Source organism: Accipiter gentilis, chromosome Z (genome assembly GCF_929443795.1).
Source record: "Accipiter gentilis chromosome Z, bAccGen1.1, whole genome shotgun sequence".
Taxonomy (NCBI): Eukaryota; Metazoa; Chordata; class Aves; order Accipitriformes; family Accipitridae; genus Astur; species Astur gentilis.
In genome coordinates this window covers 36,179,538-36,323,716 of record NC_064919.1, presented here as the reverse complement: position 1 = coordinate 36,323,716, position 144,179 = coordinate 36,179,538, and the positions used below count along the sequence as shown (strand labels likewise).

Genomic DNA, 144,179 nt, shown 5'->3' with positions numbered 1-144,179 from the left:
TAAATCAGCCTTGATTTTGTTGTTTACTGCCAAAGGCTGGAAAAATTCAACTTTAGTTGTATTTTTTAATGACTTTGTGAAGAGAAAGTAAATATGAGCTTTTTACATATGTGCATTTTTACATATGGATGAGTTCATCTAGTCTACTGTACACTGGAAGAATGCCAGGAGAATTTAGCATAATACGCTATTTCAGTCAATATTTAAAAAATGTTTTGGCTTACTGTTTTTTTAATTGCCAGAATATCTGAGAAGCCCTCACCCATCAATGTTTTTTGTTTAAGGATGGGTGATTCTTCACATTTTATTCAAAATAGAAGAAAACCTGCTTTTCAGAATATTCTTTGGATTCATGAATCTTAGCAAGATCTTAGCAACACTGTTGGTTAAAACATTTTCCGCCTCACGTACCCAAACATCCACATGGGTTGGAATTACTCATCATTTATTTGTACACGTTTATTAGTAAGGCATTGTTAATAAGTGTTGGGTTCAAGCATTTGCTATTGTTACGTTTTGTTGTTACGTGGAAAGGGAAACTGGCCACAGCAGTGTTTATTGGTCCAGATCTAAGTTTTCCACGATTAATTCCAGCTTTTTGTCTTGGCTTACACTTTCAAAACCCTTTTTCTGTGTGTCTTTCCCTGTTGTGGCGTCCCAGGTTTTGAAAAGCAAGTGTCAAAAAACCAGTGTCCCTTTGTACTGGGTACAGAAATTCACTCCAGGTGAGAGAATTCGCTTTCTAAGAAGTGATCAAGGTGTATCTTAGCTGTCTGGGAATCCGTCTACTTCATTAGCAAACCAAATTCAGATAGTTACAGGTAAATCCCCTTAGTGAGATGAGGTTAGGGTTTATGCTGATTTGGGACTATACAAATGAACCACATAGGCAAATCCAAAGCATTATAAAAATAGGTAGCACTTTGAAAAAGTTTAAGATCTGAATCTTCAGGGTCCAAAACTGGAAGCCGTGTGTGAATGAGGCAAAGGAGGGGGGAGGGGGCTGGGGGCAGGGGAAGGGTAGGTATGGGAGAATATGGAGCAGAGGAATGATTTAAGTATTGCCCAAACCACTGGGTAAGTCAGAGGTTTTCTCTGACTGGCTTCTCCCAGCATTTTATTTTGTCCTTAACATAAGGTGCCAGGGTTTACATTTAATAACTCTGCCCAGGTTAGTCATTTAAATAAATATTGACTGTCTGTGAATGCATCCCACTAGGGAGCACAGCAGCACAAGACAGAAGAGAAATCTCTTCTTTCTGCAGATGTACATGGTGTATGAAACTTGACATGTGAATTTCCTCCAGCCCAGGGAAGTCATTCTGTAGATTTTTCAGTCTTTCACTGCCTGCTGCTTTGCACTGGATGGCTACTGGGAGCGAGGAGACAGCAGAAAGACAAACTTCCCAGGACAAATGCAGTGACGCTGCACCAGTGCCTGTGTCTCTCTTTTCCCAAGCAGGACTAACAGCAAGCACTCAGCAAGATGCTTGTGGCTGGAGGCATGCAGGGCTCTGGGTGCGCTCTGCTGCTGTCTGCACAGCTCCTGAGACAGGGATGTGAAAACAGGAGGGAAGTTGGTAGGAGGAAAATTTGCAGACAGATGAAATGGCTCAGCAGTGCTAGAGGGAATAATAGAGTGACAGCTGTTCCAATTTCCCCCCCCTTCATATATAAATGAATCGAAACCAGAGCTGTTTTGAGCTGAAACAGATGATAATTCTTTGAAGTGCACTAGGTCTGCTGTTGTTCCAGCTCTTTCCTTTCCTGTCTCTTTCTCTCTCTTTCTCTCTTTCTTTCTTTTCTTCTCTCCCCCACCCCACCGTGTGCTTTGCAATGACAGCATTTAACCTTACCAGTTTAGTGCAACAGAATTTGCAATTGTGCTGTGGAGCCAAGCAAATAGTTTTGTTTGGGAGACATGGCTCTCGCTTCATGGCTGGTACTGTTCATGAAGATCCAGCCCTTGGAGTCCCATGGCTTAAGTGAAATGACAGAACACATTGCTGGGCAGAGGAATTGAGATGAGAGTCTCAAAAACTGACAAGAGGAATTGGAAATCAAGTGGCAAGGGGACCTCACTCAGCAGCTTGGCAGGTGGTCTCCATGTCTATTGGATGTGATGAAAAAGCAAGCTACGCATCACCATTCAAGCCCCTGTAAGGCTTCATCTTACTTCCTTTCTTTTAATGAAGAAAATGTATAATATGGACAGGATTTTCAACTTGGGGTGTGTGTGAAAGCTCAATTTTTTCTCCAAATTCAACTGACATAAAAGTTCATGAGGTTCACAGCACTCCTGATCCTCATTATTTAGTATGCACAAACAAGTTCTCAGGTGGTGAGGATTCACAGCAGCAGCAGGAAGGAGAGACATTGCAGAATGCAAATAAAGATGTGCCCACCTTGTGATTCTTGAGGGCAACAGAAGGAGTGAGTTCAAACAAGCATTGGGTCCTATGTCAGAAAGAGGCCATGATGAGCTTTTCTTTCTTTAAAATGAGGGACTGTGTAGAAAAATCCAAGCAGGTTTGGTTGGTTGTTTGTTTTGGGGTTTTGGGGGGGGGGGGGGTTCCTATACTTTGTTGCAGATGTCTGGGTTTGCTCTGTGTTTTTATTTATTTATAGTCATTTCTATGGCACTCATCACCATAGTATCTGGGCAAATCTTTCCTTTCTTGTATCATGTAATTAAATCTATACAAAATACATATGTTCTTGGCAGAGAAAAAAAAAAAAAAAAAAAGAAAAGCTTTGCTTTTGGGAGGGATTTGTGCCCTGCAATTAAACACTGCTTTTGCAATGCTGTATCTTTCCATGTACACGTGAGTGGGGAAATACATGGTTTTGTTAAGGCTGTACACTCACACCCCAGCTACCCCGGTGTGTGGGGCTGCGGCACCTGACTTGCAGCCCAGTGCATGAGTGGCAGGGTTACCAGCAGGGAAGCAGGCACTTTGGGGATGATTGGATTTGACACCTGACTAGGGACCCCGAGGCATGCTTCTGCCTTTCACGCTCACCCAGGCACTGCCTGCATAACTAGCCTACTAACACACACACACACACACACACACACAAGCCCTAAATGGGGAAGTACAGCGTCCCCATGAGACTCTTTTCAAGAGGGTAGCTTGCTATTTTTATTATATTTGCATGGCCAGGACTCCTGAAAAGGCCAGCACGTCCCTTCAGCCGAGGGTTTGCAGGAGGAGAAGCAGCAAGCACTGGGGAGAGACTGATTTCTGAGGAGCCAGCAGCATGAGCTGGGACAGGTCACCTCCACTCTATGAGTGACTCATGTCCCATCCTCTAAAGGAAGATGACCATATCCTTCTCCTCTGTGGAGTATTTTCACAGTGAAATGTCCTTCTGGTATCTGGTACGATGGTCATGGGTGTCCTGCAGAGCTGATCTGAAGGACTGTGAGAACAAGCTGACGGTGGGTCAAGCACAAGATTTGCTCTGGAATTTGGAGCAAAGGTCTGCCAGTCAGGTCCATCCCAGTGGGAGCCTGAATTCAACAGGGCTCAGGGCAGCACAGATGCCTTCCACAGCACCAGGCAATGGAAACTCTGCTTTTGTATAAATACACAAACAGAACTGAGCACATTGTGCACCAGCTAAGGTGATGACCCTGCAGATGCTCCCTGGCTCAGGTGGGCAACCAGCGCAGTGGTGCCTGGCATGGCAGTATTTGGGGAACCCTATTCATGCTCAAACAGGGAATGGTGTTTGGAAATAAGAGCTGACTCTTAGAGGCTGCCTCCCTTCAGAAGAGAAGACATCCTCCCACCCAGGGCTGATCAGTGACCAGCTGCTGGTATACCTCTTAAGTAGGAATTTGGAGGATGTGCAGTGGTCTGAGTCCCACAGCAGTGCCAACTGCAGCCAACATGAACGCATTACACGTTCCTGTTGGAGGAAACAAATCTGGTTCTTTCCTTTTTGAGAGTGGTTTGTTTCTCCCATTTCAGAAAGAAATGATAGCAGCACTGCTTTGATGCTTGAAGATCATCTTGTAAAGAACCCTGGATCTTCAGAAGCAGAGTGATCAGCCGCCCTCATAACTGTACATACTGCACATACCTCATAGCATCTTCGGTCTCCAGGACACCCAACACCATTAGTCATTTGTGAAAACCTTTGGCTATGTTTGTGTTCCTCCTCACATTCTGGTTTTGGCAGGCTCATATGTAACCCAGAGTTTGTTCATCACCCCTCAGGTGCTGCCCACAAGTTTTATTACCTGGCTGAATCAGGCCCTACAGAGACACAGCCGTCCCTGGTTTCTAAAGGCCAGGTGAGCAGAATCTGGCTCATCTGAAGCTCCAGCAACAAACAAGAAAGAGTTACTGCCTTTCCCCTAGGTGGGAAAACCGGTATGCTGATTTGCAGGAGTGAATAACCACAATACTAATTGAATGCTGAGAATAATCATGTTTCCAGATGTTTGAGTTGTTGGGTTGTGTGTCGTTGGGTTTTTTTCCTTTCCTTTTAATGCTAGTGTTTTAGGTAAGGCAAACAAGATGAAGTATTGCTGCTAGGACATGGAAGAAGACATTAATATGATGTACCACTTTCTGGTACTTGGAGGCTGGGTGAAAGCCTTCTACTAAGCATTAACAGATCGGGCAGCATTCACATCTGTCTAGCTTAGAAATATGGAGATATTCCAGAAGCGTAAGTGGGTTTTAGAGTAGGTGTAGACTTCACCCTAGAAGTCGCTTGCTGCTGACAGAGGAAGGTAATACAACTGGAGTGCAAACCAGGACCTGGCGGAGCAGGTCACAGCTAGGCAGCAGGGGCTCGGCAGCCCGAGAGCAGCAGCAGCAGCAGCAGCAGCAGCAGCAACAGCTCAAGATGGGCTCGCCGAGCCGTGATTAATTGTTTTCTAGTGCCACCGTGAGGACTGCGGCCCCCGCCGGGCCGGGGCAGCGTGCGGGCAGAGCGCCCGTGGGGGGAGCGGCGGCTGAGCCCTCGCTCCCGCCGAGATTAATTCATAACAATAATACAAATCCGGGAGGCGCCGGCGGATAACAAGGGGCGACACCTCAGAACCAGCGCTGGGGCTAAGGCTGGCCTCGGGCAGCTGCGAGCGCTTTGGGAGCTGCTGGTCTGTGCCGGCAGGGCAGAGCCGCTCCCTCCCGCGGCAGCGAAGCCCGGCGTGACACCCGCCGCCCCCCGCCCAGGCCCTGGGTGTGTGCCCTTGCCCTGGGGTCTCTGGGTCCAGGCCCCCCGCCGAGGCGTGCGCCGGGTGGGTTTGCTGCGTTTGTCCCGCCGCAGCTGCCGGCGGGGATGACTCGTCCCGGGTTTCCACGGCGGGGCGAGCTCTCCTGTCCGGCCCCACGCACCAGCGTCGGCCCCACGGCCAGACCTGAAGCCCGGTGGCCGCACCGAAGCGTTTTTATGAGGATTTGCACCTTTCCCCGTTGCCGAGGCGGGCGCGGTTAGCCCCAGGTGACCGCAGCCTGTTTACCTGAGGGAGGGAGCTTTGTCAGGAATTTCGGCTGGCAACACCATTTTAGGTCAGAAGCAGAGTGAATAAATCAACACAGGGAGCTGGCTGCATGGTCCACCTGGTGCTGGACGAAATCTCTGAGTGATCCCAGCACAGCCGAGCCTTGCAGCTTTAGAAGCCTAGGAAAGGAGATCAATACAGCAACGGGCTACCTACATAAGCCGCGCCGTAGTTCGTGGCTTTTATCTGGACACATTGCTGATACATAAAAACAGAGATTCTGCGATGATGTGCATCACATAACACAATCCTCCATGAGCATGCATTCAGGTTGGTTGGTTGGTTTCTATCTTATTTAAACATCACTCGGAGGATGAAGTAAAAGCTGTAGCTTTCATTTTACCCTCCAAAGCTGGCCAAAACAAGTGATGGGCTTATAGTCATTCAGGGATATCTGGGGGAATCTAAATATGTCCGATGGTGTTTTGGGAGGAAGTGTGCAGTAAGTTAAAAACAGGTTAAGGCACTAGTTTGAGACTCTGGAGACCTGGCGTCAATTCCCAGCTCTGCCACAGGCTCCCAGTGTGACCTGAGGCAAGCTATTTCCCTCCCAAAACACTTTCATAGTCAGAGAAGGCAAAATCCTACTTCATGTGAGTTTTGCCTTTGACTTCATGGAGCCAGCTCCCACCCACGCATTTCAGAGCTTAAAAATTAAATACAGGCTTAAGCACCTTGCTGAATTAGTGCCAGAGCTTCCCTGCATTTCAGCTTCCTACACCTAGAAGAGGAACAAAGATCGCTTCCCTATTCCCACTCGCTTTGCCTGCTTAGGCTGAAGTCTGTTTGGCGCAGGACTGAGTGTTAATTACTGGGACCATGCTTATGCGCCGGGCTGTTCCCCTGATAAACTGCAGCTCAAGTGAGAACCAGACTTCAGAGGCCTCACGTTTGGCTGCCTTCATTTGCACTCGGATGCTGTTGTACCTTACCAGCCTCTCCGCACTGAGAGGGGCTTTCTCCACCACTGGCAGATAACTGGGAATTAATTATTCGCAGCCCATGTTAACAGAGAAAAATCAGTGTCTCTGCTTAGACAAATGGTTAGGTAAGGGGCTGCCTTACTTGTAATGCCTCTTCATTCTTTCATGGAGTGGTCTGTTGTGACAGTATACAGCTAAGTTTATATAACTGGCACCTTAGAGCGCTCCCCTAAACAGGATATTCCTGTTGGCGAAGGACTGTGCATTTGCTTAAACCAACAGTTGTAAGTTTCAGCAACCCTTGACAGGCACAAACAAGGAACCGCACTGATAGCTGAGGGGAGGAGGGATTACTATGCTTAACAAGAAATAGACTTTGGCATTTACATGCATATCACAGATATGCTCTACAAGGTAAACAAATATGGCATAAAAGCATATTTGGCTATTCAAATGACCTGATTGTTCCTATTATGATGATGTCTCCCAGCATGTATTTAGTAACATGGTAATTGACTTTGCATGCATCAGGAAGAAAACTTTTCACTATCTGTTTCAGGGTGGTTTCTGACGACATTTTCTTTCAAGTTTTATTTATTTATTTATTTCAGGGGACTGTTTGAAATGAAAATAGATCTTGGCTCTTGCTGACACGCCAGGCTGCTTGTGCCAGGGCTGATGTTTACCGGGGCACAGGGAATACAGCCAGGCCCCACAGGCTGCCGTGAGCAGCATTGGATCGAAGTCAGGCATTTGCAGGTCCCTCCTCCAGGTCCAGGTCCTCCTCTCGTCCGGACAGTTGATGCGCTGGTGGCAGCTTGGCTCGGCCAGGCATAAAGCAGTAACTCCTGCTTTATGTAAGTGGAGCTGCCTCCACTTACAACGTGAATACGGAAAGCAGTAACCAAAGACAGCCTTGGTGAGACTTGGGTTATTTAGGCCTCAGGTACATATGCATGGCTCCAACCTGACGGTTACAGCCAACATTAAGCCGACAAGCATGACCAAGGCCCTCCAGGGCATTGAGCGAACTACTCACCCTCCGCACTAGGTTTTTGATTTCAGCATTAAATGCGTCAAGCAGTTTGTTTAGCTCTTCTGAAGAGGAAGTTAAAAGGTCCGTGGGGGAAGCAGAAAGCAAACAGGCCATTCAATTCAGCAGCCCTCCATGCTGGGGACATGCATTGGAAGAGCAAACAGGATTTTTACACATCTGACTGATGAAATGGTTATTAATGCTTCTCTAGTTATGAGAATAAATTTGTTCTGGTCATATGGCAACAGCTGGCAAGCTGAATCATAACCAGCAAATTAAACAATTGTGGTGAAATAACCTCTGCCCCAACATTTGAGCTAAGTGGGTAAAATGAATCTAATCAGTCAATTTATTTTACCCTTATTGCACCTACAAAACTTCTGGGAACTCACACAAAATTTCCCCATGTACTAGTTGTTTAATGTGGTTTGAGGGTTATCTTCATGGAGAAAGTCAGGCAGGTAGATGATGTGCAAAGGTTTAAAAAGCACAGTGTTTGTTGACTGTGGGGTGATAGAGACGCCGGGGACACCCTTCTGCTCCTGCATAGCTGCTGTACCCAGCCAGCTGGGACAGGGAGCACTGCAGAGTGGCACCCAAAGGAAAACAGCACGCAGCCTTCAACCCCCTTGGCAAATCGCTATGTGAACAATCGCGGAGGTGCACAGCTTGAAATTTCATCAGCCACTGCTGAGGTACGCATGCAACTCCCTTCCCCCACAGACAACATTTTGTACCTAATCGTGCTAGCAAAGCCTGGTAACATGGTAATTCACAGGCACCCCACAAGAAACAGATGTCAGAGGCGCATGAAATGAAAGCTGTCTTTCAGATAGTACTGGGGGGGGGGGGGGGGGGGAGTCAAACTCGGTTTCAGGCCCAGCATACTCTGAATAACACGCAAAAAAATCAGCTCTGGTTTATAGGACTTGGGGACGTGGTGATAGCTTGCTTTTTAGAAAGACACCAGAGGTCCTGCAGCCTCTGGAGGCAAAAACCCATCTTTATCCATAATCATGGGTGCTTCTTAGAAGCAGAGAGGCTGCAGGTACCTGCCAAAAAGACTCCCGGTGCCCCAGGCTGTCCTCTGGGCTGAAGAAGTGCCAGGACCCCAGCAGCACGGCCCAGCCCCAGCAGGGACCAAGCAGACACCCCCCACGGCTGCTACCTCTCCTGCTGTGCCACTGCTGGCCTGGAAGCACGTTTAACATCAGGGAAAATGCATTTTAGAAAGAAAATGGGGCGGGGGGGGGGGGGAGGGGGGTAGCGTGGTGGCAGATACGGGGGAAAGATTAAAAGTTTGTCAGTGTCTAAGAATGGTCCTCTCAAGCCTTCTAAAGTCACTGCAGCCAGCAGACCAGTTTTAAAAGATGCAGTCCACTGGCGTTTTTGGAAGTGCAGCCCCACTATGACCATGTCAAGAGCTGTGTGTGGTCAGTGGGGCCTTGATTTTGTCTGGGCTTGAAGGCACTGCCATCATATAAATAATCACCAAACATTTCAAAGCCTTTGAAAACATTTCATTTAATTTAACATTTTAATGCTAGGAATGGGCTAGGGTTTAGGTGTGGTGGTTTCACATATTTTTGGAACCTGTTTATCCATCTTTTATTAAGACTCTGAGAAGGCAGCTCAAAATACTTCAGTGACTCCAGTGATGCTGTAATTTCTTATTCTTTGTTTTTTGAATATGATTAAGTTAAATTCATGTCTCCATCTCAAGCTGCTTCCTGGAGAGACACTTAGAGGCCAGCATCACAAGGCTTTGTTTGGTTTGGGTTGATTTCAGATCAACGGCTGAGCTGGTGAGCAAAGACGTGAAAACCTATTTTATATCTGGCATGTCTTAGACTTACCCTAACAACCTACCTTCCAGCTAAGTTTTGTGTTTTGTCTTCTTTTATTTAACATGGTAAGAGAATAATTGTTAGTAAAGTATATCCTGTCCTTGCAATGCCTGCTGTCCTACCACAAACTGACATACTTTAATGGTGGAAAATTTGCAGTGGAAACATCATTCCGACTGGCAAACTTTCGTCTTGTATCTCATCACAAGGGCAGGGTTTTTCAAAACATCTTTGGCTATGTTTGCCCCATCTGAAGCAGCTTGAAGGACTTGAGCATTAAGATACTTGGTTTTTTTCTGACCTGCTGCTTTTTCCAAAACAAAACACAAGTGACAGCAGCTCAGCTTTATTGGCCATCTTGGTATCCACAGAACCATGTGCTTTGAAGGGATGTTGCTGTCACTGTGTCTCTGACCAGCTGTTGATAATATGGGCTGGTATGCATAGTGGGAGGCTTGTTAGTAAAGCATAAAGAGTAACTTCATATGCTGTGCAACGCAAGGAAAGTTTAAGGAAAATTCTATGCATCTGAAGAAGCAGAATTTAGATCTGGAAAAGTCTTCCCCTATTAAGTAATTTTTCTGCCAATATTAGCATAGAACATGAGTATCCAGGGGTTCATCAACCATGGAGCCCATGATACTGCCCACATCACAGATCTGGTCCTGTTTGTGGCTTCATGACTAGTCATGGACACAAACCACCAAGCAGGTATTTAAGAGCTTTAGCTGTCCTGTGCCTCATTGTTTTACAGTAAGTTATCCGAGGTCATCTGCTGCAGGGATACAGTTTCTCATGCCATACACATGACAAGCTGGCTTTTGCAACGTGGTAAATGGCCTTCAAGTGTCACTGTGGATTTTTTTCAACAAAATACTGCAAACAGGTGTCATGCAATGGAGTGGTTTGGACCACTTAAAGAATCACCTTCAAGGGTATTAGCAAAAATTATTTAATAGGAATTTATAAAAGCGCAACTTCACAGAATTCAATGGCAAGATTCACTCTATTATTTAATACATGGATGAAATGTACAATGGAAAATTTAGAATCAAACTAAAATTATGTATACAGAGACCAAAAATGCAAAAAGGTTAAGGAGAAACATACAAAGGAAAATCAGTTTAGAATTGATTTATCATGATTGGTACAGAGATCAGGAATGTAGAAGGTAAGGAAGACGCTCCTGCTGAGTCATGAGGTTCAGAGAAGACCCCCTTGCTTTCTAAATTCCTGACAGAGTCTAGGTGTGGCTGGATCAACTCCTCATCCCAGATTTGGGCAACAGTTTATGTCTAAAGGGATTATGAGTACAATAGCAGCCTGAGATTCATTCATAGTTGAATAAAGTTCACGACAGTGACTTATGTATAGATTTGAAGAGCAGTATTTGCAATATACTTGCTATAGAATATGCAGGTTAGTACACACACAGATGGACAAAGACACTAAGGGAGATAGATATAGAGATAGATAGATATAGAAGCAAGTAAAAGAGGTATACCTGTTAAAAATTCCCCTTGAGTTCAGTGAAAATATTCACATCAAATGCTTCAGCATCTTTCTCAACAGGCGAAGGGTTGAGCCTCAAGAAGTGAAGAGTATCAGCCCAAGTCTCATTGTTTTTTGGCAACAGACCTCCGATCTTTGTAAACTGAAGATTTTGCAAGTTCTGAGGGGTGTCCCACTCAGAGGGAGATGCTGGTCACAGCCTGCTGCAGTCCAGGAAAGCTCAGAGACTCTTACTTAGTACTGCTGTTTATAGGTTCAGGAGATGATTGGCTTTAGTCACCAGCAAATTACTGGGATTCCTGTAGCACTGGTACTGTTTCACTTGAGCTACGATTCAGATACAGGATGCTCCAAGGCTGTCAGGCAAGGACTGAAATATGTCCCAAGGTTGTCAGGCAATGACTAATTATCCCTACTCCCATCCCCTGCCTCCACCTGGCAACAAGAGTCCTTGGTACTGTCAGTGCAGGTCTGTGTCTTAGCTGTGCAAGAGTTCCTGGTACGGTCAAAGGACTCTTAACTGCCCAATTCATTACACTTATGCTAAGGCCTAGTGAGACTTCCCAAGTTTGTAGATTGTCCCAGAGCAGAGAAGGGGCGAAATGCACCACCACAGCAGGGTATTATCAACTCACAGAAACTCCTTCACCTCTCTGAGGCAGGATATGTAAGAAACTGAGATTCTTGAAGGCCAAGTTTAAGTACTGCCCTGCTATGAACTAGGACCTTTGATTTCCTAAGACCTTTGGTTCCATCCCTACCTATAGGTTTGCCAGTAAAGTCTTCTTTTCGTTTGGGGAGGACCGGTGTGTGTGTGTGTGTGTGTGTGTGTGTCAGGTTGGGTTTGGGGTTTTTTTGCAAATTGCTTCCAGTACACTAAAGGGACAAGGCAGCTTGCAGAACTCAACTGCAAGATGCCGCATCTCAGCTGGTGGGGTACTACTGGATCCAGCAGAGATTATTCTGAACAAGACCTGGCATTTGTAAATGCAGAATGAAGTGGAATGCATTTCCAATTCCCTCCACAAAATACAGTGTTTCTGTCCCTGCACGAGTCACCATAATGAGAATAGACAGTGCAGATGGTCTAAATACCTTCACACTGCATCTGTATTTTTCAGTTTCCCCTCCCTGGGACATCGGCAGGCCCAGGCAGAAGGATCTGCTTTTCTACACCACTCCTTGGAGTAACAAAATGAGGCAGACCCCACAGTGTTCTGTGCATCTTTGTGTCCCTCCCTCGCTTTGCTCCAAAAAAGGGATAACGAGTTAACAACTGAGGAGAAGGAGCCCTCAGCTCTGCACAGTGGAGATCCTTCTTCACTGAGATGAATAGGACAGTTTTCAGCTCACCAGGATAGTGCAGATTAACTTGGGCAAGGGCTTCCCTCTGCTGACTTTCTTTCCTCCCACACGCTTGGGTCTTCCTCGCCTTTACAGCAAACAGGCATTTAACTTTTTTCATTTGGAATTAGAGCTGCAAATTTGGAGAAGCGAACACTACCACCTTCAGGGAGTTGCTGGTAGAGCATCTGGAAATGCACATGAGCTGTCTCCGAGCCTGACTGCAAGAGCCAAAATCAAAACATCCGAGGCTGCTGCTAATTGTTCTCCTTCAGAGACAGCATGTCTTTAGCTAGCCCCATGCCCAAATGTAGCAGATCTCTCCTGATCATTCTATCATTGTGTTCAAACGCACTATCAGACATAAATTAGGGATTTTTTTAAGTCCAGGGTTTTTTTATTTGCTTGCCTGTAAATGCATTAATTCCGTTTGAAGGGTATGGGCTTTCCAGAGCTAGGCATGAAAAAAGCCTAAGCTAAAATACTCCAGCAGCAGTCTCACCTCCGCAAAATCAGATTCCTCATCACAGAAACCAGTTTTCAACATGAACCTTCATGTTCTGTCCAGCTATTTGTTACTTGGTTACAGTGGTAAACTCTTGCCTGCATGGCGGTGCTTTTGCACCAGGAGGTGCTGGTCCATCGTATTGCTGGTAAGAAAGGCACTCCGACTTTGTGGAGTATCATTTTACATGCTTTTTATTAGAGTTAACACTATAAATAAAGAGAGAGTGCTATAGATAATGTTACATCCCTTCAGGTGCTGGCAACCCTGAGTTGTGCAGCTTCTAAAGATCCAACCTATGATGTGCACTGTGCTGTGAAGATCCAGTCCACGGAAGGTTTATCTCATTTTGGTCATTCAAGACATTATGGAATTTTCTTACAAGACAACTCTATTCCTCATTCCTCCTGTCAAAAAAAAGATTATGTTCTTGCTGCACTTTTAGTTAAAGGCAAGGGCACGCAGGTCGTGTAATTGCCAGGAGTGGGAGTTCCCCGCAGGCTCTGGACTACGGTGACCTGGGGGGCTGCCCCATGGCTGAGGGATGCCTGCAGCACAGCAGAACTGTGCTGTGCTGGACTGGACCTGCCACACTGGACCTGCCGTCCCACGCAGCCCAGCACAGGCCTGCGTCCCCTCCAGTTAACCGTTGCATGGATCACTAAAGCCTCAGTGTACAGTGATCTCCTGGTCAGCAGTACAGGAGGTACCACTAAAATCTCTTATTCCATTGAGGCTTCTGGGGCAGTGACTGTGGGGAAGCCTCAGCCTCAGCCACTGCCTGTCACAATTACATGGAGGGACTAACGAGGAGGAAGCATCCGAATTTTGTTTCTCTTGCTGGCTTAGCTAAAACACAGCCTCAGTGACAAGACAGCTGCTAAGCTGGCACATCTTCGCTGGAGGCAGCCAGAGTCGCAGGTGGGTTACCTCCCCTCCTGCTCAGGGAACCTCCACCCTGTTGGAAAGCAAAATGCACCTTATCACCAGACCATGATAACGTCTTGATGGGGTACCAATGGGTGCAGGAGGGCAGGAATGGCTTGGGCACCCCCCAGCTGGCCCTGAAGCAGCAGCCCAACTAGAAATGTGGCTGTGTCAGAGCACACCTTGCTATTCCAGGAACACAGACCTGCCGGCCCAGGAAGGATGTACTGTGAGCGTTGTCCAGTGATCCAAAAGCACTTCTAGAAAAGAGCTACTAAGCTAATGCGTAAAATGCCCTAGAGCAGAGGTCTTGCACCAAATTACTGCCTCATGCCTGCTGCTGCGGTGATTTCCATTAGAAAACCACAGGAGGGGGCTGTTAATCAAAGTAAATTGGTGTTAGACCGCTGGCTGCAGTGGAGCGTCTCCAGTGTGCTTTCAGTGCTGCAGGGCTGTATGCCAGGAAGGGCGGCCGATTTTGGATGCTGGTGTATGTGCATAATTGGACATGCCTGATCCAGGCAGGCTCGCCAGGACCCTGTTGAGGTTTGCAAATACTTTTGGCAAAAAGCATGCCAGGAAGAGCTGCTGAGCCTAAACATCCTGGAAGTTTCACCTCTTCTGGGAAATCCTTCTCTGGCATGTGAACCAGCCACATGGCCAGCCACGGTCAGAGCACGGTGCATGGCAAAGATCAGCAAATCTCACACTTGCTCCTTAAGAGACGCTTCAAGAAGATCAGACAAACAACATTCCCAAATCCCATGCTGTCAAATGAACAGGTTTTATATTTTGGTGCAAAGAATAAATGCCTATCAACCTAGGTATAATTTTTGGTGCAGAAAGATGACTTTAGTTTCTCAACTCCTGGACAAGAGAGTCTGATATTTCTTATTACTGGCAAGACTAGCTAAGATTTGGGCTAGCAATCCAGGAGAGCGACATCTAAGAACCCATTGCCTTCCAGCTTCCTACTCCTGCTTGTTCTAGGAAGGCAAAAAACAACTGTACAGCAGTGTCTTATCCTTGTCATTTCCCCCTTAAGCGTAGGCTGGTTGTTCTTATTGCTTTACTTCAAACAATGAGAAGAAAATTCACACCTTATAAGAATGAAAAATGTCATTACAGATTCCAGTTCCCAACAGAGTCTCTGCTTTTATGCAGTTACCATTATATTTATAACAGCCAGAGCAGACCCCAAACACAAATGCTCCTGCCCCCTCTTGAAACAGGGAAACACTTTATACTCCTCTCTTGAAAATGTACAGGGCACACCAGAGTTTAATTTTTCTCTCCAGACCACAGCCAAACTGAAACCAAAGCGTCACTGTGGAAGCCCAGCTTAGAATACTTGAGTTTGCATTGCCCCATTTACGAGAAGGTTTGTGCTTCGCACTGTGTAACCCATTTTTAATGTATGTTGTAAACCTCTGTTTACACACAAACCTTCCCCTCCCTTAAGTAATAATGAGTGTTGAGGCTGCAGCACATGCTGATGAAAGGAAGTAGACACATGCTTCATAAGGCATCCGCTACAGCACATGTCTGATGCAACAACAAATCTGGCACTTTGAAAAAGAAAAAACCAACCAACCACCAAATGAACAGTCACCAGCTGTGAACCACCTGAAATGCTGCTGCACTTTGTATCAGAAGCACTGTCTACCAGAAGCAGTGATGTGGCTCAAAGCCCCAGGTGGACGGCTTTGACATTCACCTGGCACGTGCGCCCACCTGCCTTTGCTGCACCCCGTGTAGGACCACAGGATTTGTGCTCATCCCTGGTGTCTCCCATTCCAATACAAATTGAAAACTAATTTAGGGCCACAAAGGATACTCTCCTCCTTGCAGTGTGGATGGGAAGCAGCACTTCCAAGGGTGAAAGCCCAGTCCTCCAACAGAGCTGGTCTGAGTTGTGTGCTGTCTAACAGCAGAGGTGCAGCATGCGTACACCTGAAGGGCGTTCGTGGCATCAGGGGCATTCCTGAAGATGAGCAGCTGTGGGGCCAGTTAGCTCTGGCCAGTGGGTGAGCACACTCAGCTGCACGGTGTGGTACATCAAGACGGGATGAAACCCTGTAAAGCCCTAAACACTGTGTCATATCATCATGCTAACCGCCATGTTGCCAAGAGGCCTTAGACATACCTTTCCCCCACGTGCAGCACCACAGGGAGACACCGTTGCTGACCTGACGACCATACTATGCAGAGAAAAGACACAGGGCGGGACGTGGAGCAGCTCACCCAGGATGCCTGCCAAATTAGTGGTGGGGTTGGGAAGAGATCCCAGCCCTGTTGCTGGCCTCTTCGCGAGGCAGAATGCAGCAGTGCTAGACCTCAGCTGCCAACCCCCAGAACTTTGTTTAGCAGGATGCTCACACTGCCGCCGCAGCATTTTCTGTTCCAAGTGCAATGTAGCTATGCATGACAAGGACAGGAAAGATGGGACCCACTGCTCTAAGACAGGCTGACTTTGCTCTGCTCTACAAAAAAACAGAGAAATTTTAAAGGATTACTCCTCAAAGATCCTGGTCAATAGCTTCAGCTGTTTGCTTTCCATGTACCTTACAAAAGTTTGGAATTTGACTTTTGGATCTAGATTTGATCCCAAATGTCTGCATCCTGGAATTTGATTCAGCCAAGGTCCATATCTGGCTGTGAAACTAAATACCTCCCAGACAGCTCCTTTTTAGCAGGTGTTGGAGCATTTTTCAGTGTGGTATTTAGCATATGGGAAAAGCACACCAAACCAAACCAGACCCACTATTTCATCATACTTACCTGAAATTCGTATGTAGGATTTATAAACAAAAAAGCTGACTGTTTCACAATAAAATATCGCATATGACCGTGTGAGCTCGGGCTGCTAGTGCTGCCCTTACAGAAGAGCTGGCAGGTGGGTGCTAAACCAGCATGAGCAGCAAAGCTAATGTACATTGAGACTCAGCAATATGCAGTGTGTGGGTACAGATAAACACAGGCAGATAACCATTAAGTGTTAAGCAGAGAGCCCTGCTGACTTGCTGTTCTTTGTCTCTATTCTGTTATTACTCATACACTGATTAAATCCTCGCACATACCAATCTCTGCTCAAGGAAGCCTATGTAGACACACTGTATTGAAATTACATTCAATCTTTTAAGTCTTCATAGTGGTGGCACACCATGCTTTGCTTCTGATCCATCTTATAAAAGGTGGGTGAAAGTGGAGAAGGACCTGTTTCTTATTTGCTTTTTGAAACAACCATTTTTATTTATATAGGATGAACTCTTCAGTTTTCCAGGCTTGGATCACCTATCCCTCCAGCTTGCAGGTGGAGGGAAGTATCCCTGCAGAGAGAGCTTAGAGCAAGTGCTGCACTAGCCTTATCCACCCCATCCTCCCTGGATGTCAAGACCATGCCACCACAAGCCCTGAGGAAGGTCACTTGGCCAGCAGGGCTGATAACACTTGCTATTCCTCTTCTGGCTCAGCAGAGGTTCAGCATTGGGCTTACATCTTGCTTACCTTCAAACTTGCCTCTCAGTGGATTTGGTGAGCTGTTGTGGCCTAATGCAAAGCTAATGTAAAGCCATCAGCACTTGCCATAGCCACAGATCACACAGAGGTGGTGCCTACATTGTCTCTGAGACCACAGTGCAGGGATGAGCCTGTTCATGATGCCCCACTACAGTCAAATAAAATGGCCCAAGCTGATTTTCCCAAGTCTCAGCTCACTGGAAGATGTTTGAGTGTCTGTTTCTCTGTAGATCCCCATTAATTGGAAGAGGCAATTTCACACAGGCTTGCATGAGCTTCCTACAAATACTGGACCCATCCAATAACTGGAAAGAGTGGGAAATCTTCAAGAGGACACAATCACCAAAATACCCAGTATAGATAAGATAGGAAGCCTTCAAGAGGCTGTAGAGCATGGACCAACACAAATGCAACAGCCAGACAAGCCTCAGCATTCTTAGGAGAAGTCCAGGCTCTTTTTCACAGTGCAGGAAAGCTGCAGAGACACTCTCATGGACAGCACTTCACCAGTGGACCAGACAGAAACTAAGCTCATTCTCCCAGTGTGTAACATCAGCTCCGGGGTAGTAATGGAGTCACGGTGGAGTCACAGCAGCTCAGCATTGGCACACAGTGTGGAAACAGTGACCATGCAAATCTGAGGAAAGCCAAGCCATGGATTTCACATTGCATAATGACAATGTAAAGCAAAGGCAACAAAGCACTTCAGGGTTCTCACTGCTGTGATGGCAAGCTACAGCGGTTTATGTTACATTTATGGAAATACAGAGAGAAACAGCTTAAGGATGTCACTGAAATGTCCCAGCACTCTTGTGTTTTGAGGCAAAATCACTGAATGCAGTTCTACAGACAGAACACTGAGGCAGAGAAAAGTACTAATTAATTGCATAGCAAGGCAGTGATTGGAAAAAACAACCCAACACACAAGAATAAGTCAGCCCAAAAGTGCATACTATTCCCCATGTGCTTTCTTCCACTGTCACCAACACCATCTGCTTCAAAAAGAAAGGCATATGTTGCTATATCAAGAATTCTCTGAAACCCAACTTTGCTCATTTAGAGTCTTTGGTTATCTCTGCACTACAGCACAATGCAGAAATAATCTGTTTTAAAAAGAAGGGCATGTCACATTCTACAGTGTTTAACATCTAACAGAGAAAGGTTTAAGAGGAGCTAAGAGGAGCTGAAAGCTGGAAGTGGACACGTCCAAACTAGGAATGAGGGCTACTGTTTTAGCTAGAAGGTTGGATGACACTGTAACCAATAGCAGAGGGAAGCCAGAGTCACAGCCTTTTGATACTCTCAGGTTATGTCAGGCTAGGAAGGTCTGTACAAGTTAAAACTAGTTATTGATCTCAACATACTGGCAGCTTCATAATAGCTGGTGATGAAGATCAGGGCCAGAAGACCTGTTTCAGATTCAGTGAAAAGGTTGTCTGTTTTCAAAGCACATACTCTCTTTCCTTACTTTTTCTGTTTACCTTTTAGTTGGATTCCCAATCTATGTAATGATATTTTTATTTTATTTTATTTTTTTGCAGCACATGTGCTCCACAAAAGGGAAGCAGGCCTGCCTTCAGAGGGTCTGGGAGTGGTGTGTGTTGTATACAACTGTTTGGAGCTGTGCAGGACATTGTTCCTTCAAGTGATGCTCAGGATGAGCTCTGCCCTCAGGAGTGCTGAGGTCCATTCCCACCAGAACTATAGGATTCTCATTACATACTTTCTGAGTTTTATTTCCCTCTTGGACTAAGCGTGAAGAGTGTTAAGTGCCAGCACACCAGTGCACGTCAGTGCAGAAGGTACAGAGAGCCTCCATGGTAGCCCACAGTAAGGATTTCCATGCCTGTCCCCAGACCTGCAGACACTGCATGTGGCAACTCAGGCTAGCACAGTAAGAGCCAAAATCCAGAAAAGATAGAAGGTCCCAACGCATCGGCTGTCCTGTGATTAATCTGTGGACAGTGAGAATGTGTTGTCTAACTGTGTGCTTCGTCACTGCATTTAATGGCGTGGCTGAGGAGAGCAGAGTTTTCTGACATCCCCACCAGCTCACGGGCATTGAGCACAGTCACTGGATGGGCTGGGCATACTGCTCTGGAGGAGGCAGGTGGGACTTCTGCATCTGAGCCAGATGTTTTAGAAACCCCTGAAACACTTGGAGTATGCATGGCATGGGGAAAACTCTCTGCTGTATAGTTCACCCCCACCCTCAAGCACTGTAAAATAAGATGTCCTCCCAACCATCCCCATTTGGCAATCTGAACTGGAGCGTGCATACTTAAAGTGATCCTGGTAAACGAAACTTAATGGAAGTAGGCTAGTCTATTGGCATTGAAACAACAGAATTATTTCAACATTCTTTCTCAGGGGGGGACATCCCTTTGCCTCTCACACATTTATGAAGAAAATTAATCCAGATCCTTCATAGACATCAGGAATGAGACAGTTGCCACCAGGACCAAGCTCTTGGATCATGCTCCCAGCTGTTATGACCATGCAAAGGCACAACTGGCTGCTGTGGCATTTCATCTTTATTTATTTTTGTCCCACACAAGAATTTAGTCCTTTGGCTTTGTTCTTTAGCTCTGTTAACTCCTTAGTGTGAAAGTCCCTGCTGAACCCTCAAAAAATATGTTTCCCAGTCAGGAACTCTCAGAGGAGTTGATTTTTCTTCACAGTCCAAATAACCAGCAAACCAAGCTGATATGCAAAAGCAAATCAGTACAGAGAAAGACAACATTTTTGCTACCGCAGACTTTTCAAAACAATCATTTGCCAGCATCTGCCTTAAGTGACTGCTTAGGTGATGCATGAGACCATAAATCCCACCTGACAGGACATCCACAGAGGAAGCAATGAACTATGAGTGCAGCTGGCAACCTGTTCTATAGCTTTTTGACACAGCAATTTTGCAGACCACTTTTCCTTTGTGTTGCTTTTTCGGAAAAGTGCATGATGCAGTTGAATGCCACAAGAAATAATTTAATGTTATGATGTTCATCCCAGACATGTTGTTGATCAGCTGTGAGATGCACCACCACTGAGCGAGATGGCATTAATCGTACGACCTCGGCTGAAATTGAGGCAAACGAGACTGGTGGGGCTCTATTTCTGCCCAGTCATGCTGGAGGCATGGCAGGGGTAAGATAACAACTCCTGTACAGAAACTGCAATTAAGGATTTGAGGTGACTTTGTGCAAATTACATCGTCCAGTTCCCCTTGTAGCCCTGTGATTTCAGACTTGCAGCTGTACACAGTGGGGCTGCCTTTTGCCACTGCTACACACAGTTGCTAGTGTTAAGGTCACCCAGCTTGAAATACAACTTGCTCAGGCCAGTTGTTCGAGTGGGTGAGAAACCTGAGGGACATAACCTTTGTCCCTTCCCATCAGCTTCTTCCTCTACTGTTTTTTTTTAATCTTCCTGTTATATTAAAGTGGCAGCATAATTACAGGCTCCAGAAAGCAGCGGTTTTGTTCCCTATTACCCCAGCAAATGCTATTAGTGCAGTAGCATTGCTGGCTGTATCCTGGAAGGGCTGCTCCAGCAAAAATAGGAAGATGGATATGTATTTATTTACACTGACTTCATGCACATGGAGCCCAGTGTGGGAGGTTGGACTAGAGACCTCTAGAGCTCCCAACCCATTTGCAATGTTCTGGGATTTTGTCAGGGACAGCAAGTAAGAAAACCTTTTTATTACCGTTGATCACATGCCACAATTCCAAAGAAAGTCAGTGACAGAGTACTCAAGCTGTTATGGGGACAGAGGGACAGGATCAGTGATAGAATGTAGAAAGTATATATAAGGTCAAGAAATGCTCTTTTATGGCAAAATGTGTAGAGAAATGCTATTTGTTCAGCTGGTAGAGCAGACTGCCTGCCCACTTGGTAACACTCCCAACCTCGGTGCACAAGAAGCCTGCCCCTCAGGAAACATTAAAAATGCCCTTGAGTTTACACATAGGATGTGGGGCCCCCTTACATGTGGCATTAATGAGATTTATGCTGGCCTTTTCAATAGCCAGCATGTACAGACAGGCACATCTACTTTGGAAATAAGCAGGCTGACAGTATACCATCAGTTTTGGATGAGCTCTACCCCTACAGAGTCAAAGGCTGAGGAAGCTACGTCCCCAGGGGCGAGCTTAGCCTACAGATCACCAATGATCTAGCTAAATGCTGGAGGTTGCTGGAAGCACCTGGCTGTGGGGAGTACCGATGAGGAGGCACAGACAGTGCTGCTGGGAGGTGAGTTGGGTGTCCTGGCACAGGCTCAAGCAGAGGCTGCACAGACACTGAACATCGCCTCCCATCATTCTCTCCAAGCCAGGATATCCACCTGCCTTGGACAGCTTTCCTTCAACATTCCCTCTGGCTCTGACATCAGATGGCTTTCCTTTGTGTGACCGTATTTGGTCTCCTGCATGCTCCAGGGTCACATGGGGGCAGACACTTGGGAAAGGTGCAGAGGGAATGTAACGGTAGTGAAATAAGCAGAGACTGAGATGGTAGACCTGCATATGAGGAGTGGAGTAAAGCCACCTCACTATGTTAAACCTGGGTTACAGTAATACATTCCTTGGGGACTGCCAGACATATTACCACTAAACATATCAAATATGACATAAGCACCAGCTGTGGCACCAGAACTCAGATCTCCTTTTCCTCAGTTTCATCTTCTGGATATTAAAAAAAAGTGTTCATTTGTTGTTTTTTACAGCTTTGGCCAAATTCTTGCTTTCTGTAACAAAGATACGGATGGGATAAAGTTTATTCAACATGAAATATATGCTTTAACCACATATATTCTTAGTGAAGCTTAAGGTCTTTGGACAGTAGTAATCCCAGTGAAGGGAGCTCAACTTTGCAGCAGCTTTGAGGCATGCCATACAGTTTCCTCATGTTCCTCCCAGTGCCAATCATGCTCCAGCGTCACAGCACAAGTATCTACGTGCATTGTTACATGGGAAGATATAAGGCTCCCAAAGACATCCCTTTACCATTGTGGACTACTGTCTCTAGGTTCTCCTCACTGCTGAGGGTGTTCAGAGTCCCTGTCAGCAAGTTAGCCTTGGACCAAAGATCAGACCGAGGAGGTGGGCTGATCTGACACAAATGTGTTCCCGTTCCTAAACCACATGCTGGACAAAGCTCACTCCTGCTCCAGCTGGTGAATGAGGAGAAGCAAGTCAGGCACCTAAGGACATCCTCACCCAACGTAGCTTGTGCTAGGACAGCCTCCACCACTGTCCTCGCTGCATTATCCCAGTGCCCCATCACCTCCTCGCTCCAAGTGGCAGGGTTCTGGCCACAGTGACTTGCTCTGCTGGTAGGTATCATGAGGGTGCCTGCTGAGAAGAAGATCTCCACCTATTTTAGTCCATTTTCTTACACCTTTCACTACCCAGACCCCACAGGAGTATGAGAGATTACCACGACACCCCTCTTAGGTCAGCTGTTTCTGAGGTACATTTTCACTCGGGCCCACTTTTCATGGAGCTATACAAGAAGCAGAAACCCAAGCAAAGATCCCGCCATGGGAACACTCACATTGAAATGTTTTCCTACAACTTTGTACCAAATATTTTCATGTCCCTTTCTTTTTTGAGCCCCCCAACCATCCCTGGATCCTTTCCCTGTCTCCAGCTACTTTTTGCTATGAAACCACCCCCTTTTTTACACCCCTTTACCCTCAGGTTACGCAAACAGAAGCTGATGCACAATAGGCGTGTTGATTCACTTGCCAGTGGGATAAGAGGCTGTTTCACCAGCCCTTCCACCTCCTCATGCGAAAAATCAGTTATGATACGGAGTTAACATGCTCTGAGGCTGTTTGCTGCTGGGTCACCTGTGGTTAGCAAATGGATTCATAAGTTACTCAGGTGTGAGCCCTCAAAGACAGAAATGGTCAGAGAGAGACAGGCAGGGGGAATGCCTAATCCCCGATTTCCTTAGGAAACCAGTTTAAAAATAACTTTCCATCTAAATAAGTACTTTGGTTTTCCAAAGAGCTAAGCTCCTGGGAGAATTTGGCCCAAAGCACTGCAAAATGCTGATCCCTGCAATCAGCCAGAAAGAAGACACTGGAAGTCCTGGGGCATCACCACCTACCTTTGCCCTTAATTATGTATTTTACATCACCTCTTCCTTGATACAGGGTCATAATGTGCAAAGGAAGTCTGCAGAAAGTGCTCATTTACATTATTCAGACTTCTCCCTCTGTAGTTTGGCTAATTGATGTGTGTCATGTCTAGATATCTCACAGGACTCTAAAAGAGGTTCAGTAAGCATTAGCTGTGAATTGCATTTCAACTTTTTTCCCCCACAGTGCTGGCGAGAGAAAATTACAGTGGGAGGAAACAGGAAAACAAAGCAGCAAAAAAGCAATCCAGTGCATACAGCAGAGGAGCCTAAAGTCTGTTTGCTCTGTGAATTTTAGATGTGACAACTTGGACAGGATTAAGCAGGATTTAACACCTTGTGACCTTGCATACAGACATGCAGATACAGCCTACCATGAGAGCCTGCAGACTACAGTCACCCAGTCACCCCTTCAGCCATCTTCAGGACACACAGAGGAGTGCTTCACAACCACAGAGCCTTTCACAGATAATCATACACATTCCATACATGCAACATGTGCACACGCCAACTCCCTTCTTACTGAAGTAACCACGGCGCTTGAGCCGCAAGAGCTCTAAGTGAGCCGATACAGTGCTGGTGTGAGTGACCTCCAGCCAAAAAGACTGCTGTGCTGAGGAAATTAACAACAGGACACCCTTCTCCCCCACTTAACTGTAGCTGATCCAAGGACATCTGCAGCAGAAAGGAGTGCCTGGTGTAGGAATGTTTGTGCTTGCAAGGAATTAAAAACTTATTCTAATTCTGGAAGAATTTGCAAACAGCTGGCACATAAAGTGCCAACTAATTTCTAGTACACGAGCTTCAGGCTAATGCCTCCTTCAGGACGCAAAACTACAATTGCTTCTGGGATATACTGACAGAATCTAACTGACATAATTAGTACCAGCCACCACACCTTATGGAATAAACATTTTACTTCAATGAGATTACTGTGTTGACTTGATATACTTGAATATTCCAAGGTGTTTTACCTTACAGTCTGTTGCAAGATCTTGCATTATAGAAGTTTAAGAGGATAGGCATGATATTAATAAACACTCTCTCCAGTGACAGGTCTTCCAAGTTCTGTGGTTGCTAATGAGATCATGAGAAATGTGTGGGTCTGTTTTACCAACACCCCCAGATGCAATCCTTGCTGCAATATTGTTTTGTTTGACTACCCTCTATCTAGACAACGATGCCAAATCTTTGCAGGCAAACTTAGTGGATGACTCAGAGGCTATAGGACAGTAAAACCTATGGAGGTTGGGTCACTCTTACAGAATGATCTGAAATGACTGGTTAATGGTCACAAGGCAACAAAAGATATTTTTGTAGAGCTATAAACTAGGTACCATCTCTGGGCACAGTGTAAATCATACCAATGGGGTGGGATGCTATCCTGTGCCTCCTTATAGCTAATCCACATTTGTCCCCACTCCAAGGAACTCGAAAGACAAAGATAAGCAAAGAGGACTCCTGAGTAACAGAAGAGCTACCAAAAAAAGGTGCAGAGGGAGAATGGGAGCCACTGTGGCTGAGACACAGCTTAGCCCAGGTAACGGCACATGGAAAAGGCATTGGATGCTAGAGAACATCTCATGTTTGCCAACAAGGATAGCTGCTGAAGAAGCTAGCAGTTGAAACCAGACAATTCTTAAGATACAGGTTATAAGTTCACATGCTGCCAGCTATCAATACTGGCCTATTTTACCCTGCAGTTCTGAAAAACACCACAAATTTCCTTTTTTCCCCATACATCTCCCAATTTTTTAACAAGCGTTTAGTGCTTGAGTTCAGATAGGGGAAGCACAGAGGACATTAACACCAGCCAGGACTTGGTGATGAGAAGAAACATGCCCTCATGACACTTTGAGAAATCAAAAAAAAAACCCAGACTCTTTACAGATGTGAAGAAGAAATTACTTCCCTACAGCAGGTCAGGTTGGCATGGACACAGCAAGCAGGCTGTTTGACCTCTGCAATAAATTACATGGATTGCCAGCAAGGATCATTCAGCTAAGTCTCAGAAATCAAGTACCTGGGACTTCATCTTCTGTGCTTGGCATAATTTTATCTCCTAAAAAGGATAATACCTTTGTTCAGCCTAAAACTCTTGCAGGAGAGCAGGAGGTATTTTATTGTAATGCTGATCAGTTTCCCTGGTTTCCAGCTCTGAAGATCTTTGCAACAGAGCCTGAATGACAGAGCAGTTTGGTGGACCTGGCGGTTCAGAACAGCCAAGAAGCCCTAAGGATTTACATTTTCAAAAGTAATGCAAGATTTCCAGGAAGTTATGGAAGGCCCCAGATTTTCTAGAAGTGTGCCTTGTACCTCCTGGCAGAGTCCACCCAAACAGTTTTCTAAATGCACTGCTCCTTCCTGAAAATAAGGTCTACTACATTCTTACTTACAGACTTCACTCTATGTGGCGCAAAATGCTGCCCCTTTTCCCTTCATATGTTTTAAACTATAACCCCCAACTATGGACTGCAAACTAACGTATCTAGGATGTCTCTTTTTTGGAAAAAAGCTTTCAGACTTTCATAGGAAGTGCAACACTCCCAAAACTTCTAGCCAGAAAACAGGTCACAGACGCTTAGATTTTTGTGGTCAGAGTAATTCATTATGCCATTCAGTCCAACTCCCTACATTGCACAGGCTATTGGAAAGAAATCTCAGGCCACCTGGAAACTTTTCACTGGTTCAGCTCTGGAACCCAAACTACTCACAGATGTCATTTTCTATGCAGCACTACATGGTTTTGTAATTATTTTGAGACATTAATGGCCATTGGGCAATAAGCACAGGACTGTTCATTCTTTTGAGGATTATACCTCACGCACACAACAAAATTAAAATAACACAGCTTTCCACTCAAAAAGCATTCACCCCAGGCTCAGAAACACGACAACATCAGTCTGTGTGCTAAAAAGGCAAAGGACTTACCCCAAAATGCACAGGCAATCGGTGGTGAATGTAAGCATCAACATTTCCCCAGCACTGGACCAGAACCCTACCTTCTAAACCCAACAGTGCCTCGAATGCTGTGTGCTCACCAGTATGCTCAGATTAGCTTCAAACTCCAACGATGCTCTGAAGGAGTCTTGCTTATTACCAGGTACAGGCTACAGCTGAGGGCTGCAGGTCCAGCAGTGCATGGAGATGGTTCATTTCACATATGACAACAGCTCTGAGGTGAGGATGGCCGGACCTGCCTTGCTAGGGATGCTCATGCGAGAGGTTAATCCTATCTCCCAGCTCCAGGGAGCAGACTGGTGCTCTGCTCCTGCACACAGCACCCAGCTTCAGCACCTGAAGTATATACGAATCCTGCCCTTCTCTGTGCATAAACCACAGGGGAGAGCAATCAAGGCTGTATTCACATGCATGCTTTGTTCCGTCAGCTTCTGAGCTCTCGTGGGGGAAAAAAAGAAACTTTTTGGGTCAAAACTCTTTTCTAATGCAACTTACCTTCTGAAAAGACTTGGTTATCTAGCATTAAGGGCCTATTCTCCCTTCTCTCCCCTCTACCCCCCTGTCCATCATATCCAACAAACGAGAAGCATGTGGAAAGCAAATCACGCCACTGCTGCTTCCCACAGGTTGTTAGTGTCATTTTGGTCTCAGGTCCGTATAACAACAAAATTGTCCCCATCTTGGAGCGCTATTAAAATAGTAAATTAGCCAGCTAGCAGTCCTTGTGGATGTCTAATTGGTAGCTTCCAAGGATTTCCTTTGGGAAAGCTCAAAACTTTACTCTTCTCTTTCCATACAGTGCCACATCTGTATCATTTGACAAAGGGGATAACGCCTTTTGCAGACAGCTTTATTAAGGCTCAGGAAGAACTAGTTGTCTACTGTCAAGTGGAAAAGGTCTTTTGAATAGCAGGGTTCCCACCATTTATATTCCGGTGGCTCAAACTATTCTTAAGCTTATAGGCCACAAGCTTTCCTCAACCAAAGACGGCAGTTCCTATTTTTTTAAACTTTCAATCTCTTCCCTAACACAGTGGTTTCTGGAGCAAAGTTTGGTCATTGCCATACTCCAGAGATTATTTAAATGATCTCTTACCTGTCAGCCAAGGTTGCAAGGATATACTTCCATGAACCTTTGAAGCAATCACTCAGCAACACTTTTGTATGATGGTTATCACTAGCTGTCCAGTCACATGCTCACCTCACCAGTCCTTCTCTCTATAATCTTAGTGACTCAGTTATGCTACAAAGTGCCCTGAACGTGTACCAGTGTAACTGAGAAGAAAATTTGGTCGAAGTGACACATTACCTATTGGAATAGGGATGTTTATTATGAGGATGTGCAGTCAGTATCTTCGAACTTTTGTTCTGCTGCTTCTTGCATTCTTACCAACATGCTTTAGTCTGTCCTTCATGTGGTTGTGACACACTTTGGAAATGTTTATGTGTTTGTATGTAATTATTATTACTATTAGACTTTCAACATTCATAGACTTCAAAGATTTCAGGTGAAATGCTAGGTCTTCACATCTTGGGCCAGGCTTTAATGAGGGACTCCATTTTTGGAGGTACAACTAATTGCTAGCATAACTAATTGCTATAGCGTGCTTACCTGAGCATCCCAGAGCAGCCATAAACAAGGCCAAATATTCTAGGTAAGCAGAGAGCTGGATGGTTGAGCTGCTTTATGTCAACAGGCAGTGGAACTTAGAATGAGTATTTTGAAGATCTCTCATCTGTCACATCCCTGTGTCTCCTATATCATTCTTATATGAAAGGAACAAGTCACTGGGCCGCTCTTTACCTCTGAAAGCTTACTTACACTCACATAATGGTCACTCTGTGAGGAGTGAGCCTTGCAAGTATTAGTCTGTTTAGATTTCTCTTAAATGATGCAACCAGCTCTCTGAAATGAAAACTGATAACTAAGGCAAGGGAGAGAAGCCCTCAAATGCTTAAACATGGCCACAGCCACCATCACGTACTGCAGAAGAGTGGCTTTTCCATACAGGGTTTCTCTCAGGTGTTTGCTGCTGACATTTTGCCTGTAGAGCCAGTGCATGGTGAAGCCCAAGGCTGAGAGGTGTCCGTGATTCAGAAGAGGGAGCATTCAGAAGCAGATGTGGAACTGATGCCTCTTCAGCTCCTGTGCAGCAGACCTTTCCCATGACCTTTTTCAAGCTATTTAATGCTGGGTCTTTTCAGGATAGTTACGGGCTTAAAGAAACAGGAACAAAGTGGTAGTTTCTGAAGCTTCTAAATACCTTTGAAAAATCACACTAGACTGTCATTCACATCCTGAAAACCTGGCCTTTCATCTTTGCCACTTATCCTCATTTAAAGATGTGGACATGCAGAATAATGGAGACACTATCATTCCCCAGCCTCATCATGCAACAGAGAATGAGAGTACCAGACAAGACAGAGTGATCTGCTGCTGACTGAAGTGCTCAGACATGATGGGGACAAAGGCCAGAACAAGAAGAACAAAAAGGGACCCAGACCAGCCAATTTTTAGGAAGAAAAGATGAAAGACTCATTCTGACTGCCACTGAAGTGAGTGGAAAGACTCTCATCGACTTTAATGGAAGTTAGATGAAGGCCTTGTTTGTGTTTACCTTTGTGAAGCAGGAGGCATGGATGCAAACCTGCTGATAGGCCTGGGAAGTGTCAGAATCAGACAAAAAGAGGGGTTCACTGCAGATGGAGCGGGCAAAACCAAGATTTCTAATCTGTTTACAAAGCAAAATGGTACACCCCCAACAGAGGACACAGTTACATACAAAATTTCAGTGGGAAGTAATAGAAGCAATATCTGTCTCACAACTTTGGTGAAATCTAGCGCATTTGGCATTCAGAACTAACAAGGCTGAATTAGCCAAGCTATAATGCCCCTCGGTTAGGTCACATGTACCTACTCTTGGAGCCGTATCTGCAAACCAGGTCATTTGAGTCTTCTGAATATAAAATGCACCAGTAAATATGCTGTACAAACAACCAAGAGTGTTAAACAGGTTTGGTTAGCTGTCAGCCCAGAGGGCGATGTTATTGACCTCTCCTCCAACTCCTTCACCTCAGCCCCATGCAACTGGACTGGAGTATCATTGTGAGAAAAACAGCAGAGGCAGAGAGAAGGCAGATCCCTATCAAATTCGGCAGCAGTGAGATACGCTGCCCCTTGCAAACTTGGCTGTGTTAGCCCGGACTTCTTCAGACACCTGCCCAGGGCCAGGAACGTCCCCTACACATATAGAAGTTGGCTGCCCCAGAATGAGATGAGTAATACATCTGTCATGTCTTTGACTGATGACTGACCAGGCTGCATGTTCTGGCAAGAGCGTCACCAGCCAGAAGTTAATTTCAGTCTTTCATTAATACCCAGGAAGCAATGAACAGCAAAGTAATCTACGAGGGAGGGGGGTGGGGGTGGAGAAAGATACCTGTTTATTAGGAAGTAATGATATTACACTAGGAGTTTCCAGAGGACCCTAGTCTGGTTTTCAGAATGAAGCATCAGAAGTTACACTAGGAGGCACCAACCTAGGAGAAAGAGAATGAAAACACAACTGTTCTGCATTTCATTTTGCTCATGTGAGCAACCCTTTTGAAGTCTAAGGACCTACTTAAATGAATACTTGAGCATTTGCAAGAGCAGGGCACTAATTTACACTTTTCATAACATTATTTCATCTGTAAAGCCAGTAATTACAAACAAAAAGCTTCATATTTAACAAGACCACCTGCCCTTACAATCACACTACTTGTATGAACAGTCACTAGAACCCGGTTTCCAAATTAACTACAAAGTGTAGGCTCCTTCTGTTTTGTTTTAAAGTAGACCTTTAATGACCCATGCATCAACCTAAGCAGATTGCTTTTTTTAATGTTGCTTTTTTTTGTTTCCCTCAATGTTGATGGTGTAAATCACTAAACTATCTCTCAGTTACACATTCCCAGCTGGGATGAAGGACGATACAAATCCCACGACCAGTAAAACTATGATAATTTATATCAGCAGATGTTCTGGCCCTTGCAATATCCTTTGTTGCGCTATTGCAAAAAGAAAATTAATGGCTCTGTCAGCCCTCTGCACTCTGCCTTTGGAAAGAGGCCTTCAAGAGAAGTGGAATTTCCAACAGGGAACCTCACAGTCTTTGTTTCAGTCCCTCCTGTTCTGCAAAGGGTCTGGTAAAAATCAGTGTCATCTGAAACTCACACAAGCAGCCAGCATGCCATTGTGAAGAAGACTGGAACATTTGTAACTTAGTGCTGACAAAACCTGCAGAGGGGTTAATGGGAGACCTGGAAAAGTAAAAAAATGAAAAAATCTGAACTGTAATTATGCAACACAGGTCACTCCATGCTCTAGCTTGAAGGTCACTGCATCTTTATCAGGCACTTTAACAATGATAAAGGCCTTTTTAAAAAGCCCTGTTTGGAAGGACAGTTGGGAAAACTGGAACAGCTATCTGAGATATCCCTGAGCAAATGAAAGAATGGCTCAATAACAGCTATTCATCCAAAAGTTTTGGATGGGCTCAGGCATTTAGTGTGGAGGAAAGTGTCCGAAATGGCACACAGGGAACTGATGGTGCCAAGTTCATATGAGAATTTAGGGTTTAGTTCTAGGGTTTGGGGTTTTTGCTAAGTTTCTGAAGAGAACCTTGTTTCCCAAAAAGTTGTATCAATGAGACTGGTATATTCAAGTATGTTGTGGTCATATCTATCCATTCAGCCATCTCCAATCCTCCCCTAAACCTTTTCAACAAATTTGACTCAGACAGAGGTTTGTACCCCTAGGAGGGTCGGCACCTAAAGACAAATTCATGATGCTGCGCAAAAGGAGACTGTTGTGCAAATTCATCCATATGCAGTTAGAAACCAAAAAATTCACAAGAGAAAGGGAAGTTTTGTAAACATCTCAACATAGGGAAAAGTTCTATGAGGACTCAATGCATGTTAAGAGCCACAAACCCACACATAACAAGGCTTTATTATTTTTGGCACTCAAAGGACTACTTGGTGGGGGTTGTTTTGTTTTTTGTTGTTTGGACAAGTAAAACCTACTTCCCCAGTTCACTATTTGTACTGCAATATATGCACTCAACTTATCAGATCAACAAAGACAGCTTGACTTTTTGAAGTAAGACACACTCCTGTTCACGTGACAAGGAGAGTCTCAAAGCAGGCTGCAGTGTCTTCTGAGAAGGGCAATTATCAGCCTACATCAGATCTAAAGCAGCCTAGTACTTGACTTCAGGACCGCCAGCTGCTTTAGATGAGAGCAGAGATGATGCAGGCTAACGTAGGTACAGGGGTACAGACTGGCCTGTGTGTCAGTTGACCTGTTCTTTACAAGTGATCTTGTCCTTTGCGCTAGTTACTAAAAAATTCCCTTAAGGCTAATTTCTGATTGCACTTTTTCTAAATTTTTTCTTGCCATGAGTGATGAAAGTCTCCAGTGCTGAGGTGATGACAAATGACCCAGCTGTCTATGAGGTTTCTATATTCAAAAAAGTTTTCCAGAGAACTGAAGTCTTTCTGAAGAAACTAAACTCTCACCAAAATCACCACAAAGGCTGAGCTGCCATCTGGGTACTGAAAGCCCTCCACTTTGTACGCACTATAAAACTCAGACTTACATTCAAGCTGTAATTCAAGTGCCTCATACAAAGCCCCACCTAGCTTGGTATCACACAGGTAATCCCCTCTCAGGTTGACAACGGCTATAACCAAGAACGCCTACGGATCAGCTTGTTCTTCATGTGAGCAAGATTTCCACAATGATTACAGGAGACTTGCAGGGACAAGAGGAGACAGAAGATAATCGGGTCCTTCATTATACACTGTAACACAATATAGCCTTGGGCCAACTGGTGTAAATCACAGTTCCATTTTTATTTAGGCACCACCATCTTTTTCATAAGGCAAAACCAAGATGCAATGGGGAGGTGATTTGGGGGGCACCAGGGTTATTTTGGACAGGGAGGTTGAGAAAAACCTCCTTCTTCCCTCATTACATCAATTATACCCTCAAGTCACCACGGAGTCTCCATTCATTGTCAGAATGATTGCTTTGAAGGTGATCTCCAACACTGGGTCCAGAAGGGATGGAAAAAAGGAAAGCAGTTACAAGTTTTTTATTTGCTAATACAATCAAAGAGATGTATAGAAAGCACAAACCATGCAAACAAGCCACTGCTTTACAGTGTATAAAAGTCTAAAAAGCAGACAAGACTGTTTTCAGGCTCAGACTGGCATCAAGGACTAACCTTACGGTGTGAAAGGTTTATTCCTATACTGTCAGAGTGTATCTGGAGTCCTTCACAGCACCAAGTACGCTGTTCTCCCACAGACAACAGCAGTACCACTACTTGTTTTCTTTGTCAGAAAACCCTGTACAGTATGATACTGTCTGGTCAGCAGATGGCTCTTTTGTTTGCAATGAGGAGCCATCCAGTGCATGGCTTGTTTCTTCCTGCTACTGCCTCCTTCCCAGTCTGCTGAGGCTCAAATTCAGACAGAGGCCAAGCAGGCAGGCACTCAAAATGCAGACCTTCGTTCAGAAACACAGCAGAGTACTCTCTTATTCCACATCCACTGTGGAAAGTTCTGTTCATTGGTTTGTCAAGACATTTTCAGCACTCAGGAATGAGCCTAAAAGTTTATAGGCTTGAGATAGCTTGGACTATGTGCATTAGCAAGACACAGGCTTGAGAAGCAAATGCTTTCTTTCCTCCACCCCTCCATTTTCTCACAGCTAGAAAGGTGCATGGTAACTTCAGGACTGATAATGAGGGGGTCCTTTGAAGTGAAATAGTAGACAGTTAGAGCACCTCATTTAGTGCTGTCTCCTGGCCTGTCATTCCAGAACAGGAATCCCTCCTCTCACCCCCAATCTGCTCCTAATTGTTCAGAGATTAGCAGGTGACAAATCCTCTGAGAAGGGTCCACATTGACATTCCTTTTCATATTGTCATTTTTCATTGAACAAAGTGCTTAGTGGCATGAAGGCCAAAGCAGTTCAACCTTAAAGAATCAGGATACATTTTAGCAAGCATCTCCCAAGAAGTAAATGCATTACTACTTCTGTTGATGAAAGGCAGCTTTGACCTTCTGGCTCCTAAAAATCTTGATAAACACACTGTTTTACACCTCGTGGATTGACAGACTGATTCAGGATAACAAGAGCCTCATTTTTCATTCTAGACCACTGGAATGTGCAAAGCATAAAAACCTGAAAATATGTGACAGAAGGAGTCACTGCACAATGGTAAGTGGTGAACGACTTTGTTTTGTTTCTAAATTTTCAGTACCAGCTGTTACAAGATGTAGGACAGATTTCTACCTCTTCCCAACTTCCACCCAAAGAAATAACTTGTTGACAAAGAAAGTTAATTCTGTTTAGAAATGCCACTGTGCTACTTCCTCCCTAATCATCAATGTTACTAGCTGAACTTAAAGATAACCCAACAAAGTAAACAAACCCATCTTGGCAATCCATCATAGCAGTCCCACAGTCAGAGAATATCAAAGGAAATGACATCTAGCTAGACACCAACACAGAGCAGAGAAAAGGAACAGCAAGCACTGACTTGTGCATCAGCTTTGTTCCACTCTCACCAGAATGGTCTAAAACCCAACACGCTGGCACACTGTTAAAGATTATCCTGTTTCTTGCAGCAGAACAATCTTGGCACATAATTTTTAAGCACTCCCCGTTACAGCCCACAGGGACTCTGCTATGCGGTTTCTCCCACCTTCTGACAAGTCACCCAGGGGACTCAGAACTGTTTTTCTCCTCAAGGCAAGCCTGGGAGTCTAGGTCACTGAAATCTGTATGATATTTACAATTTATTCTACTCATTTCTTCCCAACCCAGACAGAGTGAACAAGATCATTGAGCTGTATGGCTGATCTGAAAATAGTAAGGGCTTTCTAGTAACATTTTCTAAAATACTTCAGTCTACACTTCCAGAAAATTCATGTTCTTATTCAACTGGATTATCCATCAAAAAACCCCCTCCACACAAATAGGCTTTTTGGGATGGCTTTTGTCACTTGAAAGAAGATTTTTCACAAATACTAATAGATGCTTTTAGCTGGAGGAGGAGAGATTTGATAGTAAGGCCACTGTGGAAGCAACATTTTTGAAAATAAACAAATGGGCACTTGCTTCTATACCAGGTAAAGGAGGCCAAACAATTTTACAGTAAATAATACAGAGATGCTGTCCTGGTTTCAGCTAGGATAAAGTTAATTTTCTTTCTAGTAGCTGGTATAGTGTCAGTATGAGAAGAATGTTGGTAACACACTGATGTTTTCAGTTGTTGCTAAGTAGTGTTTATAGTAAGTCAAGGATTTTTCAGCTTCTGATGCCCAGCCAGCAAGAAGGCTGGAGGGGCACAAGAAGTTGGGAGGGGACACAGCCAGGACAGCTGACCCAGACTGGCCAAAGGGATATTCCATACCATATGATGTCATGTCCAAATATATAAACTGGGGGGAGAGGGCCTGGGGCAATCGCTGCTCAGGAACTAACTGGGCATCAGTCAGCAGGCAGTGAGCAATTGCTTTGTGCACCACCTCTTTTGTATATTCCAATCCTTTATTATTGTCATTTTATTATTGTTATTATTATCATTATTAATTTCTTCCTTTCTGTTCTATTAAACTGTTCTCATATCAACCCATGAGTTTCGCATTTATTTTTTTTTTCCAATTGTCTCTTGCATCCCACTGGGTGGGGGGGAAGTGAGTGAGCAGCTGCGTGGTGTTTAGTTGCTGGCTGGGGTTAAACCATGACAGATGCATAGGGCATTTATATTATGTGCCATTCAAAAATCCTTTTTTCAATTTATGTCACACACCATCAGATAAGAATCGTCAGCTAACTCTACCTGATTCTGCAACTTGTTTTCCTCACACATCAGAACCTAAGAAATAAATTTAAGCCTAATCTAACTTGTGTTGACATCACTGATGTTTTTTAAAGAACTAACAGTGTCAGCCAAGCTTGCTTTGTTGATTTCTACAGATCTTCTTAAAATATGAAGAGACACAGAATGGAGGTGGCAGAATTGAGTATTCGAATGCTTTTTAGTCAGCATCTGCACTTAAAAAACCCAAACAAATAAACAAACAAAATAAAGGATAGGATATGGAAATTGAGGATAAGCCTTCACAGAAGTTAACATCCCAAACAGAATGGTAAGGTTGCATGATGAAATACTTAACTTTGAGACACTGGACCAATTAGGGACCTTAGGAGATCCTTAGCCCAACCTCCTGCTCAAAACAGGGTCAGCCATAGGATCATACCAGAATGCTCAGGGCTTCAACCCATCTGGGGTTGAAAACCTCCAAAGGTCGAGACAGCACAACCGCTACAGCAACCTGTTCCAACATTTGACTTGAATCTTACTTCATTATATTAAGAACAATGTCCTCCATTACACAAATAAGCTTAGACACAAACGATCCTGAAACCTAAAATAATCCTGTGTGAACAGCACATCCATCTGCCAACCCAACCGTAAAGTTAAGGCTGCCCATAGGAAAAACTGACTCAAATTCTATCTCTTTGTGGTTTACAGATGGTGGTCAAAACCATACAGCCTTTCTACTTCCATCTGAAGAAGCAGCTTGTAACTGTTATAGGGTATTATCCTTCAAGCAGTATAGGTCAGGACCAAACTCTAGTCTTCTCTCGGGCAAACTCAAATGATTGTCTCCTGCCCCTACACTCAAGCTCTCCAAAGTTTTATTTGCTCTCAGTTTTACATATTCACATCTGGGATAACAGACTCCCTTAAGAAGTAGCACATGTTCTGGCATCATGAGGTTACACTCAGTTTGCATGACAAAAGTGATGCAATTTTGAGTAGAAATAACAACTTAAGTCCAACCCTGATATTGCAAGCTGCATATACTTTCATGTGTCTATAAAAACCCTCACACAAACAACAGAGAGGTTTCTTCAGGTTATCTACCCCATCTAGCCACCTCATTTGCCTGTCGTTAGGCTCTCTGACCGAGGATTTAAACTGTACGGTCCCTCATAGACTGCTATAGTAACCTGGCAAACATTTTATGTTCTCTTGCCCCAAAGGCAAAATGAATCACTTTGTCCCTTTCTCCCCTCTTCTCACAGTTACTCTGTAAGCCAACCATACAAGAAGCCTGCTCAGCTTTGTGTGACCTCTATCTACACTTCTGTAGCTGCTAATTTGACAGCTGGACTGTTAATTCTTCATTTTCATCTCCCAAGTGTAGTTCAATCCACAATTACAAAATCTGAGTGTTAACATGAAGACAAAGCAACACTGTGGCTAGGGTCAGAGGTGAAGGGAGAGCAGGATTAAAACTAAGCAACATATACTTCCATCCGATTAAGGCCACTGCATAATGATGACCCTGCTACTGTTTCTACTAAAGAAAAAAAAATGCAGCCCTTCTCAGGGCACTGGAGTTTCTACAAACACACAAGCCTGGAGTTTAGCAGAATCTAGTAAAAGGTAAGTATACAGAAAACTTTGCTGCATTTGTCTCAGCATTCTAAATTACTTGTTTTCTTCTCGCCATAAAGCAGAACTCCCAAGGAGAAGCTACATAAGAAGAGCGACAAAACCAATCTTCCAGACACTTGTAAAATACACTAATTGTTCCACGCAGGCTATGAAGATGTGACAGCCAAGAAGAGAGAATTTTTTCAGCTGGAATAAGTAATGTGATGACAAGCTTGCAGTTTCTCCACCTACAAACCATAATCAAATAACATCTTACCACTAAGATACCTATTTATGCAAGCACAGGCTTAATCACTTAGATACAAGGCATTCAAGAGGTATTATTAGGGCATGTTAAGGCTTATTAGGGCATAATATAGCATTCTAAAGACACCACGAACTCCAGCAGTGCAGCAAGGAACTGAAACTGTAGCATCAGTGTCTTTAATTTCAAAATGTAAATACACAGAAGATGGCAGAATTTTGCCTATGCACTAGAAGCCCCCTTAGTCAACCCTATTTTTCTTGCCACACTAGCTTCCGACAGGGTACTTCTCTCTCATTAAAAACAGTTTACCTCTGCCACCTGACAGCATGACCACCAGATGCAGTGCATCAAATGCATGACTCTTAACTTCAGCCTCACTTTCCATCTGTATGCTTAAGTAATGTGACTCTTCCCCAGAAAAAGGCTAAGGTCTTAGCACTTCATGAGTGACCTTCTCAGTTCTCCTCACTCGCATTCTTAGCTTTCAGCTAGCCTCCCCTTTAAGCAGTGTAGGATATACAATTCGTAAGTGACAAAGTCGACTCTTTAAATAAGCTTGCAAAGCAACAGATCCTTTGCAACAACTCTGAAGCAAAGCAAAATCTGAACTGAATTCAGAACACAAGGCTACCTTCATTGCTAGCAGCAGCAGACAAAGCCACCACTAAATGCTATTTACATGCCTCTCCGACAGGTAGTCATGCCAAACAGTTGTATTCAGCAATAGCAGCTCTCCATTCTGCTATCCTGCATGTAAGCAAAATCATCACTCTTGTTCACAGCAAACTAAGGTTCAGTGCTTTAGTAATGTCAATTTGCTACTGATTTTGAACAGCAGCCTAGGCACTGCATGCACACTTTAACCAGGTGTAGAAAATGGTCTGTTGTGTATTTTACCTCCTTAAATATTTGTGTACCAGGGAGACAGTTACTTCAAATTCTGAGAAATGTGAAAAACAACACAGCTCATAAATACTCATTTAGCAACAATTTCTTACCGCAGCTGAAAAAAAATATGGCTCTGTTGATCTATAGCTGCATTTCATATATTCTGATAGCTTCTCATCTTAACCCTGCTGCTCTTCTGAGATTGAGTATTCCCAGTTTTTGTGGCACCTTCCCACAGATCAGTTTACAATTTAAGACGTGTACTCATGGGTCACAAATTACATTCACACTCAAGAGGCACAATCCCATCAGAAATAGCCATCCAAATGAACTTTGCAGCACTGCTCCATTGGCATGCTATGTAATCCTGCCCTTTGCCAAAGGGGAATTTGATATTCTACATGGAGATACAAATAAAGCGAATAGCAGTATTACTATGAATTGCACACTTTAGGTATTACTCATTTCTCTCACTTCAAACAACAAAGGCCCCTTAAGAGACTCAAAGAGCAGATCAGGTCTTAACAATGTAATGTGTAGCCAGAAATAAAAATCAAATTACTTTTTTCCTCGACCTTTAAGCAGGAGCAACTGTGGTTAGACTACTGAGGCCTACATGTTGTCCGAGGGAGCTATGCCAAGGTACAAACTGGTTTGTTTCTGCTTATTGCCCTCTATGTTTTTTAACCTCTTTATCACCTCTCCGTTAGAGCTGGTTTTAGAAGCAAAGTGCTAGACAAAGAGCTGTTGGCTAAAAAGGAACCCGTCTTTTGTCTTTTAAGCCTCCTTAAATATAAATGTTTATCCTGTTTCCAACTTCTCTATCAGTCTAACTCTTGTTTATTTATACATGCAGAGTCCCACCAAAAGTTTGCTCATTCACTGACTCTCCATTTGGTCCTGCCACAGCACTCCATTACTCTCAACCTTCAACACATTGCATAATTTTCAGGCATGCCTTTTCACAAACACTACTGCCTCTTCCAGGTGCAGACTCCTCACTTCAAACTAACCTTCCTAGACAGGAAATCTCTACCCAGGTACTCAGCACTCATTGGTTTGTTTCATATCCCACCCAGAAGACTGAACATTTCCTTATTCGACACCTCAACTCCTGCCTCTGAAATCTTATTCTTCCATCCTCTAACAGGAGCTGGTAACACTCCCTTTGCAGCTTGCATACTTTCTCCAATAGTGAAGAGAAAAAGAAAAAAAATTTAAAATTAGAGATTTAGAGTAAAGACAAAGGGGGGGGGGGGGGGGGGGGGAGAGAGAGAGAGAGAAGGAGCACGGTTAATTCAAATAAATAATTAAAAAATACATACCTGAATTTACAAGTTTTTGACCAAGACACTGCCCCCATCTTTTCAGCTTTGGTTGCTGCACATTTAGAGTCAAATGCTTCACATTACAAAGACAGAAATTAATCCTTCCCTGGGACAGCAAACAGAGCTGCTTGCTGGAATATCTGACTACTCCTAGTCTATCACATCTAAAATCCCTATCTCAGGCAACAAGAATTTCAAGGATGTTGCTCCTTGCCCTCTGCAGCACACAGTATTCGCATTAATGTGTTGAGCCATATCAAAATACAAAGGTATCTATTTTGAAAGCAAAAGAGACTTTGCATTCTGGGTCTTTAGGCACAGCTGCACAGGTACACAACACAAAACCTTAAGTACTGTTTTTAGCACTAGACTTTCAGCAAATGAAAGCATATAGCAGATACTGTTTTCTAAGAGTTCACTGAGGAAAATGCCAAAGCAAAGGGATAAAGTGGGGAGAAGTATCTTCAGAGTCTAATACTATTTTTCCAAACTACTACTATTACTAAAGAATATGCATGTGTCTTTATTAATTTCATTGCAGTCTGGACAGGAAATGCCACAGATGCTAGTGTCTTCATAAAATGGGCTTTGATTCGAACTGGAGTTAAATTGTGTGTTAGTAATATTTATTTTTTTTGCCTAGCCAGTAAGTATTTCTCACTATCAGGAAGGAGGAAATAAGTCGAATGCTAACAAGAACCAAGAAGGTTAATGTCCTTTTTTTCCCCTCACAGGTGATATATTCTATGAGGAAACACTTAGATACAGCACTGGCGCTTGACAATTAGAAGTCAGCAGCATCAGCTACAGCCTGCAGCCATAAATTCCAACCATCAGCAATGCTGATCAGTCATGTATTTTGTGGCAATTTAATAATTAAATTATCCCTGTACATCATTTCATCACAGGTGGAATAAGCCTACTTTTCTGGATAGTTTAGTGAAGTTACAAAATTTTATAATTCGTGGCTTCATAACCACATAGCCGTAATTTCAAAATAATGTTTTTCAAAAGAGTGTGTTGTTGGCATCCCAAACCAGGAAAGGAAGAAGAACTAAAAATGTTACTGACAAAGATGTTCTCCACTCCCACCTCATTGTTTACATTGAGTTATATAGTATTTTCAAGTGCAGAAACTATAGGTTAGTTTTGTGAACAGACAGAACTGGCTTGAAAGAAATCAGCAAAAAAAATTTCAACATTAACATCCCTGTCTCCAAATGTCTGTAAAGCCAACTGAAATATCCAATGAAACCACAGGTGACAGATGCGCTTACATTATTTGAGGACTTGGATTTGTGTTTCCCAGTTTCATTCGTTCATGTGTATTCTTGAAGTAAAGCTCAATCTGACATTCAAAATCAGAGCAACAGTTTTGACTTCATGAGTGATTATCTCACATTCCTAAAAAGTTCTTAGTGTGGTAAGAATAAAGCATATAATCAATCCAATCTCTTTGTTTTTAGCTAGATTCATAAGAGGATTCTGGACAACATTAATGAACCATAGCATTAAAATGCAGCTATACAGAGGACATAAGAATAGACAACTACAGAATTAATATGACTTCAGAGTAATTTTTTTAATCCCAATTAAAAGTGCATCATGAATAACTTTTCACTGAGCAGATACTTAGAAGTTTTAAAACAAAGGTAGGGACTCCAGTACCAAAACTTAGGAAGAAATACTTTATTTTCTTAGCTACTGTTCACAAATTCCTGAAGAGATTGCTCCCCAAATCCCCAAGAAGTCTGCAGCTAACAAGCTGAAAAGCACTCTGTGCAGACAATTCTGGGTAGTACTTTGTAGAAAATGAGGCACAGTGTACCTAGGCAACTTATGCAACTTATTCAGGTCACACCTTTTCAACACCATATGAGTTCTGTATATTCTTCCCTTTTGGCAGCAACTACAAAGAGGTACATGATTTTCCCTGACAAGTATCCCACTATTGAACAGGTAACAGTTTTTGCCAGCATATAAGGTCAGTCACCTGTTGTTCATCAGAAGTCACATAAACACTGTTCCACTGCTGAAAAACTGGAACAGAATTACTAGTAATGCTTCAACTACAGCAGCTATAAACCCCTCAGTCACTCAGCATACGAAGTTAAAAAAGACCAAAGCTACTAGTTTTTTTAAGAAGACCAAGCCTTTAATTCAAATACATTTATATAAGTAAACATTTCAGAATCAAAATTGGAGGGAGTAGACTGAAACACCCACAGACATTCTTGCTTTACTCTCCATCCTCCTAGAGAAGGAATGGTTATTTCTGACAGCAGTTTGATCAGTACAGACGACACCGACAAACTAAAAGCTTTTGTCTTAGTTATTAGCTATGTAGTAAAGTACATTCAAGAAGTCCTTGTATCAATTTGGCATTTTTCAAGTACCTGGCAGCTGGTCCTTTTACAGATAACAAACAGCCCCTTTTTGCCTGCAGAGTGTTAAACCAAATTCCATCTCTTCCAGTCCATAAATATACTGAGAATCCTATTTAGGTGAAGTCTACTGGCTGACTCAGATATTAATGTCAACTTTTCTAAAATGAAAGCACTATGAAAGACTTATTTTCTATTTAGTGATATCACACCTCCTACTGATAGATTTGGGTTGTGCTACTGATCACTTGGACATTATACATCTATGAAATTTTAAAAGAATAACATCTGAATAATTAAAATACAAACTAGGTGGAAAAACATCATGGATGTCTAAGGAAAGAAAGAAAAATTAACAGGCTTTAATACATTTCACTACTTGCAGGTAATTATTTAACAGAGTACAGCCAACCAATGAAGAAACAAAAGTTTCAGTCTTTCTTACTCTTTTCTGAAGACACTTGACTTGTACTTTGAGCTTAAGTAGTAGTTAATCCACTGATACACAACCTAAACAGAAAATAATTTTTTATTTGTACCACTAAATTGTTAATATCATTAGTGGTAAAACACCTCAGTGCTATACCACTAATAATATTTTCTTGGTTACTGTAGAGATAAATTTGTAATCCAGGTAACAGCAAAAACTCAAAACATCCCCAAGCTGAGTTCAGGAAATCATAATAGCTTTAGATTAAATTAGAATTTGTATTCACTGCTAGCATTGCAATGACGGGCAAAATTGCCTCTTAAAGTCAATGTACGTTAAAAGAGATCTCAAGTTATGAACTTCTCTTCCTCATAAAGTGAATAAAATCCCCAAAAGTCCTTACTGAACAGAAATAGCTTGATTGTTAAAAACTACTCAAGAGCAACAAACAACAGTATTTTTAGATGCTTACAGCTGTAATGTAAAAGCTGGTTCAACAAAGGTAGAAGATAAAATTTGCTTTGATAAAGTCTCACTGCAGCAGACAAAAATGAAGCTTGCATTTTTTGTTTGCTTGCAGAAAAAGAATATTCCATTCGCAAGAGTGCATATAACAAAACCAAACATGCAATCTATTGCTTTCCAAACTTGTACTGCAACATAGCATTGAAGTGAACAGTAATTAGATATCTATCATTTTCACAAAAAGAGAAGATGTAAAGAGGGTAATAATTTTGTCTCTATGTATATAGCTTCTTAGATCATTGGGGGGGGGGGGAGGGCAAAGGAGGGTGTGGTGTTTCTCAATGACCAATTTTAGCTGAACTGGTTTTCATTTTGGGAAAAAAAGCCAACATTGTATCCAACATTGAACAAAATGCTGTGCTTCTTGCACTGCTTTAACACACCTGGAAAAGCAACATAACTACCCGTATTTTGGCATTCACGTTTATGTTTGCTCAGATCTTTTAGATTTCACAAAGCTGCTATCCCATGTTGCCATGAAATACAGATTGTAGAATCCGGGTAGCACAGGCTACTTCCAATACCAATACTAAATAGAAAGGAACATGAAGCAGGGCATTACACTACATTTCTGGAACTAGTACAGTAAGAGTGAAAACCTAGAAAAAAGTTAACCTACAGTTTACAGAAAGAACTAATTATCTGCAGAAGCTGAGTTTTGGTTGTATATTATTTTACGCTGTGTGGTTTTCTGCATCTGCTAATTTAAAGCAGATATAATTGCTGCTTCCTTTGCTTTCTTTCCTGTATTCTCCTCTCCCTGCCTCCCCATATACCATAAACCAAGCATTATGAATATAAGCCCAAATATCCCAGACAATCCAGTGAACAAAGTTAGTGTAATGCACTGGTGTGAGGTGTGAAATACAAAAATGTTTCTCAATCTTCATCAAAGTTCTGTTGTAGAAGAAAGTTGGCAGCCAAGTTTTCATTCTTCTCACAAGCAAAATATGCCTGTATCACCAGTCCTTCAGGAAATCCTAATGCCTTTAACTGAAGAGAAGAAACACATTAGAAAATACATTTTGTATATTAAGCTTCTTTTTATGTCTAGTATCTTGAGATGTCACTTAAGCAACTATTGCCTTCTTGAACAAACATTGCTGCCTAGTTCAGTACAGCCTTTAGTGAGCAAAGAATAAGAAGGTGTTGCCTCTGCATTTAGTAAAAAGAATTCTCATTTGAAAAAGTGATTTGAATGAGTCTAATGAAGCACCATAAAACATGTCACACTTCTTTCATGGTCACAGCAAGTCACTAAAACAGACTTGGGTCACAGTAAAGTCAGGAAGTAACAGCACATTGCACTGCTGTAGAAAAAAACTTCAAACAATGCCCATTTTAAACTATTAGTTATACAAAGCTCAGGATTTTTAACAGAAGTTGCCTGAAACAAAAGCTCCCAGTCTGTGATCACTAGTAGGTAGCCCAACACATCACATTAAGCCATACTTTCAATTGTTCCAACTGGACTTTCACTTTTTAAAAAATTGACTACACACTGCAGCCATGGGAAGTTGAGAGCAATCTGTTTTTCAGAAGTCAAGGAACTAATTAATTTCTGGGACATAATGACAACAGGGGATAAGAATACTAGAGAAGAGCTTATTTCTGTGCCAAGGGAAATGGGTTTAGCCTGCACTTAAAAGACATTCAGCAAACCAATCTTTGTTTTAGCCAAAGGCAAGTACATACAACCATTTGGAGATTTTCTTAAAATCCTCAAAACACCTGCAAGGCATTTTACCTATAAGACAGATCAAATCTCTGCAAGACACTATGTCTTATTATCCCTTATCAACCATTCTTAGATTTAATTTCATGCTTACAAACAGCATGAATGTGTCAGCTGTGATACTAAGACACCTAAATTTTGAGGTGTGTCTTTCATGGAAAGGGAAAGAAGGATACAGGCCTCTGTTGTGTTTTGGAACAGGTTGTATGCTCTACTGCATAAAATGGTTTTAAAAGGAAATGCAGCAGACTAGTGAGGATTATCTGTGAAGTGTGTGAAGTACATGGACAGAGAATTTTATTAAACTAATTTTGTTAATTGTCAATTTCCTTGAGGTCTAGAGAATTGATACCTATCTTAAAACTGTTCTTTTCTGATGATCCTTACATAACCTTTTGCTTTGCCAGTTGAAAAACACTGTCTTTGATATACAAAAACACTACCACAGTATGACATAAGTATTTGCAATTTGTTCTAAGAAAAATCTCAGAGGCATTGCTATCTATGCAAATCCGTATTTAGTCCATGTTACACACAGTATTTATGAATACAATATACCGCCCCCAAGTATATTTTTATAGACATGTTTACCTGCATTTTTAGAAAGCTATAATTAAGTAATTCTCATGGATGGACAAATAACTGGGTTAAGTAGTGACTTCAACTATCTACAAGAACTCTTACCATCGAAGTACTTCACAAACAGTGCTCACGCAGACACTCCTGTGTATCTGGAAACCTACCACAGCAGGATCTAGAACAGTACCGTCTGAGGCTTTTGCAAGAGGAATTACTGCCCGAGTCCCCATTCCTGACAGAAACCCATTCAATCATCAATTATTACAGATGGCCTCTGATCAATTAAAACGCTCTGCATCTTCTCAGTAAAACAGATTCAAGAGATTTTAGACTCAATTGCTATAAAGCAAGATGACATGTGGTCTAAAACAAGACTACAACTGCTATGAAATATCAAATATAAAGTATCAAAAATGATGCAGAACTACTGAGCATAAGCAAACAAAGTTTAAATTAAGGCACGCCTTAAGCATGCACCAGCATCAACACCCTACAGCAAGAATCAAGCAACATTTCAAAGAAGAAAGGCTTACCCTTTCTATAGCTTCTTTTTCCTGAGGTGTTACATGAATGTAGTTCATACGACCATTTGCAGCTTCTGCTAGTCCTCCAGTGCTGGTACCATCATCGCTGCTACTTAAACCTTGTCGGGACTCCAGAACTGGCTCATTCAACATATGAATAAAATGTTCCTGGTGTTGGCTTATTTGCTGTGATGCATAGGAGAATAAAAGAAATACATGTGTTGAAATAAAGCATGTTTAAGCCTGCCAATAGGCAAGTAAGAATATTTATTTTCAGTGCATTAAGTAGTCAAAAGAATGTGTAAAAAGTGCATAGAGAAAAATGATTTAAAAAGAAATGCAATTTCATGTTTCAGTTCAATTGCAGTGACCCTTCCCTTTTCCTGATGCCTTTTGCACCTCTTACAGAGAGACTGAGACTCATTTCTCATATCACAGAGAATATGTTCTGTACAGCAACAATTGCTGAAAAGCCAACAGTAGAATGTTGTAACTGCTATTAACACACTATCCTAGTTAACATCAACATATCCCTTGCTTGTAAAACTAAATCAAAACTAGCAGCATTATTTTGTTGTTTTAAGATTCACCTGCAGTAGTTGAGGGTTTTCCCGTCCAATCTGCTGTAGCAATGCTGGTAACAGAGAAGGATTTTGCTGAATAATTTGTCTCATCTGCTGGAATTGAGGCTGATGTCGTAAAAACTCAAGTGGATGTCCTGAAAATCAGTGAGATAACATGTTTTTTTTAAAAAGTTACCAAAGTTCTTAATAAAACACATACCTATACTATAAGTGTAGATAGAAACAGGACAATACACCCCTCACTGAAGAACAGAAGAGCTTGCTTCCTCACACTTACTCTAGTTTTAAGCAAGAATTCTTTATATTAAGGTTAAAAATGCATTTTCTTTTCATCCAACCTTCTCTTAAGAACCAACAGCCTTCTGTCCTCAATCTCCAGCACTTTTCTCTTTATGTCTCATCTCTGAGTAACCTCAGAGACACTACCCAGACACTCTATGCCTAGAACAGAATTCTCTACCTCCTGCAATGGGTCAGTTCTGTCCTTGTCAAGTGAGTCTTGCCCTCCCATATATTCTATACTGTCAGGTACTGCCTTGAAAGCAGCAGTGTCTAAAGTGCTCTGAAATATCCCATTTTCCCCATCCTCTCTTAAGGATGATGTCATGTGTGCCTGTCACTACTACCTGTAAGTTTAACACTGGCTCTATCAAGGCTTACATCTTGAACACCACCTCTGCCACAGCCTAAGACAGACCTTTTCTACTCCTTGATTACGTTCCTTTCATTTATTTATTTCTCTTTAAAACAGAGTTCTCTTCAGCAGGCACCAACCACTCTGTCCATGTGCTGCACTACTGAGTAAGAAGTCCTAGGTCATCGATAGATCTCTCAGGTGCTACACCTCACTGCCCTATTGCAGGTTTCTCCCTTGATATTTCAACTTCCAAGCAGTAAATGCATTGGTATAGTCACAGTTGAGAGTGAACAGTTAGCCACAGTAGGAAGCCAGAGTTTAAATGAGAGAAAGCACTACCCCATTCACATTTGTGGTCTCACAGTCAAATCCAGAATACTACTGAATCAAAGGAACTGTGCAAGTTCACAGCAATTTTAGAAACTTTATGCTTTATTCCAGATACATCCACATACATCACGCCATTTGTTCCAAACAACTAGCACACGTGGAATTTCCATGTTACAGCTCTTATCCAATTCACTTTGATCAGTTCACAAGCACCAGAACTTAAAATTCACTGAAACAGAGAATGCTTAAGTGCGTATGTTTACCACATTCTCTCATATATAACCTTTCTTACCTCCTAATGAACTAGTAGTCATAGGTATAGTTGCGACTGCTGCTGCCACTGCTGAAGGCTGAGATGCACCAGTGCTTGCTGCTTGAGGGGGTTCACCCACAGCCTGATTATCTTCAGGTATACCCTAAGGCCACAGTTCACAATTATTTACAGCATGCTAAAAGATGCTTGTTTTACTGCATGTATTATTTAGTTTTCAGAATGAAGGAAAAAACATTAATGCTTTCACTGCAAATACAAAGCAATATGCTGTGATAGGTATGCATTTAGAACTGGAAGAGAATACTGTGAAAAGAGTAGTTTATTTTTTGACAAGAAAAATATGTGATTTGTATAGTGAGGTAGTAAAGCATGCACTGCATCAGTTTAAAATACATTTCACTCCATAAACAAATATTTGCTTTGAGTCCTGCTCCAAGATATTTGATATGAGTGAAAAAGTTAAACTAAATGTACTGTTACAATATGTTAATAGAGTTATACAAATAAAGTTACATTACAGAAACAGAATTGTAGTACACAACGCTAACAGTGACATTATAGATGCCATACCATCTGGCAAAAAATTAAGAAGAGTTATAAGAACATGGCTCTTTGGTTGTCTCTCCTCAATGTAATAGTGTGACAACTGTCATTTACTGTATCTTAAGTGTGAAAAGGCCTGTATGTTATCACACTTTAGCAGTTAAAAAAACCCAAACAGTTAACTTGCATTTTGTTTATCTTCCACATGCCAACATTTTAATATAGGAACTAATTGCTCGGGGGAAAAAACTGGCAAATCTAAAAAAGAACAATTATAGTAAATTAGAATGTGGGTTATACAACCAAGACAGACCTTACTCTACTACCTTTTTCCTGCATGGGAATCCTTCAGGCTTCCCACCCTAACCATGCTTTCCCCACTGTCACTGAACTGTACCAAATTTGTCCTTTCCATCCTCCTCCCTGAAGCCTAGAAAATTAGGCAGCTTGGCATGGGACAGACACTGAGAGAGATTCCTATATGACTACAAGCCCCAGTGGTACAGGCAAGGAAGGTGCCCAACAGAAACCCGAAAGAGGCAGACTCCACAGAGCACTAAACCTCCTGTTACAGAGTAATAGTGGAGGGAGCTATGTTAAACCCAGCCCCAAAGGGGCAAGACTATACAAGATCCTCTATTTCACAACACTCAGTTTCCAAGGCATCAAAAGATTCTATTTTTCTACAGTCTTCCAGCATATTCAATCTGGTAAGTCCAAGAAGGCAGCAGCACTGGTATAACTGAATATATTTCACCTGCCTCAAATTAAGAAGGCACCCTTCAGTTTGGGAACCAAAAAACATAAGGAACAGGGTGGGTGGAAATAACCACAGAACTGCAGTGTAACCACACAACGAAGAGGTTTGGCAAACCTAATACAGAAATCACTGGTAGGTAATGTAGTTTAAAAATCCTGCTACAACATGTTCTTCACATGATACGTTCATCACTATAACTGAACAAAAAGGAAAAACACACAGCTAATGTAAAGGCCACATCTAGAAAGGCACAACTGGACAGTGCTCCAGGCAAAACTTTGCCTTACTTGTAAGGTAAGAAGCACATCAAGGTATAAATCACCTAATCAAGTCCACGTTTAAGCCCCTCAGAGGAACAAATGCAAGCCTTCCTTGTTACACTCTTCATTACCATTACGTGGCTTGGTCAGCTTGCTACACATCCCTCCCTCCACCAAGGGGGAAGAAAATTCCATTTGTGATGTAATTCTGAGGCAACTCTCTCTTAACAGTATCTTACAGAGCACTGCTTAAGTACCTTTTCCCATCAAATCAGTCATTTCTGGTAATCTAAGTATAATGTAGGAACTTGAGTTAATCTTATGAGATTACTGGTTGATTTCACCTATTCACAGGCATATGTTGTCATTGCAATCTGTGCCCAGATCAAACAGCATATGCTTGTTTAAACCTGAAGTTTGCTCTTGAATGGAAGCACTATGGAAAGTAGTCCAACCAAATTTACTTGAGAGATGATTTGACATCTTGAACATCATCTTAACTCTTAAAAACAAGCTTGAAGTACCACTCTCCAAATAACCAAGACTGTACAATTGTAATTAGACAAGACTAGTGAGGTGTATGTACCTTATGCATACAGCTACCCAACAGAATAAAGCATGATATCAATTCACATAGAATTAATTTTGAATGTAAACATTGCCTGAAAGCAAAAAGCCCATTTTTGCCTTATGGTGGATTAAACAATTGTTCACTGTTTAATTGAGCACCAGAACAGCTTTTTGCTGACATTGTTCTCCACAGGGTAATAATCACATCAGGCCCAGTCCAAGGAATGTACACATTTAGAACAGAATCGTTCCAGTTGGAAGGGACCTACAACAATCACCTAGTTCAACTGCTTGACTACTCCAGGACTGACCAAAAGTTAAAGCATGTTATCAAGGGCATTGTCCAAATGCCTCAAACACTGACAGGCTCGGGGGCATTGACCACCTCTCTAGGAAGCCTATTCAGTGTTTGACAACCCCCGTAGTAAAGAAACGTTTTCTAAAAATTTCCAAACTAAGAGGCTGCAACCAATGGTCTAGCTGTTGGAGGAAAGACAGGACTCCTTCCTAATTAGAGTTAGGAAATGCTTGGGTCAAAACCAGATCTGAATCTAAATGCCTCCAAAGATGAGTCCAGGGCATAGAAAAAGAAACGGCAACTTTTGGAACCGAGACCTCCTTCCACAACCACAGCTCAAGACCATAGGATTACATCTAGATCCTTGACCATGAAGCCATGAAAACTGAACAGCTTGTCATCTGAACGATGGCCAAGTGGAATCTTCAGGGCTCATTTAAGGAACAGCTACACTTTAAACATAGATACTCTCTTGACATTTCCTTTCCAACACTTTATAGGTACCTTGGTGTACTGATTCTTTAAACCAGGACAATGGCATACACTTACAGCTCTCAACATCCTAATCCTACCTTGCAGATTATGTAAAAGGTAACACTGATGATGGCTTGGAGGCAGGTAAAGTAGAGGGTCAAAACCAGTGTCATCAATGGACCAGTGTAAACTAAAGAGAAGCTTTTTTCATGCAACAGGATGGTAAGGAACATGTTTAGACCCCAGTAGATCAAGAACAGTTAGAAAGACCATTTGCAGCAACAGGATTCTTCTAGAAAGACAACAGAAGTCTGCTGGCTAATATGGTCTCTAACAGCAAGCCTGTTCCTCCCTTTTCCAGCAGGAAGAAGAGGAGTAACAAAGATAAGATAGTAAAGGATAACATGAAACAGGAAGGGACCAGCTTATATAAGAGAAGGACCCATTTTAAACACAGGACCTACTGAAAGAGTAGAAATTAACTGCTCAGACCAGTCAGACTTAGCCTATTCAGCAGATGTGCCATGTGTTGAACTCCATTGCAGGGATGCTCTATTTCTATTCAGGACTTCCTGAACAGAAACAAGCTAGAGCAGACAAATACCAGACTGAGTGTACAAGCACTGTACATGACTGGCACATGCATAGCAAGCCCAACACCTACAGGAGGCATTGGATTTATGATATATGTACAGACTAAATGAACAGTAAAATCAACATTTTTAAGGCATGAAAAACAAATGTTTGAGATTGCAGACGTTTGAGATTCCTGACTTATGGCAGATGATGGGAGTTACTGCATTTGCCCTTAGGGAAAGACAATATGTATCACCTTTTGTTGGCCTAATGCTAGATGAGAACTGAACTTTTTACATTCAGCTACTCAAAACATTTGTTGTCTGTTTAAAAACTCCAGGTTACAAAGTCTTGGGATCATTAATGTGAGTAGCAAACATGCCAGTGACTTGTAGTTGTAACTACTGAAGAAATACTTCATTAACAAAAGGAAAGCTTTATAACTGGAGGTAAAGATGCCAGTTTTCTTACCAAACCATCAGAAATTCAAATTGCATATATTTTGCAAGGACTGGTTCAAGATATCTGGCTTCTAGATTTTAACAAAGTTCAGATTTGGAACAAGGGAAAACTACATCAGGGCAAAAACGGTTTGCTAGAGTGAAAATTAAGTGCACTGGAAGTACTGATTAAGCTCCCAGACAGATTCTCTGGTGGTTGTAATGCACCTGTCAGATTAAGGTATACAATGAGAAGTAATCCAAAAAGGCCCTAAAACAACTCACAAAATTTCTATTAAAGTGAAGCTATTCTTCTATTTCCTCTTACACCAATGAAGTTCATTTCACCCTTCAAACCGTATTTATCAAATGAGAAATTGTTTCTTCTCCAAAACACTGCTTAAATTAAAATGCCAGTTGAACTAAGCACACTTCAAAAAACTCTCAAACCTTTCTGTTTGGAAAGTATACTATTGAGAATACTGTGCATTATTAGTAAAAACAATGAACTGGAACGTAAAAAAAAGCCTTTGTGATGTTACAGATGCTAATACAATACAGCTAATGCTGTCACTAAGATGTGACACAAAATCATTCCTTGAGCCAGCCACTGGCAGTTAAAACTATCACTGGACATACTTTACATATATCCATCCATACATATATCCATAAAAATGAACAAAGAATAAAAGCAAAGAAGTGATAGAGGTAGTTAGGGATGACTTCAGTATTTCTTATAAAGTTATGACCCTCAAAATCCAAATCTCAGCCTTCCTTCCACATGCTCTGCTTAGAGCTGTTGTTCCTCTAAGAACATGTATTCTCTCACTGATTGGACAATATTCAAAATGACAAGTAAAACAAAATGAAAATTATTCTTTAGTAAGAACAAAATAAAAAGTGAAAGAACAAGCTGTAGGTAAAATAAACTGCTCACCATTAAAAGGTATTCCACTGCTCTGTCAGGATTGTTGAAGCTGGCCCTCAGCGCCGCAATTACTTGCTCTCGTTCATAGCCCATTGACATGATCTCAGTCACCATATTCTCATAGGACTGACCTGTCACTAGAAGTAACATGACCACCATTTTAAGGGAATAAGGCAAAAAAAACCAACCAAAAAACAGAAAAAAGTTTGAATGGATAAATTGCATTTCTACCCAAATTTGAGTCGTTCATTAAAGAGTGAAGAACAGCTCATATTAGACTTGCCGTGGTTCTCTTGCTTTAACTCCAAATATATTCTGGTGGCTTCATCATACATTTGGATTGGAATAATAGAGGGTAATGAACACAATGCAAACTTCTATTAAAAAAAAGCAGTACTTGTGATACTTCTGTACTTGTAATTGAAATAATACTACTTCTCTACGCTTTCATCTAAGGTCAAGGGCATCCTCACAGCTAATATTCAATTCCTGATGTAATCAAGAAAAGTCTCCTGCAGTGTAAATTTGGAAATTAAACTTTCTAGGCAGAAATCTGCCTGTCAAACTGTTAACCATTGAGGTTTTTCCAAATAAAGACTTTACACTATGCTATGGTTAGATAGATGACAAATAGTGATGACCAAGTTACAACAATATATTGCTGGTGATGATGATTGAAGTCATTTAATTAGCTTAACATATGGAAGAGTTAAAGTTATATCTAGGAAAGTCACTCAAGACCTCAATGAGGGTTCGGGAGAACAAGTTATCTCATTTAGTTCATGTATATTTGACCAGACATCCATCACATCAAAACCCCCAACTCTTACAGTGTAAATGGACTAAAACTGGCCTACACCTGCAGCCATCAAGACGAACAGGTACACACTACATATGGAGCAATTTAAGGACGACTGATGGTACACTAATGGTATCATAGGGAAAATTATTACCTCTTTTCATGATCCATTTTATTTCCCTTCCTTAAAAGAAGACAGCAGGTTTAGCAATTCAAAAAAAAAACCCCACCAAACTATTATATTATAAAATGTAATTGAGCAACATCTTAAAGGTTATCTTCCCATGTGAAAACAGAAAAAACCGCAAACCGAACCCAGGCATTAAAATACAATCTCCTTCCTTGGATGAAGGTATTCCTGATCTCAGTGGAACCCTACTACTGACTCTGTAACACTAGCAAGTTAGTGGCAGGAGAGTTAAATAATTAACAGTCACCATAAAAACAACAGATTGAATAAAGTAGAGGAAACAAATACTGCTAGAGCTACTCTGTTAAGACAAGTAAGTCACAATTAAAAGAACCAAAGAAAATATCAAGTTTTATTCCCTTAGGGAGAAGGTGTTTAACTCAAGCCAACATTAACACAACCACATTGCTTGATTTTTAAAGAGTGCTTCTAAATAATCAGTGGATGTATGACTTAGGGCAATACACTCAATAACAAATAGTAAAACAGCCCTAGCCCAAGGATACTTGTGCATTATCCATAAAGATAAATAATGGATTTACAACCCTTGACTAACCTGGGTATTTATTGTTCAGACTCAGAATAATAGCGCCAACCTGAGTTTAAGGAATGGTAAGTTCATGTCTTTATATACAGCTACAAGATGAATCGTTTTCAAAGACATAAAAAAAAAAAATCACCTAAACTTCACTCTAAAGACACATATTTCTGTACATATCTTCAGAGAAATAAAAAAGCCAAGCCAACAACTGTCCCAACCCAGTGATTTTGCTGAACTTACTGCTCATGTTCTTTCTTAACACAGCACTAGTTTACCCTTACTGTTGCTAACAAACTAATCAAGGTAAACAGCAGACAGAACACCTTTTGATCTAATTAATTACTACTTAAACGTTTATTTCTGTAGTGCTCTTTCAATATAAGCTAGGTAGAGACTAGAATAGTACGAGAGACTTGGTACAGAAAAAGAAAAGATTCAAGAAGGTTGACTTGCTCTGGACAGACTGATACATAAGCCATAATTAAAAGCTAAAGAAGGAAACAGAACTACTGCGAATTTAGGCACATGCACTCCATATACAGTCTACTTACTCAAGTCGTGCAAAAGTAAGACCAAGAATAATAATTCAGGAATTGCACAACAGCAATGTCATGATATAAAGTCAGGCCTATCTGTACATAGTGCTGCTGGGAATGTTTGTGAGGTCAATGCTGAACTGATTCTGCTCTTTGCTTTTGCCTTTCAAATAACTTTTTAAAGCTGGATTAACTTTCAAATCCAGTTCATCACACTCCCCGCAACAATTCTTGTCCCATGCCCTGAAGAAAGCTTAGGCTGCTCCACAGAAAGATATGGTTGCACACAAACTGCAAGACATGCAGATCTTCATGTAGCAAGCCACATCAGTTTTCAGACAGCATATCTAACTGAAAACAAAAGCAAATCAGTAGAAGCCAATCCCTGTTTTTAAAGTGAAGTCAATTATCTTCAAACAATGTAATTCAGAAGCCACAATAAGAACATGTCTAGGATCCTACTTAGGATGTAAAAATATACTATGTTAATTTGTACAAGCAAATTCCTTTTAAGACAGTTTCTAAAGAAAAAGAACCACAGAGTTCATGCCTATTGCCTTTGAAAAATTTTTGGCATATAACCCTTGCAGTATGCTTATCCAGGAAAATACACCCAATGCCTGCTATATCCAAACTGTTAGGGACAAGTGGGTTTACTGTATCAGACACCAATCAAAGAACTTTCATATAAAATGGATAGTGAGGTGATGCTCTCCTGCTACATTGAAAGGAATTTTTATTTTTATTTATTCTGAAGACGACTGAATCAAGACCAGCAGCTTAATTAAACTTGTTGGTCATTATTAACATGAGTATTTGTGATGACCACATCTCGGTCACTAAAGTATAATGACTGGTTAATGAAGCCTACAGCATCTTTGGTAGCAGCAGTCACTTTATATAATATAACAGAACATGACTGGTTGTCTCCTACAGTATCTATCAGCTAATTCAGCTCATACGTTTCTTCAGTCTAGAACAGTATGTCATAATATAAGACCTAAGCTGCAGTTACACAGACTAAACCTGGTGGCTACCACCAATACACATAAAACTTTACTGCTGCTCCTAAATCATCTTGCTTAATCACAACACCTGCCTCCAATATATCCACAGAACCCTACACAAAAACTTAAGTGAAACTTTAACTTTTTGTACCAAGTTGCAGCTTAGTGTTTACAGAGATAAGACAAAATAAAAAACCCACCTCATTTCTGTGCCTTAACTTGCTACATGCTAAAAAAAAATCCTTTCCAAAAATTATAAGTAGGAGTAAGGAGTCGTGGGTTTGCCTAGTAGTTTCCTAGCTACCATAATCAGCATAAATGAGGGGCAGAACTTCCTATTGTTTTTACCCTGTTTATTGAGAGACAAAGACATTTAAACTGTCAAAAGAAAAGTGAATTGACTGTAAGTATATGGAGGCATTCATTCCTCAACCCAGATAGCAGCAGATTTGGTCAATTTATCTAATCTAAATGTGTCAAAAGACAGTACTGTCAAAGCTGGAATAAGTGAATAATAAAGACAGCCATTTTATTAGACCTGCACACTGGGAAGCAATGGTGAAAAGGAAAGTGTATACATATTTACGTCCAGTCTTCTATTCAAGCCACTTCAAACTGAACAGTTAGAAGAGAAATTAAGGCAAATGGGGAAAAAAAACAGGAATGATAACAATCTTCCTTTTACACAATAAAAATATATGAAGTAAAGAAGTTCTTGATGCTAGTTCTGAGATACCAACTTCAGGTCTTAGAGTACTTTGATTATAACTTTAACAATGACAGATACAGAAGAAAATGTCAACATCTGCTAATCCGTCATATGTTTCTGCTGCACCAAAATAATGTCTACATTAAAAAAACACTCCACTTACCAAGTGCACTTATAGCATCCTCAAAAAGATTTGATCGAGATGTATCACCTGTTGTACTGTAAGATGAAGACAAGTGCAATGGTAATTACAAAACTTTGGAAAACTTCCTGTTTTTCAAAAAAAGCAGCAGCAGCTGTAACTCTAATAGCCCCTTTTGTTTCTAAAAAAACAACAAAGCTTTCCAAAGAGCTCTCTTTTCATCTTGTAGTGAGACCAGATTTTACAAACTTACAATGCTACCATTTTTAACACAAGGCCAACCTCCTCCCCTACCCCCCAGTAGTTTGGCTCTTGCCCATCTGCTCAGGGATTAGCCACCTGCTTGCTTGAATGCTTTAAAGGGTGGGAGAACAAGGTGGATTTTCAAAAGCACACAGCAGTTTCACTAACTGCTTCCCCATAGTCACCGGTTTGACCTCATTGAGGACCCAAGGAGATCAGTGGCAAGCACTTACCAAAATCTCAGTATCCTACTTTCCCAGGAATATAAACTGCTAACATTTGCAATTACTCCATCTCAAGTTATCAAAGCTGTCAAATTACAGGATTAAAGGCTCACCTCCATGAACACAAAGAACAGAGAGGCACAACACCAGGCAGAAGAACCCCAGTTAACTCAGTCAGAGTCAACAGTGCCCCTTTCCTGGCTCCTCCAAGGGCTGCAAGTTAAAAGCATCAGCCCCTGGTCTCAGGGTGGCACCCCAATGGGTCAATGGGAAAGGATCTCCAGGTCTCCTTACAGATCAAGGGCTTTACTGCCTACAGGGTGGTGCGACTCACCATGTGGTGCCAGGAAAAAGCATTTGGGGATTGTGCAAGACTTATTATGGGATATCTAGGGGAAGAACCAAAGGCAGGGAAAGGGAAGCATCAAGGCACCCTGCAGACAAAAAAGCATGGATAAAGAGAGCAAAAAGAGGAGAAAAAGGGCCAGTCACATGTAAATAGCACTTGCCTGGCCATGGCCTGCACCTGACCACCCGTCTATCCTGCCTTCTAATTAAATTTCATTTCTAACTATTTTTCATGCTGGGGTGTCTCTCTATTCTACATGCGTGTGTGTGTAGGGAAGTCTAAGTGGCCACAGCTGGACAGGGAACCATGAGTCACACGGATCTACACGTCTGTGGAGCAACTGCAGAGACCAGATACTGTGGAAGTCTCAGTGCCAGCAACTGGAGAAGAGGCCAAAGGGTCTATGCGCCTGGGGTGTCAGCAGCTGAAGGGCCTAGAGTTCACGTGTATTCTGTGTGGATGCATATGCTGGCATCTGTGTAATCACCAGCAAGCACCAAGCTTGACTACAGTGAGTAGGGTAAGACACTTGAGAGCCAGGTACTGAATGGCTCTGAGTCAGAGGCAGCTGCTGGAGAGACTGGAGGGTCCAAGAGAGCAGCTGCTGGAAACACTGTAACATCTGGGGGTCAGCTACTGCTAAGGTACTGCTAAGGCCTTAACCAGGTAGTGGAGAGACCTGTTCGTGTGTCCATGAATGAGGTGACTGGGAGACTAGGGAATCTAGGGACTAGCTACCAGGTTCAGTGCATGTCTACAGCTGGTTCCTGGATGGATCGTCTGTATGCGTGTGCACACATGTATGCGTGCAAAGGGAATCTGAGTATCAGCAACCACAGCAGGGTTGCAGGGCTCAGGAAGTAACATGCCCAGGTACCAAAAACTTGGGAGACTGGGAGATCTAAGGGCCAACTATCAGAACAGACTGCCTAAGGCCAGCTACTGGAGAAATTAATATTGTTCATTTTTATCTTTGTGCATATGTATTTTGCACTAGTGGCCTTTGCCCTCAGTAGCCAGAGGGGAACAGGATGCAACTGCTGCTGTTGTATGGCTGCTTCAGTGCTGGATTTTTCCTGCCTGTGTTGACCTATGCAGCCAGCCATACATGACATATACATACTGTGTGTATGTATACTTGATACTTGATAGACCTGGGGACATGAAGCTGCAGCAGCCTTGCATCCATCAGGCTACCAGAATCAGCAACTCCTATCAGCAAGTAAAAGATCATCAGATTAATCTGAATCAGTTTTCAGAAGATGCCACTAAAAATCTAACAAGGCATTTACAGAGATGCAGTTTTTTATGTAAGAAAAAATTGGTTGCAACAAGAATGCTTCTCTAGTATCTATCACTAGTAAGATTTACAACTAAAAAAAGATCAAACGCAAAACAGGACACCAGTTTGCCTGGCCATGGCTCAGTAAATCTTCAACAGCCTTAGTAATTTAACTTCTAAAGCAAATCAGAAACAAGCAGTACTCACTGAAATCAAGGCAGGTGGTAACTACAATGTATTGGTTAAATTATTCTCTTCCTTCCTGTTAAGTATGTACACTGAGGCTCCCTTATTGCAGTTTTACAACACTGCAATATATACATGGAAAACCTGGAAAGCACTGTTTCAGTATCAAAGATTTAATCTAATATTTGAACCTACTGGACAAACTGAGCAGCAAAAATTCCTACCCATTAACCTTTAAAAATTCTAAGTTATTTGACTGATAAATGAAGCTTCATTTGTGTTCCATTTTAAAAAGATGTCCATTTCTCAGAATTGCAAAATCAAATTGTCAGTTAGGGTACTTAGTGCAAGAAATTTGTGATGACATTTTCAAGATATTGGGCAATTGCAAGTTTTTTTTCCTTTTCCTCAAATCAATATTTGATAGTGTTTGAATACAACCACTTCAAAAATTAATTTCTTGTGCACCAGTATTCACATAAATAACACACAAATAACTGAAGACCAGTATATGAAAAATGAAGACTTGAAGCTATGCAGCACTTCAAGGGCCATTAAATTACAGTTAACAGCATTTTTACCCCATGCAATACTTAAAAGTGGGCAACTTAAAGTGAGCAAAAAAAAAGGCCACAGTATACAATAAGGATGAAACCTCTAACTTCCATTTGATTTTCTTAAATGTAGAGAATTGAGGTTAAAAGCCATCCCAACTCCCACAACTATCTGCAGATGGGCCAAGGAGCATTCAGAACAAATAAGCTTGTAGCTTTAAGACATTACAAGATTAAGAACAATACTATATCCTACATTTTGGAAGAAAAAGCTCTTTCCAGAAATTAAGAGACTCTTACAGCAATAAAGAACTTATGGTTCAAATCTAAGCAACGTGATTCAAAACACCATCAGAGGTCTATAAACGGGACAGGACACATCCCTCTTAAGTCTTTAAGAGCTTTGTGAACAGTAGATGCCCACGCAGGTGAATATCCTTAGTCTGAAAAGAAACCTGTGCCGCAGTAACTCTGAAATGCCCAACAGGAGCACAAGTCCTGTGTCATCTAACCCTCCACTCCATAGGTTTAGTCCCAAGACCACACTTCCCACAGGAGACTGTGTAAGCAGGGAGGGGCACTTCTTACTATCAGTCATGTTTTACTTGAGACAAAGACTGAAGTTACAGTTAAGAAAGAAGAAAAATATGTAGAACAGAAAAAAGTGATCGGACTACCACTGTAATGGAAAATTCAGCTTAAAATCAAAACTAGAAGCAACAGAAATGGACAGGGAAGCCAGTTTTGGATGCTCATTCATACCTGTCAGTTGATGATGCACTGACAGCAGCCGGTGCCTCAGGTGTTTTTTCTGCTGTCTTCTCTTCTTTAGGACCACTCACAGGTGCAGATTCATAAGCAACTGCATCTGGTGCAGGTGGTGAAGGGACAGCAGCTGGCACAGGGTCAGCAGGGCTTGGTGCAGCAAGTGGTGCGGGAACTGCAGCGGTCGAGGTCATAGTGGTAGTAGCATCAGACTGCTGAGTTGCTCCAGCTGCTGCTTTGGGCTACAGGAGGACAACAGAATTCAAACACAGCACAAAGCTCTGAAACCTATGCTTTCTATAGTCAGCACATTAAGTTCTGTTAAGACCGTTTGTGTTAGACATTGCTGGCTCAACATCAAGCATAACATTAAAACATTGCAAGACATTAAATCTATGCCTTTTATTGTGTTTAAACAGGCAACTGATAGTGTCACTAAAGTACTTATCTAGACACCTAAGCACTCACACTATTTGAGTATGAAGTGAAATGCAAAGATAAGCTCTAAATATTTATAGACCGAAATACTCTAAACGTGAAAACAATCTTGTTTTACAAAAGCATGTTTTTCAGAAGAAACTAAAACACTTGTCAAAAGACATCTGACAAGCATAACAAGCATAAGGTTTTCTCACCACTTAAATTTGGAAAAGTGATAAAGATAGAAATCACATTTCATCATGAATGCTATTTGCTGGAAAATGAGATGCTAAAAAATTTAAACTTAACCTGCAACAAGTTTTACTTATGCACTCTTTACATTCAAAGCACTACATAAATAACATTTCACATAAACTTGAGTTCTGTAGTGAGCATCAAAAATACAGCAGAATCAAGGACTACGAAATCTGCAGCAACAAATTTAGAGTGGGTAATACTTGCATATAATTGTGATTTAATCTTCACGTCTCTGTTGGAAACATGCATTTATCCTGGATACAGTCTTAAACCCATTATATAGAAATTACACTTCTCAGAAGGCATGCAACTTCTAGCTAAGGTATGGAAGCTGTACCACCGTAGTCCCTTACTTATGAATATCCTTAAGGATGCACAAGGCCGACCCCCATCTCTGCCTTACCAAAATAAATAGCTGAACTTTAACAAAACACAACTACTTATTCAAGATGAATCAATTTCAGACAATATTTGCTTAAACTAGGAAAAGTGTATTTCCTCCTTTTGTCTGAAAGGAAAGGAGAATTAATAGCTTCCAACATAACAGGCACAGTAAAGAACTTTTAAGGAGTATTCAGAGAAAAACACTGAAATAGTCTGAGCATCAAAGTTAGCCATTGTGCTTACGTGATAGGGCATGTCTTATCCAGAAAAGAATCAAGGAAAGGGAAACTGAGCTTAAGGACTTAGTAAAAAGACCATAACAGTGAAGAAATGCCCAACTCTGAAACACAGGTCCTTTAACATAAGAAGGTATTGCATGGAGAACACATATAGCAGTCTTCCTTCTGCTATAAACAAAACGAAAGCTATGCTCTGAAATCCCATCTGCACCTGTTTTCTTGTACTCATAAATGCCTCTTCTCGGGGCAAACAACAGACTGGAACACTGTTCAGGAAGACAGCAATAACACATTCAAACAGAGACTCTAATGAGCCAATAGCAGACAGAAGTGAAGAGCAACTGAATATAAGTTTTCTTTGTCAGAAGGAGGACTTCTGACACCAAAATGAACTTCCTATCTCAAGACAGAGAGGAAGCCAGTTTTATTCAGATCTCAAGGGTCTGGAATGCCTAGAAAATCAGTGTCTTGATTCCCAGAAGCAATCTGGTGACTGGTTAAGAGGAGAGATGCTTCAAATGCATGCCACAGTCATTCCCTTTAATTTGCCATTGCAGCCATTCAAAACTCACAGGTTTATTGATTGGCATACATATCCTTTCTCTACTGGTTTAAGCTGTTGAGCTTGTCTTTTGTCAACAGCCATGAGTTTCGAGCAGTGAAACACCTATGAGTTTTGAAAAGCAACATAGCAAGACTGGAAGAGTAACACAGCAAGACAAGAAAGAAGAAACAGTAAAATCAGCCACTGGCAAACTTTTTCTTTGATGTAAACATTCAGCACACAGCAGAAACAACAATCAGCATTGGCAAACTAGGAATGTGAAGCAGTATTTCATATCGATTTGCAAAAGCGTTTATTTTTACTGTTGACCAAAACTTTCACATGATCAAATTCCACTGGTTTTAAGGATAGGCATATACGAGCACTCATCACAATGAAAAAAAGAACGAAATGAATGCAATTTCCTTTTAAAAAATACGGACTACTCACTTTTGTTACCATAACCACCACAAAGTTCTTCTCATCTATTTTGTATTCTTTAAGAGCAGTATCATCATTAAGGATTTTACCTGGCAAATTGAACAGATACAAATTAAGAAAAAGTTATTTAACAGATCATTAGGTGATCTTGGGATTTCCTTATATAAACACAGTTCTAAAAAAAACCCCATAAAAACATGTTTTATGCAGTTTTATAAATACTAAAAACCCTACAAAGAGTGTTTTGGCTATTAAGCTTTGGCAGTAGAGCTACAAGTAATTTTCGTCCTATGATGTCCACAGCACTTGTTAGCTCCAAGACTGTTGCCATAAGTGTTGAAGATTCTTTAAATCATTTAAAAGAGAAGCAGTAAATCTAGAGAAAGATTTATTGGACCTTTAACACAGATACAAGTAGTGTAGAGCTTTAGCACACAATAAGCTTAACTGAACAACTTATGCCTGCTTAACCACTCTAGACAACAGTCAGAAAATTCCTTCCTGCTTATCTTCAGTTTGCCCTTCAGATGCAGTAAACTGTCTACAGTTCCCAGACTGTTTATCTGCATTAGATAAGTTTGTGACTTTGCAACTTTAACAATTTGTTCTCAAAAGAAGGCTAAAACATTAGAAAAAGCTAGAACCATGCCATATCCTCCTACCTTGGCAGAAAGATGAAAAAAAAAAAGATCAGACAAAACCAGAAACATTTGTTATACTACCGCTTTTGAAGTTTCATAAGCAGAGACAGTAACTGTGGCAAAGCAGATTTGCCTCATTTCTACAAGAACTCAGAAACACATTAAACCACAGATTTTTTTTCTTTTTAGGATAAGCTCATTTAGAGGCAGTACCACTAATCAGAAAACTATGTCTGGATTTCAGTGAGTTTTATAGCACCTACTTCTACTACAGAATTTTTAGGAAAGATTTTGACTTTAATTGATTCATTTGCTGAAGATGTGCCAAGGACCGCTTCCCTACTTCAAGAGGAAAATACACATTTTCATAACCATTCTCAGTGCTAGCGGAATACACTACTTAGAGTTAAAACTAGCAGGACACATTCTTATCCTGATGATTGCAAGGAAATAAAGCAATGCATACGCTGCATGGCACTTGACAAATGAGGCGGCAGTGTCCTACTCTATACTGGTTCCACCAGTCTTGCAGGTCAAATACTCAAGAACGTATTATATGTACTGTAGCAGTAGTAATACCTGTAGCAGATGGTGCAGCATCTGACTCACAACCTACACAGGTTTACTGACAATTTCCTGGTTTATAGGCACTTTGGGGAGGAGCTTGCACAATGTATATATGTAGACATCCTATCTTCTCAGGACCCACCACTTTCAAGGTTTCTAGACTTTACCCTAATACAGATGACAACACAACAGATCTACCTCACTGCTGATGAGCATAACCTTTTTAATTAACCTTTTTATTACCTTAAATTTTAAAAAAAATTGCAAGAATTTTTAATAACAAATGGTATACTTCTAATCAGGTTCAGTTGGGATATCACTGTGCTTTGCCAAGTTATGAAAATTCTAAAGCTCATTTTAATGAAAGTAAAAATGTCAGCAATATACCCTTGTTGTATCTCTTGTCCAAGAAAAAAATACAAGCACTTTTTGGATGGTCTTCTATTCTAAATCTTATTTCCTGCATTTCCTACTGCTTGTGAGGATTATACAATGCTGAGGATAAATTCTGGCTTCTGAAAATACTCAAGTCATATCATATGATCTTACACAACCCTTGATTTTTCTAATCACAGAAATAAAGTATTGTGTCATGCAATTATACATATTGCACAAAGCCTTCTGCCTTGTTCATATTTATTACACATGTGACTTTTACCTTCATGTTCTTGATGTGCATTCCCTTTCCTGAAGTACAAGTGACATAAAACTTGCTCAGAAAGATAGTCCTGAGGAGTCTGTACAAACATGGAGAGAGTCCTGACTTCTCTTCCATTAGCATTTTTCTATTATGATCAGTGGCTTTGCCTTATTAGAAGTGGAAACCCAATACTGTTTACAAAGCAGTACAATGAAGAAGTAAAAAGACCACCAAAGTTTCTTGCAAGCATGGTTTGAGAGGAAAAAGCAGTAAAAGGGGTATTGGAATAGAACTTTATAAGTTCTGATGCAAAGTGAGAACAAAAAAATGGATCTGTGTATTAGTGCCAGAATGGACCAGCCAGGTAGAAAACAGTAAAAAAATATTGCCAAAAAAATTTTGAATTATGTTAGCTCAAATAAAGGAACTTCATGTCTTTATCTGACATTAGCCTGCTTTTTGCTAGTGCATAATACGTGTTTCTAATGATGGTTTAAAAGTATTGAAAGCACCTTTGTACAGCAAGGATTTGCTGGTGGGTTTCTTTTGTTAATACAAAAGAAATAATCTGATTTTTAATTCTCTGCGGTATATACAGGATCGCTTCAGCTACACACAGCATAAACTGAACAAAAGACAAGAGTAAACCCAGAACATGAGATGTTATCTGCTTAAATCCTGATTACTTGTAAACAAAACCTATATCTACTTCACTTAGCATAACCCACTCAGGACTAAAGCTGTTAGCATATCATGCTGTAAGAGCAAAGATAACAACAGACACACATGTATTAAAACCTGAAAAATTCTGACTAAAAATTAAGAGTTTGTTGTTGGTTTGTTCTTGTGTTTGTGCTTGGTTTTTTTCAACCTGTTTGCATTTCAGTACTTACAATCTTTAGAAGACTTAACATTCACATCAAATCAAAGAAGAACATTAAAAAAAAAAGGCAGATTCAGGTACAGTAACTTCAGAATATTGATTACCTGCATAAATTAGTTTTTGACCAGCTACTGGAAAAGCATCTTTCCCCCTTTCTGATTCAATCTTCTCTTTCAGTGCCTTCACCTAAAGCACAGAAACAGTCTTAATGAAAAAAAAACAGAAGTTACACAATACAAACCTAATCAAGTACACTTTGTTCCAAGTTTTAAATACTAAAAAGTAGTTTTCAGTCATATCTCGATTATGTCAAGTACATCAGTCTTCCAAAGACGTCATTGCAACCACTTGCAGAGCAACATGTTCCCTTCCCAAATAATCTCTCGTGCTTAATCAAATTAGATAAGTAATTTCTCCAGGAGAAGTCTTTAAGTACAAGTTTACAACACAGTGAAAAACTGAGAAATTTGCACAAAAAATGCTTTTATCTACGGACCCATTTCCCTTCCCTGTTCCTTCTCTAAATGCAGGAGGTAAACATGCTATACACAGCTGGCGGCTTTCTTCATCATAATGACTCTTCAGGGAATGCCTGTTTTTTTGGTACGGTCACCATGACATTTGATTTAACTCACTGGAATGACCTGAAACCTTGATATGCAAAGACTTGTTCAAACTGTCCAATTGTTCATTTATGTAATTAATCTTCAACTCTTTCTCCTCCCCCATGATTTTTTGAGCTTTGCATAGCAATTTTAAGCATACACATGAAAGCGGTTTTGTCTTATTTACTTGCTTACACAGACTACTGACATACAGTCCACACTTTCAGAGCACCAAATACAATAGCTCACATGACACTGTGTTACTTGTCATGTATTCTCCAGAAAGACTGCCTAACGCTATCCTGAGGAGATAAAGGATGTTCCTCTAGAAGCATTTCTGCACTGACACATTTGAAAACATGTTTTAAGACAAACTGCCTGTATACAAACATTCATTCTTCTTGCTTCCTGACAGACACTCCCAATATACATAAAACAAAGACAACCAATCTGTTATGAATGCATTACTACAAACTAGCTCCATTTTCTAAAGTTTCTTTTTCCTGAATATTCGTAAGGTTTTTCATGAAATGCTGCAATTGAGATGCATATACCTAGCTATTTAACCAGGTAAGCACACAAAAATGTGTTTATCTTGACAGCTTAATTGGACTGGCAACTACTTGTGCCACAGGCACCTGCAGTACTATCATTTTGCATTAACTTTTTAAAGTTGTAGCTCACTGTTAGGGTTGCTTCAGTAGAAAATACTGTTTCAGTGTATTTACAGGTGCTAAATGGTACATATTTACTGAGAAGTTGAGCTTTGTGATTCTCAACATAATTAAAATCTGTCATCCACTTCACATGCCAGTCATACTTCCTGGCTTCACTTTATTCTTCTGTTAATCATGTCTTAAGACTTTTGTGTTACCTTTCCCCTTTTCCTTTATTGGTCCGCTCGCTTCTTCTCCTTCTTCTTCTCAGATTTTATTTCCATGTTTCTTTATCAATCTCCTTACCAGGCTAATCCTTTCAGTTTGGATGTTTGGTCCAAAAGGCACAAACCAAACTTTTATACTCAGAATGGAGCTGCATCTTTTCAGCAGTATGCATAAAAAGGAGTGTTAGTTTTACCAGGCTTCACGACCCAGCAAAGGAGGCCTGCAGAACCAAACCTCTTGTGTAAGCTTACACCTAATGTAGGTGATTAAATCACTAGCCACACAAGGATACAGAACACAACATATGACCTCCATCGACAGAACCACACCAAAACTCTTTTTTTTTTTCCTCAGCAGATGGAGAAAGGATGCTTTTGGTATTCTTATTATACATGCCATCCCAGCACCTGCCAAAAGCTTTAAAATCAGTCTCCAGCCAGCCAATTGCTTTTCCACAGCAAAACTAACAGCAGCTTACTGCCATCCATAAGCCTTCAGGCAGGGTCAAACCATTACTCATTTTTATAATAATTTGCTGATAGCATCATCATTCTCATGCACTTACTTTACAAAAGTCTGTTCTCTCCCTGGGTTTATGTTAATTTTAAAAGAGTATTTCCTTGAAAACTAAACATCTAATTAATGATTTTTAATTATTTTAATTATTAATTTAAAATTCTGTGATGTAGTTCAAGTCGCTCCTACAAAACTGAAAATATATAAAATAGTCAAGTAACTTCCAGAAAATACATTTCAAAACACTGTTTAACTGCTTTATACAGTATAGTACTTTAAGTAAGGGAATCTGTCATCACTTAAGTGAATTCCCTTAAGTGATCATACCTATTCAAAGGAGGAAATGAAAAGGACTTCTACTGAAGCCAACTCTTAACTGCTATAGCTTGAATCTGCAAGAGAATGCGGTCAGCTGCAGACATCAGCATTCTCCTGTTAGAGGCAATAGTTTAAGAAACACTCAAGCTAAAATAAGTTTTTATAAACAGTGCCTGCCTGTTCTTTCGGCTTTCATCAGCGCCTAGCCTGAGACCAAAACCACTTCATTTGCAGAGGACACAATACTAATTCTCAGGATAAAAAAGAATTAGGTAACATCAGATACATCAAATTCAACAGTAACATGCTAGTGGTATAAAATTTCCTCTTGTAGTTCTAACTGGAGTGACTGAAGACTTGGCACTCAGTAACAAGAAGATAGCCGTGCCCTTAATTCTGCCAACAGAAAAGAGTACATAAAAGCACTCCCTAAACAACCTGTCTGTCATCAGACACAGCAGTCTGAACCACTTTCATTTAGATTTAAACTGTAGATGCTCCTTTTTCAAGGAAGAAGGAAAAAAAACCCCTCTCACTGCTCCTCAGAAAGGCAGTTGCATTGTCCAGGTAGTGATACAGTGAGCTGCTGAAAAGAGCAACATCCTAAGCTTTGCCTCTAGCAAATTACGTTGCTGACAATCTAGACTTCAGCATTACCATCAGCCTCAGGTTATTAAGTGAAAATTAATTTCAGGAAAGCACACCCAGCACATTGATCTGACAAACTTAGAAAGCATGTTTAAGATACACAGTCAACCTCTGCATCCATTATGACATATTTTTCTGGAAAATACAGATACATAAACCAAACCTCCAGGCTACCTAGCTTTATTCCACCTGATCAGAGTTCCAAATTGTCCTGGTTTCAACTGGGATAGAGTTAATTTTCCTTCTAGTAGCTGGTATAGTGTTATGTTTTGGGTTCATTATGAGAATAATGTTGGTAACACACTGATGCTTTCAGTAGTGTTCATACTAAGTCAGGGATTTTTCAGCTTCTCACACCCAGCCAGCAAGAAGGCTGGAGGGGCACAAGAAGTTGGGAGGGGACACAGACAGGGCAGCTGACCCCAACTGGCCAAAGGGATACTGCATACCATGTGGCATCATGCCTAGGATATAAACAGGGGGGAGCTAGCCTTGGCAGGGGGGGAGATCGCTGCTTGGGAACTAACTGGACATCAGTCGGTGGGCAGTGAGCAATTGCTTTGTGCACCACCTCTTTTGTATAATCCAATCCTTTATTATTGTAATTTTATTATTGTTACTATTATCATTACTAGATTCTTCCTTTCTGTTCTATTAAACTGTAGTTATCTCAACACACGAGTTTTAACTCCCTCCCTTTCCCCCCCAATTCTCTCCCTCATCTCACTGGGTGGGGGGAAGTGGGTGAGCAGCTGCATGGTGCTTAGTTGCTGGCTGGGGTTAAACCACGACAAAAATGTATTTCAGTCTCAGAGAATCCCATTTTTCTTCTCCCCTAATAAATTTTGCAGCAGAATAAAAGGAAGCCCATACTTTATGACAACACCTTTAAGAATGAACATCCATTCAGCTGCAAACACTTACCCTAAAGGTTCAAAAACAGCACACTTGCACACTACAGTGGCCAACTTGGAAGACAATTTTCTTCTGCCCCCTATGAATTTAGATGCAAAACTCTCCTTACTATTCAGAGACTGTACTGAACACAATGTCCTCAAGAATAGATGCTATGCAACCTGTTATTAAAGTCAGAGCTGATCAACTCCTAACCAAAAAACTGAGGTCTTCCTAAGAAACACCAGTTCCCAATTGCACCCCAGTTGGGCATCCTAAAAACAAGTTACATGAAACTACTAGTGCTAAGTTGCCCAGCTGTTGCCTACAGTTCTTTTAGCCCAAAAAGTAAGCAGGGCATGCCGGGTTCCAAAAAGGCAAGTAGTTTCCATAGGTCAGTATATTGAGCAAAGTCCCTCCCTTCCTTCTCACATACCAATTTCTATTTCTCCTACATTATACACTATGCTAAAACAGAAGAGGAAAAAAATCCATTGATTCAAAGACACATTTCATAATTCCTAATAAAAAAGTGAACAGTATACTTGCACCAATTTATAATTACACAGGCTGTACAACACAGGCAAGTTAAATTTCTGAATTTCTTGAGATCTACAGAGAAACTTAACATGAAACTAGAAAGGACCCCTTCTGACATAAAACCACATACACGCCTTTCACAGCACAATCCTCATGAAGAATCTGATCCACCTCCACCTAAACACAAGTATGGTTGTTTGCTACTTATTCTACCACAAGGCTGATACAAAGTTTATTCTGATGTTGGAAGCCTTTTCCCAATTTCAAGCACAAATTAATTCATAGACTATTCATACTCATTTGTTCTTATGCTGATGTTATAGTTCAAGCCTGAATAACTTTCGCACATCCCAGGATGCTAACCACTTTGAAATATTCACACAGCATTATCAAATCTTTCTCCAAGCTTGTGAGCTAAGCTACCCAGGACCCTTTAGGTTGCTTCCACATGGAACTCTCAGTCTCCCATACCCTACTAGCACCTATTTCCTCCAGCTGCTCTGGTGGAAATTCATTCCCCTTGGGAACAGGAGGCCGGCACACACATATAGAGGGGCACCGCTACTCTTGGCGGAAGTTCCAGGAGCCGTGAGCTTCAGGGCTTCATCTTGTAGTCAGTCCAACTCATCATTAGCCTATGCTGCTCATTTGACAGCCACTTCCAAAAGACTGACCCCCAATCAGGCAGCCGAGTACAAGCGTTAAACTTTATGCTCCTCCATTCCATCATGTTTCTATTGAGGTCTACTCAAAGTCATCAAAGTTTTACCAAATTAATGAAAGGACTACGAAGAGACGCATCCCAAGACTAACTCTGAAAGACCTTCACTACCAGCCTACTTCCAGTTGAACTCCTTCTCTTGTTGAGAAGAAACTCTGAGCAGAGGGGGTTTGTAATCTGCCTTCTAACTCTCCACCAGTCTCCATCTTTCCTGTAAGAGACTAACAGGCTTCTCCCAGGCTTTGGGAAAAGTCATCGTTTAGACAAGGACGAAAGCTTTCAGTCCAAAGGGCTTTGCTCTCCTCCTCCTCCTCCTCCCCGAGGGAGGACATGCTCGTCTAAACACTTCTGGTTAGAATTTAGGCTTAATATTCCCCCGTTCTCCCTCCCACTGCCCTTGAAAACATATTTACCACACAGTATACTGCCATACAGGCACTGCTCAGAATCAGGTGAGGACGATGCAGTTGGGTCCGATAATAAACCAGCTAAGGAAGCAACAAACTGACCAGGGCAACAGGTTTTGCCACCCTCAATCAAACTCCATGATCAGCAACAGATTAATGGCATATACTGTGCCTCCTATTGAAATGTCCAGGGGATAACAAACTACTTAGCTCGTAAGTAAATGCTTTACAGTAGCCTTCCTGATGACAACACATTTGCTTCTAGCTACTTCCTTCTACAAGTAAGAGAATCAGATTTTGCTGCTACAAACCTATATTTACAGTCACCTCTTACACCGTCTTCCTAAACAGGACACTCGTATTTAGTCGGGAGACCACCTCGACGGTTGCATGAACAGATTACTGCCCTACGGCATAACAGATACGGTAAGCGAGAACCGCCACAGGACAGGAAGAATCTTGTGAATCCATTCAGGTTTACAAGGTTAGTGAGCGACTGGAAAAAACCCCACATTTGTACTCAACTGAACGTAGGATTTAAAATTATTCCAATATTTAAAAACAGCCTCACATGCAGTATAAAGCATTCATAAGCTTCTGTATTTCCTATTTGCATTTACCGTGCTGAAGCTTGCTTGCACACAAACACAGAAGCAGCCTGGTCTGGAAGATCAATAGTCTGGAATTGGCAAGGTACAAACCCAAGGTAAGCTCTGACATTTACCTCCCGAGCAATTTCCTCTGCCTTTCTAATCTCCTCTCCAAAACTGAGCTCATGCACACCTAGGTGAAGTTCATCAGGCTAGTAGTTGCTGTTATACATTGCCCCAGAGAGCAACAGAATTAAGTTCTGATCTCAAAGTTGGCCTCTATACACTTCTACCCTGCATTTCAAATTTGATCCAAGCCCAGAGGAGACACTAGGGCCGGTTTCCCGACGCTAAACAGTGACTAAAAGAGCTGCATACATGCAGATTTGTACTAACACACGAACACACAGATTTCAACATGAAGCAGCGCTTTAACCAACAGGGGAAAAAAAGCTCAGCTGTCTGCACCTTTCAAAAAAAGCAGAAAGATGTGGCTATTGACAGCTCTGAGTGCTCCCTACGAACCCACAAGGGCTTGTTTTAAGGACAAAGTTTACATTCTCTGAGTGGTGACTCTTGCATGGTCACCATGATTAGCATAAACAACCCTCCAGTACCTTTAAGCAGACAATTTTTACAACGAGAATAGTCTCCACAAGCTGGTCTACACGGGTAAAAGCAATATAGTGGTTTGAGTATGAACAAAATTGACAAGACGTTTTAAGTCATTACAGTAAGACACTTAAAGAAAGACAACCTTCCCAATACTGCATACTGATAAACTTAAGCTGGAGGGGTAAACCAAGTTTTATTTAGATATGCATTAATGGCCTTCATACAGATAACCAACTAGAAAACAAGTTAGAAATACAAGGCGTGAAGGTCAGAGATTCAATTTGGGGGGCTGGGGGGTGTGGAGATAAGGATTTCAGCTCCAGTTTCTGTTCCTTTCTCTGAGCTTAACATGCCTCTGATACAAAAACACAGGGAATGACAGAGACAGGGAGAACTACAGTCAGTTAGCCTTTAGACCACACTCCAACTCAGGACGCTTACAGCAGTCACAAGCCCTTCCCTCTGCTTTCCACGTTCATTTGGTGCTCCCTGCAGGGCAGCCTGCGGAGGAGAGCCGCTGAGGCTTCCCGTCCGGCCTTTACAGGGCCTAGGTAAGACATGCTGCACTTCACCACACCCTGTAAAATAAAAGGTGATTTGTTCCAGTGAGTCCACTCTGCCCAAGTATCCTGTCTGGAACAGTGACCAAAGATACAAACCCTGCTGGGAGAAGACATTGGCAGCCATATCCTTCAGTCCCATAAATTTACGTAGCCCTATAAATTTCCCTTTGGGAGAGTATTTTCCTATGTTTCAGAAATACAATGAAAATGCTTTCAAGCGCTTCGCCGGTAAACATGCCCTTGTAGGCTCAAGGGCAGTACTGAGACTGTAGACAGTTGCACGGTCATCTGCTCATATTATTCTTTAATTAACGTGGACTCTCCACTCCCAGTTAAGTTCCAAAGGCAACACCTTCCAGCCTGTTGTTATCCGTATCAAGGGCAGGTATCTTTGCCTACCAATCATACCTGCAAAACAGACTTTAAATACCAGAGACAATTATGCACAGAGCTATCCGTAAGTGCGTACAACCTGTCTATTTGACCTCCCCGTTTAGCGGCCACCTTGGGAACGGCGGTCCAAGAAAGTTTGGATTGTTGAGAAATACAGCACAGGATATTGACAAATTATTAAAAGTACCAAGGGAACTTTTGCTCGCAGACAGCTAAACTGGATAAGAATATTCCAAATAAAACAGTTGTAAAATTACGGTCATAGAGCCAACGCCTTTGAAAAATGGGTAACATGCAAAAACATATTCTAAGATGAATAAAATCACCTGTATCAATCATAACTTACGCTACAAATTATATTGCAACACTCACTAGAATTTAAGGAAAATGCTCCTGAGTACGTGAAAGCCTAGCCTGCTTCAGCTAAGAATTAGAACAACTTCCCTTTCTTGAAAATTCTAACTCTCCCCAGGAAACAGGGAAAAAGACTAGCCACCAAAGAAAAGCACTAGCAAAAAGACCCAGGGAGTTAATAAAATAAACATCAATTATCAGAGAACCTAACTTGAAAATGCTACAGTCTGCAAAAAAAAAAAAAAAAAAAAAGTATAAAAATGATGAAGAAAAACACAAATGCTCCCTGACACTCTTATTCTGCTAGTCTCCGAAGCTACCATTTTTGCAGAGTCATCTGTCAAACCTCAAGCAGCAACTACAAGCCCTTCAGATTCACACCTCCTCTGACTGTGCAAGTACATACCAATTAAATCCTAGGAGATGCAAGAGCAACGTAACAATCCTCTAGAAGAGGAGAAAGACACCTGCTGTAAAATCAAAGAAGAATCAGAGAAAAACATCAGGACTTGAGACAGAAAGGTATCTTCCACACCTAGAAGGGTATTTCTGGATTTTCAACAGGATCATGAGAGCATTTCTTCCTCCAACCACTAAGATCATGAACTCTCGGGGAAGTATAAAAACAATCCTCCGATCAGCAACTGCTGCAGGATGAACCTACGCTGAAAACACAGGTAGGAAGGAGGCCGTTGGAATAAGTTCGTACTTCCTCATAGGTGACAAGCCTCAAAGTCAGATTTTACCATTTCACCCAGCAATATTCTCTGCCTCTTGCAGAACTGTTTTGAAAGTTAATTCTTCTGACAAGTGCAATAAACTACAAATTCAGCAAAACCAAAATGACCAAAACTAAACCTATTACAATCTTCTTACTTCACACCAAAAAAAAAAAAAAAAAAAAAAAAAATCACTTTCTTGTGAGATAAATGTACTACTACTTACAATTCATTCACTTCCATATTGAATCGCGTTAACCCTTACTCTTCACTAATGCTGCTACATCAGGAGGTGGTTTTCCAACACAAGCCCACAGTTTACCAGGACAGCTCCAAGAAACACGATAGATACCTTTTAAAACAACCCATTATTTGTTTCCACACATCTTTCCTAGCCCCAGACAGAACAAGAATTGAGGCAAAGGATGCTTTAAAATTACATAGGTTTTCAATATTCACCTCCTTTTTTAATCAGCTGCTTTAGTACAGCTCTCAATATATACAAACCCAACAGATACAAACAGAGGTAACTAATAAAATGTTGTGGGTTCACAAGTAGTGCTCGCTTTCATAGGGGTTCACAAATCACACTCTATTCATCCAGACGATAGTCTGCACTAACTTATCACTGCGCTCTCTGGAGAGAATTAAAGCAGCTTGTCATTTCCTCACAGACACCCCCCATGTACACACTAAAAAGTACCACCACCTCATTGCTGTTACAAAGCCAAAAGGGTTTTTACACCCCCTACAAACCAGAAAACATAAATTCCTTGCTACGACATTGTCTTTTGAAAAATAATGAGCATAGTATCTCTTTTCCCCTGCAGTATACCTCTTTCATCTGCAAAAATGAAATGCGTGCCAAACCTCACTTTTTCCCTATTACATACCCTTTGCATCCTGCTTCAGTTTTGCTGCAGCACACTCTGCACGCGGGTAATATAGCTTCCGTTAGCATCTAGCCTAAATTTCTAGACTTAAAAACCAGGAGCTGCCAGCGCCGAAGGGGCATAACACTAGCATCCAAAAATCCCCATGCGCACCTTCAACAATAAAGCAGAAACGTACTAAGGATGCACCAGAACATACACAAGCTCAAACTTCCACAACTCGGTGCCCTGCTGACACGGTGTTAAACAAGCAGGCATATCCCGGGTGTTCAAACATTGTGGCGGAACAGTAAAATGTGAAAGCCCATGCCATGTGACACAGAGACCGCGGCCAAAAGACTACCGACATCCTGAAGATTCCTTGCGCTTCTCTGCATTTCAGCAACTGGGTTTCCAGGTTGACAGCACAGGGAAGCTCAGAAAGAAACAGGACAGACTTACTTTCAACTGGTATTTCACTTTCAAAGAAAGTTAAGAACGTCTGTCGAGGGTTTTTAAAAGCCTGTTTCATGTCTCCACAGTGATAACTACAACAGAAGCACAAGATTTAGAAGCCTACAATGCCATCACCGTCACCTCAGACGAGAGGTGCGGGCTACACAGGTCTGCATCAGACAGAGCTTGATACTCGCTCCTAACACAACGCTTAATGTGCCCACTCTCTCACAGACAGCCAACAAACACAAGGAGCAGCTTCTGCAGATAAATGCACGCTTTCCTTTGTCCTGGTTAAGCCTGGATGCTCAAGTACTGAACTGCCCCCGCTCAGAACACCACAATGATTGCAACGGGTAAATCCACCTTGCTCCTGCCGAGCACGAAGAGTCCAACGCTGATTCCCATGCCCTCCAGAGGTGTTCCCGCCAAAGCCTAACAAAACCAGCCCTGCCTGCAAAAACCTCTCCATTTCATGACTTCTCCGTTTCTCAGATAAGAGGGCCTGAGGCTCAGTCTCCTCCGCTTTTTTGGTCAGTCAAAATGTTTTGACAGTCTTCATCTAGCCCTTGCACAAATAAATAAGAACATGCCGTGCTTCAAGCGTAGTTTTTGTTCAGTCAAAATACTCTGTTGGCCAATACTCTAAAACACAACTAAACCAAAACTAAAGCCACATCATTAATAGCATGTTTTGAACTTTAAAAATTCAACGGTCTGATGAAGCAGGAAAAAAACAACACTTCCTTGTGTCAGAGCTGCAACAAGCCTAACTGGTTACTATGAAATGCGTTCCTTCCAATTCTCCCTGGAAGGTTAGTCTACATATTCCTTACCAGTTTTAACGACAGCTTGCGGTTACAAGCGTAAACTGTTGCTAGAATACTACCTTGCGCTGTAACATCAAGTCTCTTCAGGTTAACTTGGTACTGAGAAGAAGGGGAGAAATTGCTAGAGCCAGAAACCAATTCTGGAGCCACGAGTTTCCTGGGCCTACCACCACTAGGCGATTTTTGGCCTTGTCGCAGCACAGGGCACAGCTCCAAGTAAACAAGCGCACCTCTAGCAGAGAAACACACGCATACAGTTCAAAGACTAAAAGATATGTTTCCTGAGCTCCCCAAAACAAACACATTTGTTTCAAGGCCTTAGAAAATTCACCTAAGAAACCAGTGCGCTCTGATACAATGGGTATTTCTAAAATTCAGACGGAGAGCGTTCAAACACATACTTGGGAAACGCTTGCTTAACAGATTCCCTTTCAGAGCATTTTCCAGTTTTAGCAGCTTTGGGTTCTAGCTGAAGGCTCAGGAGTATTCTTCTCTTCACCAAGTTCTACAATTCACCAGCTTTCAACCAGAATGTCTTTGCAATTTTCTAAGAAGTAGAGCAAGGAAACGCTAACACTTTTTTCACCTCTGCAGCTAACAAGATCAAGGCTTCACCCTGCTCACTTTAAAACAAAGCTCTCCTCAAGTCCTAGCCACGCTTCCTCTACCTTCCCACCCACTCCTAGCCAAAACCTTAAGTCCTAGGCTCATGAGAAGCATTCTTGTTTCAGCTACTGAGCTACTGTAGCAACCGCAGTTAGGAACAGAGAGCGCAGTCTGCCTTCCCATAAGCCAACCCCTAGCTAATGCATTTTGCCCTCTCGTAAGCTGCTGGGGGGTTTCGACCGGCACCATTCCTTCGGTCCTCTCCTTGATTTTACTTCCCCTGGGAAGGTCCTGACCTTCCTGAACACAGAGCACAGGAGAAGAGATGAAAAGAGAGCTCTTCTCAGTAACGGGTGAAGACTGACGTTTTAAATCCTTGAGGGTTTCTAGCACGTGCTTCAGCCAGACGTTTGCCATCTCCCTCTGCCGCGCTGCTCGACCAAATGAACCCTTAGTCCAACTCCAACCGCCGCCCCTCACTTTTCTTAGGATGGAAGTGGGAGAGGGTAAAGGAACACACTTTCTAAGAGCCGATACAACGTTCCAGAGCGTCACTGCCCAGATGTCACCCGAAAGGCTGCTGCAGACACACCTTCAGACGCTAACCTCCCCAAATCTTTCAAGAGGCGGCCGCACGGATGCCTGGCCTCGGCCGTCAGAGGCAACCGTCCGTGCTCAGGCAAGTGACGAGGCAACTTCCAACCCTGCAGACTCACTCGGGGCCCCTCCTCGCGTCTCAGAACGCTCTCTTTCCCCGAGGATTTTTCAGCACTCCCACCCAACAGAAAACACTCGCCTGCAACCACAACGCGTCCTCTCCCCCCTCCCAGTCCTAGAAGGGGAGTCCCTGCCACCCGCCAGTAAGGGAGACTAACTCTGTTACACACCTCGCCAACGCCCGCTCTGCAGGAGACACACCAACGTCCGCCCTACTACGACAGTTAGCGGAATCTCACGCGCGCTCCCCCACCTCCTAAGCGCAGACACATCCCCGCACCTCACGCTGTGGGCAAAACAATCGAGCCCCCCCGCAATCACCCACCTTCACCAAACACAGCACGGGCTTGCCTAAGCGCGCAGGGATGCATCTAAGAGGAAGCGCTCGCGAGCTCCTCTCCAGCACACGCCTCTGCAGAGAAGAGCCCTACAACTCTCCTGACATTTACTCTCCAGGCGGGAATCCGCGGAGAGCAAGCACCACATTTTCCTTCTGCTGCACTACCCACCCCCCACAGCAAGAGGTCACGACCCACCCCCCCTACTCCCGGTAGGAAACAGCAGAGCTTACTACTTTGCCCCATTACCCACTAACCCACGGGCGTGGGCACGTCTATTCCCGAAAGGGAAAACTTTCGCTTCCTGTAGTCGCTCTCGCTCCTCGCCGCCGGCGCACAACGTGAGCCGTTCTCCCCTCCACTTCCCGAGGAAAGTCCATCCGCTGGGCGACTGGCCACAACAGCCCCTTTCCCTCCAGCCAGGACAGTCACGCTGCTGCACCCAGCAGCAGACCCCTCTGCACCCCGAGGAAAAGGGGGCACCCCACGACGGCCCGCTCGCTTCCCGGAAAGGGGCCCGCATCACCCCCGCCCCCCGCCCAAGCGCCCCGCTCCTCTCCCCCACGCTGGAGCTCACCCCCCCACCCCGCACCCCGAAACTCCTCCCGGGCCGTCACCGCGTCCGCTTCCACCGACCCCGGCCCCAGGCCCTCACAGAGGCGGCCCCTCCCCCCGCAGAGGGCTCCGTCCTCCCCCGCTCCCCACTCGCCCCCCGCCCCGGGGAAAGCGCCCCCCTCCCCCCCAGCTCTCCCCACGGCCGCGGCCCGGGCCGCGCTCTCCTCTCCTCCGGGAAGGGGGAGCGCGGCCCGAGCCCGGGAGGGGACGGAGCGCGGCCCTCCCACCGCCTCCCGCCTCCGCGCGGGCCCGCACCGTCTCCTCGGGGTCGATGTCGATCCGGAAGGTCTGCTGCTGCAGCGTTTTCAGCGTGATCTGCATGGCGGCGGCAGCGGCGGCTGCAGGCCGCCGGTCGCGGTCGCGGTCTTCTCCCCGCGTCCGCCGCAGGGCAGCGGGACAGGCGGAGAGGAGGAGCGGGAGAAAAGAGAGGCGGAGAGCGAGCGCGGAGCAACGGCTCGCCCTCTGCCGCGGGGCGCCAGTCACACTCACGGCGCGGCGGGAGGCGGAGCGCGGGCGGCGCTCAGTCCCCGCGCCTCAGGCGACGGCGGGGAGAGGGCAGAGCGACGGGGGCGGGGGGGGCGGCGGCGGCTGCGCGCCGCCGCTCGGCGGGAGGGAGCGGGGCGGGCGCCGTGCGCCTGCGCGGGCTGGCCGCTCGCCGCTCCTCGCCCGCCGAGGGGAGCGGGGAGAGGAGCGGGCGCGCATGCGCGGCGCCCCCGACGGGGTGGCGCCCACGGGCGGGCCCGCCTGCCGCCGCCTGGCGCCCGCGGCGCCACCTGAGGCGCCCGCAATGCGCCGGCGCGGCTGAGCCGCGCAGCGGGCGCCGGACGCACTGCGCGGGCGCGGCGGGCGCCCGAGGAGGCGCGGGCGGGGGCGTGCCTGCGAGGGTCCGAGGGGGCCGGGGGATGAGGCGGTCGCGTGCGTGTGCACACGGCTTACCGTGGTGGTTGCAGGTTACTCGTACGTACGTGCGTGCGTGCGTGCGCGCGCACGCACATCGCACGCACGCGTTGATAGGGGCAGGGGGGCCTGAAGGCTGCAGCCCCTGGCAGGACGGCTGTGGGTGGCGTGGGGTCGTTGAGGCCGGCCGGCCCGCCCGCCCGCCCGCCGGCCCTCCGACGGCTCTGCGGTGGCTGGCAGCTGGGCTTGTTCAGCATCTCCTCGCCGGCACGCGTACTGCGAGGTGGCTGTGCCGCTGAGCCGGCCGGCTCCTTGCCTCGGCACCTTGCGTCGGCACGCCGAAGGGCACGGGTTGCTCCGTCGGCCTGCATGTGCACAGCGGGTAATAACAACGCTGCCTTCCCACTCTCGCCCCACCGCACCGCGCCCGTTCAGCATTCGCTGAACGTACGTTCAGCAGTGCCTCAGCGGCGCTGAGCGGTGCGCAGATACCTCGGCCGACGCGGCAGGAAAGAACCTCGCCTGTCACCACAGCGAATCTCCGGTTCGGCATGGGGAGAGGCTTTGCTCTGAGAGGCTGAGAGCAGCGTATTGCTACACCTAGGACAAGCTTCTCAAAGACCGAAGGCCTTTTCGGAATCCTGACAAGCCTTAGGATGCGCGTACTGCAAAACATTAGACTTTAGACTAAGTTTTAGAACTTAGTGTAGTTCTCTGCCATAGTCATCCCAAGCTTTGCAAGCAGCGTTTGTGAGTTGTTTGCCTGCCTTTCCGGAAGTCTGTACCGTCTTCTCTGCGTTATCCTTTCCACCTCGCTCTCATCCCACACGTACGAATAGGGAGCCCAGGAGGTTACTCGCTTATCACAGAAACTGGTCCAGTGGATGGGACAGCGTAGGACCTCAGTTCCGCCAGGGCCGGCTTCAATAGTTAGTGCTTACCTTTGACGAGTTGTTAACCTCCATCTCCGCTGGTACTCCTCAGGCAATGCAGAGAGAGAAAGAGAGAGAGAGAGACCCCTGCTACAAATAACCCTTAAAGTTGAGCCCACTACACTGGTAAGAGGGACCCCCGCCCCGGCTCCTTATAACCTCTTCCACCAGTAGGTGTGGGATCTCCCAGCGCGTTTGCTTTGTAAGCAAGGCTGTCTTTCTGCAAAAGAGGACGCTGGTGTTAGGCTAACTTAATACCGTCATGCAATTAAACCCCACGTTTCTCAGTATTGTGCAATGCCTGGAGAAATTCTACTCTGCCACGTTGTCAACCTAACATTTGTAACCAAAAACACCTCACCTTTTAGCTCGCCATTACAGTAAGCTTGGCTTCATAACAATTTCTTACCAGCAGCGCAGCAGAGCTGGGGCCAGCAGGCTGCGTTTGCAATGCAAAGGGAAAGCGGGAGACACCTCTCCCTGCACGAGTGTATGGATGCGTACGTGTCTTGCACACACAGCTGGTGGTGCTGCTTCTGTCATCATCCACCTCAGGCTCTGACACGCAGCTGCTGGACAGCCGAAGCCTCTTAGGGCTTTCGCAACCAAAAAGAAACTGCTGACTGTTGCTAGGAGGAATCCAGCATTCTTGGCAGCACGCAACAACTTGCTTGCATTGCATGGAGAGCCATTAAAAAAAAAAAAAAAAAAGGCGTGAGATAAAATATCGCTGGCTATTTTTTGCATGGGTGGTTACAACTTAAAATATGCTGCTTGTTCACTTTCACTATTGCCCGACACCGGATCTAATTCTGTACTTTGCAGATAGAAGGGATTTTTTTTCTAACTTTTCATTCAGCAGTCCAGCTTACGCAAGTGCTGAGCTTCACATGAAAAGGAAAGTACCTCATGCTGAGGGTTTGTGTCAGTTTCAGTACTCTTTTCTGCTCAGAATATGTTAAATGTAAACTACCCATTCTGATTTTTGTGGTTGCTGGTTATAGTAGGAAACAGTTCTGCCCGGTTTGCGGTGGGGCGAAGGTTCATTTACGTGGTGGCTGCTCAGCTCTGCTGCAAGGCCTTGTAAAAGCCTCAGCAGAACTGGGAATCGACGCCAAAGGCCGTGAACTGCTAAGGAGGAAGATTTTCCTGACCGTTTATTTGAATTTTGAGCAAACAAAACGAGAAAAGAGAAAGCTGTGATTTGTGGGGGGGGGTTTCCCCTGCTGAGTGGTACAGGAACTTAGGACGACTCACTGTATGGGGCCTAAATTAAATAGACAAGTTCTCGGTGTTTCCTCTCGCTCAGCCCCTTCAGCTCCATAAAACAGCTTATGGCAGAGCTTGACTCGCCAGGTCGTTCTTCAGGCTGCTTCCCATCAGTTGCAGAATTGAGGGAGCACAGAATTTTTCCCAGAGCACTCTCGTCTTTTAGTTTCAGAGTGCTTCTCCTCGGCAGCCAGTGCTTGGGTTTTTTTCATTTTGTGTCCAAAGTATTTTGGGTAATTGCCCTGTGTTCAGGCTGGAGTATCACACTTCCTGGCTTCATTTACAACCGTTTGTATGCTGACTCAGTGAGCACACAAACCTCTCGTATACAAATAGATTAACTTACATTGATTGGAAGGGGATGTGAAACGAAGCCCAAAAGTTAGAAAGAGGTTTTGATGGCAGGTGCGTACGGCGATGACTTTTGGGTTTTTCAGAACTCCTGGATTTTCCTTTCCAAGTAACTTGATCTCCCTGGCGCAGTTGCTCCAACTTCATGCCACCGTGGCTTTGTCCTGCTCAGCTCTATTCCATTGTCTGGGATGCCCCACAAACTGCTGTCTCCCACACGGAGGTGTATGTTTTCATGTCTTACAAGTTGCTAGGCGAAGCTCTTAATTACAGCTGGCCCTTGCAGAGGGGGAGGAAAACACAGTGAAACCAAAATGTGGTAGGGAAGGTAACGGGAAAGTATTGTGCCTCCGGTACACCTTTCCCTGCAGCCAGGTTTCCTTACATAACCCCAGCGCTTCTGGAAGTTGGAAAGATGCGCACGTTTAAACGGCGCAGAGATAGGGACATGAGCCAGTGCTGTCCCCTTTCTGACTGAAAGAGTTATCCGAAGGCTAGGGCCTTGCTGGTGGTTTATCAGTGTGTGTATGTATGCTGTGGAGCCCACAGCAGCGAGCACTTGGAGCCCGTGAACTCCTAGTTCCCTGTCAGTGATGTTACATTTAATGGAAGGAGCATCCGACTGCCGAGACAGTAAACGGGTCTGACGGAAGCCTGCTTGTTTACAGCAAATGTGCAAAGGACCCGATTCTCGCAGCTGCTGGTGGCCCGGGAAAAGCAGTTTTGCTGCTGTTGGTAACAGACCACAGGCCTTATGCTAACTTTGTGAGGCCAGAGGACCAGGCTCTACTGGGCTTGTTGGGAGAACTTACTTTGTGAAAAGAAGCTTTCTAAGGGTGTCTCATGTTAGGATGTGTGGTTCGAGTATCAGGTACTAGCAAAGGCCTTGAAAACATGGGTGTGGGCTAAAAGAGCATCCCCGAGGTATAAAGAATTCCGCAGTAGTCAGTTCCCGGCCATAGAAGTACAGCCTTGAGACCTGAGAAAAACCGTGATCATAAAGAGAAAACAGAAGAAGAAGCTAAGCAAGAAAAATGTTGAGCAACAGGATAATACGTGGTGGGATAACCCCAGGTGTGGGGCGAGCACCGGTGGGTGAGGATGGCCTGTGGTGACATCGCCCAGCGGTGGACAGCGGTGCCCCCGAGTGATGGGTTCTGAGGTCACCGAGGAATGGACTGTGATGTCCCCGAGCGATGGATTGTTACCACGCGTCCCTCCCTGCTTGAATTCGGGCCCCGAGCCTCAGACAGCCGGCTCGTGCCCACACTCCAGCTGAGCGGATTCGCGAGGTCTGGAGTGTCGAGCGAGGCCTTTCTGAGCAAGTGCTGGTGTTGGGCTCGGGCAGTTGTTTGTTGCAGCTCTCCGCGCCCAACCTCAGAGCCGTCCAAGGATTCTCCCCGGCCCTGCCAGGCTCAGGCAGCCGGGGCACCCAGGAGGCACACTCGCAGCAGCAGAGGTGAGCTGGGAGGGGAAACCTCGGCCTGCAGTGGGGAGCTGGGAGGGTTTCCTTCTTGAGGGACCTGGGCACTTCTTCCACCCCTCCGCGGGCCAGCCAATGACCCTGGCCTCTCTTCCTTCTCTAGCGTGACACCCGCTGCTGCAGCGCCAGTGACAGGGAGCAGCTCAACATCCCCAGCTCCCCCCAGCCCACCGCAGCACGTGGGGACCATGGCCGTGGAGCTGGACAACCGCTGTCCCATCTGCCTGGACAGCTGGGAGGAGGCCAGCTACGTGATGCCGTGCCTCCACCAATTCTGCTACGCATGCATCCTGCGGTGGGCTGAGAGCAAGCCCGAGTGCCCCCTCTGCAAGAGGAACGTCACCTCCATCTTGCACTCGGTGCAGGCGGACGACAACTTCAAGGAGCACGTTGTCGCACCACCTCCAGTGCCATCCGTTGCCGTCCACCTGGCAGGAGGTGCTCCTGGCCATCCAGCTGCCCACACTCAGCCATCAGCTGCACAGCCGCTGCCCAGGGCTCCTGTGGGCAGCCTCCATCCCCACGTCTGGGCATCCCTCTTCCAAGAGGACCCAGATCTGCTCCGGCCCGTGATGCTCTGGCTGCGACAGGAGCTGCGGCTCTTCTTCGAGGGTGGCCGCTGGGAAACAACTGCAGTGCGGAGGCTCGTCCTGTCCAGCCTGCACCTCTTTGGCCTGGACGAGGAAACCCTGTTCCAGCTGCTGCAGGGTGCCCTGGGCTGGTACACGAGGACCTTTGTGCGCCAGCTGATCGACACCATCGTGCAGCGGTGCGGTGGGGAGGCACGACGCCGGGTGGGCCTGGAGGACGCCCGTGCTGCCGAGGAGCGGGAGGGCAGCCCTGCGGCTGCCCCCAGCCCCGCTGCCTCCCAAAGGGGGTCTCCTGCCCCCAGCCCAGCCCCCTCCAGCAGCCGTGGCACAGCCGAGGCAGAAGAGCTCCCCAGCACCTCATCGGCTGCCCTTCGTGGGGGTCCTGGCAGCCCTCCCTCTGCCCCTGTTCCCACCCACAGGGAGCACGACGAGCCACAGGAGGACGCAGAGGAGGCTGTGCCCGGGCCCTCCGCTCCCAGCCAGGGCAGCGATCTCTCCCCTGGGGCACGCCGGAGAGCCCCAAAGAGGAGGGCTGGCAGCCCTCGGGCCTCCTCACCTCCAAACAAGAGCCCACCCCACCGGCCGCAGTAGGAGGGTGCCCCAGGAGCTGGCAAAACCAGCGACGGGCCAGCAGCTGGGGCACCCTCCAGCCTCCCAAAGGGATCCGGAGACGGTCATTAGTAGCCTAGCGCTAATGATCAAATCGTACAATAAACGTATGAAAAGTACAGAAGTAGTCTTGCTCTTTCTAACAATGTCGTGGGCGTTGCTATCCCCGCCCGCGTTGCTTTCTCATGTGGCCACAAACAGCTACCGAGAGGACTCGCTCCATCCTTTCCCCAGGGGCAGAAGCGAGGAGGACTGTCCTCGAGCTCCTCACACCATCCTCTCGCCTGTTTTTAAAGATGGGGTGCAACACTTGGCGCCCTCTAGTCTTTGGTGCCTCCCCCAAGCTCCACGACCTTTCAGAGATGACAGAGAGCGGCCTCACAGCGACACCGGCCAGCCCTCTCAACACCCTCAGACAAATCCCACCAGGGTCGATTGACGTGTATGGGACAAGATTTCTCAGCAGACCCCCGAGCTGAACATCCTCTTGCTACTGGAATTCCTCTGCTGCTGGAGCCCCGGCCTCTAGGCTAAAATGCCTGGCAAGAGTGTCAGGGGAAGACCGAGATGAAGGCGGCACCGAGTACCTCGGCTTTGCCTGCCTTTGCCGTTCCTGTATCACTCAACCCGCCCGGCAAGCAGGCACACACGTTCCTTGCCTGATGTACTATTTACGTAGCAGCAGACCTGCTGCTCTATTCAGGAATATGTGTGCCCACACCCGCGGATTAGTGGGCAATGGGGCTGGCAAGGGATATCAGAAGCAACGTACCTAACGTGTGTTGCTATTTTTCTTTCGCAAGAGGTAAATGAGTGGCCCTTGTTCCATCGCTATACCTATCTCATCCTGCATGTCCCATTGATGGTATTACTCCTTTCTCACAATCAAGAGGGTTAGCTTGGATCCCAACACCTGGCCAAGTGTCATTTATGCTAGTAGACTGACTCTTCCACAGGCATCCCTGTCACAGGGCTTTAGCTACAGGACCTAATCGTTGAACCCGCTGAATCGTCAGTAGAGCAACTGAATATCAGAGTGCACTTCCATTCAGGGGGCTGGGCGGGTTTTTTTCTTTTTTAGGGGTCCCCAAGTTAGACACCGACTATTACCTGTCATGTGATTCCATCTACCCTCTTCACACGTGGGCCATAATGGTTTAAGATGCAATCCCCAAGGATACAAATGGCAGTTCCCAGTCTTATTTTGTTCTATTGCCTTTGCCAGGAGAGAATGATGGTTTCCTCTCCGACAACTGAGGACATGAGTAACGTCTCCTGGACAGGTCTCGATGCACCAATTATCGACAGCGTGGGGATCATTGTGCGTAAGGTTTTGAAACGTGGGGGGCCACTTTCCTAATCCCAAGACTACCGAAACAAATATTATTGTTTATTAATATTTATTAATATTCCCCAATTTAAAGGGTTGTCTGCCGACTCAGGTGGGGGGGGAGACAAGCGGTTGCACTGCTAACATTCTGGGTTCGCCAAAAGGACGGGATAAGCTGTAAAACCAAATTCTCTTGACCTAGAGCTAGTACCAGATGGGATATTATAATAAGCGGGTTCTTCGTTCTCTCCAAGTTCAACCGCCTCTGATTAGCCAAAGTTTGAGTTTCCCAGCCTGTGTGGCTGTCCGCTTTTCTTGATCGGGTTCTGGTGCTCTTTTCACTCGCCTGCGATGAATCCAGGAGTCAATTCCTTCTACTTTGACTGCAGCACAGGTTTTCAGTAACACGGCGTAAGGTCCTTTCCACCTTTCCTTTAGAGGTTCATCTTTCCAGGTCCGTACCTAAACGATGTCCCCTGCTTGGAATGGGTGAACTGGTGTATCCAACGGGAGGGACACCTTCCGATTTAGATACCTGTGCAGTGAAGATAAAGTCTGAGAAAGAGAAAGCAAATACGCTTTAACGTCAGCCTGCCCTTTTACATGCATTCGGCCTCCTGTGACGTTAAGAAGCTTCCTGGGATCTGCTATTCCATACACAATCTCAAAAGGACTTACTTTCTCTTCGACCCCAGGAGTTATTCGAATTTGTACAAGTGCTATAGGTAAAATTTCTGCCCCTTTAAGGTGCATTTCTTGGCAGAGTTTAGCAAGTTGTCTTTTAAGAGTTTGATTCATTCTTTCTACCTTTCCACTTGATTGTGGCCTCCAAGGGGTGTGTAATTCCCACGTAACCTGTAAACATTGAGAAATCCCTTGCACTGCTTCTGCAATAAAATGAGGCCCATTGTCAGAGGAGATTCCCTCTGGAATACCGAATCGGGGTATTATTTCCTTCAGTAAGATTCTAATTACCTCTCTGGCTTTGTGGGTGCGGCAAGGGAAAGCCTCTGGCCAACCAGAAAAGGTATCTACCAGTACCAATAAATACTTATAGTCAGGTGACACCTAGGTAGCTCTGAAAAATCTACTTGCCACTATTCCCCAGGAGTTCTTCCTTGTTTCGCAATTCCTCCTATAACCTTTTTCCCAATTTTTGGATTATTAGCACAGCAGATGGTACACTTCTTTACTACCATGTCGGCTACCCTTTGCACTTTTGGCCCCCCCAAATTTCCTTTTGCAGTTATTGTCAATGCGTCTGCTCCTGTACGAGTCTCCTGAGGTAATCTCTTGAGCAAAGTTTCCATCATTCTTTCAGGAATCAATAGTTGCTTGACCGGTGTTATCCACCACCCTTGTTCATTTTTGGAGCAGTCTATTTGTTTGGCTAATTGATCTTCCCTCTCAGTATATTTTGGTGCTGGTAATTCTAAACGAGGCCCTGGAGTTAAAGCTCCTTCAAGTTTTGGCTCCTTTAGAGCCACCTGTTGAGCAAGACAACCAGCCTTCTGCCTTCCTTTTATAATTCCACTATTTCCTTTTTGGTGCGCTTTACGATGCATTATTGCAACCTTCTCTGGTAGGAGAACCGCTGGCAGCAGTCTCATAACTGCAGTCCCATATTTTATTGGAGTTCCTTGTGAGTTTAACCGTCCCCTTCCCTTCCAAACTGCCCCATGGGGGTGTACCACCCCAAATGCATATTTAGAATCTCTATATATACATATATATATATAAAAACTCTTTTTCCGTGGCTAAACTCCAGAGCTCGCGCCAATGCTATTAATTCAGCCTTTTGAGCGGATGTGTTGCTAGGCAGTGCCTTAGGCTCAAACGGTTGGGCGTTTGTTACCACTGCATAGCCAGCTCTTCGTTTTCCTTCCAGCATATAGCTGCTGCCGTCAGTGAAGAGCTCTACTTCTGCATCAGGCAGGGGTTCATCCTGCAGGTCTGGTCTGCTGGAAGGCTTGCAGCCTTGCTCGCCCTCGCTTCTCCTTCTCTTCTAATTCCTCTCAATTATTACAAAACTTCTGTGCAATTGACAATAGCTGTGAGATTGTCGTGCCACCCGCCCCCTCTACCTTCTGTAATTTTTTTCTGATCTCCGTAGCTGCTTGACCAATAGACAACGTGTTAAACAACTTCAAATTGCTAGCATCTTCTGGGTCTAGATCCGTCCGCTTCCGAGCCGCTTCACACAATCTCTCATAAGAGGATGGCGGGGTTTCCTTATCCCCTTGCCATACCTCATACAGCTTAGATCAATTTTTACGTTTTGGAACCCCGTGCTGAATCCCATGTAAAATTAATTTTTGGTACTCCCTTTGCCCTCTGTAATCCTCCACACATACTTGGATCCCACCCCCGATCCTCTTTCGGGAGATACGGATCTGCATTAGGCAGCCCCTCCTCTCCCCGGCTCAGTCCCTCTTGAGCCTTTTCCAAAACCGTTCTCCTTTCTTCAGTAGTAAACAAAAACTCGAGGAGAGGAGAGCCTGCACATCTCCCCAGTTAGGGTGATGACTTATCACTACATGCTTAACAGTACTATACGTTCCCTCTGGGTTATTTCGGCAAGACCCGACTGCCTGTTTCCAGTTTAACAGGTCAGCAGTAGGGAATGGTACGTGCACATACACTGGTGTTCCCTCAGGCCCAACGGCCTGTCTAAGGGGAGCCAGAACTACAGGTCTCTGTCCCCTCGTTCTGCTAGGTACGGGGCTCACAATCTCATCTCCCTCGTCACTTGAACCATCTGTTTCTGGCTGTTTCGGGGGGGCTACCAACAACTGCGTCTCAGCTTCTGTATTTTCCACGTGGCTTTTTCCCGTGTTGCACCCGATACAACAAGAAACCTCCTGTTTGTTCTTTCCCTCACCCAATGCATGTGTTCCAATTTGATGTTTACAATCTACCAGCCCGCATTTCTTCCCGATTCATTTATACAAATATGTTTACACAAAGGATATCCCAACTACTTCTTAATGCAAAGAACACATCCACAGATGGTATTTCATCCCACTTTTCAGTTCTCCGACAAAACAACATTAATTGCAATATAGTATTGTATTTCAAAGATCCATTTTCAGGCCACTTTTCGCCCCCTTCCAAGTGATACGGTGGCCACCACCGGTTACAGTAAGCTCTCAATTTATCTTTCTTTAGGGGATCCCCTCCACACTTTCTCCAGTTTTTCAGGATGCATCCTAAGGGAGAACAAAGGGGAGTCTCCCGAGAGTAGCACTGCCCATTGCCGTACCGATTCTCATCCAGCGCTCCGTACACCAGGACGAGGGACATCTCCCTTCGTTACAAAAACAACGCGCAGGAACAAAAATTATCCTCCTGCTCTGTATCTTTCCTGATGCGCCTTACGCAGAGCCCAGATGGGACAAAATGTCCCCCAAATGCTTGCTACTCCCCAAAAGACTTTTCCCTTTGCCCTTATTTATCTCTCAGAAAATACCTCTTTTCCAACAGCATTGCGCCATCGTGTCGCTTACCGCCCAACCGCAGGAGAGGAGCCGATGGAGTCCCCGATCAACAGGTCAGTGCGCGCTGGAGTCCACTCGGTTCTCTTCTCCCCGTCGGGTGCGGCAAGACAAACCGGGCAAGGCTGTCAGCGCCGTCCCATCTGGGTCGCCAAAACTGTTGTCCCAAAGGTGGGGCCGTTCACCTGGTGCGCCAAACGCCAACATGCATACAGAGCAGAGGTATTTTATTCCAAGTCATGTTTGCGCAAAGATGGGCGCTGCGTGGTAATCCGCAAAGGTAGCACACCTCATACCTAAATGGGTAAGCAATTCATACAGTTTGGTTTTACATGGTTAGTTTCCAAAGCTCTTCCCAAAAACTATTACTGGCAGTTGCTTATCTACCACAGTTTCTATCGGGCTCAAGTTTTCCCCGCTTCGAATTACAGGTACAGTGCTCTTTTATTCTACAGTGCAGGCTCAAGGAGAGTGGGGAGGGGGTAAGTCTTTTTGGTCTCTAACTGAGTTGGTGCTCCTGAGCTCCCCTTGCTGCCCTTACCTTTCCTCCAGTTACCGAAGACCTTTGCTGATTCCATGCCTATTAGCAATTATTCAACTTCCGGTGCCTCCTGGGGTAGCATGTTCCCTTCTCATCAGTCTTTCAGTTCTTCTTCAGGGGCACAGTTGTTAGCAAGGCGTGCGTTGTTTATACAGAGGGTATCACAAGACCCTTGTGGCCTTTTTAAGGTGGCTGAAGTGCATTGCTCCCACCGCCTCCTGTCCCCATGGGGGCCAGCACCGTCTCCTCGGGGCCGAGGTTTACTCGAGGTATGAAACTGCTACCAACCTTCTGCAGTCATTTGTATTTATTGTGCAAGACAACACTGAAGCAGCTTCACACCGTTTGTCGTGACAGTAGAGAGCAGCTGCTCAGGTTAACCAGCCTACGAGACCAGGAGGTGTTAGGCAGTGACCATGGGAGCAGTGGTAACTCGCAGCCACTTCAGCCGCTGCCAGCTGCAGGCAGAAGAGGGTCTGCATGTTACTTTTTGTTGGCTTTATCAGTGACCTTTCATGCCTGCATGCCTCAAGGCCTGAAAAAAGTCATCAAAAGGGACTGGAGCCTTCAGACGTGGAGAAATCCCACTCCGAAGCAGTGGTACTCCCTTGGAAGCGGGAAATCATTGTGTGCGTTTTCAGCGCCACGCCCAGAAGCGTGCAAATTCCCATTCAAGTTTCCATCAGCGCTTGGACACCACGGATCTTGGCACTGGAGTCCGCACAGAAGCACCTGTAGTTCAGACACACCGACATAAAGTTAGTGGGAGATCAAAATGAAACCCAGCCTATACTGATAAAAGGGGACCGAAATGTCTTTTAAGTAAGCATTCACATAAGTGGGGTCTTTTATTTTGAGAGCTACTGCTTTCTTGTTGTTAAGCTTTCTGCTTGATTGGCATTCAGACAGCTGCCAAGAACACTGGGAATTCACTATCAAATAACAGCGCGGGCAAGTTCATTAGGCTATCATCTTGACAGGCGTCTGTATTTATTACACTAATTATGTGGGCGTAGTAATTGTATTAGGAATATCTAGACGGTATTTCCCATCTGCAGAATCAGCACCAGGCATGGGGAAACCCACAGAAGGTTTCCCAGCTAACTGTAATCTGCAAATTTTCCTTACACGTATCAAAAGTTTTCTCCTTCAGTAGCAAAACCTGTGACTTTCTCCCCCCCACCCCACCCCATACAGAGACGCAAGTCCCGTTAACAGGGCAAATACACAAACTTCCTACTTTGAAATCGCTGTTAATTCATTTTATCCCATTTATGAAGGAAGCAAGGGACAAGGAGTGGGGAGAGGAATCTCAGTTCAGGGAGTGGCTGCAAGGCATGCTGCCTCTGAGAGCTATTCCTAGAGCGTTGCTTCTGACGGTCCAGCTTCACGCCAGCGCTGCGCCAGCAGTCCGAATCTAACCCCTTCCTATACATTTTTGACTGTTTGTTTATAGGCTCTCTCGCAGTCCTCTCAGTGTCACCGTGCTACTCCAGGATAAGAGGTTTGCCAAGAAAGGCTGATGGGAGCTTGCAGTGGAATACCAGGCTGCCTACTGCACGCTGCCCAAAGCATTTTAAAGCAGAGGTCATCTTCCAGGCTTGTCGCAGTCATGGCTAGTGACTCTGGAAGCTTAGCCCATCAGCATCAATGCCCGGGAGAGGCTATTGGCTGGGCATCGCAGTTAAACTCTGTAAACCTCTGTCTGCGTAAAGACTGCTTGTCAGTGAGGAGAGGAAGGTACTGACTTCTGTAGGCTTCAAGAGAGTTTATTTGGAAACGCACAAAGCTTTTTATCCCTGAAAAGTTTCGTTATTTCATCACTGGTTTCGCTGCAGTGCTAGACACTTGAAAGGGAAGGGAATAAAAATGACTGGGGTTTGACAATTGCCAATGTGTGTCTCTGAGGACAGCTGTCTAACGGCTGGGTCTGTTAGCAGGAAGGGCTGGCTGTTGCTGCTGTAGGGGGATTTTACAGTGTTTCGGAGTGCAGACTCTTTGCCAGCTACTTTAATATCTAGGCTTGCTTTGAGCTTCTGTCCCGTCTTTGTCCCTGCCTGTGCTGCAAGAACAAGCATAAATGGAAGCCGGAAGCTGCATATTGGCCTTCTGCAGTTCTGCAGACCTGCGATGGAAAGGCCAGATGTCACCCTATTTCCAACGCAAGGCCAATGATTGCACGAGAGCTGAGAATGGCAAGTAATGCAGTCAGCCAGGGAAGCCCATCGCTCTTTCTGCAAGCTGACCGTCTCGCAGTGAGGGTCTTCCCACCTTCAGGGCTGGGCTGAGCAGTTGCAGAATGGATTGCTGAGGGCACTATGAAAACACCTAGGGAAATGACATCAGAAGTTGGCAGCAATTAATCGGGAACACTGATTCCAAGCAGAGTATTTATCTGAAAAACAATGAATCAAATCCTGCAGGTCTAACTGGGGCTACTATGAATAAGTTAGATCAGTCTGGTTTTGTATGACTCATTAATCATATTACAGTCATCACTGTGGTTATCTGAAAGTATTTTAATTTAATCAAAACGCAGTTAAAACTCATTTAAACTAATTTGGCCTCAATTGTACTGCCCACCCCCCCCCACCCCACCCCCTCCCAACTAATCTTTTCCAGGGTCATGTGAGGCGTTAGACACCAACGTAGAGCCTTCTATAGAGACCTGACTACGGATTTATGCACAACTTGATTTTGAGCATGCACTTGCCAACACTTTGCTTTTTATCCTGGCTGCCAGATAACAGAGGACAATATGCTATGCTCTGGGGCTTCTGTCACAGTGTTCATAGCTCGTACAGGCCACCTGCGGTAGACTAATGGAGCTGCTGCAGTACGTTGCTTTCCTAGCACATGTGTAACCTGGCAGCTGAGAGTGTGAGCCCTCTGGATTCATCAGGAATTCACTTGTACGTGTAGCTACTCTGCCCACGTAAAGCCAAATGTAAAACATTAATAACTCCTAGGCCACAGAGACCACAGAGGCATTGCAGTTTGCAGGGACATGGGTAGCTTCTAGTCCAAACTTCTACGTGGAGCGGGGCCAGGAATGAATTCAGACCCCGGTGCGCAGAGCTTTATCCAGCCAGACTTTGAAAACCTCCAAGGACAGAGATCCCACAGCCTCTCTGGCTTCTCCTACAGGGAAGGCATGGCTGAGGCCTCCGGGACAGGTGTGAAACACTGATGCCGAGCACAGGACAAGAGATGGGGGGATGGAGTGGGCAGTGGCGTTTGGTAGCCCCAGGCGTGGGGCGAGCACCGGTGGGTGAGGATGGCCTGTGGTGACATCGCCCAGCGGTGGACGGCGGTGCCCCCGAGTGATGGGTTCTGAGGTCACCGAGGAATGGACTGTGATGTCCCCGAGCGATGGATTGTTACCACGCGTCCCTCCCTGCTTGAATTCGGGCCCCGAGCCTCAGACAGCCGGCTCGTGCCCACACTCCAGCTGAGCGGATTCGCGAGGTCTGGAGTGTCGAGCGAGGCCTTTCTGAGCAAGTGCTGGTGTTGGGCTCGGGCAGTTGTTTGTTGCAGCTCTCCGCGCCCAACCTCAGAGCCGTCCAAGGATTCTCCCCGGCCCTGCCAGGCTCAGGCAGCCGGGGCACCCAGGAGGCACACTCGCAGCAGCAGAGGTGAGCTGGGAGGGGAAACCTCGGCCTGCAGTGGGGAGCTGGGAGGGTTTCCTTCTTGAGGGACCTGGGCACTTCTTCCACCCCTCCGCGGGCCAGCCAATGACCCTGGCCTCTCTTCCTTCTCTAGCGTGACACCCGCTGCTGCAGCGCCAGTGACAGGGAGCAGCTCAACATCCCCAGCTCCCCCCAGCCCACCGCAGCACGTGGGGACCATGGCCGTGGAGCTGGACAACCGCTGTCCCATCTGCCTGGACAGCTGGGAGGAGGCCAGCTACGTGATGCCGTGCCTCCACCAATTCTGCTACGCATGCATCCTGCGGTGGGCTGAGAGCAAGCCCGAGTGCCCCCTCTGCAAGAGGAACGTCACCTCCATCTTGCACTCGGTGCAGGCGGACGACAACTTCAAGGAGCACGTTGTCGCACCACCTCCAGTGCCATCCGTTGCCGTCCACCTGGCAGGAGGTGCTCCTGGCCATCCAGCTGCCCACACTCAGCCATCAGCTGCACAGCCGCTGCCCAGGGCTCCTGTGGGCAGCCTCCATCCCCACGTCTGGGCATCCCTCTTCCAAGAGGACCCAGATCTGCTCCGGCCCGTGATGCTCTGGCTGCGACAGGAGCTGCGGCTCTTCTTCGAGGGTGGCCGCTGGGAAACAGCTGCAGTGCAGAGGCTCGTCCTGTCCAGCCTGCACCTCTTTGGCCTGGACGAGGAAACCCTGTTCCAGCTGCTGCAGGGTGCCCTGGGCTGGTACACGAGGACCTTTGTGCGCCAGCTGATCGACACCATCGTGCAGCGGTGCGGCGGGGAGGCACGACGCCGGGTGGGCCTGGAGGACGCCCGTGCTGCCGAGGAGCGGGAGGGCAGCCCTGCGGCTGCCCCCAGCCCTGCTGCCTCCCAAAGGGGGTCTCCTGCCCCCAGCCCAGCCCCCTCCAGCAGCCGTGGCACAGCCGAGGCAGAAGAGCTCCCCAGCACCTCATCGGCTGCCCTTCGTGGGGGTCCTGGCAGCCCTCCCTCTGCCCCTGTTCCCACCCACAGGGAGCACGACGAGCCACAGGAGGACGCAGAGGAGGCTGTGCCCGGGCCCTCCGCTCCCAGCCAGGGCAGCGATCTCTCCCCTGGGGCACGCCGGAGAGCCCCAAAGAGGAGGGCTGGCAGCCCTCGGGCCTCCTCACCTCCAAACAAGAGCCCACCCCACCGGCCGCAGTAGGAGGGTGCCCCAGGAGCTGGCAAAACCAGCGACGGGCCAGCAGCTGGGGCACCCTCCAGCCTCCCAAAGGGATCCGGAGACGGTCATTAGTAGCCTAGCGCTAATGATCAAATCGTACAATAAACGTATGAAAAGTACAGAAGTAGTCTTGCTCTTTCTAACAATGTCGTGGGCGTTGCTATCCCCGCCCGCGTTGCTTTCTCATGTGGCCACAAACAGCTACCGAGAGGACTCGCTCCATCCTTTCCCCAGGGGCAGAAGCGAGGAGGACTGTCCTCGAGCTCCTCACACCATCCTCTCGCCTGTTTTTAAAGATGGGGTGCAACACTTGGCGCCCTCTAGTCTTTGGTGCCTCCCCCAAGCTCCACGACCTTTCAGAGATGACAGAGAGCGGCCTCACAGCGACACCGGCCAGCCCTCTCAACACCCTCAGACAAATCCCACCAGGGTCGATTGACGTGTATGGGACAAGATTTCTCAGCAGACCCCCGAGCTGAACGTCCTCTTGTTACTGATTTGTTATTAGTTAGAATTAATCATATTTTATTTTAATAGGAATGTAGAATTATAAGAAATATTTTAACAAAACTATACATATCTATTTCATTCTATATATTTAACCATGGGAGCGTTAAGTTTGAAATATAGTCATAGGAACTCAGGAACCTTAGAAAATGTATTATGTGTAACCATAAGAATTCAAGTATTGTTTAAAATCATTTAACCACAGAGAGTTTGGCAAAGATTTGTGGATTTGTAGTGTTTTGTTTTAAGAAACTAAGGAAACCGTTATGGACACCAGTTTGCTGCTTGGAAACCCCTTACCCTTCCCACCTCGATCTAATTATTGAGGATTCCAATCAGTAGAGTTAAGTGAAATTAACCAATGATTGTTTGAACATAAGAATATTAATAAGATGGTGTGACTGAGGACCAATCACTAAAAACGTTAAATTCAAGAATTAACATTGAATGTACTTTTATGTAAATCTAACATATGATGGCGAAAATTGTACTGCGCAGAATCACCTGAGAGGTCAACTATCGGACAAAGTGAGGAAGACTACGGAAGACCACCAGAGGGCTTCTGAAGACCACCAGAGGCTTCACCACGCCTGCGTAGAAGGACATTTGCATGTGCTAATAACTTCCCAGAAATCTAATGGATATGTATAACCTTTCTCGGAAACCTAATGAATATGAATGAATAAGTTTAATATAAGGTGTATGATTTTAGCGTTCAGGTGTGCGTGGTTTTTTGAGAGGACTCACCTCCGCACCTGGCCATCAATAAAGAAGTGTCTGCTTATCTACACTAAATTGGTGTCGATAAGTTCTTTATTCTGAGTTTTTCGGCAACAGTCTTGCTACTGGAATTCCTCTGCTCCTGGAGCCCCGGCCTCTAGGCTAAAATGCCTGGCAAGAGTGTCAGTGAAGACCGAGATGAAGGCGGCACCGAGTGCCTCGTCTTTGCCTGCCTTTGCCCTTCCTGTATCACTCAACCCGCCTGGCAAGCAGGCACACGCATTGCTTGCCTGATTTGCTATTTACGTAGCAGCAGAAGCCCTTCTTGTTGCTTCTTATATCGCTTGCCAGCACCTCTTCCTTCCAGCTGCTCTGGTGGAAATTCATTCCCCTTGGGAACAGGAGGCCGGCACACACATATAGAGGGGCACCGCTACTCTTGGCGGAAGTTCCAGGAGCCGTGAGCTTCAGGGCTTCATCTTGTAGTCAGTCCAACTCATCATTAGCCTATGCTGCTCATTTGACAGCCACTTCCAAAAGACTGACCCCCAATCAGGCAGCCGAGTACAAGCGTTAAACTTTATGCTCCTCCATTCCATCATGTTTCTATTGAGGTCTACTCAAAGTCATCAAAGTTTTACCAAATTAATGAAAGGACTACGAAGAGACGCATCCCAAGACTAACTCTGAAAGACCTTCACTACCAGCCTACTTCCAGTTGAACTCCTTCTCTTGTTGAGAAGAAACTCTGAGCAGAGGGGGTTTGTAATCTGCCTTCTAACTCTCCACCAGTCTCCATCTTTCCTGTAAGAGACTAACAGGCTTCTCCCAGGCTTTGGGAAAAGTCATCGTTTAGACAAGGACGAAAGCTTTCAGTCCAAAGGGCTTTGCTCTCCTCCTCCTCCCCAAGGGAGGACATGCTCGTCTAAACACTTCTGGTTAGAATTTAGGCTTAATATTCCCCCGTTCTCCCTCCCACTGCCCTTGAAAACATATTTACCACACAGTATACTGCCATACAGGCACTGCTCAGAATCAGGTGAGGACGATGCAGTTGGGTCCGATAATAAACCAGCTAAGGAAGCAACAAACTGACCAGGGCAACAGGTTTTGCCACCCTCAATCAAACTCCATGATCAGCAACAGATTAATGGCATATACTGTGCCTCCTATTGAAATGTCCAGGGGATAACAAACTACTTAGCTCGTAAGTAAATGCTTTACAGTAGCCTTCCTGATGACAACACATTTGCTTCTAGCTACTTCCTTCTACAAGTAAGAGAATCAGATTTTGCTGCTACAAACCTATATTTACAGTCACCTCTTACACCGTCTTCCTAAACAGGACACTCGTATTTAGTCGGGAGACCACCTCGACGGTTGCATGAACAGATTACTGCCCTACGGCATAACAGATACGGTAAGCGAGAACCGCCACAGGACAGGAAGAATCTTGTGAATCCATTCAGGTTTACAAGGTTAGTGAGCGACTGGAAAAAACCCCACATTTGTACTCAACTGAACGTAGGATTTAAAATTATTCCAATATTTAAAAACAGCCTCACATGCAGTATAAAGCATTCATAAGCTTCTGTATTTCCTATTTGCATTTACCGTGCTGAAGCTTGCTTGCACACAAACACAGAAGCAGCCTGGTCTGGAAGATCAATAGTCTGGAATTGGCAAGGTACAAACCCAAGGTAAGCTCTGACATTTACCTCCCGAGCAATTTCCTCTGCCTTTCTAATCTCCTCTCCAAAACTGAGCTCATGCACACCTAGGTGAAGTTCATCAGGCTAGTAGTTGCTGTTATACATTGCCCCAGAGAGCAACAGAATTAAGTTCTGATCTCAAAGTTGGCCTCTATACACTTCTACCCTGCATTTCAAATTTGATCCAAGCCCAGAGGAGACACTAGGGCCGGTTTCCCGACGCTAAACAGTGACTAAAAGAGCTGCATACATGCAGATTTGTACTAACACACGAACACACAGATTTCAACATGAAGCAGCGCTTTAACCAACAGGGGAAAAAAAGCTCAGCTGTCTGCACCTTTCAAAAAAAGCAGAAAGATGTGGCTATTGACAGCTCTGAGTGCTCCCTACGAACCCACAAGGGCTTGTTTTAAGGACAAAGTTTACATTCTCTGAGTGGTGACTCTTGCATGGTCACCATGATTAGCATAAACAACCCTCCAGTACCTTTAAGCAGACAATTTTTACAACGAGAATAGTCTCCACAAGCTGGTCTACACGGGTAAAAGCAATATAGTGGTTTGAGTATGAACAAAATTGACAAGACGTTTTAAGTCATTACAGTAAGACACTTAAAGAAAGACAACCTTCCCAATACTGCATACTGATAAACTTAAGCTGGAGGGGTAAACCAAGTTTTATTTAGATATGCATTAATGGCCTTCATACAGATAACCAACTAGAAAACAAGTTAGAAATACAAGGCGTGAAGGTCAGAGATTCAATTTGGGGGGCTGGGGGGTGTGGAGATAAGGATTTCAGCTCCAGTTTCTGTTCCTTTCTCTGAGCTTAACATGCCTCTGATACAAAAACACAGGGAATGACAGAGACAGGGAGAACTACAGTCAGTTAGCCTTTAGACCACACTCCAACTCAGGACGCTTACAGCAGTCACAAGCCCTTCCCTCTGCTTTCCACGTTCATTTGGTGCTCCCTGCAGGGCAGCCTGCGGAGGAGAGCCGCTGAGGCTTCCCGTCCGGCCTTTACAGGGCCTAGGTAAGACATGCTGCACTTCACCACACCCTGTAAAATAAAAGGTGATTTGTTCCAGTGAGTCCACTCTGCCCAAGTATCCTGTCTGGAACAGTGACCAAAGATACAAACCCTGCTGGGAGAAGACATTGGCAGCCATATCCTTCAGTCCCATAAATTTACGTAGCCCTATAAATTTCCCTTTGGGAGAGTATTTTCCTATGTTTCAGAAATACAATGAAAATGCTTTCAAGCGCTTCGCCGGTAAACATGCCCTTGTAGGCTCAAGGGCAGTACTGAGACTGTAGACAGTTGCACGGTCATCTGCTCATATTATTCTTTAATTAACGTGGACTCTCCACTCCCAGTTAAGTTCCAAAGGCAACACCTTCCAGCCTGTTGTTATCCGTATCAAGGGCAGGTATCTTTGCCTACCAATCATACCTGCAAAACAGACTTTAAATATCAGAGACAATTATGCACAGAGCTATCCGTAAGTGCGTACAACCTGTCTATTTGACCTCCCCGTTTAGCGGCCACCTTGGGAACGGCGGTCCAAGAAAGTTTGGATTGTTGAGAAATACAGCACAGGATATTGACAAATTATTAAAAGTACCAAGGGAACTTTTGCTCGCAGACAGCTAAACTGGATAAGAATATTCCAAATAAAACAGTTGTAAAATTACGGTCATAGAGCCAACGCCTTTGAAAAATGGGTAACATGCAAAAACATATTCTAAGATGAATAAAATCACCTGTATCAATCATAACTTACGCTACAAATTATATTGCAACACTCACTAGAATTTAAGGAAAATGCTCCTGAGTACGTGAAAGCCTAGCCTGCTTCAGCCAAGAATTAGAACAACTTCCCTTTCTTGAAAATTCTAACTCTCCCCAGGAAACAGGGAAAAAGACTAGCCACCAAAGAAAAGCACTAGCAAAAAGACCCAGGGAGTTAATAAAATAAACATCAATTATCAGAGAACCTAACTTGAAAATGCTACAGTCTGCAAAAAAAAAAAAAAAAAAAAAGTATAAAAATGATGAAGAAAAACACAAATGCTCCCTGACACTCTTATTCTGCTAGTCTCCGAAGCTACCATTTTTGCAGAGTCATCTGTCAAACCTCAAGCAGCAACTACAAGCCCTTCAGATTCACACCTCCTCTGACTGTGCAAGTACATACCAATTAAATCCTAGGAGATGCAAGAGCAACGTAACAATCCTCTAGAAGAGGAGAAAGACACCTGCTGTAAAATCAAAGAAGAATCAGAGAAAAACATCAGGACTTGAGACAGAAAGGTATCTTCCACACCTAGAAGGGTATTTCTGGATTTTCAACAGGATCATGAGAGCATTTCTTCCTCCAACCACTAAGATCATGAACTCTCGGGGAAGTATAAAAACAATCCTCCGATCAGCAACTGCTGCAGGATGAACCTACGCTGAAAACACAGGTAGGAAGGAGGCCGTTGGAATAAGTTCGTACTTCCTCATAGGTGACAAGCCTCAAAGTCAGATTTTACCATTTCACCCAGCAATATTCTCTGCCTCTTGCAGAACTGTTTTGAAAGTTAATTCTTCTGACAAGTGCAATAAACTACAAATTCAGCAAAACCAAAATGACCAAAACTAAACCTATTACAATCTTCTTACTTCACACCAAAAAAAAAAAAAAAAAAAAAAATCACTTTCTTGTGAGATAAATGTACTACTACTTACAATTCATTCACTTCCATATTGAATCGCGTTAACCCTTACTCTTCACTAATGCTGCTACATCAGGAGGTGGTTTTCCAACACAAGCCCACAGTTTACCAGGACAGCTCCAAGAAACACGATAGATACCTTTTAAAACAACCCATTATTTGTTTCCACACATCTTTCCTAGCCCCAGACAGAACAAGAATTGAGGCAAAGGATGCTTTAAAATTACATAGGTTTTCAATATTCACCTCCTTTTTTAATCAGCTGCTTTAGTACAGCTCTCAATATATACAAACCCAACAGATACAAACAGAGGTAACTAATAAAATGTTGTGGGTTCACAAGTAGTGCTCGCTTTCATAGGGGTTCACAAATCACACTCTATTCATCCAGACGATAGTCTGCACTAACTTATCACTGCGCTCTCTGGAGAGAATTAAAGCAGCTTGTCATTTCCTCACAGACACCCCCCATGTACACACTAAAAAGTACCACCACCTCATTGCTGTTACAAAGCCAAAAGGGTTTTTACACCCCCTACAAACCAGAAAACATAAATTCCTTGCTACGACATTGTCTTTTGAAAAATAATGAGCATAGTATCTCTTTTCCCCTGCAGTATACCTCTTTCATCTGCAAAAATGAAATGCGTGCCAAACCTCACTTTTTCCCTATTACATACCCTTTGCATCCTGCTTCAGTTTTGCTGCAGCACACTCTGCACGCGGGTAATATAGCTTCCGTTAGCATCTAGCCTAAATTTCTAGACTTAAAAACCAGGAGCTGCCAGCGCCGAAGGGGCATAACACTAGCATCCAAAAATCCCCATGCGCACCTTCAACAATAAAGCAGAAACGTACTAAGGATGCACCAGAACATACACAAGCTCAAACTTCCACAACTCGGTGCCCTGCTGACACGGTGTTAAACAAGCAGGCATATCCCGGGTGTTCAAACATTGTGGCGGAACAGTAAAATGTGAAAGCCCATGCCATGTGACACAGAGACCGCGGCCAAAAGACTACCGACATCCTGAAGATTCCTTGCGCTTCTCTGCATTTCAGCAACTGGGTTTCCAGGTTGACAGCACAGGGAAGCTCAGAAAGAAACAGGACAGACTTACTTTCAACTGGTATTTCACTTTCAAAGAAAGTTAAGAACGTCTGTCGAGGGTTTTTAAAAGCCTGTTTCATGTCTCCACAGTGATAACTACAACAGAAGCACAAGATTTAGAAGCCTACAATGCCATCACCGTCACCTCAGACGAGAGGTGCGGGCTACACAGGTCTGCATCAGACAGAGCTTGATACTCGCTCCTAACACAACGCTTAATGTGCCCACTCTCTCACAGACAGCCAACAAACACAAGGAGCAGCTTCTGCAGATAAATGCACGCTTTCCTTTGTCCTGGTTAAGCCTGGATGCTCAAGTACTGAACTGCCCCCGCTCAGAACACCACAATGATTGCAACGGGTAAATCCACCTTGCTCCTGCCGAGCACGAAGAGTCCAACGCTGATTCCCATGCCCTCCAGAGGTGTTCCCGCCAAAGCCTAACAAAACCAGCCCTGCCTGCAAAAACCTCTCCATTTCATGACTTCTCCGTTTCTCAGATAAGAGGGCCTGAGGCTCAGTCTCCTCCGCTTTTTTGGTCAGTCAAAATGTTTTGACAGTCTTCATCTAGCCCTTGCACAAATAAATAAGAACATGCCGTGCTTCAAGCGTAGTTTTTGTTCAGTCAAAATACTCTGTTGGCCAATACTCTAAAACACAACTAAACCAAAACTAAAGCCACATCATTAATAGCATGTTTTGAACTTTAAAAATTCAACGGTCTGATGAAGCAGGAAAAAAACAACACTTCCTTGTGTCAGAGCTGCAACAAGCCTAACTGGTTACTATGAAATGCGTTCCTTCCAATTCTCCCTGGAAGGTTAGTCTACATATTCCTTACCAGTTTTAACGACAGCTTGCGGTTACAAGCGTAAACTGTTGCTAGAATACTACCTTGCGCTGTAACATCAAGTCTCTTCAGGTTAACTTGGTACTGAGAAGAAGGGGAGAAATTGCTAGAGCCAGAAACCAATTCTGGAGCCACGAGTTTCCTGGGCCTACCACCACTAGGCGATTTTTGGCCTTGTCGCAGCACAGGGCACAGCTCCAAGTAAACAAGCGCACCTCTAGCAGAGAAACACACGCATACAGTTCAAAGACTAAAAGATATGTTTCCTGAGCTCCCCAAAACAAACACATTTGTTTCAAGGCCTTAGAAAATTCACCTAAGAAACCAGTGCGCTCTGATACAATGGGTATTTCTAAAATTCAGACGGAGAGCGTTCAAACACATACTTGGGAAACGCTTGCTTAACAGATTCCCTTTCAGAGCATTTTCCAGTTTTAGCAGCTTTGGGTTCTAGCTGAAGGCTCAGGAGTATTCTTCTCTTCACCAAGTTCTACAATTCACCAGCTTTCAACCAGAATGTCTTTGCAATTTTCTAAGAAGTAGAGCAAGGAAACGCTAACACTTTTTTCACCTCTGCAGCTAACAAGATCAAGGCTTCACCCTGCTCACTTTAAAACAAAGCTCTCCTCAAGTCCTAGCCACGCTTCCTCTACCTTCCCACCCACTCCTAGCCAAAACCTTAAGTCCTAGGCTCATGAGAAGCATTCTTGTTTCAGCTACTGAGCTACTGTAGCAACCGCAGTTAGGAACAGAGAGCGCAGTCTGCCTTCCCATAAGCCAACCCCTAGCTAATGCATTTTGCCCTCTCGTAAGCTGCTGGGGGGTTTCGACCGGCACCATTCCTTCGGTCCTCTCCTTGATTTTACTTCCCCTGGGAAGGTCCTGACCTTCCTGAACACAGAGCACAGGAGAAGAGATGAAAAGAGAGCTCTTCTCAGTAACGGGTGAAGACTGACGTTTTAAATCCTTGAGGGTTTCTAGCACGTGCTTCAGCCAGACGTTTGCCATCTCCCTCTGCCGCGCTGCTCGACCAAATGAACCCTTAGTCCAACTCCAACCGCCGCCCCTCACTTTTCTTAGGATGGAAGTGGGAGAGGGTAAAGGAACACACTTTCTAAGAGCCGATACAACGTTCCAGAGCGTCACTGCCCAGATGTCACCCGAAAGGCTGCTGCAGACACACCTTCAGACGCTAACCTCCCCAAATCTTTCAAGAGGCGGCCGCACGGATGCCTGGCCTCGGCCGTCAGAGGCAACCGTCCGTGCTCAGGCAAGTGACGAGGCAACTTCCAACCCTGCAGACTCACTCGGGGCCCCTCCTCGCGTCTCAGAACGCTCTCTTTCCCCGAGGATTTTTCAGCACTCCCACCCAACAGAAAACACTCGCCTGCAACCACAACGCGTCCTCTCCCCCCTCCCAGTCCTAGAAGGGGAGTCCCTGCCACCCGCCAGTAAGGGAGACTAACTCTGTTACACACCTCGCCAACGCCCGCTCTGCAGGAGACACACCAACGTCCGCCCTACTACGACAGTTAGCGGAATCTCACGCGCGCTCCCCCACCTCCTAAGCGCAGACACATCCCCGCACCTCACGCTGTGGGCAAAACAATCGAGCCCCCCCGCAATCACCCACCTTCACCAAACACAGCACGGGCTTGCCTAAGCGCGCAGGGATGCATCTAAGAGGAAGCGCTCGCGAGCTCCTCTCCAGCACACGCCTCTGCAGAGAAGAGCCCTACAACTCTCCTGACATTTACTCTCCAGGCGGGAATCCGCGGAGAGCAAGCACCACATTTTCCTTCTGCTGCACTACCCACCCCCCACAGCAAGAGGTCACGACCCACCCCCCCTACTCCCGGTAGGAAACAGCAGAGCTTACTACTTTGCCCCATTACCCACTAACCCACGGGCGTGGGCACGTCTATTCCCGAAAGGGAAAACTTTCGCTTCCTGTAGTCGCTCTCGCTCCTCGCCGCCGGCGCACAACGTGAGCCGTTCTCCCCTCCACTTCCCGAGGAAAGTCCATCCGCTGGGCGACTGGCCACAACAGCCCCTTTCCCTCCAGCCAGGACAGTCACGCTGCTGCACCCAGCAGCAGACCCCTCTGCACCCCGAGGAAAAGGGGGCACCCCACGACGGCCCGCTCGCTTCCCGGAAAGGGGCCCGCATCACCCCCGCCCCCCGCCCAAGCGCCCCGCTCCTCTCCCCCACGCTGGAGCTCACCCCCCCACCCCGCACCCCGAAACTCCTCCCGGGCCGTCACCGCGTCCGCTTCCACCGACCCCGGCCCCAGGCCCTCACAGAGGCGGCCCCTCCCCCCGCAGAGGGCTCCGTCCTCCCCCGCTCCCCACTCGCCCCCCGCCCCGGGGAAAGCGCCCCCCTCCCCCCCAGCTCTCCCCACGGCCGCGGCCCGGGCCGCGCTCTCCTCTCCTCCGGGAAGGGGGAGCGCGGCCCGAGCCCGGGAGGGGACGGAGCGCGGCCCTCCCACCGCCTCCCGCCTCCGCGCGGGCCCGCACCGTCTCCTCGGGGTCGATGTCGATCCGGAAGGTCTGCTGCTGCAGCGTTTTCAGCGTGATCTGCATGGCGGCGGCAGCGGCGGCTGCAGGCCGCCGGTCGCGGTCGCGGTCTTCTCCCCGCGTCCGCCGCAGGGCAGCGGGACAGGCGGAGAGGAGGAGCGGGAGAAAAGAGAGGCGGAGAGCGAGCGCGGAGCAACGGCTCGCCCTCTGCCGCGGGGCGCCAGTCACACTCACGGCGCGGCGGGAGGCGGAGCGCGGGCGGCGCTCAGTCCCCGCGCCTCAGGCGACGGCGGGGAGAGGGCAGAGCGACGGGGGCGGGGGGGGCGGCGGCGGCTGCGCGCCGCCGCTCGGCGGGAGGGAGCGGGGCGGGCGCCGTGCGCCTGCGCGGGCTGGCCGCTCGCCGCTCCTCGCCCGCCGAGGGGAGCGGGGAGAGGAGCGGGCGCGCATGCGCGGCGCCCCCGACGGGGTGGCGCCCACGGGCGGGCCCGCCTGCCGCCGCCTGGCGCCCGCGGCGCCACCTGAGGCGCCCGCAATGCGCCGGCGCGGCTGAGCCGCGCAGCGGGCGCCGGACGCACTGCGCGGGCGCGGCGGGCGCCCGAGGAGGCGCGGGCGGGGGCGTGCCTGCGAGGGTCCGAGGGGGCCGGGGGATGAGGCGGTCGCGTGCGTGTGCACACGGCTTACCGTGGTGGTTGCAGGTTACTCGTACGTACGTGCGTGCGTGCGTGCGCGCGCACGCACATCGCACGCACGCGTTGATAGGGGCAGGGGGGCCTGAAGGCTGCAGCCCCTGGCAGGACGGCTGTGGGTGGCGTGGGGTCGTTGAGGCCGGCCGGCCCGCCCGCCCGCCCTCCGACGGGTCTGCGGTGGCTGGCAGCTGGGCTTGTTCAGCATCTCCTCGCCGGCACGCGTACTGCGAGGTGGCTGTGCCGCTGAGCCGGCCGGCTCCTTGCCTCGGCACCTTGCGTCGGCACGCCGAAGGGCACGGGTTGCTCCGTCGGCCTGCATGTGCACAGCGGGTAATAACAACGCTGCCTTCCCACTCTCGCCCCACCGCACCGCGCCCGTTCAGCATTCGCTGAACGTACGTTCAGCAGTGCCTCAGCGGCGCTGAGCGGTGCGCAGATACCTCGGCCGACGCGGCAGGAAAGAACCTCGCCTGTCACCACAGCGAATCTCCGGTTCGGCATGGGGAGAGGCTTTGCTCTGAGAGGCTGAGAGCAGCGTATTGCTACACCTAGGACAAGCTTCTCAAAGACCGAAGGCCTATTCGGAATCCTGACAAGCCTTAGGATGCGCGTACTGCAAAACATTAGACTTTAGACTAAGTTTTAGAACTTAGTGTAGTTCTCTGCCATAGTCATCCCAAGCTTTGCAAGCAGCGTTTGTGAGTTGTTTGCCTGCCTTTCCGGAAGTCTGTACCGTCTTCTCTGCGTTATCCTTTCCACCTCGCTCTCATCCCACACGTACGAATAGGGAGCCCAGGAGGTTACTCGCTTATCACAGAAACTGGTCCAGTGGATGGGACAGCGTAGGACCTCAGTTCCGCCAGGGCCGGCTTCAATAGTTAGTGCTTACCTTTGACGAGTTGTTAACCTCCATCTCCGCTGGTACTCCTCAGGCAATGCAGAGAGAGAAAGAGAGAGAGAGAGACCCCTGCTACAAATAACCCTTAAAGTTGAGCCCACTACACTGGTAAGAGGGACCCCCGCCCCGGCTCCTTATAACCTCTTCCACCAGTAGGTGTGGGATCTCCCAGCGCGTTTGCTTTGTAAGCAAGGCTGTCTTTCTGCAAAAGAGGACGCTGGTGTTAGGCTAACTTAATACCGTCATGCAATTAAACCCCACGTTTCTCAGTATCGTGCAATGCCTGGAGAAATTCTACTCTGCCACGTTGTCAACCTAACATTTGTAACCAAAAACACCTCACCTTTTAGCTCGCCATTACAGTAAGCTTGGCTTCATAACAATTTCTTACCAGCAGCGCAGCAGAGCTGGGGCCAGCAGGCTGCGTTTGCAATGCAAAGGGAAAGCGGGAGACACCTCTCCCTGCACGAGTGTATGGATGCGTACGTGTCTTGCACACACAGCTGGTGGTGCTGCTTCTGTCATCATCCACCTCAGGCTCTGACACGCAGCTGCTGGACAGCCGAAGCCTCTTAGGGCTTTCGCAACCAAAAAGAAACTGCTGACTGTTGCTAGGAGGAATCCAGCATTCTTGGCAGCACGCAACAACTTGCTTGCATTGCATGGAGAGCCATTAAAAAAAAAAAAAAAAAAGGCGTGAGATAAAATATCGCTGGCTATTTTTTGCATGGGTGGTTACAACTTAAAATATGCTGCTTGTTCACTTTCACTATTGCCCGACACCGGATCTAATTCTGTACTTTGCAGATAGAAGGGATTTTTTTTCTAACTTTTCATTCAGCAGTCCAGCTTACGCAAGTGCTGAGCTTCACATGAAAAGGAAAGTACCTCATGCTGAGGGTTTGTGTCAGTTTCAGTACTCTTTTCTGCTCAGAATATGTTAAATGTAAACTACCCATTCTGATTTTTGTGGTTGCTGGTTATAGTAGGAAACAGTTCTGCCCGGTTTGCGGTGGGGCGAAGGTTCATTTACGTGGTGGCTGCTCAGCTCTGCTGCAAGGCCTTGTAAAAGCCTCAGCAGAACTGGGAATCGACGCCAAAGGCCGTGAACTGCTAAGGAGGAAGATTTTCCTGACCGTTTATTTGAATTTTGAGCAAACAAAACGAGAAAAGAGAAAGCTGTGATTTGTGGGGGGGGGTTTCCCCTGCTGAGTGGTACAGGAACTTAGGACGACTCACTGTATGGGGCCTAAATTAAATAGACAAGTTCTCGGTGTTTCCTCTCGCTCAGCCCCTTCAGCTCCATAAAACAGCTTATGGCAGAGCTTGACTCGCCAGGTCGTTCTTCAGGCTGCTTCCCATCAGTTGCAGAATTGAGGGAGCACAGAATTTTTCCCAGAGCACTCTCGTCTTTTAGTTTCAGAGTGCTTCTCCTCGGCAGCCAGTGCTTGGGTTTTTTTCATTTTGTGTCCAAAGTATTTTGGGTAATTGCCCTGTGTTCAGGCTGGAGTATCACACTTCCTGGCTTCATTTACAACCGTTTGTATGCTGACTCAGTGAGCACACAAACCTCTCGTATACAAATAGATTAACTTACATTGATTGGAAGGGGATGTGAAACGAAGCCCAAAAGTTAGAAAGAGGTTTTGATGGCAGGTGCGTACGGCGATGACTTTTGGGTTTTTCAGAACTCCTGGATTTTCCTTTCCAAGTAACTTGATCTCCCTGGCGCAGTTGCTCCAACTTCATGCCACCGTGGCTTTGTCCTGCTCAGCTCTATTCCATTGTCTGGGATGCCCCACAAACTGCTGTCTCCCACACGGAGGTGTATGTTTTCATGTCTTACAAGTTGCTAGGCGAAGCTCTTAATTACAGCTGGCCCTTGCAGAGGGGGAGGAAAACACAGTGAAACCAAAATGTGGTAGGGAAGGTAACGGGAAAGTATTGTGCCTCCGGTACACCTTTCCCTGCAGCCAGGTTTCCTTACATAACCCCAGCACTTCTGGAAGTTGGAAAGATGCGCACGTTTAAACGGCGCAGAGATAGGGACATGAGCCAGTGCTGTCCCCTTTCTGACTGAAAGAGTTATCCGAAGGCTAGGGCCTTGCTGGTGGTTTATCAGTGTGTGTATGTATGCTGTGGAGCCCACAGCAGCGAGCACTTGGAGCCCGTGAACTCCTAGTTCCCTGTCAGTGATGTTATATTTAATGGAAGGAGCATCCGACTGCCGAGACAGTAAACGGGTCTGACGGAAGCCTGCTTGTTTACAGCAAATGTGCAAAGGACCCGATTCTCGCAGCTGCTGGTGGCCCGGGAAAAGCAGTTTTGCTGCTGTTGGTAACAGACCACAGGCCTTATGCTAACTTTGTGAGGCCAGAGGACCAGGCTCTACTGGGCTTGTTGGGAGAACTTACTTTGTGAAAAAAGCTTTCTAAGGGTGTCTCATGTTAGGATGTGTGGTTCGAGTATCAGGTACTAGCAAAGGCCTTGAAAACATGGGTGTGGGCTAAAAGAGCATCCCCGAGGTATAAAGAATTCCGCAGTAGTCAGTTCCTGGCCATAGAAGTACAGCCTTGAGACCTGAGAAAAACCGTGATCATAAAAAGAAAACAGAGGAAGAAACTAAGCAAGAAAAATGTTGAGCAACAGGATAATACGTGGTGGGATAACCCCAGGTGTGGGGCGAGCACCGGTGGGTGAGGATGGCCTGTGGTGACATCGCCCAGCGGTGGACGGCGGTGCCCCCGAGTGATGGGTTCTGAGGTCACCGAGGAATGGACTGTGATGTCCCCGAGCGATGGATTGTTACCACGCGTCCCTCCCTGCTTGAATTCGGGCCCCGAGCCTCAGACAGCCGGCTCGTGCCCACACTCCAGCTGAGCGGATTCGCGAGGTCTGGAGTGTCGAGCGAGGCCTTTCTGAGCAAGTGCTGGTGTTGGGCTCGGGCAGTTGTTTGTTGCAGCTCTCCGCGCCCAACCTCAGAGCCGTCCAAGGATTCTCCCCGGCCCTGCCAGGCTCAGGCAGCCGGGGCACCCAGGAGGCACACTCGCAGCAGCAGAGGTGAGCTGGGAGGGGAAACCTCGGCCTGCAGTGGGGAGCTGGGAGGGTTTCCTTCTTGAGGGACCTGGGCACTTCTTCCACCCCTCCGCAGGCCAGCCAATGACCCTGGCCTCTCTTCCTTCTCTAGCGTGACACCCGCTGCTGCAGCGCCAGTGACAGGGAGCAGCTCAACATCCCCAGCTCCCCCCAGCCCACTGCAGCACGTGGGGACCATGGCCGTGGAGCTGGACAACCGCTGTCCCATCTGCCTGGACAGCTGGGAGGAGGCCAGCTACGTGATGCCGTGCCTCCACCAATTCTGCTACGCATGCATCCTGCGGTGGGCTGAGAGCAAGCCCGAGTGCCCCCTCTGCAAGAGGAACGTCACCTCCATCTTGCACTCGGTGCAGGCGGACGACAACTTCAAGGAGCACGTTGTCGCACCACCTCCAGTGCCATCCGTTGCCGTCCACCTGGCAGGAGGTGCTCCTGGCCATCCAGCTGCCCACACTCAGCCATCAGCTGCACAGCCGCTGCCCAGGGCTCCTGTGGGCAGCCTCCATCCCCACGTCTGGGCATCCCTCTTCCAAGAGGACCCAGATCTGCTCCGGCCCGTGATGCTCTGGCTGCGACAGGAGCTGCGGCTCTTCTTCGAGGGTGGCCGCTGGGAAACAACTGCAGTGCGGAGGCTCGTCCTGTCCAGCCTGCACCTCTTTGGCCTGGACGAGGAAACCCTGTTCCAGCTGCTGCAGGGTGCCCTGGGCTGGTACACGAGGACCTTTGTGCGCCAGCTGATCGACACCATCGTGCAGCGGTGCGGCGGGGAGGCACGACGCCGGGTGGGCCTGGAGGACGCCCGTGCTGCCGAGGAGCGGGAGGGCAGCCCTGCGGCTGCCCCCAGCCCCGCTGCCTCCCAAAGGGGGTCTCCTGCCCCCAGCCCAGCCCCCTCCAGCAGCCATGGCACAGCCGAGGCAGAAGAGCTCCCCAGCACCTCATCGGCTGCCCTTCGTGGGGGTCCTGGCAGCCCTCCCTCTGCCCCTGTTCCCACCCACAGGGAGCACGACGAGCCACAGGAGGACGCAGAGGAGGCTGTGCCCGGGCCCTCCGCTCCCAGCCAGGGCAGCGATCTCTCCCCTGGGGGACGCCGGAGAGCCCCAAAGAGGAGGGCTGGCAGCCCTCGGGCCTCCTCACCTCCAAACAAGAGCCCACCCCACCGGCCGCAGTAGGAGGGTGCCCCAGGAGCTGGCAAAACCAGCGACGGGCCAGCAGCTGGGGCACCCTCCAGCCTCCCAAAGGGATCCGGAGACGGTCATTAGTAGCCTAGCGCTAATGATCAAATCGTACAATAAACGTATGAAAAGTACAGAAGTAGTCTTGCTCTTTCTAACAATGTCGTGGGCGTTGCTATCCCCGCCCGCGTTGCTTTCTCATGTGGCCACAAACAGCTACCGAGAGGACTCGCTCCATCCTTTCCCCAGGGGCAGAAGCGAGGAGGACTGTCCTCGAGCTCCTCACACCATCCTCTCGCCTGTTTTTAAAGATGGGGTGCAACACTTGGCGCCCTCTAGTCTTTGGTGCCTCCCCCAAGCTCCACGACCTTTCAGAGATGACAGAGAGCGGCCTCACAGCGACACCGGCCAGCCCTCTCAACACCCTCAGACAAATCCCACCAGGGTCGATTGACGTGTATGGGACAAGATTTCTCAGCAGACCCCCGAGCTGAACGTCCTCTTGTTACTGATTTGTTATTAGTTAGAATTAATCATATTTTATTTTAATAGGAATGTAGAATTATAAGAAATATTTTAACAAAACTATACATATCTATTTCATTCTATATATTTAACCATGGGAGCGTTAAGTTTGAAATATAGTCATAGGAACTCAGGAACCTTAGAAAATGTATTATGTGTAACCATAAGAATTCAAGTATTGTTTAAAATCATTTAACCACAGAGAGTTTGGCAAAGATTTGTGGATTTGTAGTGTTTTGTTTTAAGAAACTAAGGAAACCGTTATGGACACCAGTTTGCTGCTTGGAAACCCCTTACCCTTCCCACCTCGATCTAATTATTGAGGATTCCAATCAGTAGAGTTAAGTGAAATTAACCAATGATTGTTTGAACATAAGAATATTAATAAGATGGTGTGACTGAGGACCAATCACTAAAAACGTTAAATTCAAGAATTAACATTGAATGTACTTTTATGTAAATCTAACATATGATGGCGAAAATTGTACTGCGCAGAATCACCTGAGAGGTCAACTATCGGACAAAGTGAGGAAGACTACGGAAGACCACCAGAGGGCTTCTGAAGACCACCAGAGGCTTCACCACGCCTGCGTAGAAGGACATTTGCATGTGCTAATAACTTCCCAGAAATCTAATGGATATGTATAACCTTTCTCGGAAACCTAATGAATATGAATGAATAAGTTTAATATAAGGTGTATGATTTTAGCGTTCAGGTGTGCGTGGTTTTTTGAGAGGACTCACCTCCGCACCTGGCCATCAATAAAGAAGTGTCTGCTTATCTACACTAAATTGGTGTTGATAAGTTCTTTATTCTGAGTTTTTCGGCAACAGTCTTGCTACTGGAATTCCTCTGCTCCTGGAGCCCCGGCCTCTAGGCTAAAATGCCTGGCAAGAGTGTCAGTGAAGACCGAGATGAAGGCGGCACCGAGTGCCTCGTCTTTGCCTGCCTTTGCCCTTCCTGTATCACTCAACCCGCCTGGCAAGCAGGCACACGCATTGCTTGCCTGATTTGCTATTTACGTAGCAGCAGAAGCCCTTCTTGTTGCTTCTTATATCGCTTGCCAGCACCTCTTCCTTCCAGCTGCTCTGGTGGAAATTCATTCCCCTTGGGAACAGGAGGCCGGCACACACATATAGAGGGGCACCGCTACTCTTGGCGGAAGTTCCAGGAGCCGTGAGCTTCAGGGCTTCATCTTGTAGTCAGTCCAACTCATCATTAGCCTATGCTGCTCATTTGACAGCCACTTCCAAAAGACTGACCCCCAATCAGGCAGCCGAGTACAAGCGTTAAACTTTATGCTCCTCCATTCCATCATGTTTCTATTGAGGTCTACTCAAAGTCATCAAAGTTTTACCAAATTAATGAAAGGACTACGAAGAGACGCATCCCAAGACTAACTCTGAAAGACCTTCACTACCAGCCTACTTCCAGTTGAACTCCTTCTCTTGTTGAGAAGAAACTCTGAGCAGAGGGGGTTTGTAATCTGCCTTCTAACTCTCCACCAGTCTCCATCTTTCCTGTAAGAGACTAACAGGCTTCTCCCAGGCTTTGGGAAAAGTCATCGTTTAGACAAGGACGAAAGCTTTCAGTCCAAAGGGCTTTGCTCTCCTCCTCCTCCTCCTCCCCGAGGGAGGACATGCTCGTCTAAACACTTCTGGTTAGAATTTAGGCTTAATATTCCCCCGTTCTCCCTCCCACTGCCCTTGAAAACATATTTACCACACAGTATACTGCCATACAGGCACTGCTCAGAATCAGGTGAGGACGATGCAGTTGGGTCCGATAATAAACCAGCTAAGGAAGCAACAAACTGACCAGGGCAACAGGTTTTGCCACCCTCAATCAAACTCCATGATCAGCAACAGATTAATGGCATATACTGTGCCTCCTATTGAAATGTCCAGGGGATAACAAACTACTTAGCTCGTAAGTAAATGCTTTACAGTAGCCTTCCTGATGACAACACATTTGCTTCTAGCTACTTCCTTCTACAAGTAAGAGAATCAGATTTTGCTGCTACAAACCTATATTTACAGTCACCTCTTACACCGTCTTCCTAAACAGGACACTCGTATTTAGTCGGGAGACCACCTCGACGGTTGCATGAACAGATTACTGCCCTACGGCATAACAGATACGGTAAGCGAGAACCGCCACAGGACAGGAAGAATCTTGTGAATCCATTCAGGTTTACAAGGTTAGTGAGCGACTGGAAAAAACCCCACATTTGTACTCAACTGAACGTAGGATTTAAAATTATTCCAATATTTAAAAACAGCCTCACATGCAGTATAAAGCATTCATAAGCTTCTGTATTTCCTATTTGCATTTACCGTGCTGAAGCTTGCTTGCACACAAACACAGAAGCAGCCTGGTCTGGAAGATCAATAGTCTGGAATTGGCAAGGTACAAACCCAAGGTAAGCTCTGACATTTACCTCCCGAGCAATTTCCTCTGCCTTTCTAATCTCCTCTCCAAAACTGAGCTCATGCACACCTAGGTGAAGTTCATCAGGCTAGTAGTTGCTGTTATACATTGCCCCAGAGAGCAACAGAATTAAGTTCTGATCTCAAAGTTGGCCTCTATACACTTCTACCCTGCATTTCAAATTTGATCCAAGCCCAGAGGAGACACTAGGGCCGGTTTCCCGACGCTAAACAGTGACTAAAAGAGCTGCATACATGCAGATTTGTACTAACACACGAACACACAGATTTCAACATGAAGCAGCGCTTTAACCAACAGGGGAAAAAAAGCTCAGCTGTCTGCACCTTTCAAAAAAAGCAGAAAGATGTGGCTATTGACAGCTCTGAGTGCTCCCTACGAACCCACAAGGGCTTGTTTTAAGGACAAAGTTTACATTCTCTGAGTGGTGACTCTTGCATGGTCACCATGATTAGCATAAACAACCCTCCAGTACCTTTAAGCAGACAATTTTTACAACGAGAATAGTCTCCACAAGCTGGTCTACACGGGTAAAAGCAATATAGTGGTTTGAGTATGAACAAAATTGACAAGACGTTTTAAGTCATTACAGTAAGACACTTAAAGAAAGACAACCTTCCCAATACTGCATACTGATAAACTTAAGCTGGAGGGGTAAACCAAGTTTTATTTAGATATGCATTAATGGCCTTCATACAGATAACCAACTAGAAAACAAGTTAGAAATACAAGGCGTGAAGGTCAGAGATTCAATTTGGGGGGCTGGGGGGTGTGGAGATAAGGATTTCAGCTCCAGTTTCTGTTCCTTTCTCTGAGCTTAACATGCCTCTGATACAAAAACACAGGGAATGACAGAGACAGGGAGAACTACAGTCAGTTAGCCTTTAGACCACACTCCAACTCAGGACGCTTACAGCAGTCACAAGCCCTTCCCTCTGCTTTCCACGTTCATTTGGTGCTCCCTGCAGGGCAGCCTGCGGAGGAGAGCCGCTGAGGCTTCCCGTCCGGCCTTTACAGGGCCTAGGTAAGACATGCTGCACTTCACCACACCCTGTAAAATAAAAGGTGATTTGTTCCAGTGAGTCCACTCTGCCCAAGTATCCTGTCTGGAACAGTGACCAAAGATACAAACCCTGCTGGGAGAAGACATTGGCAGCCATATCCTTCAGTCCCATAAATTTACGTAGCCCTATAAATTTCCCTTTGGGAGAGTATTTTCCTATGTTTCAGAAATACAATGAAAATGCTTTCAAGCGCTTCGCCGGTAAACATGCCCTTGTAGGCTCAAGGGCAGTACTGAGACTGTAGACAGTTGCACGGTCATCTGCTCATATTATTCTTTAATTAACGTGGACTCTCCACTCCCAGTTAAGTTCCAAAGGCAACACCTTCCAGCCTGTTGTTATCCGTATCAAGGGCAGGTATCTTTGCCTACCAATCATACCTGCAAAACAGACTTTAAATACCAGAGACAATTATGCACAGAGCTATCTGTAAGTGCGTACAACCTGTCTATTTGACCTCCCCGTTTAGCGGCCACCTTGGGAACGGCGGTCCAAGAAAGTTTGGATTGTTGAGAAATACAGCACAGGATATTGACAAATTATTAAAAGTACCAAGGGAACTTTTGCTCGCAGACAGCTAAACTGGATAAGAATATTCCAAATAAAACAGTTGTAAAATTACGGTCATAGAGCCAACGCCTTTGAAAAATGGGTAACATGCAAAAACATATTCTAAGATGAATAAAATCACCTGTATCAATCATAACTTACGCTACAAATTATATTGCAACACTCACTAGAATTTAAGGAAAATGCTCCTGAGTACGTGAAAGCCTAGCCTGCTTCAGCCAAGAATTAGAACAACTTCCCTTTCTTGAAAATTCTAACTCTCCCCAGGAAACAGGGAAAAAGACTAGCCACCAAAGAAAAGCACTAGCAAAAAGACCCAGGGAGTTAATAAAATAAACATCAATTATCAGAGAACCTAACTTGAAAATGCTACAGTCTGCAAAAAAAAAAAAAAAAAAAAAGTATAAAAATGATGAAGAAAAACACAAATGCTCCCTGACACTCTTATTCTGCTAGTCTCCGAAGCTACCATTTTTGCAGAGTCATCTGTCAAACCTCAAGCAGCAACTACAAGCCCTTCAGATTCACACCTCCTCTGACTGTGCAAGTACATACCAATTAAATCCTAGGAGATGCAAGAGCAACGTAACAATCCTCTAGAAGAGGAGAAAGACACCTGCTGTAAAATCAAAGAAGAATCAGAGAAAAACATCAGGACTTGAGACAGAAAGGTATCTTCCACACCTAGAAGGGTATTTCTGGATTTTCAACAGGATCATGAGAGCATTTCTTCCTCCAACCACTAAGATCATGAACTCTCGGGGAAGTATAAAAACAATCCTCCGATCAGCAACTGCTGCAGGATGAACCTACGCTGAAAACACAGGTAGGAAGGAGGCCGTTGGAATAAGTTCGTACTTCCTCATAGGTGACAAGCCTCAAAGTCAGATTTTACCATTTCACCCAGCAATATTCTCTGCCTCTTGCAGAACTGTTTTGAAAGTTAATTCTTCTGACAAGTGCAATAAACTACAAATTCAGCAAAACCAAAATGACCAAAACTAAACCTATTACAATCTTCTTACTTCACACCAAAAAAAAAAAAAAAAAAAAAAAAATCACTTTCTTGTGAGATAAATGTACTACTACTTACAATTCATTCACTTCCATATTGAATCGCGTTAACCCTTACTCTTCACTAATGCTGCTACATCAGGAGGTGGTTTTCCAACACAAGCCCACAGTTTACCAGGACAGCTCCAAGAAACACGATAGATACCTTTTAAAACAACCCATTATTTGTTTCCACACATCTTTCCTAGCCCCAGACAGAACAAGAATTGAGGCAAAGGATGCTTTAAAATTACATAGGTTTTCAATATTCACCTCCTTTTTTAATCAGCTGCTTTAGTACAGCTCTCAATATATACAAACCCAACAGATACAAACAGAGGTAACTAATAAAATGTTGTGGGTTCACAAGTAGTGCTCGCTTTCATAGGGGTTCACAAATCACACTCTATTCATCCAGACGATAGTCTGCACTAACTTATCACTGCGCTCTCTGGAGAGAATTAAAGCAGCTTGTCATTTCCTCACAGACACCCCCCATGTACACACTAAAAAGTACCACCACCTCATTGCTGTTACAAAGCCAAAAGGGTTTTTACACCCCCTACAAACCAGAAAACATAAATTCCTTGCTACGACATTGTCTTTTGAAAAATAATGAGCATAGTATCTCTTTTCCCCTGCAGTATACCTCTTTCATCTGCAAAAATGAAATGCGTGCCAAACCTCACTTTTTCCCTATTACATACCCTTTGCATCCTGCTTCAGTTTTGCTGCAGCACACTCTGCACGCGGGTAATATAGCTTCCGTTAGCATCTAGCCTAAATTTCTAGACTTAAAAACCAGGAGCTGCCAGCGCCGAAGGGGCATAACACTAGCATCCAAAAATCCCCATGCGCACCTTCAACAATAAAGCAGAAACGTACTAAGGATGCACCAGAACATACACAAGCTCAAACTTCCACAACTCGGTGCCCTGCTGACACGGTGTTAAACAAGCAGGCATATCCCGGGTGTTCAAACATTGTGGCGGAACAGTAAAATGTGAAAGCCCATGCCATGTGACACAGAGACCGCGGCCAAAAGACTACCGACATCCTGAAGATTCCTTGCGCTTCTCTGCATTTCAGCAACTGGGTTTCCAGGTTGACAGCACAGGGAAGCTCAGAAAGAAACAGGACAGACTTACTTTCAACTGGTATTTCACTTTCAAAGAAAGTTAAGAACGTCTGTCGAGGGTTTTTAAAAGCCTGTTTCATGTCTCCACAGTGATAACTACAACAGAAGCACAAGATTTAGAAGCCTACAATGCCATCACCGTCACCTCAGACGAGAGGTGCGGGCTACACAGGTCTGCATCAGACAGAGCTTGATACTCGCTCCTAACACAACGCTTAATGTGCCCACTCTCTCACAGACAGCCAACAAACACAAGGAGCAGCTTCTGCAGATAAATGCACGCTTTCCTTTGTCCTGGTTAAGCCTGGATGCTCAAGTACTGAACTGCCCCCGCTCAGAACACCACAATGATTGCAACGGGTAAATCCACCTTGCTCCTGCCGAGCACGAAGAGTCCAACGCTGATTCCCATGCCCTCCAGAGGTGTTCCCGCCAAAGCCTAACAAAACCAGCCCTGCCTGCAAAAACCTCTCCATTTCATGACTTCTCCGTTTCTCAGATAAGAGGGCCTGAGGCTCAGTCTCCTCCGCTTTTTTGGTCAGTCAAAATGTTTTGACAGTCTTCATCTAGCCCTTGCACAAATAAATAAGAACATGCCGTGCTTCAAGCGTAGTTTTTGTTCAGTCAAAATACTCTGTTGGCCAATACTCTAAAACACAACTAAACCAAAACTAAAGCCACATCATTAATAGCATGTTTTGAACTTTAAAAATTCAACGGTCTGATGAAGCAGGAAAAAAACAACACTTCCTTGTGTCAGAGCTGCAACAAGCCTAACTGGTTACTATGAAATGCGTTCCTTCCAATTCTCCCTGGAAGGTTAGTCTACATATTCCTTACCAGTTTTAACGACAGCTTGCGGTTACAAGCGTAAACTGTTGCTAGAATACTACCTTGCGCTGTAACATCAAGTCTCTTCAGGTTAACTTGGTACTGAGAAGAAGGGGAGAAATTGCTAGAGCCAGAAACCAATTCTGGAGCCACGAGTTTCCTGGGCCTACCACCACTAGGCGATTTTTGGCCTTGTCGCAGCACAGGGCACAGCTCCAAGTAAACAAGCGCACCTCTAGCAGAGAAACACACGCATACAGTTCAAAGACTAAAAGATATGTTTCCTGAGCTCCCCAAAACAAACACATTTGTTTCAAGGCCTTAGAAAATTCACCTAAGAAACCAGTGCGCTCTGATACAATGGGTATTTCTAAAATTCAGACGGAGAGCGTTCAAACACATACTTGGGAAACGCTTGCTTAACAGATTCCCTTTCAGAGCATTTTCCAGTTTTAGCAGCTTTGGGTTCTAGCTGAAGGCTCAGGAGTATTCTTCTCTTCACCAAGTTCTACAATTCACCAGCTTTCAACCAGAATGTCTTTGCAATTTTCTAAGAAGTAGAGCAAGGAAACGCTAACACTTTTTTCACCTCTGCAGCTAACAAGATCAAGGCTTCACCCTGCTCACTTTAAAACAAAGCTCTCCTCAAGTCCTAGCCACGCTTCCTCTACCTTCCCACCCACTCCTAGCCAAAACCTTAAGTCCTAGGCTCATGAGAAGCATTCTTGTTTCAGCTACTGAGCTACTGTAGCAACCGCAGTTAGGAACAGAGAGCGCAGTCTGCCTTCCCATAAGCCAACCCCTAGCTAATGCATTTTGCCCTCTCGTAAGCTGCTGGGGGGTTTCGACCGGCACCATTCCTTCGGTCCTCTCCTTGATTTTACTTCCCCTGGGAAGGTCCTGACCTTCCTGAACACAGAGCACAGGAGAAGAGATGAAAAGAGAGCTCTTCTCAGTAACGGGTGAAGACTGACGTTTTAAATCCTTGAGGGTTTCTAGCACGTGCTTCAGCCAGACGTTTGCCATCTCCCTCTGCCGCGCTGCTCGACCAAATGAACCCTTAGTCCAACTCCAACCGCCGCCCCTCACTTTTCTTAGGATGGAAGTGGGAGAGGGTAAAGGAACACACTTTCTAAGAGCCGATACAACGTTCCAGAGCGTCACTGCCCAGATGTCACCCGAAAGGCTGCTGCAGACACACCTTCAGATGCTAACCTCCCCAAATCTTTCAAGAGGCGGCCGCACGGATGCCTGGCCTCGGCCGTCAGAGGCAACCGTCCGTGCTCAGGCAAGTGACGAGGCAACTTCCAACCCTGCAGACTCACTCGGGGCCCCTCCTCGCGTCTCAGAACGCTCTCTTTCCCCGAGGATTTTTCAGCACTCCCACCCAACAGAAAACACTCGCCTGCAACCACAACGCGTCCTCTCCCCCCTCCCAGTCCTAGAAGGGGAGTCCCTGCCACCCGCCAGTAAGGGAGACTAACTCTGTTACACACCTCGCCAACGCCCGCTCTGCAGGAGACACACCAACGTCCGCCCTACTACGACAGTTAGCGGAATCTCACGCGCGCTCCCCCACCTCCTAAGCGCAGACACATCCCCGCACCTCACGCTGTGGGCAAAACAATCGAGCCCCCCCGCAATCACCCACCTTCACCAAACACAGCACGGGCTTGCCTAAGCGCGCAGGGATGCATCTAAGAGGAAGCGCTCGCGAGCTCCTCTCCAGCACACGCCTCTGCAGAGAAGAGCCCTACAACTCTCCTGACATTTACTCTCCAGGCGGGACTCCGCGGAGAGCAAGCACCACATTTTCCTTCTGCTGCACTACCCACCCCCCACAGCAAGAGGTCACGACCCACCCCCCCTACTCCCGGTAGGAAACAGCAGAGCTTACTACTTTGCCCCATTACCCACTAACCCACGGGCGTGGGCACGTCTATTCCCGAAAGGGAAAACTTTCGCTTCCTGTAGTCGCTCTCGCTCCTCGCCGCCGGCGCACAACGTGAGCCGTTCTCCCCTCCACTTCCCGAGGAAAGTCCATCCGCTGGGCGACTGGCCACAACAGCCCCTTTCCCTCCAGCCAGGACAGTCACGCTGCTGCACCCAGCAGCAGACCCCTCTGCACCCCGAGGAAAAGGGGGCACCCCACGACGGCCCGCTCGCTTCCCGGAAAGGGGCCCGCATCACCCCCGCCCCCCGCCCAAGCGCCCCGCTCCTCTCCCCCACGCTGGAGCTCACCCCCCCACCCCGCACCCCGAAACTCCTCCCGGGCCGTCACCGCGTCCGCTTCCACCGACCCCGGCCCCAGGCCCTCACAGAGGCGGCCCCTCCCCCCGCAGAGGGCTCCGTCCTCCCCCGCTCCCCACTCGCCCCCCGCCCCGGGGAAAGCGCCCCCCTCCCCCCCAGCTCTCCCCACGGCCGCGGCCCGGGCCGCGCTCTCCTCTCCTCCGGGAAGGGGGAGCGCGGCCCGAGCCCGGGAGGGGACGGAGCGCGGCCCTCCCACCGCCTCCCGCCTCCGCGCGGGCCCGCACCGTCTCCTCGGGGTCGATGTCGATCCGGAAGGTCTGCTGCTGCAGCGTTTTCAGCGTGATCTGCATGGCGGCGGCAGCGGCGGCTGCAGGCCGCCGGTCGCGGTCGCGGTCTTCTCCCCGCGTCCGCCGCAGGGCAGCGGGACAGGCGGAGAGGAGGAGCGGGAGAAAAGAGAGGCGGAGAGCGAGCGCGGAGCAACGGCTCGCCCTCTGCCGCGGGGCGCCAGTCACACTCACGGCGCGGCGGGAGGCGGAGCGCGGGCGGCGCTCAGTCCCCGCGCCTCAGGCGACGGCGGGGGGAGGGCAGAGCGACGGGGGCGGGGGGGGCGGCGGCGGCTGCGCGCCGCCGCTCGGCGGGAGGGAGCGGGGCGGGCGCCGTGCGCCTGCGCGGGCTGGCCGCTCGCCGCTCCTCGCCCGCCGAGGGGAGCGGGGAGAGGAGCGGGCGCGCATGCGCGGCGCCCCCGACGGGGTGGCGCCCACGGGCGGGCCCGCCTGCCGCCGCCTGGCGCCCGCGGCGCCACCTGAGGCGCCCGCAATGCGCCGGCGCGGCTGAGCCGCGCAGCGGGCGCCGGACGCACTGCGCGGGCGCGGCGGGCGCCCGAGGAGGCGCGGGCGGGGGCGTGCCTGCGAGGGTCCGAGGGGGCCGGGGGATGAGGCGGTCGCGTGCGTGTGCACACGGCTTACCGTGGTGGTTGCAGGTTACTCGTACGTACGTGCGTGCGTGCGTGCCCGCGCACGCACATCGCACGCACGCGTTGATAGGGGCAGGGGGGCCTGAAGGCTGCAGCCCCTGGCAGGACGGCTGTGGGTGGCGTGGGGTCGTTGAGGCCGGCCGGCCCGCCCGCCCGCCCGCCGGCCCTCCGACGGCTCTGCGGTGGCTGGCAGCTGGGCTTGTTCAGCATCTCCTCGCCGGCACGCGTACTGCGAGGTGGCTGTGCCGCTGAGCCGGCCGGCTCCTTGCCTCGGCACCTTGCGTCGGCACGCCGAAGGGCACGGGTTGCTCCGTCGGCCTGCATGTGCACAGCGGGTAATAACAACGCTGCCTTCCCACTCTCGCCCCACCGCACCGCGCCCGTTCAGCATTCGCTGAACGTACGTTCAGCAGTGCCTCAGCGGCGCTGAGCGGTGCGCAGATACCTCGGCCGACGCGGCAGGAAAGAACCTCGCCTGTCACCACAGCGAATCTCCGGTTCGGCATGGGGAGAGGCTTTGCTCTGAGAGGCTGAGAGCAGCGTATTGCTACACCTAGGACAAGCTTCTCAAAGACCGAAGGCCTTTTCGGAATCCTGACAAGCCTTAGGATGCGCGTACTGCAAAACATTAGACTTTAGACTAAGTTTTAGAACTTAGTGTAGTTCTCTGCCATAGTCATCCCAAGCTTTGCAAGCAGCGTTTGTGAGTTGTTTGCCTGCCTTTCCGGAAGTCTGTACCGTCTTCTCTGCGTTATCCTTTCCACCTCGCTCTCATCCCACACGTACGAATAGGGAGCCCAGGAGGTTACTCGCTTATCACAGAAACTGGTCCAGTGGATGGGACAGCGTAGGACCTCAGTTCCGCCAGGGCCGGCTTCAATAGTTAGTGCTTACCTTTGACGAGTTGTTAACCTCCATCTCCGCTGGTACTCCTCAGGCAATGCAGAGAGAGAAAGAGAGAGAGAGAGACCCCTGCTACAAATAACCCTTAAAGTTGAGCCCACTACACTGGTAAGAGGGACCCCCGCCCCGGCTCCTTATAACCTCTTCCACCAGTAGGTGTGGGATCTCCCAGCGCGTTTGCTTTGTAAGCAAGGCTGTCTTTCTGCAAAAGAGGACGCTGGTGTTAGGCTAACTTAATACCGTCATGCAATTAAACCCCACGTTTCTCAGTATCGTGCAAAGCCTGGAGAAATTCTACTCTGCCACGTTGTCAACCTAACATTTGTAACCAAAAACACCTCACCTTTTAGCTCGCCATTACAGTAAGCTTGGCTTCATAACAATTTCTTACCAGCAGCGCAGCAGAGCTGGGGCCAGCAGGCTGCGTTTGCAATGCAAAGGGAAAGCGGGAGACACCTCTCCCTGCACGAGTGTATGGATGCGTACGTGTCTTGCACACACAGCTGGTGGTGCTGCTTCTGTCATCATCCACCTCAGGCTCTGACACGCAGCTGCTGGACAGCCGAAGCCTCTTAGGGCTTTCGCAACCAAAAAGAAACTGCTGACTGTTGCTAGGAGGAATCCAGCATTCTTGGCAGCACGCAACAACTTGCTTGCATTGCATGGAGAGCCATTAAAAAAAAAAAAAAAAAAGGCGTGAGATAAAATATCGCTGGCTATTTTTTGCATGGGTGGTTACAACTTAAAATATGCTGCTTGTTCACTTTCACTATTGCCCGACACCGGATCTAATTCTGTACTTTGCAGATAGAAGGGATTTTTTTTCTAACTTTTCATTCAGCAGTCCAGCTTACGCAAGTGCTGAGCTTCACATGAAAAGGAAAGTACCTCATGCTGAGGGTTTGTGTCAGTTTCAGTACTCTTTTCTGCTCAGAATATGTTAAATGTAAACTACCCATTCTGATTTTTGTGGTTGCTGGTTATAGTAGGAAACAGTTCTGCCCGGTTTGCGGTGGGGCGAAGGTTCATTTACGTGGTGGCTGCTCAGCTCTGCTGCAAGGCCTTGTAAAAGCCTCAGCAGAACTGGGAATCGACGCCAAAGGCCGTGAACTGCTAAGGAGGAAGATTTTCCTGACCGTTTATTTGAATTTTGAGCAAACAAAACGAGAAAAGAGAAAGCTGTGATTTGTGGGGGGGGGTTTCCCCTGCTGAGTGGTACAGGAACTTAGGACGACTCACTGTATGGGGCCTAAATTAAATAGACAAGTTCTCGGTGTTTCCTCTCGCTCAGCCCCTTCAGCTCCATAAAACAGCTTATGGCAGAGCTTGACTCGCCAGGTCGTTCTTCAGGCTGCTTCCCATCAGTTGCAGAATTGAGGGAGCACAGAATTTTTCCCAGAGCACTCTCGTCTTTTAGTTTCAGAGTGCTTCTCCTCGGCAGCCAGTGCTTGGGTTTTTTTCATTTTGTGTCCAAAGTATTTTGGGTAATTGCCCTGTGTTCAGGCTGGAGTATCACACTTCCTGGCTTCATTTACAACCGTTTGTATGCTGACTCAGTGAGCACACAAACCTCTCGTATACAAATAGATTAACTTACATTGATTGGAAGGGGATGTGAAACGAAGCCCAAAAGTTAGAAAGAGGTTTTGATGGCAGGTGCGTACGGCGATGACTTTTGGGTTTTTCAGAACTCCTGGATTTTCCTTTCCAAGTAACTTGATCTCCCTGGCGCAGTTGCTCCAACTTCATGCCACCGTGGCTTTGTCCTGCTCAGCTCTATTCCATTGTCTGGGATGCCCCACAAACTGCTGTCTCCCACACGGAGGTGTATGTTTTCATGTCTTACAAGTTGCTAGGCGAAGCTCTTAATTACAGCTGGCCCTTGCAGAGGGGGAGGAAAACACAGTGAAACCAAAATGTGGTAGGGAAGGTAACGGGAAAGTATTGTGCCTCCGGTACACCTTTCCCTGCAGCCAGGTTTCCTTACATAACCCCAGCGCTTCTGGAAGTTGGAAAGATGCGCACGTTTAAACGGCGCAGAGATAGGGACATGAGCCAGTGCTGTCCCCTTTCTGACTGAAAGAGTTATCCGAAGGCTAGGGCCTTGCTGGTGGTTTATCAGTGTGTGTATGTATGCTGTGGAGCCCACAGCAGCGAGCACTTGGAGCCCGTGAACTCCTAGTTCCCTGTCAGTGATGTTACATTTAATGGAAGGAGCATCCGACTGCCGAGACAGTAAACGGGTCTGACGGAAGCCTGCTTGTTTACAGCAAATGTGCAAAGGACCCGATTCTCGCAGCTGCTGGTGGCCCGGGAAAAGCAGTTTTGCTGCTGTTGGTAACAGACCACAGGCCTTATGCTAACTTTGTGAGGCCAGAGGACCAGGCTCTACTGGGCTTGTTGGGAGAACTTACTTTGTGAAAAGAAGCTTTCTAAGGGTGTCTCATGTTAGGATGTGTGGTTCGAGTATCAGGTACTAGCAAAGGCCTTGAAAACATGGGTGTGGGCTAAAAGAGCATCCCCGAGGTATAAAGAATTCCGCAGTAGTCAGTTCCCGGCCATAGAAGTACAGCCTTGAGACCTGAGAAAAACCGTGATCATAAAGAGAAAACAGAAGAAGAAGCTAAGCAAGAAAAATGTTGAGCAACAGGATAATACGTGGTGGGATAACCCCAGGTGTGGGGCGAGCACCGGTGGGTGAGGATGGCCTGTGGTGACATCGCCCAGCGGTGGACAGCGGTGCCCCCGAGTGATGGGTTCTGAGGTCACCGAGGAATGGACTGTGATGTCCCCGAGCGATGGATTGTTACCACGCGTCCCTCCCTGCTTGAATTCGGGCCCCGAGCCTCAGACAGCCGGCTCGTGCCCACACTCCAGCTGAGCGGATTCGCGAGGTCTGGAGTGTCGAGCGAGGCCTTTCTGAGCAAGTGCTGGTGTTGGGCTCGGGCAGTTGTTTGTTGCAGCTCTCCGCGCCCAACCTCAGAGCCGTCCAAGGATTCTCCCCGGCCCTGCCAGGCTCAGGCAGCCGGGGCACCCAGGAGGCACACTCGCAGCAGCAGAGGTGAGCTGGGAGGGGAAACCTCGGCCTGCAGTGGGGAGCTGGGAGGGTTTCCTTCTTGAGGGACCTGGGCACTTCTTCCACCCCTCCGCGGGCCAGCCAATGACCCTGGCCTCTCTTCCTTCTCTAGCGTGACACCCGCTGCTGCAGCGCCAGTGACAGGGAGCAGCTCAACATCCCCAGCTCCCCCCAGCCCACCGCAGCACGTGGGGACCATGGCCGTGGAGCTGGACAACCGCTGTCCCATCTGCCTGGACAGCTGGGAGGAGGCCAGCTACGTGATGCCGTGCCTCCACCAATTCTGCTACGCATGCATCCTGCGGTGGGCTGAGAGCAAGCCCGAGTGCCCCCTCTGCAAGAGGAACGTCACCTCCATCTTGCACTCGGTGCAGGCGGACGACAACTTCAAGGAGCACGTTGTCGCACCACCTCCAGTGCCATCCGTTGCCGTCCACCTGGCAGGAGGTGCTCCTGGCCATCCAGCTGCCCACACTCAGCCATCAGCTGCACAGCCGCTGCCCAGGGCTCCTGTGGGCAGCCTCCATCCCCACGTCTGGGCATCCCTCTTCCAAGAGGACCCAGATCTGCTCCGGCCCGTGATGCTCTGGCTGCGACAGGAGCTGCGGCTCTTCTTCGAGGGTGGCCGCTGGGAAACAGCTGCAGTGCAGAGGCTCGTCCTGTCCAGCCTGCACCTCTTTGGCCTGGACGAGGAAACCCTGTTCCAGCTGCTGCAGGGTGCCCTGGGCTGGTACACGAGGACCTTTGTGCGCCAGCTGATCGACACCATCGTGCAGCGGTGCGGCGGGGAGGCACGACGCCGGGTGGGCCTGGAGGACGCCCGTGCTGCCGAGGAGCGGGAGGGCAGCCCTGCGGCTGCCCCCAGCCCCGCTGCCTCCCAAAGGGGGTCTCCTGCCCCCAGCCCAGCCCCCTCCAGCAGCCGTGGCACAGCCGAGGCAGAAGAGCTCCCCAGCACCTCATCGGCTGCCCTTCGTGGGGGTCCTGGCAGCCCTCCCTCTGCCCCTGTTCCCACCCACAGGGAGCACGACGAGCCACAGGAGGACGCAGAGGAGGCTGTGCCCGGGCCCTCCGCTCCCAGCCAGGGCAGCGATCTCTCCCCTGGGGGACGCCGGAGAGCCCCAAAGAGGAGGGCTGGCAGCCCTCGGGCCTCCTCACCTCCAAACAAGAGCCCACCCCACCGGCCGCAGTAGGAGGGTGCCCCAGGAGCTGGCAAAACCAGCGACGGGCCAGCAGCTGGGGCACCCTCCAGCCTCCCAAAGGGATCCGGAGACGGTCATTAGTAGCCTAGCGCTAATGATCAAATCGTACAATAAACGTATGAAAAGTACAGAAGTAGTCTTGCTCTTTCTAACAATGTCGTGGGCGTTGCTATCCCCGCCCGCGTTGCTTTCTCATGTGGCCACAAACAGCTACCGAGAGGACTCGCTCCATCCTTTCCCCAGGGGCAGAAGCGAGGAGGACTGTCCTCGAGCTCCTCACACCATCCTCTCGCCTGTTTTTAAAGATGGGGTGCAACACTTGGCGCCCTCTAGTCTTTGGTGCCTCCCCCAAGCTCCACGACCTTTCAGAGATGACAGAGAGCGGCCTCACAGCGACACCGGCCAGCCCTCTCAACACCCTCAGACAAATCCCACCAGGGTCGATTGACGTGTATGGGACAAGATTTCTCAGCAGACCCCCGAGCTGAACATCCTCTTGCTACTGGAATTCCTCTGCTGCTGGAGCCCCGGCCTCTAGGCTAAAATGCCTGGCAAGAGTGTCAGGGGAAGACCGAGATGAAGGCGGCACCGAGTACCTCGGCTTTGCCTGCCTTTGCCGTTCCTGTATCACTCAACCCGCCTGGCAAGCAGGCACGCGTTCCTTGCCTGATGTACTATTTACGTAGCAGCAGAAGCCCTTCTTGTTGCTTCTCATACCCCTTGACAGCCCTGGCATTTTCCAGATCACATCTCAGCACACCTCAGTAGTGATTCTATATCCTCTATGATAATCTGTCAGAACTTCTACCAATTGTATATCTTTTTTTGTATTGCTCTGCCTTGAATTCCCTGTATAGCCATGCCAACCCCCTGATGTATCTGGGTTTTTTTCACTTCAGCATCCTGCATGGACTTTTTTTTGTGTTTGGGGAAGATTAACTTTAAGGCTGTGCTAGGCCTTTTGAACATCTTTGCCCTTCATAATTGGCTCCAACAAGAGCTGCCTCCCACCTACTTCTTCCCTAAATAAGCCACAGCTTTCTTTCATGAAGTCCAGAGCTACTGTCCTTCCTAACTCCCCCAGGATCTTGAACTCCTCTCTGTCAGGATCATTACAGTCATGTTCCTATTCACTATCACATCCCTGACCAATTCTTCCTTGTTCTTAAGTAGCACATGCAGGACAGAATCACCCCACTTGGTCCATCTAGCATCTGTGTTATCCCTGACACCCTCCAGAAATTTTCCTGATAGCCTTTCCCTTGCAGCAGGTGCCAGGGATGTTGAAGTCCCCCGGGAGAACCAGTGCCAGTGACTATAAACTCATCCATGCCAGGAACAATGTAGTTTGCTCTCCACACATGGTGCTCTAGCACAAACATAGAAATGAGGAATGTGAGACTGGGCCAGCATATGAAATATGACTCCTTATTTCCTGGAAACATCTTAAAATAAATTAAGGTTGTTTTGTTGTTGTGGTTGGTTGGTTCAGATTATTTTTGTCCTTCTGAACCTAGCAATGAAGTATGATGGGTCAGAAACCCGCTCTTCTGAAACTGAATGTCTTCCTTTCTCCAGCATAAATGTATTTGTGATCAGTTTAAATCTATGTGGTCTTGGAGCAGCCTGGCCATTTAGGATTTCAGTATTCATACTGTATTCATGTACAGTAATTGCACTCCTCTTGGCTTTCATTTTGTGAGACTAAATATGCCAAGATTCTGTAGTTTTGCCTTCTTTCCTGTGATTATTTTAGTTGTCCTTCTCTGCACCTGTTCTAAATTGATTTAACCTTTCTTGGACTTGAACTGGACCCTACGCGATATCTCACTAGGATTATTTGTGCTTTTGGATCTTGCTTTGCACTTGCCCTGTGAAAGCACTTGCCCTTCTCTCAGCACTGTCTTTTTAGTGACATGTAGATACCTTAGGACCAGTTATGCATACTTGCCTGTCTGTCTTGGCAGTTTTCAACCACTGATCTCCAGCTTAGGGCAGAAATTCTTGCTATTGTTGCCGAAGGGATGACTTTGGAATCTGTACTGCTAACATTTTTATACCTTCTTCCAGTTCTAAGGGTCACATCTTTTTCCACATGGACAGTACCTGTAAACATTGAGCTAATCACTAAGATTCTGCACAGTGTTTCCACTTTTCGCAACAGTCATTAAAGGAAATTTCCAGTAAGATGAGTCCAAACAGCAGTCCCTGAAGAATATCTCAAATAACTTACTTCCAAATTAATGATCCCCTGCCGTCATTACAGAACCCTCTGTGCCTCTTCTTCCTATAAACAGCTTCTTAGCTGCTATACCATGATGGTACTAATCCCCATTTTTGCCACTGTCACTAATTATTTCTAAGATGACATCAAGTCAAATGGATACTTTTTCTTCAATGTGAAGGGCATCAGCAGAACATCCAGTATTTTTTGGTGGCTTTTGGCACTCAAGGCTATTTTTATATTACTATAATGGAAGGTAGTATAGCCTAGACTGCGCTAGCAAGCACATCTTTTGGATTGCTTCAGATGACTTGGGCTGAATGATACTGTTGTGTCTAGACACTCCCTAACACACAGGTAGATACACATGTACAGACACACATGCATCCCTGCTCTGTACTTCTACCTTCCCTTGTATATTGTCGTTGTCATTTTTTAGCAAAGCATTCACAGATACTCTCATGCGAACTGCCACAGCAAGTGTTTGAATGCTAATGGGGCAGCAGACTCACTGGGAACGTGCCTTGCTTCATTAGGTGACTGAGAATCGTGCTGGGTGCTGTCTTTTAGAAGAGATCTGTACAGATTCTTAGCTGGCTGTAGTATACGTTCCAACTGAGCACTACTTACAAGCCAAATTTCAAGGTTCAGCAAGCAATTCAACTAGGGCAGAAGGAATAATTACGGAGTTGTGAAAGGCTGAAATGTAAAACAGATGAACAGATTGTTCCTTTCACCTGCCAGACCCTGGGGAGGAAAAAAAATCAGTTTCTAGATGACAGCAAACTCTCTTAGCTCAAAGGGACCTTCCCTCCCTCCAAAAGCCATGAATGACAGTCCAGTGTAAAATTGCATTGCACGCTTCAGTATCAAATCTTCAGTTAGTATGTCGTATATTTCTGATACCCAGCTTATCATCAGGATTTCTGTGCTCATGGTAGCCTGTGCAAATACAAGGTGCTTGTAAAATACCATGTCTGAGGGTGCTGTTACCAAACTGAGCTCTGCAGAGTCCATCAGGTCCATTAATGGACTTGCCTGTCTAGCTGGCTATTTCACATTTAGGGTTGGGTCACTACTGAACTTCTCATGTAAAGCCTTTTCTAGTGCTAACTGAAGCAGGGATATGTCACCTTTAATTCATATACCCCTTTCCATTACAGCTTTTCTGGCTCTGTCTGTACTGTAGTGAGGGATTGCAGTACGTGTGAGGATACCAGGTTTGGCTCTGATTACACATGGCTACCAGTAAAATGAAATATGGATAAAATGGAGGGCTGATTTTCTTGGGATTTAATAGCATGCTTTTCCTTCTTTACTCCCAACCAATTGGTTTTTCTTCTACTGCTGTGTTCCTAGGCTTCCAACTGCAAGTTTAAGAGGTAGTTCAGAGGAGTGGGTAGGGCACCTGACTGGGAGTAAAGAGGCATGCCTACTGATCCTGCCCATAGTAACCAAACAGATAATGATTTTGATTTTAGCTGTATGTGGTTCTGTCCTCTCTGTGGGGAGGACTCAATAGATCTGCAAAGTGCAATAACTTAAAAATTAGCTTAATAATTTTTTTTTAATTAAAATGAAGAAGAAAATTAAATTACCAGCAGTGAGAAAAAGAAATAACAGTCATCCACTAATTGTTTGTTGGGAGACAGGTTCAGTGAAGGGGAACATCAAATTAGATAGGTATTGCTGGGTTTGTCTTCATACTTTCTTGGTTAAATGGTATTTTCTGAGATCAAGTAGAGGACCAAACATGCAGAAATGCCATTTCAGTATTTATGCAGTGTTCACTTGCATGTCTGGTTACAAATATTGATGGTTGCAGTAACACTTACTTTCTGCTACTTTTGTCACATACAAATAAGATTATTAGAAGTGCAAAAGGCCTGAAAAGAATAATTTGTTTGAGGTGAGAAGGACTTTAAAACTGCAAAGCTGAGCATAAACCCATTCAAGTTGAGCATAAAGCGCAAATATCAAATCAGGCAAAGCAAGCAGATTTTAACCAAGCTTCAGTGAGATGCAATGGAGATGTCATGCTGTCCAAGTTAATCTGCACTGAGGAGAGAAATTAATGGAGTTATCAGGAGTTATGAATTATTCTTTCTCCTGCTCACTGCTATTGCATGGCTGCTGTAAGAGGAGAGACTGAACAGATTCTGCTTCCATATATGTACACACTTAAAAAAAGGAGCAGTGGAGGGGTGATAGGGGTAAATGGAGTGAAGCTGATAGTGGACCAATACTAGTACATGATCAATAGCGCTTCATGTTGGGCGGCAGAAGAGTACAATTGGCTATAACCCTCAGCAGTATGGTGCTTCTTATAAGAGACAGGGCTTTCATGTTTCCAGCTGAGGCACCAGAGACAGACAGTTCATGTGAATTACACGCTTTTGCATGTATACATGCTGCCCAGTGTACTCAAGATACAGCAAATCACTTATACCTGCTGAGAAGGCAGGATAGAGCATGTGCACTGTGCGTGGAAGCCCAACAGTTCTTAGCCACAGCTATTCAGCACAGCAGCCACATGTGATAGCTGCAGCTGGTTGCCATGGTCTCATCACAGATTTCCAGCAGTACACAATACACTTGTAATTACCAGCTGGCAAAAAAGGAGAGAGCAAAGGACGATCCAAAAGAGGCAGAAAGCTCTACAACCAGGACTGCAATGGAGATGAATTGTCTTAGCTAGAAGATTCATGTCTGCATTCCCCACAGAAAACAATTATAAAAATCAATGTTGGTCACCCCTACAGTAAGAATGTAATTTTAATATGATAAGTGATGATTTTGTCAATCGTAATATGTAAATATTGACTGTATTGAGTTTGGAGAAATAGAATCATAGAATCATTTAGGTTGGAAAAGACCGTCAAGATTATCTAGTCCAACCATCAACCATGCCCACTAAACCATGTTCTGAAGTACCCCATCCACTCGCTTTTTGAATACCTCCAGGGATGGTGACTCAACCACTTCTCTGGGCAGCCTGTTCCAATGTTTGACAACCCTCTCAGTAAAAAAATTTTTCCTAATATCTAACCTAAATATCCCTTGCCTCAACTTGAGGCCATTTCCTCTTGTCCTATCTCCAGCCACCTGACAGAAGAGACCAGCACCCACCTCACTACAACCTCCTTTCAGGTAGTTGTAGAGAGCGGTAAGTTCTCCCCTCAGCCTCCTCTTCTCTAGACTAAACAGCCCCAGCTCCCTCAGCCGCTCCTCATAAGACTTGTGCTCCAGGCCCCTCACCAACTTGGTTGCCTTTCTCTGGACACGCTCCAGCAACTCAATGTCTTTCCTGTAGTGAGGGGCCCAAAACTGAACACAGTACTCGAGGTGCGGCCTCACCAGTGCCGAGTACAGGGGAACAATCACCTCCCTGCTCCTGCTGGCCACACTATTTCTGATACAGGCTAGTATGCAATTGGCCTTCTTGGCCACCTGGGCACACTGCTGGCTCATATTCAGCCAGCTGTCAACCAGCACCCCCAGGTCTTTTTCTGCCGGGCAGCTTTCCAGCCACTCTTCCCCAAGCCTGTAGCACTGCATGGGGTTGCTGTGACCGAAATGCAGGACCTGGCACTTGGCCTTGTTGAACTTCATACGATTGGCCTCAGCCCATCGATCCAGCCTGTCCAGATCTCTTTGTAGAGCCTCCCTACCCTCAAGCAGATCGCCCCTGCCTCCCAACTTGGTGTCGTCTGCAAACTTGATGAAGGTGCACTCAATCCCCTCATCCAAATTATTGATAAAGATATTAAACAGAATGGGGCCCAACACCAAGCCCTGAGGAACACCACTTGTGACCTGCCACCAACTGGATTTCACCCCATTCACCACAACCCTCTGGGCTCGGCCATCCAACCAGTTTTTCACTCAGTGAAGAGTACACTTATCCAGGCCACGAGACGCCAGTCTCTAAAGGAGTATGCCATGAGAGACAGTGTCAAAGGTCTTGCTGAACTCAAGGATGATAACATCCACAGCCTTTCCCTCATCCACTAGGCGGGTCACCTGGTCATAGAAGGAGATCAGGTTGGTCAAGCAGGACCTGCCTTTAGTAAACCCATGCTGATGGGGCGTGATCCCCTTCTTATCCTGGATTTGCCATGTGAGTGCTCTCAAGACAAACCATTCCATAATCTTCGCCAGTACCGAGGTCAGGCTGACAGGCCTGTAGTTCCCTGGATCCTCCCTCCGACCCTTCTTATAAATGGGAGTCACACTGGCAAGCCTCCAGTCCTCTGGGACCTCCCCTGTTGACCAGGAATGCTGATAGATGATAGTGGCTTGGCAAGGACCTCTGCCAGTTCCCTCAGTACTCTTGGAATCCCATCAGGTCCCATAGATTTCTGAGTGTCCAGATGGCACAGTAGGTCCCTAACTATCTCCTCCTGGATTAAGGGAGGTATGTTATGCTCTTCATCCTTACCTTCCAGCTCAAGGGGTGGAGTACCCTGGGGATAGCTGGACTTACTATTAAAGACTGAGGCAAAGAAGGCATTAAGTACCTCAGCCTTTTCCTCATCTCTGGTGGCAACGTTCCCTTCTGTATCCATTCAAGGATAGATATGCTCCTTGGGATTCTTTTTACTGTTAACGTATTTGTAAAAACATTTTTTGTCGTCTCGTACGACAGCGGACAGATTTAGTTCTAGCTGAGCTTTTGTCTTTTTAATTTCCTCTCTCTATGACCTAACAAGATCCCTCTACTCCTCCCAGGTTGCCCGCCCTTTCTTCCAGAGATGATAAACTCTCCTTTTTTTTCCTGACTCGTAGCAAAAGCTCCCCGTTCAGCCAGGCCAGTCGTTTTCCTCGGCGATTCGACTTGCAGCACGGGGGAATAGCCTGGTCCCGAGCCATTAAGATTTCCTTCTTAAAGAATGTCCATCCCTCCTGGACCCCTTTGCCCTTCAGGACCATCTCCCAAGGGACTCTCTCAACCAGTGCCTTGAAGAGGCCAAAGTTAGCCCTCCAGAAGTCCACAGTGGTGGTTTTGCTGACCACCTTCCTTGCCTCACCAAGAATTGAAAATTCTATCATTTCATGGTCGCTAAGCCCAAGATGGCCTCCAACCATCACACCTCCCACCAGTCCTTCCGTGTTCGTAAACAACAGATCTAGCAAGGCTCCTCCCCTGGTTGGCTCACCCACCAGCTGTGTCAGGAAGTTATCTTCCACACACTCCAGGAACTTCCTAGATTGTTTACTCACTGTTGTGTTGTATTTCCAGCAGATGTCTGGAAAGTTAAAGTCCCCCTTGAGGACAAGGGCACACGATTCTGAGACTACTGCCAGCCACTTGTAGAATAATTCATCTTTCTCTTCAACCTGGTCAGGCGGTCTATAACAGACTCCCAGCACAATATCTGTTTTATTGGCTTTCCCTCTCATCCTCACCCATAAGCACTCCACCTTGTCATCACACTCGGGTAGCTCTGTACAGTCAAAACATTCCCTAACATAGAGAGCCACCCCACCACCTCTTCTACCTTGCCTATCCTTCTGAAGAGCTTGTAGCCATCCATTGCAGCACTCCCATCATGGGAGTCATCCCACCATGTTTCCATGATGGTGATTAAGTCATATCTGTCCTGCTGCACCGTGGCTTCCAGCTCCTCCTGTTTATTGCCCATGCTGCATGCATTGGCATAGATGCATTTGAGCTGGCCTATCAAATCTACCCCTCACATCGGCATGCTGCCCCCAGGCTCATCTCTGGTGCACCTAGTTTTATCCCTTACCCCCTTCAAACCTAGTTTAAAGCCCTGTCTATAAGCCTTGCCATCTCATGAGCAAGGATTCTTTTACCTCTTTGAGATAGCTGGAAACCACCTGTCGCTAGCAAGCCTGGTGCTGTGTAAACCTCCCCATGATCAAAAAAACCCCAGATTCCACCAATGGCACCAGCCTCTGAGCCACATATTAACCAGGTGTGTTTTCCTGTTCCTTTCAGTGTATTTTCCTGCCACTGAAGGGATTGAGAAAAACACTACCTGGGTTCCCAATCCTTCCACTAATCGTCCTAGTGCCCTGAAGTCCCTTTTGATTGCCTTTGGATTTCTCTCTGCAATCTCATCACTGCCAACCTGCACAACCAGCAATGGGTAATAATCAGAGGTCCGAACCAGACCAGGGAGTTCCCTGGTAATGTCTTTTGCCCGGGCCCCAGGGAGGCAGCAGACTTCCCTGTGCGATGGGGTCAGGTCTGCATACTGGGCCCTCTGTGCCCCTCAGAAGGGAGTCGCCTCCGACAACTACCCTCGGTTTTCTTTTTTCAGAGGATGTGAGAATGAGTGGGGCTGCCCGACTGAGCCTAGGCACCTCCCTAGATAGGACTTCATGTACAGCCTGATCTTCAGTGACCTGGTCCTCAAGTCTCAGAGCCCCATACCTGTTGCATAGGGGCAACTGGGAAGGAGAGGGAGGCCAAGAGGGGATTCACCTGCCTCCCCGAGCAGGGACCTGTATCCATTCCCTCCATCTCTGAGGTCCCCTCCTGCCTGGTGGCAAGAGGGCAGGGGGTCCTCCACTTCTTGTGGAGCCTTCATCTGCTGCCTCTGCCTCAGGGATGGTAGGTGTGGGCCCACCAATCTATCTCCCTCTCACACTCCCTGATACTCCTCAACCTTTCCACTGCCTCCTTCAGCTCAGCCGCCAGGCTGAGCAGATCATCCACCTGGTCACACCTCACACAAGAGGTGTCCCTGCTGCCCTCCGGCATCAGTGACAGACTCAAGCGCTCCCTGCAGCCAGAGACCCGGACAGCTGCACGTTGACATAGGAGCTCCGTCTGCGTTGCCGCGTTTTTCCTGACAATGGTTTTCACCCGAGCGGCGACCATACCTGGGTCTCCCTCCGGACTGATGCCCACCGCTTGAGTAGCCTTCTCCAGCTGGGAAGAGGAAGAGGGGGGCTGCGCCCTACTCGCACTCCCTGCCTGCCCCAACTGCCGCGCCACGCCCTTTTCGCCCACGCTCCTTGGGGCCATTCAAGTCTCCCGCGGTTGCCCCTGGCAAGGCCCACGCCGCATTAGCCTCTCTCACGAGAGTCGCTTAAATAGTTAAGTCATGCCTTGACATACATTCCACAAGTATCTGATTGCTGCTTCAGATAGAAGATTATCAAATCTTACTGCTTACTTCTTACACTGTCTCATTTTTCTCTCCCGGGGACATTCCCGTTTGCTCTCTGAAGTGGGGATATCCCAGAAGGCTTACTGTTTTGCATGTGTTACAGTATTTAAAGCTCATCGGTGTGAAGGTCCAAACTTGCAGAGCAGAATGTTGGAGTCCAGTTAAATAAACTAAAAATCTCACTCTTGTGGATCTTCAAAGGACATAAAGTCCTTCAGGAATCTTTTAACCCTGGAGTTTGATTTGTCATTCTTCTGTGCTTTACAACTAAGATGTAAATCTTAAATCATCTGTCCCTGTAGTTTCTTCTTATGTTTCTCATCTTTGAAGAGTAAGTCCTCTTGCATAAAGTTAGACTTAAGTGCTAAGTTTAGGTCTCAAACTGAGAGGTTACTATCTTGAAAAGAGTCTTGCTGGAGAAACTTTTTCAGAAGTTGTGACTTCTGTCCACTTTCCTCTTTCCTGAAATGGTTATTCCCTCTTTGCATGGAATCAAGATGTCAGTTACTGATTTATACCTCCTTTTATTCATCTTTCTTCCGTTCCCCAGAGAGCTGCCCAGTCCCAAGAAGGATTAGTTTCCTAATTCTGAAGTTATCTTGTTAGGTACCAAAAGTTGTAGTGACAACCCATCCTCAGATTTCCCTGTGCCAGAAGTACCACTTGGATGCGTCAGGCTCACTGCATTCTTTTTACCCATCCAGCAGATGGCATCGAAGATCTAGAAAAGTTCATCCTTCGTCATACTGTCGGGACCTGCAGATACACTTTCTTTTTTCTTTGACATTTTCGATTTAAAATATAGTGATGCTAACGGGATTATTTTAAAAGACTTCAGATTAGTTTGCTATTGACTTAGAAAACTTATGATGATAGTATATGTATATATTTTTAAAAGTTGGTGATCTTTTCCTGAAGCCTAACAGTCTGGAAATTTTAATTTTCTTTTTCAATGTACTTAGAGCAAATTTAAGAAGAATTTATCTTATACTGCTTTCAAGTGAGGTTATGTTTTATTTCTCAGTTTGAGTCTGATTTCTCAAGTTCATTATTAAACTAATGTCTGTACTCCAAATACATGCAGTATTCTGGCTGTTGTGAATACTGACATAGGTAACACAGCAAATGTTAATCAAATGTGTTGAAATAATACTACTTCTAAATCACACTGCTTCCTGATGTTCAATTTCACAGAGGTGGCCCAGTTTCAATAACTTATGAATACTCAGTTCAAAACTACTGCTGATATGCATTAGTAAAAAGGCTAATACAAAAGTCTATTATTACTATATAAGGTCTAATACATTCAGTTGCACAGTCATACATTTATTTAGTTGACTCCAATTTCTATACTTCATTGGGAGAAAGGAATTTGTTATTATCACTTCAGTTCTTACAAGAAGTAACATATAATCCATTTGCTCTTTCATTTCCAGGATGGCAGAAGACAGCTGACTATCTGTGTCTGATCCCACACACACTAGTCTTCGTAGAAAGACTCTTATGCCAGTTTCTTTCCCAGCAAACACTTCTAATGGGTGCCAAGACAGCAAGAAATAGTACTAAATTAGTGAGGTTTTTCTGGTGTTCTTCTTTTTAACAAAAGCATTTTAACTCTGCCAGCTGCAGGAATATTGAATTACATATAAGGTGGGGTCAAAATAATTCTTTCAGTTCAATGGAAGTCATGTTTGGTAGAAGATTTTTTTTCTGAACCTCAGAATATGCAGTTCAAATAGTCCTTTAGCAAAAAGGTATTGAGGTATTTATCCTTATGTACTGATGAAATCATTGATAGGCAATTAGATCTCATCTCTCAATTTCAAATCTGAAGACTCAAAGGTAAAATATCTTCAGCTTTGATTGGAATCAACCTTAACATTGAATCACCCATGCTGTTTAAACAAGTCTGTCTGTGGTACTCAAATATCTTTTTGTGTCATCCTGATAGTAACAATGAACAACTAAGTAGATAACAGAAGTTTAAGAAGTCCATTTTCCCCACAAATAAGACAGCAAGCTACCTTTTGTGGCAATGGGATTTTACCTGACTTTCTTAATCATAGATTGCTCAAGCTATACCTAGATATTGGATAAGTCATTTTTTGCCCGTTCTCTGTTTATCCATATTAAATTCATTTACTGATGTTGATAAAACATCAATGTCTGGATCAACAACTTTTTATATCCCTCAGTGGCATGCATTCTGACCAATGTATCTCCTTAAGCATTTCTGGAAGTATCGCTTAGATTTTGAGCAGAAGTTATATAGCACTTTCTTCAATTCAATTGTCTTCCTCTGTGATTTTTTCCACATTGTTAAGAATTATATCTAATATTAAATCTAATTCTGTATATTCTTAACTCTACTCTTTATACTTACCTAATTCTCTATGCTTAATTCTGTTTCACTGAGATTATCCATGCTGGTTAACAATAGGGTTTTTTCAGATATGTCGTATGACAGAATTTATCACAGTAAATAAACAATATGTCAGGTGTTAATAATATTCCTTTAATGGTTGCATTCTTGCATAACTTTCCCAAGAAGACTAATAATACCCAGTCTTAAAAGACACTTCTGAAAGATTTTAATTTTTTTATTTACTCATTTAACGTATGTATTCATTTCATTGATACTTCACCATTGAGGCAAATAAAACTAACCACCATGGAAAACACAATGTGAAATGCTGCTTGTTAAATATTTAATAAGTACTGAAAATTACCAGTTTAAGTGATTATGTGGCCAACTCAGTAGTTTGCTACTGGAAGCCAAAATTTATTCTCAGAACAACATGTAGTTCTGAAAAAGAAGGAATGACAGGGGGGAGACATTCATCAGAATCAGGTTTTGGTTCAGGCTGCTGGACAAGGTCTTAATGCTTGCATCCACTGCAAGAGGCCCAGACCAAGGCCAGTGATCTGTCCAAGACCTTCTCAGAGCTCCAAGTGTGTGAGCCCCTGTGCAGGGCAGCTCCTTCCCAATGCCACTCCCACAATCTGCTTGCTCACTCTGGATGGCAGGCTCTCTGGGACATGGATTTTACCATCTGACTATGGGCAGAGAGCTTCATCTGAACCCTTAGTTGCTGCTGCAATACAAATAACAATGGACTTTCTATTGTTCCAGCAGAATTCCTGCTCAGATGGATCTCCTAAAGCTCTCATTTTTACAAAATGGAGGATGGTAATACCCAGATTGCCAGTTCCACTGCAGGAGAACAAGTTGAATTTGCGAGCACATTTTAGCTGCTGGCTCTTTCTTTGCCATCATCAAAGTTAGTGAAGTGGTAGAGAGGGTCAAAGAAAGGTGAGGTGTGCTTGCAGCCAAATTGTACTGATGTCCCCAGCTTCTTTCTTTTCATGGAGGCAGTGCAGCCTAGCTATGACTAAGCTTAGAAGGCAAGGTTCAGTCAGCTTTCATTGTCTCTTTAAATGTCAGCTGTATAAAGTAAATTACAATTAAAAAGCCTTCTCTGTTCCTTCAGCTGGTAGCTTGAGTTTGGAGTCCTCCTAACCCTACCCTAACTGTCGGTGGAAAAGATCTTTTTCTCCTGTGCATTTTGAAGTCTCAGGTGTTCATCTGCAGCCATAAATTTGGATTAGGTCTATCTCATGTATGAATGATCAGCTCTCAAAAACACCTGACTAATTCTTTGTCTCTCTACTCCAGCTTACTAAAGAAATAGCATACAGACTCACAGCAAATCCTGTGCAGACATCCAGGACAGAGTCTGTTCCCATGCTTTTGCAAGAAAACCATTCCTTTGTTGGAAGAGCCTGCATATGATTATCAGCAGTTCACTCAAGCGGTACATGCAAGCAGCTGTCCGTCCTTCAGCTACCCTGATATCTGCTGGGAAAGCAACACAGTGGTGTGCAAGCAATCTACATTTCTGTGCTGAGGACATAGTGTGTCCTAAGGTAATTGCCGCATACACTGACTAGGAGTGGTGCTCTTCTGGACCTACTCTTAACCAATAATGAAGACTTTTGGGCAGCCTTCCCTACAGCAACTGTAAGATTGTGAAATGTGAGGTCCTAAGGGGCTTGAGGAAGACAAGTAGCACAATAAAGACCCTGAACCCAAGAAAGGCAGATGTCAGCTTCCTCATGGAAAAGTTAGGAGAGATCTCATGGGAGACTGACTTGGAGAGCAAAGGAGGTCAGGAGTACTAGGAGATTCTCAGAGACAGCCTTCTCAAAGCATAAGAGCAGTCTACAACCTTCATCAGAAAAAGGAACAGCCATAACAAGAGAAGAGCCTGGTTAAAAAGTGAGCTACTGAAGGAGCTCAAATGCAGAAGAGAAACATGAGAGAGAGAGAGGAAAGGTGAGAATCCTGCAAAGAAATATAGAAATACTGCTCCTGCATGCAGAAATGTAGTTAGCAAAAACTCAGCCAGAGCTCAAACTAGCAAAAGATGTCAAATACAGCAAAAAATCCTTACTGGTATGTTACCAAGTAGAAGTACAAGGAAGCTGTAGGTGTGCTGCTGAATGGGCTTGGAAGGCTAATTAAAAATGGCCACAAAAAAAGACAAAAGTACTCAGTGCCTTCTTTGCCTCAGTCATCATGGGTGATATCAGCCTCCAAGTCTCTGCACTGAGAAGCAATGACAAACAAATGTGCAGCCACTAATAGTGGAGGAAAGTTGAATTAGGGACCATGTCCACAAATTGGACACCTATAGACACCTTCCCCAATTTCAGGAGAAAGTCTGTCTGGATATAGGAAAAAAAATACACCATGAAAACAATTAGACGTGGGAGCCAGAAAAGTAGTGGACTTTCCCTTGATGAAAGTATTCAAGACTCAGTTCAACAGAGCCTGGATAACTTAATCTAAGGCACTGCTTTCCACAGGAGGTTGGAGTCCCCTTCCAGCTTGGACCTTCCTGTCATTTTTATGACCCTCTTGGTTTCTGGAGCAGGATCACATTGAATGAGAAACAAGTGACCTGATTACAAAACTGTTCACCATCTGTAGGGACCACTTTAATAAACACACATACGTAACTCATCCCTTCGGCCTACACTTTATTTCACTTTTTCTTGCATCCCTCCCAGTCCTGTCCCCCTCCACTAAAGATCACAGTAGATGCTGCAAAGAGAGGTTTTATCCCCCCAAACACTGAAGTTTTTATTCTGAATGATTTGTTCATAATGTTCAACCTTTGGTGTCTGATGATGGCTATTGCCTTCTGTTTCAAGGTCAGTGAAAAAGCACCTTTTCTTAATGATAAAATTTTGCTGTAATTTCTGCTATTTGCAGCTGCTTCCCAGGTTATACCTTATAGAACAAGACGTGACAACTTCTTTATAGCTCCCACTTGAATCATTTCTACTTCAACCCTCTGTTGTTTTGGTACATCCATCTCTGAAAGATTTTGTGCTACCACATGGAAAGAGCGAGGCAATCATTTGTACTTCTGTTCCAGGAAATTCTGTCCTCAAAACTCTCCCTCAAACATTTTGGCATGACTCCTGACTTTTGAGGTCTTAGTGAGGAACATCTGAATTTCCAGCCTGAGCCAGAACAATATCCAACTAACCTCTATGTTTTTCCAGTAGTGAGTAGCATTTGCTTTTCTAAGGCACACTGGAGGCGATTGGGTTCTCACCTGACAGCACTGGTGTATAGGAAAAGGCTGTGCTGTCACTAACCTGCAGATACTCACCCAGCTGCTGTGTTTTGAGTCCCAATGTCCTCAGCCAATATTGGTGTGATTCCAGGCTCTGCCTCTGTCTCTTGGACATGGCACAACTTTTGTGGCAAGAGTTTCACAGGCTAACCTCTGGGACTGGTGCTGGTACCCAGTGTGCTCCAGCTAATTCCTTCCCAGAGCTGCAAGCCCAGGAGCTCTCTGAGTTTACCACACTGTTCTCCCAGGACTCACATGAGTTCCAGCAAGCCTAATTACTTTTTGGCTGATGCAAGAAATACAGAGGGGAAAAAAACCACCAACAAAAAAAGGGCTAACTCTACACATTGGCCTGCCTTTTTGCCCTTGTTGCAAAGCAACCTTAAGGTGTATATTAGAGGCTTTTAAAGAGTCTACCCTTCTTCCTCTCCCCTTTTCCTCCTGAAAGTCCTCTTCTCCTCTCCTTCCAGCAGCTGTTTTTCTGCTCCCAGTCTTTTCTCATTTTTTGACATGACTGAAGAGAGAACCCTTCCTGGATTGTCAGTAGTCTCCTTGTCAGGAGCCTCCCAGATCAGACCTATCAGATGTTCAAAATCCATCACTACCTCATCCACAGCTTGCTTGTCACCCTGCCGAGTTTCAGATTGGAACAATTAGTTTGCCTTGAGCTGTTGCCAATTATTTTGCTGCTGTGTGATTAAATGGACTGTAATTGAATAGCTGATCACCCAGATTTAATGACCCTCCACTGTTGTATCTAGCCAAATTAAAGATTTTTTTCTTTCTGTCACCTCCCAGGGGACTTTAGCTGAATCTGGAGGCAAAAGGTCACAGAGGAGACAACCGTGCACAACAATGAGAACAGAATTTGCAATGTGATATAGAATAACATAGAGAGTCCCTAATATCAAACAGAGTTTATAAGCAGAATGGTTAACATGTTGTTTTGCACACGCACAGCAAAAGTGCAAAATGGACTTGCTTATAAGAACTATGTCTCCTTTCCTAATTAAGAAAACCCTTTTATTTAGTGTACAATCCAGTTGGATTTTTAAGTCTTGGAGTGAAACATTGTGGCCAGTTACAGTCTGGACCAGCACATTTGAGCACATCAGGAAAGGATGCTGGTGGTTCAGCATCTTGCTTAGGAAAGAAATCATGTTGTCTCTATAGCGCAATCTGTTAAGCAAAGCTTTCAGCAAATGTTTGTTTGTGGGTGATTAGCAACAGCACTGATGTGACTTTTGCAGTTGGAGTGTAGATCTGATCTATTAAATAGATTTTGTGCATGCAAAGCAGTCCCTCCTACATTCCTTGATATTGCAGACAGCCAAGCAATGATTCATCAAACCAAAGTCCTCTTTATGAGAAAACTGAATCATTGAAGACCTTCTATGTTCAGATTAATGAAGAAAAGATACTATCATTCATTCATATTCTTCTGGTATCTGCAATGCGTAGGTACTGCCTATGCATGTAATGGCATGTTCCTTCCCCTGAAATGTTTCCAGTTCAAAGGACAGATTTTTCAGAGTGTATTCATGATGATTACACTGTGAAGGTCCTGGACGACCCAGTAAGCCCAAGCCATACATTTTCAGATCATTACTGATTTTTGTTGGTTCATAAGTGTCTTTATCAGGATTGACAGGTCGGTTTCTGAACTTCGGGTTTTTCTCAAGGTTTCAGGATAAGATGCTAAGAAGAAAAACAATATCTATTAAAAATACCCTCACAGTCAAAACATACAAATAAAAAAACAAATTTGATTTAGCCAATAGTCAATCCTATTGACCTTGAGAGAAGAAAGCTGGGTAAGGAATAATTGAAATGAGGTACAATGGATGCATTTACAGACAAGTCATACCATGAACAAATGAAACCCCAATTCCTACTGTGTTTGCCTGCATGGAAGCTCCAATATCCAGTGGGATAAGGTCGTGCAGCTGGAGATGATGGTGTTTCTGTCTTCCCTATCAACCTATCAACATATTTTCATGGTTCTTATGGGAACACCATTGCCAGCTTTGGATGAAATTGGCAAACAGTTTTGGAGGCCACATAGACTGTTTTCACAGAAGCTCAATCCTAACAAGACCTAGGTAAACCAGGTCCACTACACCTGCAGGTACTTCTGTGTACAAGCACTAGTTCATTTTTTGTTAATTATAATTATAATTATTCAGATGCAGGTACAAACATCTTTGGATTTAATGTAATCACTAGGTAAATCTGGATGGGAATCAGAAACTCTTGGTTTGCATCTTCTGAAGTTGATTATGTGCACATCCATCTGTGCAAAAGAAACATGATTCCCTCCTGCAGACAGCTGATAAATATCACGTCAGCTCTCCTCAGCTGCAGAATGCTGGCTGATCCTGTTGTCTTTCTTTCATTGTTATTCTCACTGGCAGCAGGAACCCTTTAGGAGTCCTTACTTTGGGCCCTAAGTGGGAGGTAATGTGCAAGGCACTCAGCCACAGCACCCCAAGGCATATCCTCATCTGTTTCACCAGGGACCAGCACTGGGAACCTGAGCACAACACTTCATTTGTGGTCTGCTGGCTTCTTCTCCACAGTTTTTGTTTCTCTTGTCTATTCAGCCTGTAATCTTTTCAAAGGCTGGGACAGTCTCTGACTGTCTAGACACACAGGACCTATTACAATGGGACATTGATTTCTGATGGGGTCTCCATCTGCTTACTGTATTGCAAATGATTACTGTTAACTTTAAAAGAGCTACATTTCAGCATGAGGGTTCAGCAATAATAAGAACATTTGAACTTTATTACGAAGTTAAATAATGCCTTGTACTAATGAACAGAGAAATATTTTATTTCAAAATCACAGAAGTTTGTAGGTTAAAGGTGAATTATGTGGCTTTAATGCTTGGCTAATGAAGTATGCTCTTGCTTTCTTTCTCTGCTATCTGCTGAAGCTATCTGAAATGCCTG

At 45.7% G+C, this 144,179-nt stretch overlaps 2 protein-coding genes and 1 long non-coding RNA gene across 11 annotated transcripts; 1 reads left to right on the top strand and 2 right to left on the bottom strand.

Annotated features, from left to right (window-relative positions):
* Positions 1 to 42,814: 42,814 nt before the first annotated feature.
* Positions 42,815 to 120,517, bottom strand: RAD23B (RAD23 homolog B, nucleotide excision repair protein). Of its 9 annotated transcripts, XM_049796164.1 has the most exons (12): positions 120,453 to 120,498; positions 104,398 to 104,430; positions 78,086 to 78,160; positions 64,734 to 64,815; positions 61,908 to 61,987; positions 59,610 to 59,854; positions 56,031 to 56,086; positions 52,095 to 52,222; positions 47,255 to 47,378; positions 46,002 to 46,129; positions 45,421 to 45,597; positions 42,815 to 43,566 (listed from the first exon to the last, which is right to left on the bottom strand). In XM_049796164.1, the coding sequence occupies exons 3-12, from the start codon at positions 78,149 to 78,151 to the stop codon at positions 43,453 to 43,455; spliced, it is 1,200 nt and encodes a 399-aa protein (XP_049652121.1). In that variant the 5' UTR covers positions 78,152 to 78,160; positions 104,398 to 104,430; positions 120,453 to 120,498; the 3' UTR covers positions 42,815 to 43,452. The 9 variants fall into 9 exon arrangements, with proteins under 9 accessions (XP_049652121.1, XP_049652125.1, XP_049652124.1 ...); XM_049796168.1 differs by lacking the exon at positions 78,086 to 78,160 and having other exon boundaries at positions 104,326 to 104,430; positions 120,453 to 120,513; XM_049796167.1 differs by lacking the exon at positions 78,086 to 78,160 and having other exon boundaries at positions 104,326 to 104,457; positions 120,479 to 120,498.
* On the bottom strand, positions 85,345 to 91,864 carry LOC126036430 (uncharacterized). Its single transcript, XR_007505150.1, has 3 exons — positions 91,452 to 91,864; positions 89,327 to 90,058; positions 85,345 to 89,081 (listed from the first exon to the last, which is right to left on the bottom strand). It is a non-coding gene; the product is annotated as an uncharacterized LOC126036430 (long non-coding RNA).
* Positions 92,915 to 126,274, top strand: LOC126036429 (opioid growth factor receptor-like). The gene is made up of 2 exons (XM_049796172.1): positions 92,915 to 92,961; positions 125,122 to 126,274. The coding sequence occupies exon 2, from the start codon at positions 125,207 to 125,209 to the stop codon at positions 126,197 to 126,199; it is 993 nt and encodes a 330-aa protein (XP_049652129.1). The 5' UTR covers positions 92,915 to 92,961; positions 125,122 to 125,206; the 3' UTR covers positions 126,200 to 126,274.
* The last annotated feature ends 17,905 nt before the right edge of the window (positions 126,275 to 144,179 follow it).

Coding starts and splice junctions, on each gene's coding strand:
- RAD23B (XM_049796166.1), bottom strand. CDS start 120,407: ATGCAGATCACGCTGAAAACGCTGCAGCAGCAGACCTTCCGGATCGAC. Junction 52,223..56,030: donor GGATGCTATAAGTGCACTTG/GTAAGTGGAGTG, acceptor TGTTACTTCTAG/TGACAGGTCAGTCCTATGAG. Junction 45,598..46,001: donor AAAACCCTCAACTACTGCAG/GTGAATCTTAAA, acceptor TATGCATCACAG/CAAATAAGCCAACACCAGGA.
- LOC126036429 (XM_049796172.1), top strand. CDS start 125,207: ATGGCCGTGGAGCTGGACAACCGCTGTCCCATCTGCCTGGACAGCTGG.